Genomic DNA, 121,896 nt, shown 5'->3' on the forward strand with positions numbered 1-121,896 from the left:
CCATATGCTATCTACTCCTTATATCTTTTTTCTTCTTTTTTAAAAAAGTTTTATTGAGCTATAAAAAGCGTATGATAAACACAGTAAGTGTACAATGTGATGAGCTTCGATATATATATATAAACCCATGAAACCATTACCACATTCAAGATAATGAATATTCATCACTCCCAAAATTTCCTTGTGCCTTTTGTAATCACTCACCTACCCATCCCACACACCAGGCAACACCTGATCAGTTTTCTGTCAATACAGATAAGTTTTCATTTTCAAAGTTTTATAAAAATAGACTCATACAATATATAGTCTGTATGCGTCCGCTTTCATTCAGCATAACCATTTTGAGATATATTCATGTTGTTGTACATATATGTTGTGTTCCATATAGTTCCTTCCATTTTATTACTGAGTGCATTCCATCGTATGGATATACTACAATTTGTTTGTCCATTCACCTATTGAAGGACATTTAGTTATTTTCCAGTTTGGAGCTATTACAAATAAAGCTGCTATGAGCATTCATATGAAAGTATTTGTAGACATATGATTTCTTTTCTCTTACAATAATACCCTCCAGTGGAATGACTGGCTCATATGTAAGCGTATGCTTAACTTTTTAAAAACTGTCCAACTTTTTCAAAAGTGGCTGCATAATTTTATATTCCCAACAGCACCATCTGAGAACTCCAGTTCCTCCGTATCCTGGTCAACACTTGGTAGGTCAATCTTTTTCATTTTAACCATTCCAATAGGTATGTATCTCATTGTGTGGTATCTCATTGTGGTTTTAATTTTCATTTCCTTAATGAATAATTATATTGAGCATCTGTTCATGTGTTTATTTGCCATCCATAGAGCTTCTTTAGTGAAGACTGTTTAAATCTGTTGCCCATTTTTAATTGGGCTGTTTTCTTATTATTGAGTTTTAAGAGTTCTTTATATATTGTTCATACAGTCCCTTCACAGATATATGCTTTGTGCATACTTTCTCCCAGTCTGTGGTTGTCTTTTGAGTCTCTTAACAGCACCCTTTGGAGAGGAGAGGTTTCTAATTTTTATGAGCTTTAGTTTACCAATATTTTATTTTATAGACTTTGGGTGTCATATCTAAAAAATCTTTGTCTAACCTAGGGTCACAAAGATTTATACTTTCTTTTTCTAGACACTTTATAGTTCTAGGTTTCATATTTAGGTCTATGATCCATTTTGAGATTTTGACTTAATTTTTGCATATGGTAGAAGGTTTGGATTGAAGTTTGTTTTTTTGTACATATAGATATACAATTATTCTAGCACCATTTGTTGAAAACACTATCCTTTTTCCATTGAATTATCTCGGCATGTTTGTCAAAAATCAGTTACCCATGTGTGCCTGTTTCTATAGTCTATTCTGTTTAAGTTTCATTGATCTGTCTATCCTTACATCATTACCATAGCTTGATTACTGTAACCTTATGATAAGTCTTTAAATCAGGTGATATTAGCCTTCCAGTTTTATTCTTAATTTTCAAAGTCATTTTAGCTACTCCAGGTCCTTTACATTTCCATGTGAATTTTAGGATCAGCTTGTCAACATCACAAACACACACACACAGCCTGCTAGGATTTTAATCAGGTCTGTATTGAATCTATAAACCATTCTGGAGAGAATTGACAATTGTATTTTTATATATGTGCAACACTCAAAAATTAAAAATAATGCCACTTACAATAGCATCAAAAATATGAAATATTTAAAAATAGGTCTGATAAAAGATGTGAAAGACCTGTTCACTGAACAGGTGAACTAATTACAGAAGATCTACAAAACTGGAGTGATATGCTCTGTTCATAGGTCAAATACTCAGTAGTGGAAGGATTTCTTCTTCCTTTTAATAAAAGAAAAGTCGTCACCTTGTAGCTTCTCTTGGAATTAGGTGTTCCCATTTCACTAAAAGTATCTAAGCAGAAGAGATATGTATAATCTCTGGGTCATATCTTTTTCACTTTCTGTTTTTCCCTTCCCGTGGGCTGGTGAGCATGAGGTCAGCTCCAGGCCAAGCCTCTTCAGTGTGGTTTCCTGACCAGCAGCAACAGCATCACCTGGGAACTTGTTAAAAATGCAAATCCGTGGTCCCCACCCCAGAGCTATTGAATCAGAAACTCTGGAGTTGGAGCCCAGTACTCTGTTTTTAAAAGTGTTTCAAAGGATTCTGACGTGTGCTAATGTTTGAGAAGATCCACCCTCAGAACTGCAAAACATCAGTTAGAACCTGGTTGGCTGAATATCCCCACAGAGCAGAGTTGTCCACTCTTCCAGGATTACCAGCCCATCTCCATCCTCACACATGACAGAGAAATAAACTTCTCTTGCTTGAGACTTTTGTCATAACTGTCTCTCTGTTATACCAATTTACCCCCTCCCTAACTATAACTCCATCTTACCTCTATGTGATAGTATCTTGCCCTTGTGTCAGGGAAGATGCTCTTTTCAGATACACTGTTTATCTCAATGCTGGTATCAAAGGAATCACTTCATGGCAAGGACTGTGTTTGCAAGGATTGCACACTGATGGGTAGACCACAGTAGCAAGTAGTACCTTTCCTATATAAATTTTTACGTTCTGAAAAGTTGGATAGGAGTGCCTGGCTGACTCAGTCAGTTAGGCATCAGACTCTTGCTTCCAGCTCAGGACATGATCTCATGGTTCAGGAGTTCAAGCCCCACATCAGGCTCTGACCTAACAGCACAGAGCCTGCTTAGGATTCTCTCTCTTGCTCTCTCTCTGCCCCTCTCCTGCTCATGCGTACTCTCTCTATCTCTCAAAATAAATAAATAAACCTAAAAATTTTTCTAATAAAAAAGGATAATAAAGTTACATTAGTATGCTACATTCAAATAGATATAATTTGGTGTCTGGGTGGCTCAGTCGGTTAAGCGGCCGAATTCGGCTCAGGTCATGATCTCGCAGTCCGTGAGTTCGAGCCCCGTGTCGGGCTCTGTGCTGACAACTCAGAGCCTGGAGCCTGTTTCAGATTCTGTGTCTCCCTCTCTCTGACCCTCCCCTATTCATGCTCTGTCTCTCCCTTTCTCAAAAATAAATCAAAAACATTAAAAAAATTCAAATAGATAGAATTTATAAATTGTCATATATGTTAGTCATAAAAATTAAAATAAGAAACATATTTTCTGCCACTTTCCCTTTTTGCATAATTCCCTTTCTTTTTCTCTAACTTTGAAAAGGAACCACAAGATTTTTTCTTCCCCTCAAAAGTGTTTACTCTTTCCAACTCCTTCACCTCATGTAGGTACTTTAGTTGTCAATAGCAGAAAGAATGGCCCAGAAGACTCTTTCAAAGGAATTAAAAAAGGTATGAATAGCCCTAGTTCCTAAAAGTAATGGAAGTAATGCTTTAAATAATATTCACACTTGATTGTTCTAATCAAATCTTCAATCAGAAAAAAAAAAAAAGAGAAAGAATTATGACCTGGAAAAAAATGTATTGTTTTAATTAGTTAGATATTTATCTTTTTATATATCATGATAGATGTATATAAATATATATATATACTTTCACTATATTTGAAGCATCTTTATATTTGTAGAAATGCTTCAAATATAGTGGAAGTACAATCCAGTAACTCTTGGTGGAAACTTTTCAGTGGTTCGTCATGAAGCACTTCTTATGATGCTTGAATGAGCCTGTCAAACAACTTAAATATTTCCTGGTGGCACAAGATTCAAGTCTTCACAGCCCATTCAATACTCTACTTATTTGTTAAGTACCTACTCTGTATCAGGCAGCCTCTTCAATTTTTGAACAACTTTAATTGTTTAAAAGTTCTAACTCATACGGAGATTAACAACCTCCTTGTAAATAGCTTCAACACAGCTCCATTGCAGAAACACACTGTGCTTGGAACTGGGGTTATAGATACAACTGCCTTCAGGGAGCTTATAGTGTCATGGGGGTAGGGACAAGTCATTCCAAGATGACTTCCTCATTCATGAACTTGGTACCTCTGTGCTCTTTGGACTCTCCCCTCTGCCACCTTTTCCTCCTCCTCCCAACAATGGAATTAATCTGACAATGAAATTAATAAATGCCAATGCACAGATGCACAAAGTGTTTTGAGAAAATGGAGGAAGAACCCACTAACTCTGCTAAAGGAGTGTTCAGAGAAGGCTCCAGAGAGAACAAAGTATTAGAGAGAGTTCTAAAAAATGAGTAGGGGGACGCCTGGGCGGCTCAGTTGGTTAAGCGGCCGACTTTGGCTCAGGTCATGATCTCACAGTCCGTGAGTTCGAGCCCCGCGTCGGGCTCTGTGCTGACAGCTCAGAGCCTGGAGCTTGTTTCAGATTCTGTGTCTCCCTCTCTCTGACCCTCCCCCCGTTCATGCTCTGTCTCTCTCTGTCTCAGAAATAAATAAACGTTAAAAAAAAATTTTTATTAAAAAAAATAAATAAATAATGAGGAGGAATCAAAAGAGAAAGAACATTGTGGGTATAAGGAAGAGTATGGGGCAGCATGGAGGCATAAGAGAGTATGACATTTTTAGGAAACTTCAAATAGCTCAGTATGTCCAGAATAATAGGTCATGGGATAAAAGATAAGACTGGCACAAATCTGCAAGAGACAAATTAGGAAGAGACTTGTACATCATGATAAGGGGCTTGGTTCTTTATTCTCCAGGCACTGGGGAATCAGAAAAGAATGTTCAGCTCTGATTAGAACAATTAGTCTGAGTGGGGCACTTGGGTGGCTCAGTCAGTTTGGTGTCTGACTCTTGACTTCTGCTCAGGTCATGATCTCACAGTTCATGAGATAGAGCCTTGCACTGGGCTCTACACTGACAGCATGGAGCCTGTTTGGGATTCTCTCCCTCTGCCTCTCCCAGCCTCTGTCTGTCTCTCAATAAATAAACAAATAAACTTTAAGATTTTTTTAAAAAAGAACAATTACTCTGACTGAAGTGTAGATAATGACTCAGAAAAAGGGGAAAATATAAGAAAGCATAGAGAAGAGAACTATAAAATGTTTATAAGTTTCTTCCTGTTTCTTTCTCCTACCCTCTCCCTGTTCCTTCCTTCAGAAATAGGAAATATGTCTAAACCAAGGTTGCAGAAGTAAGGGTACAGATGAACCAACATATTTGAGAGAGAAGGAAATAAGATCATCATCAGGACTTAGCAACTAATTCAGTACTGGGATTGAGGGAGAGGGCTCTTATTCCCCTTGGAGCATCACAAAATTCTTCCCTAGGATCTCTCTTCAGTCATTTGAGAAAAATTATCCCATTCTTTTCCTCACTCACTACTCAAATAAACTAATCCTCATCTCTTCAACCTAAGAACAATAAAATGCCATTCCCCAGTCTTACCACCCTCCAGTGTCTAATTAGGTAAAGAGGGTGCCTTGTATAAAATTTCTTCAACTCAATAATACACTCAAAACTTAGTAAGTTGATAAATTCACTCCTCTTCAGCCTATAGGTATTTACACCAGCCAAAACATCTCCCTCGCTGTTCAGTTGTCAAGAAAATATATTAATGCCTCTAAATCAAGAACAAAAATAAAATCACTCAGAAATAAAGTTTAACATTTCATATTTTTGGCACTTAAAATATTCTTCTATTTGTGCTATCCTAACATGAGCAAATGACTTGCAAAGTAAGGTAGCCATAAATCAGGCTACTATAACACCCCTCCTCACAGATATTTGTCAGGAAAAAGAATTAGTATACTGGCTAAAGGAACACTAATAAAGTAGTGCATTTCATTTCATTTGGTCCTTATTTAACAACGGCACAAAAGACAAAGAAAATTAGAATTATCATTATCCTGTAACCAGCCCTACTGATGAAACACATTTCTTGATGCTGGCAAAACTCCTGGACCCAATCTTTATTTTTTAACCTATTGATCCTTTTCCATCAGTGACAGACTTGTTCTGCCATAAGAGTTGGGTTTCCAAATTGGCCTTAAGGAGGCATGTGGGTTAGAAACAATATTGTCATTTGCCTAGTTTTGGCAGGATTGGTGGAAAATCAGACAACTGTTATGTTTTGGAGTTGTGGGCTAATAGTGCCCTCTGTTTTCCATTTTTGCTCCCGTCAACAGAATTACCAGATGGCCAAGAAGCCACTAGAATAGAAGTAATGTTCCAATATAGTGGAAAAAGACCAACCCCATAAACACTCTAACATCTATCCAGTGGTTTGAAATAGCAATTTAAATGTTGAAAGGTGAAGAGAAAAAAAAAAAAAAAGAAAGAAAGAAAAGAAAAGAAAAAAGCAAAAATTCTGTAACAGGCAGCCCTTTCACCATCATATCTTGCCTTTTAGAGCAATAAATTCATTACATATTCCAGCACTCTCAGAATATCACACCCATCCTCCCAAATGCCAGACCTTATAGCTCAGAGAACCACAATGACCTGAAAGATTTGTAAGATGCCTCCTAAGTCCCCACAGTGGGTCCACAGTGAAGCACAGGAAAGTTTTAAAAATCTTTCCAGGTGATTCTGATGGTCACAGTGGCGAATCATTTAGACGAGTCTCAGGTCTACCTAAAGGAAAAATTTTCAAGTGAGGGTGCTGAACAGGGAAGTCATCAGTTGGGTAGCATGTCAGTTTACATACATCCTCTGCCCCTACCTCCCAATTTCTTCTGTGTCCCCCAGTGAAGAGAAGTATAGTACCCAGGGTGACTGTGGTCCCCAAGTTGAAAACCAATGCTCTTTGGAATGACAAGTCAGGGAACTGCCTGAAGAAACAACAACAACAACAACAACAACAACAACAACAACAAACATTCCTTTCTGAAAGTGTGGACATGTAGAACTAGTAGAATTCAATCATAAAACCACTGTCTTCTTCACTACTGCCCTTGGTTTTGGTTCATTCCATGGAGCTGAGTCTTCCCTTCTGCCTGTAAGAAATTCTGGGAAGATGGAACTGGGTTTTCCAGGCATTCTCAGATAACAAAGTCATTTTGTCTGGAGAAGTCTCATTTTATAATTAAGAATCAATTCAAAACTACAGGGCTTAATGTGAAAATTTTCTTCCTTCCTCATTTCAACCTGCACTCCCAGTTTGGGCCTGCACATTCAACTTTTTCTCAATTTCCTTTCTTGCTTCCCCCTACCCTTCCCCCATTCTGTGGGCTTCCCTTTCTCCATGAAAGACTGAAGGTGGGACTGGGGTCAGGAGAGGGAAGGGAAAAAAAACTAAGGATACAGAGAGAAATGCCTTGCTTGACCAAAACTGATTCAATCTGACACGGTTGCTGATTCATAAAACCGACTCTCACCCCTGAGATGTAAGGGAAGTTTCTTTGGAGGCCCCTGCTCTCACTGAGACTGCTTACCTGAAGAACTAGAAGGATTCATTTGTTCAGGTTCATGACTCACAATTCCTCCCTCCAGCTCCTGACTTCCACCACATGCCTGTAGCCTTTCTTGGACGAGCTTCCCCTGCCTTCTCAACCCCAAAGTACCTGGGCAGTACCTAAGGCATTTTGAGGCCAGCTTTCTTTCTCACATGTGGCCCACCTTTAATGCATGGAAAAGACTCATGTGTCAGTCCCCGTCCCGCCATCAAGACAGGAAACTCTAGCCAGAGCATCTTATTTTTAGGTTCTTCAAGCTTGTCTCAGACACCAGTCAACTGTGTCTCCCAAACAGTAGAGAACAGTATCAGGATATCCACTTTACCCCTTTGAAGCCCATTTTGCTTGACTTGAGGCTTAGAAGAAGCCTTTCATTCAGTCCATCTGAATGATGTAAGAGAATGAGCAGCATACTAAAAACTCTCTCTAAAAAATCCTCTCCTATCTCCAACCACCTCCTCTTGATCCCTCCAACTTCCTTGGGAGATTGGAGGTGGATGCTCTGTAAAATCAGTTCATAGCTACCATCTTCTCAAAATGCGTTTAAGTGATCTTGCACTCACCCTTGGCATGCAGTGTTTCTATTGTCTTCAGGCCTTAGATGAAAAAGGGTTTAAAGAGTCCCATTTTGCAACTGGGTAGCTAAAATCCTAGTCCTTTAGACTGCCAAACTGAGAAGGGCAATGGATTTCCATTAGAGGATCTGAACATGCCCTGCATTCAGTTGGCTCTTTGACATTTAAAGTCTGGGCAGACTGGCAGGTCCCATTTGCCAAGGAGCAATTACTTCTGTAGTAATTAGGTCTGAAATGATGTTTCCTCTTTGAATCAAAAGCAGTTATCTGCACAAGATAACATTCAACCAGCGCAGACACAGAAAGTAAATAAACAACCAATGTTTCTTCAACCAGGCACAGCACTGAATTTCATAGCAGATAAAGATTCTGAGAGTATTAAACATCATAAGACTATAATCATAAGGACACCAAAGACATTTATTAATTAAAGCCAAAATCTGGAAACATACACTGAAGCTATTATTTATATTATAATAGAAAAGGAACAGAGGGAAAAAGGAGGAGAAAAGAAAAAATCCTAAATGAAAAGTGAAATTATAAAAATTTAGATAAACCAAGTATTCTAAAGATCAACTAGTTTAATTCTTATTTTACATAAAACAGTAACAATAGTAATAGGCAGCCCTAATGAGCATTTATTGTGTTTCAAGTACTTTATATATGTTATTTCACTTAATCATATGAAAGGCTGTGGTAGATTTGATTATTGTTCTTTTTTTAAAGTTAATTTATTTATTCTTTATTGGGGGAAGGGGGAGAGGAGCAGAAAGAGAGTAAGAGAGAGAATCCCAAGGGGTTCCACACTGTCAGCGCATGAGCCTGATGCAGTGCTCAACCCCACGAACCACAGGATCATGACTTGAGCTGAAACCAAGAGTTGGAGGCTTAACCAACTGAGTCACCCATGTGTCCCTTGATGATCTTGGGTCTTCACTCTCTCCCTCTCCCTGCTATGGAACCTTATAATGCACTGTAAGGGGAAAGTATAATTTTCCCCCTCATCCCCACATTGATACCAGGCTTGGCCACGTGACTTGTTTTGACTAATTTGTTATTAGCACAGGTAACACAAGTAGAGGAGTTATGTGTGTTTGTATGATTTGACTTGTCATCTTGTATTGTTGATATCATTGCTGGTACAGGGAGAATTAAAAAACATAAAAATGGAAGGAAAACTTCCAAACTCTTTCTATGAAGCCAGCATTACCTTGATTCCAAAACCAGACAAAGACCCCACTAAAAGGGAGAACTATAGACCAATTTCACTGATGAACATGGATGCAAAAATCCTCAACAAGATATTAGCCAACAGGATCCAACAATACATTAAAAGAATTATTCATCACGAGCAAGTGGGATTTATACCTGGAATGCAGGCTGGTTCAGTATCTGCAAAACAATCAATGTGATTCATCACATTCATAAAAGAAAGGACAAAACCACATGATCCTCTCAATAGTTGCAGAGAAAGCATTTGACAAAATACAGCATCCTTTCTTGATAAAAACCCTCAAGAAAGAAGGGATAGAAGGATTATACCTCAAGATCATAAACTCCATATATGAAACACCCACTGCTAATATTATCCTCAGTGGGGAAAAACTGAGAGCCTTCCCCCTAAGGTCAGAAACACAATAGGGATTTCCACTCTCACCACTGTTATTGAACATAGTACTGGAAGTCTTAGCCTCAGCAATCACACAACACAAAGGAATAAAGGCATCCAAATTGGCTAGGAGGAAGGCAAACTTTCACTCTTCTCAGATGACATGATACTCTGGAAAACCCAAAAGATTCCACCAAAAAACTGCTGCTAGAACTGATCCATGAATTCAGCAAAGTTGCAGGATATAAAATCAATGCAAAGAAATTGGTTGCATTCCTATATACCAATAATGAAGCAATAGGAAGAGAAACCAAGGAATCGATCCCATTTACAATTGCACCAAAAACCATAAAGTACCTAGGAATAAACATAAGCAAAGAGGTGAAAAATCTAAACACTGAAAACTATAGAAAGCTTATGAAAGACATTGAAGAAGACACAAAAAAATGGAAAAGATATTCCATACTCTTGGATAGGAAGAACAAACATTGTTAAAATGTTGATACTACCCAAAGCAATATACATATTCAATGCAATACCTATCAAAATGACACCAGCATTCTTCACAGAGCTAGAACAAACCATCCTAAAATTTGTATGGAACCAGAAAAGACCCAAATAGCCAAAGCAATCTTGAAAAAGAAAACCGAAGCTGGAGGCATCACACTCCCGGACTTCAAGCTGTAGTACAAAGCTGTAATCATCAAGACAGTTTGGTATTGGCACAAGAACAGACACATAGATTAATGGAACAGAATAGAGAACCTAGAAATGGACCCACAAATGTGTGGCCAACTAATCTTTGACAAAGCAGGAAAGAATATCCAATGGAAAAAAAGACAGTCTCTCCAGCAAATGGTGTTGGGAAAACTGGACAGCGACATGCAGAAAAATGAACCACTTTCTTATGCCATACACAAAAATAAACTCAAAATGGATGGGAGACCTCAATACAAGACAGGAAGCCATCAAAATCCTCGAGGAGAAAGCAGGCAAAAACCTCTTTAACCTTGGCCACAGCAACTTCTTACTCAACATGTCTCCGGAGGCAAGGGAAATAAAAGCAAAAATGAACTATTGGGATCTCATGAAAATAAAAAGCTTCTGCACAGCGAAGGAAACAATCAGCAAAACTAAAAGGCAGCCAACAGAATGGCAGAAGATATTTGTAAATGACATATCAAATAAAGGGTTAGTATCCAAAACCTATAAAGAACTTATCAAACCCAATACCCAAAAAAACAAATAATCCAGTGAAGAAATGGGAAAAAGACATGAATAGACGCTTCTCCAAAGAAGACATTCAGATGGCCAACTGACACATGAAAAAATGCTCCACATCACTCATCATCAGCGAAATACAAATCAAAACCACAATGAGATACCACCTCACACCTGTCAGAATGGCTAACATTACCAACTTAGGCAACAATAGATGTTGGCAAGGATGTGGAAAAAGAGGATCTCTTTTGCACTGCTGTTGGGAATGAAAACTGGTGCAGCCACTCTGGAAAATGGTATGGAGGTTCCTCAAAAAATTAAAAACAGAACTACCTTACAACCTAGGAATTGCACTACTAGGTATTTATCCAAGGGATACAGGTGTGCTGTTTCAAAGGGGTACATGCACCCCAATGTTTATAGCAGCACTATTAACAATAGCCAAAGTATTGGGGCGCCTGGGTGGCTCAGTCGGTTAAGCATCCGACTTCGGCTCAGGTCATGATCTCGTAGTTCATGAGTTCGAGCCCCACATCGGGCTCTGTGCTGACAGCTAGGAGCCTGGAGCCTGCTTCAGATTCTATGTCTCCCTCTCTCTCTGCCCCTCCCCTGCTCACACTCTGTCTCTTTCTCTCTCTCAAAAATAAATAAACATTTAAAAAAATTTAAAAAATAACAAACAATAGCCAAAGTATGGGAAGACCCCAAATGGCCACCAATGGATGAATGGATAAAGAAGATGTGGTATATATATATAATATATTATATTAGTCAGAGAAAGACAAGTATCATATGACTTCACTCATATGAAGAATTTAAGATACAAAACAGATGAACATAAGAGAAGGGAAGCAAAAATAACATAAAAACAGGGATGGGGACAAAACATAAAGGACTCTTCAATATTGAGAACAAACAGAGGGTTACTGGATGGGTTGTGGAAGGGGGGATGGGCTAAATGGGTACGGGGCATTACGGAATCTACTCCTGAAATCATTGTTGCACCATATGCTACCTAAGTTGGATGTAAGTTAAACAATAAATTAGATATACATCTTTACTGAAAGTCATAATATTTTACTGAAAGGCATAAACTATAAATAAATGAGAGAGGTACCACTTTCATGGGTTATATAAACGTATGTATATATTGCAACCATGTTGACTATCACTAATATGTTCTATATATTCAATTTAGTTCCATTCACCATCCAATAAGGTTTTATGAGACATTAAAAGCTATTTTAAAAATCATATGTAGATTAGTGAACGGATAGTTATGTGACAGAACAATATAGTAAAATGTTCGTTGTAGCATCTAAATAGTGGGTTCACCAACATTAGCTTACTATACAGTTCTTTCAACTTCTTTTCATTTTTGAAGCTTTTCATAATGAAATATTGAGGAGAATTCATATGGAAAGATCAAGGGCTAGAATAGGTCAGACATTCCTGAAAAGGAAGAACCAGGTGCTTTACCATATAAGAAAAGTTTGAATAGAAGTTATAATAATTGGGAAGCCTGCGTGGCTCAGTCGGTTAAGTGTCCTACTGTTGGTTTCTGCTCAGGTCATGATCTCATGGTTTGTGGGTTCAATCCCTGCATCGAGTTCTGCACTGTCAGATCTGCTTCAGATCCTCTGTCTCCCTCTCTCTGTCCTTACATTCTCGTGCGTGCTCTCTCTCAAAAATAAATAAACATTAAAAAAAAGAAGTTAAAATAATTAAGAAAGGGTGGCAGTTTGAGAATAGAAAAGTGCAAAATGGAATATAGTAGAATGAAGACATTTATGCCAGATCTGACATTATTGATCTTGGGGAAAGGATGGGCCATTCAATAAACGGTGCTAGGAAAATTGGCTATGCATATTAAAAATTATAAGAATATTAGGGACAAAACTTTAAAACTTATTTCAAAAAAAGTAAATACATCTTCTAAATATCTTTGTAAACGGGAAAGTTTTTAATGACAAAAAAGCATAACCCATAAAGGAAAAGAGAAATGTAATGTATCATAAGATAAATTTTATTACATTAAAATTAAAAAGTACCTGGGGCGCCTGGGTGGCTCAGTCGGTTGAGCATCCGACTTTGGCTCAGGTCATGATCTCACGGTTTGTGGGTTCAAGCCCCACGTCGGGCTCTGTGCTGTCGGCTTGGAGCCTGGAGCCTGTTTCAGTTCTGTGTCTCCCTCTCTCTCTGCCCCTTCCCCGCTCATGATCTGTCTCTCTCTGTCTCTCAAAAATGAATAAATGTTAAAAAAAAATTTTCTTTAAATAAAAAATAAAAAGAAAGAAAGAAAGAAAGAAAGAAAGAAAGAAAGAAAGAAAAAGAAAGAAAGAAAGAAAGAAAGAAAGAAAGAAAGAAAGAAAGAAAGAAAGAAAGAAAGAAAGAAAGAAAGAAAATTAAAAAGTACTGTTCAACAAAACATGGCATTAAGGGAGTAAAATATTGAGGTACCTGGCTGGCTTAATTAGAAGAGTATGCAACTCTTGATTTCAGGGCCATGAGTTTGAGCCTGTGTGGGTGTAGAGATTACTTAAATAAATAAACTTTAAAAAAAGAGAGAATAAAAGATAATTCCACAATCTGAAAACAGTTACTTTTCAACTCCTATACCTCAGTAATATCCATATTTTATAAGGAAATTGTGTAAGTCTTTGAGGAAAACGACAAACAACCTTATGGAAAAAATGGACAAAGGACACAAACAGGCATCTCACAAGAAACAAAGTACAAATAGACCATACGTATATTAAAACACATTCAAACCATTAGTTATAGAGGGAATACAAATTAAAACCAGAATGAAATGTTTTAATTGGGCAATATGTATGTGAATGTTTATTTTGTTAATGTTTTTAAACTGTACACATATATACAATTTGCTATATGATTTTATGATACCTGTCTCTTAAACAAATATATTAAACATATATGTCTTAAACAAAAATTTAAAGTGGAAAAGAATGTTGAAAGCCTAATACGGAAGTAAAAATCTAAAAATCTCATCAAGACAGAAAGAGATAAGCAAACTCCGTTGGAAATCTTAAACATTTCAGTACCCTTCGACTTCAACAGAAATAAGGCAAAACAAAGGTGCCACTTGTTTATAATATACTTTAGCAACTTTCCTAAACATTCCATAAAATATAATCTAGAAGCTTAAAAACCACATAGGAATTGATGAAGTCTTATTTATTACTGTCATCAAAATTTATGAATTGTGGTTAAGTATATCTCTGTCCTAGGAAAGAGAGCAAAGGATGGAAACTATGAGCAAATATCTCTTTTTTTCCTTCCTTTCCTTCTCCCTCTTTTTGTCCCTCCCTCCTTCCTTCTCTTCTTTCCTTCTCCTTCTCTCCCTCTTTCCTTCCATCCTTTCTGTCTCCTTCTGTATTCGTTTTCCATTATTTCAGAACAAATTACAAAAAAACAAAAAACAAAAAAAAATTAGCAGTTTAAAATAAAACAAAACAAATTAATTAGTTCAAGGTTTCTGTGGGTCAGGAGTTTGGTGGCAGATTAACTGTATGCTCAGGGTCTAACCAAGCTGAAAACAAGGTGTGGCCAGGGCTAGGATTCTCTTCCAAGCTCATTCAGGTTGTTGGCCAAATTCAGTTCCTTGTGGTTGTAGGACTGAGGTCCCAGCATTCTTGCCGAGTATGGGTTGAGGGGTCACTGTCAGCTCGTAAAGGCTGCCCTCAGGTTCTAACTACATGGTGCTCCTTCAACAAGCAGCTTACTTCTTCAAAGTCAGTGGGAGAATCTCTCTCATGCTTCAAATCTCTCTTGACTTCTTTGAAGGGTTTGCCTGATTATGTCAGGCCCTCCTAGGATAATCTCTGTTTTGATTAACAGAAATTCAGCTGACTAGAGACTTTAATTACAGCTGGAAACCACAAATTATTTAAGATCTCTGAAACAGAGTGACAGGTGGCAAGTGGGAGAAAGCTAAAGATATAGAGGCTAAGTCACACAGGACTTTGTAAGCCATATATGGAATGTGGCCGTTGTCCTAGCAACAGTTAGAAATCACTGAAGGAATGAAGGTTTTTAAGAACAAAAATGTTAGAATGGAAGGGTCAGATCTGCATTTTAAAAGGATGGCTCTAGGGAGGAGTAAGAAGGAGAAAAAGGGCAATTGACTTGAGCAAGTATTTGTGGGATGAAGAGAGAACATGTGGCAAAAAATAAGTCTAGAAGCTATTCCAAAACACTATGGCATGCTCTCAGAAATTCTTTAGTTTGAAAAAATTATGTAGCATTTATTCCATGCCCACGAACAAAGCATGTAACCAAAAGAAAAGAAAAGAAAAGAAAAGAAAAAAATTATGCCCCTTCTCCTCTAGCTTACTACAGATATGCACACATGACTTTTGATAAAATAGTTGAGAGAGAGCAAAAGGCAAAGTGCAAAAAAGAATAAAATTTAGGGGCGAAGATTAATACATTCCAATTCACACCACGTCTTCATCTATTGTTGCCAGGTAGAGTAAAATTTCATTCTTAAATGTCCTTGAAGTCAAGGTATGCAGGAAACGTGGTCAGTTACAAATGTCATTGTATCCACAGGATAAACTGCTCAGGAGAAGAATAAACATGCCTGATGGCAAGCTTGAGCAAAACTTTTCCCAAGGATCCTCTGTTATTTTAAGTAATACACGAAGCATTGAAAGAGGTAAAAATAGAAGAGTGACCAGTGCACAGCTGGGTTTGCCAAAAAAGGTCTCCTGATGAAGGAAAGAGACTATGTCCCTACAGAGAGAAGAGGTAAATCCTACTAATAAATTTATATCCATAAGCAGCATTCACCTGCTTCTTATTCGATTTGTCAAAGTGCTTATTTTGTGATTGGAGCATCCCATGTGTATAATAAATTGCTAACTTCATCTCTGACTGATTTGTAAATCTTGGTCCTTTTCAGGGATTAACTACTTGCTAAATTCATTTATCAAAATTAAAACTAGGTTTTCAGTATGCTGCCCTCCAAATCCCAAGAAACTGTGAAAGATTAACCTTTTGCAGATCCTTCCAGACTGAACACCAGTGGGTGACATCAATGCAAGTGATTAATAGGCACTATCTAAGGTCTGGGGGAGATGCTGACAGACATTCCCCATGGTGACAGCATAAGTCATCTCATAATCAACCTAAGAAAACACATACTCCGATACTCTCCATACTAATGTAACATCTCCAATTCATATCAGAATATCCATAGGCATTCTATTTTGTACTAATACCAGAGGTTTTTAGAAGTATACCAGACCTCCTTGATGCTGTAAAACAATTCATTAGCTCACTCTTTTTTTAATTATTCTAGAAGAATCAGTAGCAGCAGCAGAATGAAACATCAAATCCAGAATGAATTAGTCATAGCTTCTCTGTGATGCCATTCTGAAAAAAGGACACTGGCTAACATTTTTGTATCCCACTGACCCTGAACCATTTGAGTTGTGTAGTCTATGTATTCATCGTAGAGAAGCACACTCCTCTTCTGGCTTCTTTCTCCCTTGTCTATTTACAGCCTGCGGTGCTATCTTGGGGCCTTAGAGGCATTTCATCTGAATATCCACATTCACACAAAATGTTCCAACACCTTCCCAGTACAATCCTTGACATTTTCTCTTCCCTCCCTGAGAGGCTCATGCTGTGAGCCTGCTTCTTCTTGCATGTGAAATGGCAGCTGGGCTCGTTAATGGTTCCCTCAGATCCTCTACCTCCTTTATTCCTCTAAACAAACTCTGCCTCAGTTCACAACAGGTCTGATGATATCCTAAATAAAGTGCCACCAATACTTTGCTTCCCACTAAAAGGTACAGGTTAGACCCAGTTGGAGATATAAAACGGCATGTGCCCTATCAAAGTATTCCCAGATTCCCTTAATTACACTTCATGGAATTATTCCCTTTGAATTCTCCAAACCAGTTGTGAGTGATCTTTTTTTTTCCCCTTGGGGGTACAGTATATTTTACAGTATAATCACTTGGGTGCAGATCATACAGGTTATGCTAACTCCATTCATTTTACAAGCATCTGTGAAAGCTAGCATTACTGAGCAAGTAAGGTTACCATGCACTGTGTGAAGTGATCTGTATGCATTATTTCCACCAAACTTTACAATTCTGTGAGATATATTCAATTACCAATATCCATTTAAACATGAGGGGACTGAGGCACTGGAAGTGTATGTAACTTGCCCAAAGTCACATAGCTAGTGAGTGGCCAGACCAGTAGTCAGACCCTGGCCTGCCTGGCCCAGAGCTCTGGCCTTCTGATTCACCACCTGGGTGAAGCTCCACAGTAGGTCCTAGAATCACATGGATGGGTGAGACACACGGAAGCAGAAAACAATATTTCTGCCACACCTCCACCTGGGGTTTTAATTCCAAGGAAAACATGCTAGAAGCTATTACAGAACTAAGAACAGTGTGGTGGTCCAGCATGGTGGATGGAATAGATATTCAACCTGAAAGATTGAAGAATGCTTCCTGAGATGGATGAGATTCAAGCTGTAAACGTGATGAACAATATTCAAGGCAGAGGAATAGGCAATGATCTAAAGTACAGTGTTAGAAGAGGGCACATACTAGCAAAGTCAAGAAGCTGGACATGACATCAGTAGAGTGGGCAGTGACAGGAGACTAAAAAGGTTAAGTTGGGCCTTAGTTGCCATGCTAAAAAGTTTGGATATTATTTTTCAGGTAGGGGAGCCCATTGTTTTTAAGAAAAAAAAAGCATTATTAATGCTGACTTTTATTTTAAGGAATATTAGCCAAGTGGAAATATGGATAATGGAGGAGGCAGTGGAAAGACTAGAAACAAAGGCAGGATAACAGTAAAAAGGAGAATGTAGAGAAGGTCTGAGCCAGACCAGTGGCAGCACCAGTGGAAAGGCCAGAACAAGATACATTTAAAAATTTCTCCACATTATTTGCCATCATCTTTTACACCATGTATTTACTTAATGATTTGTGTATTTTCTGTCTCCTACTGAGTTGTAAATTCCATAAGAGCAGGGATTTTTGCTGATCCCTGTTGCCTAAGACACTTTACCACAGAACCTCCATGGGCATATTTAGAATAAATGAAGTAAATTTAAAAGACTTTAAGAATTGATTGGATTTAGTAGATGAGAATGTTAGATGACTAAAATTTCAAGCTTAGAAAACTGAATGGATGGTGACAGAGATCAAGAATTCACAAGACAGAATAGTTCTGAAGTGGCTGCAGAATTCGAGATTGATAGATGTGCAGGCCATTTAAAGTTGGAGACTGGAGCACAAGAGAAAAATTGAAACTACTTTTAGAGAGTCTGGAGGCATCAGTATAGAATTAGAAATGGTGTTGAAGCTATGGAAATGGATAAAACCAGGCAGAGACTATGAGGGGTGGGAAGAGGGGAGTAGGGAAACCATGAGCAACCACAAAATTTAAGAGATAGGAGAAGCCAGCCAAAGAAACAAAGAAGCAACAGTGAAAAAAACAAAAGGAGAACCGGAAGAAGAGTTGTTCCTGGAAACACCAGAAGACAGAGTCCAGAAAAGCAGACACCAGCACTTTTGGGGATGATCAGTTGTGCCATTAGTTAAAAAAAGAACATGGAAGATGGGTCATTTGTTTTTGACTGTTAGAATCTCTAGAGAAAATAGTTTGTGGAACAGAGGTGAGAACTGAATGCAAATTGTTGACATTTATAGAAGAGGTAGGAGCAGGGATACCACTAGCTCACAGACCCCTTTGTGCACATTAGAGGAAAGCACCATTCCTTGCACAGGACACATAGACTAGCACGCAGAGCACCCCCTCCCATGTGCCCAACACCATCAATTGTTTTAGGATACTGAAACCAGAACGCAAGGACCAGTGGAAGAGTCAATCTAGATGAAGGAGAAAAGATCACCCACCACAGGGTACAGGCAGGATGCAGAAAGAATATGCCTTAGAATTTAAGGAGCACAGTAAAGGTTTGATATAGGAAAATAAAATGTATTAGGGGCAAGAAAAATGACGATTTGGTCTGTATTGATACTCATGCCACAAATTGTGCAGTTGTGTAATTTTTTTCCATTAGTGTTCAGAAGTTCAGCAACAGAAACAAAGAAAACAAGTGGTTAGCTTCATCTTAAAATGTTTGAGAAAATTACAAAATGCTTCACTACTCATTTTAAAAATTGACATCAATCATAAAAATCTAGACTGTAGGAAACTACAGGAAAAAGAATTTAGTTCCCTCAACAAATAAACTGAAAGTTGGAAAAGAAAGCAAAAGAAAGCAAGGAACGTATATAGTAAAACACACATATATATATATACATATACACACACATATATGTATATATACATACATATATACATATATGCACATATGTGTACATATATACACATATATGTGTATATATGTATATATATATGAAAAGATATAGATATATATATATATGTAAAGAAATCAACCAATTACAATGTATGTACTTTATTTGAATACTGATTCCAACAGACAAATTTTTAAATAATATTTAAAAATCTGCAGTGGGGGAGGCATTGGAAATTTGAACATTAATTGGATTTTGTAATATTAAGGAATTGTTAACATTTTTGAAGTAACAGTGCCAACAGTATTGGCATTGATGTTTTGTTTAAAGAGTCCCCATGTATGAAAGATATATACATATATGTTTACAGATGAACTCATTACCGAACTGGAGCTTGCTTCAAAATAATTTGCAAAGCAGTGAAGTGGGTGGAGATACAGGTAAAATAAGATTAGCCATGAGTTAACTTTGCATAAGGAAAATAGGTACATAGGGATTCATTATACCATTCTGTGCCCTTCATACAGGTTTCCATTGTTCTACAATATCCTTTGTTTAATTTCATGACAAAGTTCTATTCAGTGAATAATGGAAAAATTTCATCACTGCTAATGATGGCCAGTTAAGGAGGATACAGATAAGGGAGGATATATAAAGCAGAAAGAGGCAGAAAAATTAAAAGGACTGAAACTCAGAGAAAAAAAGGCATAAATATAAACAGAAAAAGAGGAAGCAAGGGGAGTGAAGGACAGACTTGTGAAATGACATTACCACCTTGTGGTCTTTTAGGATATTGCCCCCAAAAATGTACACCGTGATGTTTTTTCACACCTATAGGCATCTGTGGGGTTACTGTGCCTATAACTACACCAGGTGTAACTGAGTTAAAGGCCATCCCTAAGCTTTAGTCTGGAGGTTTCTTACTTGTGACTTAAACTTTCTTGACTCGCCTAATATTTTCTGATTGTACCTCCACTCATTGTCAGAAGGTCCCTACATTTACTAAGCTTTATTGTCCAAAATGTCCCTTTTTATATATTCATGATTAGTTCCTAATTTGGTTTTTCAGGACTTTATGAACAAATCCTTGTTCACTTTATTCTAATTCCTAATGGTTTAATTTTAAAACAAAGGGGAAAAAAAAGCTTTACTGAGTTATAACTGATACACAAAAAACTGGACATACTTAATGTATACCATTTGATGAGCTTGAAGATACACACACACATGTAAAACCATCACCACAATCAAGGTAATAAACATATTCATCACCTCCATTTATGTCATCTTTTCATCATTTTGTCTCCAGCCTGACTAATCTTAATTTATAACTCTTCTTTGAGCTTTCTACTCACCTTTCTCTAATGTTTTCCAACTCCACAGAAGTTATTTTTCTTGCAGTATATGACAAAGCAGCATAATGTATTCATGTATATGGGGTGGCACCATAAGACAAAGGAAACCAAATGTGGAATCAAAGGGATTCTTTTTTCTTAATGTTTATTTATTTATTTTGAGAGATGTGTGTGTGAGCAGGGGAGGGGCAGAGAGAGACAGAAAGAGAGAGAATCCTAAGCAGGATCTGAGCGATTAACACAGAGCCTGAAGTGGGCTTGAATTCCCGAACCTCGAGATCATGACCCGAGCCGAAATCAAGAGTCGGACACTCAACCAACTGAGCCACCCCGGTGTCCCAAAACAAAGAGATTCTCAAGCTAAAATGGCACCACAACTCAACCAGATGACCCATGCCATAACACTCCACCTCTCTCACAAATAACAGCCCAAATAGCCCAAATGCTATATCACCTGTGTTACCTTCTAAACTCACCGTCTTCTCTGTCCACTTTCTTTCTGTGTGAGCACTTGCTCTCCTGAGTGCGTGGACTAATGCACTAGAGTCCTAGCTGGTCTCCCTGCTTCCAGTTGGCAGCCTCTTCAATTGGCCTCCTCACTGCCTCCAGTTACTTCTCCAAAATGCAGGTCTAACCATGTGACTCTGTTTAATACCTTCCAGCACTCCTCAACACCCACAAGAAAAGAATCCTAAATGTTGACAGCCAGTGTTTTCATAACCCAGTTTGTGCTGCTTTCTACTCTCATTCTTTCTGCCCTTCCCCCAACTTATACACTCTGCTCCAGCCATGCCAGGCTGCTTGCTGTTCCCAACAAGCCGCCCAGTGCTTCCCACTTCCTTGCCTTGGCACACATTGTTATCCCTTTACAAAAATCCATTTTTGGTTTGTCTTAACTCTGATGCTGAGTGAACACTCAGACCCAATATTCATGGCAAGCCTCACTTCCCAACTGAATGTTCCCATAGCTCATTCACACTATTACTCTTAACTCATAGTATTGTAAGAATATGTATACTGGTCTCTCTAAATCCCTTCCTTTAGTCTCCTTAAACTCAAATGTAAGGCAACCTGAAAAGTGCTATGTAGTAGTCCTTCCTTACCCACACAGGTCATGTTCCAAGACCCCAGGCAGGAGATGCCTAAAACTACAGATGGTAGTAAACCCTATATACACTATTTTTTCCCCCATGCCTATATACCTGTGCTGAAGTTTAACTTATAAATTAGGTGCAGTAAGAAGTTAACAATAGCTAATAATAAAACAGCAATTATAACAATATACTGTAATAAAAGTTATGTGAATGTGGTCTCTGTCTCTCAAAATATCTTATCGGACTCACTCACCCGTCTTCTTGTGGTGATGTGAGACGATAAAATGCCTAGGTGATAAGATGAAGTGAATGACGCAGGCATTATGACATAGCGTTAGGAACTATTGACTTTGTGCCGATTTGTCAGGAGGATCATCTGTTTCTGGAGCGTTGTTGACCAGGGTAACTGACACACAGAAAGCAAAACTGCGGATAAGAGGGGATTACTATATTTACTTAAGTATTCCCAGAACTTAGCACAGTGCCCGGAAAGGCAGGGGTATGCAGTAAAGATTGGCTGCCTTCTACTACAGCTATCTGCTGGAATCTAATCTCCAAAATATAGGAGGATAAAAATAGAGTGAGTGAAATGATGGGGCGCCTGGGTGGCTCAGTCGGTTAAGCATCCGACTTCGGTTCAGGTCACAATCTCAGTCTGTGAGTTTGAGTCCTGCGCGGGGCTCTGTGCTGACAACTCAGAGCCTGCAGCCTGCTTTGGATTCTGTGTCTCCTTCTCTCTCTGCCCCTTCCTCGCTCGTGCTCTGTCTTGCTCTGTCTCTCAAAAACAAATAAATGTTAAAAAAAAGATTAAAAAATAAAAAAATAGAGCAGGTGACCAAAGCTTTAATGAAGAAAAGAAGATACCATTTGGGACTTATTGGATTGAGTTGTGTTTGGTTTTTTTTTTTTTTAAATATGAACACTTTTTTTTAAATGTTAATCTTCGAGAGAGAGACAGAGACAGACAGAGTGCGAGTGGTGGTGGGTGGTGGGGGTAGTGGCACAGAGAGAGAGGGAGACACAGAATCTGAAGCAGGCTCTAGGCTCGAGGCTGTCAGCACAGAGCCCAATGCAGGGCTCAAACTCAAGGATCATGACCAGAGTGAAGTTGGACATGTAACTGACTGAGCCACCCAAGGGCCCCGGATTGCATATTTTTTTAAATTACAATTAGCCAGTGTGGCAAGCATTCTCAAACTCCAAATAGGAGTATTTGTTTAAGTCATCTGGAAGTAAATACAACAAAATATATCAAAAATATGTGCATCATTAGACCCAGAACTCTACTCACAGGGATTGAAATTGGCAGTGTACACAGATTTAGTATTAATACAGTTGTTTTTTTTTTTAAATCAAGAAACCCAAAATGTCCAGAATCAGAGCTTAGCAAAGTAAATTGTGTTATAACCATAGAATGGAATTCTAGGCAGTCATTAAAAATGATACAGTATGAAACTGAAAATTATTCTCCTAGAAAGCAAAAAACAAACACTAGTTATAAAACAACTGTGGTCAATTTTGTGTGTGTGCGTGTGTGTGTGTGTGTGTGTGTGTGTCTGTGTGTGTGTGTGTTTCTATCACGGACTAATGCAATAGATTTATGTACATACATACACCTAATAACAAACACAAGATAACCATGCACAATGGAAGTTTTAAAAATATATATACCAAAATGCAAATCAGTTTATAAATAATTTGTTGACTTCTCTAATTCTGATTTTTCTCCAGTGAACAGGTATTGTCTTTATAATGATAAGGGGGAAAAAAAATTAAGTGGTGAGTTTTTTCAAAAGACGAGGAAGAAGAAAGGAGTCTAAGTCCCCAAGGCCATCAAGAAAGAAGAATATAGAAAGCTGGCCTGAATTTAAAAGAGCATCTGAATCTTAATAACAGAAAGACCTATGGAATTTTACAGAAGGTTAAGCCAATTGGTCATATGTGCTGTAGTGTCAAATACTCAGATCAATATGTTCTTGAGGTCAGTGTCAGTGAATGGAAATGATCTGGAGAGGAGGGAGCTAGGAGGAAAAGGTGATATGTGTCAATATATTGGGTCAGACTATTCACATAACCCTTCTTTCCTTGGTTGCCCCAGCCCTACCCCCCTATCCCCCACTATGGCTTCCTCCTTACTATAGGGATTTGGAGAATACTAGAAACTTACCTTTATTCATGGAGAACAGGAAGGTTACCCGTGGAATTAGTGAAAGAATATCTAGGCCATACACCTGTCCAGTATATCTGGATCTACTTCACTAGACTTGGGCTTCCCTCTCCTAACCAGAGGTTAGTGGACAGACTGATTCTTTCCAAATGCTTGGAAACTTATTTAAGTTCAGGTTTCACCCAAAATTTTGCACTGGTTTATTTACAAACAAAACCAATAAAGAAACTCTCTGCTCTCACTAGAATGGATATCATATATTCATTTTTAAAACCCTTTTGTTCTGACAGAACAATGAATAAATAAACTAAAACCATAATAGATGAAAGAGGAAGTTGAAGGTTATAAGGTTATCATTTCAGGTGTTAACTTGACTAGGCCAAGGGATGCCCAGATAGCTGGTTAAGCATTATTTCTGGGTGTGTCTGTGAGAGTGTTTCCAGAAGAGATTAGCATTTGAATTGGTAGACTGAGTAAAGCAAATGGCCCTCCCCAGTGTGGGTGGGCATCATTCAATCTGTTGAGGGCCTGAATAGAACAAAAAGGCAGAAGGGAAGAAATGCTCTCTATCTCACTGTTTGAGCTGGGCCATCCATCTTTTCCTGCCCTGGATGCTCTTGATTCCCCGGAGTTCAGATCCAGAGTGGAATCAACCCTATTGGTTCTTGGGCTCTGAGGCCTTTGAACTACACCACCAGCCCTCTTGGGTCTCCAGCTTGCAGACGGCAGATCATGGAACTTCTCAGCTCCCATAATCATGTGAGCCAATACATTATTTTATATTTGTTTCTTACTGGTTCTGTTTCTCCAGAGAATCCTAATAAAAAAGGTGAAGAAGTGGACATAGCAAGAGTAAATTAATATTCCAAGAACTTTGGTTATGAAGTTAAATATAGAAGTCTGTAGGTAAAGGGAGGTATTTACTTATTGTTATTTTGTTTCTCTGTTTTAAGGTATGAAACTTCAGTATTTTCATGTCCTATGAGGAAAGCTATTAAAGGGGAAATATTGAACATAAAGGAGAGGACACAGAGGGAGGCACTGGTATTGAACAAGATAAAGGGCATTAAAGCATCTCTACTTCTAAAGCTGCAGAAAAGCAGATGATGAGGATACATAATACTTGTGGTTTTGAAGATGTGATGCAGTGGGACTTTTTGATTCTTTGTTAAACTGGAGGCAAGATCAACTGCTAGAGAGAGAGGGAGGTACAGGGGTGAAATAGTGGTTTTTAGGAGCATGATATATTTTTGGAAGAACCACCACAAATAATGCCTTCTTGGAAAAGACATGTCACAGGAGGTATTCTCTGGAAAGCAGACACAGAGACAGCTGGGAGTACAAAGGATCACTGGAAAGTAACACCTATAAAAGAGGACTTATGCCATTCCAGAAGCTCAGTGTTGTTCTCTTTTGTTGGTTGGATATTCAAAGGCAGCAGATACAACTTCATAGGTAGGAATTCATGCCATTAAACCTACACATAGCCTCCATCACTGCTAATGTGGCCACTTCGTGTACCTATCATGCTAACTCCAGGGTGGCCACTAATAAAAACTGGCTAATGTCAATGGACAAGCCATTTTGTCTACCTGGTTGGTTAGTGCCTCTTCGATGATGGATTGCTATCTGGGGCATGTTAATGTATGATAGAAAGATCTTAACATTTTTGCCCACTCCCATATATCCATCTATATGTCTCTATCTCAGATCTTGTCACTGATTTCTCAGTCTTCTTTCCTTTCATCTCTGACCAGCTTGTCCCTGCTTACTAGTCCTTATATAGTGTAAACTTCCACACAAAGTGAATAGCCTATGATACCATACAGTACTCCCTCCACTGGGAATGTTTTCTTTTACCACTATTTTTCAAGAACACCCTGAGTGGAGTGGTAATTCAGCTGCTGTCCACATCCAGTTTACATCTACATACCAAGCCAACTTGTCTATAAACCAAGCTGAGGCTCTTTCTCCTTCCTTCAGCTGGTCATACAGGACCTCCCATATGACCATAGGTATAAGTTGGAGAAGGGACAATGTGCAAATATGATGACATAGGGAACAGGTTATCTGCTCAGTCTACTTAAATCTTTTGGTACTATTCGTATTTTGTCCCAGACATTCTATTGTCATCAAAAACCAACCTCCATCTTTCAGAGCCAAAATATAATGTGAAGACAGAGTTGGGGTTAAAGAGGGACAATAGTGTTATTGCTTTGCCAGGCAAAGGAGGCTGCAGCAGGCTACAGCCTTCAAAAACTGAAAGCCTTATGTAAAGTCATCTACCTTGTCCAAGGGCCAAACTGGCAAATTAGATATGACAGAATCTACCATTTCCGCATCTTTTAGATCTTTAAGAGTGGGACTAATCTCCATCATATTCCTCAGGATGCAATATTTTTTATTATTTTATTGGCTTGGGTGAGGGCAGTGTCAAAGGCTTCCATATGGCCTTTCCCACTATGACTGATATCACCTCATAGGCCAAGGATCCAATATGGAAGTTACTCCAACGCCCAAATATATAAACTCCAGTTTTTCAATGGTACTGGGAAAATGACCACCAAGAAGTTTTATGAACCTAATAGATCCAATACAGCCAGACTTTGATAAGGACTCCACTTAGAAACTGATCTCCACATGCCCCAACTCTAATGGGGGGGCGGGCGGGGGGGAACCATCATGATACTTCTGTCTCCAGTTATTACTACTCTATGTTCAACAGACCTCAGATTTTCCAGGTAAGTCCCTTCAGATAAGGACTGGAGAATCATTACAATTTTATTTAACTATGGTGTTACAGTTACCATCCCCCTGAGAATCTAGCCAACTCCTTTGTAAATGGATTTCAGATGTGAAAATTGTTCCTGTCTTTTTTTTTTAATTTTTTAAAATCTTTATTTATTTCTGAGAGAGACAGAGCATAAGCAGGGGAGGAACAGAGAGAGAAGGAGACACAGAATCCGAAGCAGGCTCCAGGCTCTGAGCTGTCAGCACAGAGCCCGACATGGGGCTCGAACCCACGAACTGCGAGATCATGACCTGAGCCGAAGTCAGACGCTTAACCGACTGAGCCACCCAGGAGCCCTGAAAATTGTTCCTGTCTAATGATTGGGCAGGAGGCTTGTATTAGCAAAACTGCCCTCAGGCTTTTGCTCATCCAGTTTTGCTCTTATTTACATATAGTATGCTCATCTCTTTTGCCCCAGGGAATGCTATTTTCTATTAACCATCTCCACCAGAACCAATCCTTAGGTGCATAGGGCTCTAAGCAAATGTTTTATTGTGGGGTTCGGTCCATATTTTAATTAGATTTAAAGTGTAATACAAGGGGCACCTGGTGCTTCAGTTGGTTGAGCATCCAACCCTTGATTTCGGATCAGGTCATGATCCCAGGGTGGTGGGACCGAGCCCCACACCAAGCTCTGCACTGAGCATGGAGCCTGCTTAAAACTCTCTCTGCCCTTCTGCCCCTCTGCCCCTCTCTCCTCCTTGCTCTCTCTCTAAAAAATAAAAATAAAAAAATAAAGTGTAATACCAAACTTATAGGCCCATGTGAAGTATGGTAACTTATCAATGAAGATCTAGAATAATAGAGAAGAGGTAATTTTACATATTGTTTTTCTGCCCAGTCAGTGCATATAAGGATTCTTTGTAGTGTCCAGAAACCACCTCTTTGTATTTAGGTCTAGGAACCATCTCTTAATGTTCTTTATTCTCAAATGCACCATGACTGGCTAATTTCTGATCCTCTACTGTAAAAAAAAAAAAAAAAAAAAAAAAAAAAAAAAGTAGCAACACTATTATTAATCACAATGTTATGGCTCTTCAGAATGTTTGCTTTGAAACAATAAAGATCTTTTTGCATCTGCCTACAGTTCCTTTATACCATTTATTTAATGCTTGTTACTTCATTACTTATGATCCTGAATCATCCTTTGTAGTTTCCATGAATATTGGCTTCCACTGACTCTCTCAAAGTTATTCCTGTGCTTTATTGATGATAACTGCAAATGTGAGTCTTAACCAGAATGCAAGAAAATGTGAACAATAATGTGTTAAATTTACCATTTTGGGTTGTATAGCAAAAATATGGAATAATGTATCTTCCAACCACGTCTTCTCTTGAACTCTTTAGGCCGTATCACTGCATTCCAAGAATATAGTCCCTTTTTACTTGACATCACTGTCTTCCATATACTACCACCAGCAGGGAGAATAGATGAGGGATGCTTTAGTGGAGTAAGAACAAGGGTCTTATTTGCAGAAAGAATGTCTATCTTTCATCTGGCATGGCTCAACTGTGATCCACGTTAATCAGAGGCAAAAGACCCTTTGTTATCACAGAGCCATAGTCTTGAAAACCCTCAAAAGAGTTAGCTGCGATCACCCCGGGAAAATTGCCTATGCTTAAGGAAAGAGTGGAGCAACCACTCTCAGTACGAGTGGGAGGAGAGCTAGCAGAGTAAAGGATGTCTAAAGGCATACCAGTTGCCCTTGTGCAATAGAACAAAGCTAGTACCATGGTCAAAACATACATATTTGAGTCAATGCATGGGCCTACATACATGTGGTTTAGTCCCAAGAGTCAGCAGTAGACCATTGATAGGCCAGAACCCTAAACTCATTCTGGTCCTACATGAGTCAGTCATTCCAAAACCAGCATGTCAGAACTATTTAGGTAGTGGTCTTAAATGATCTGTGATGTGCTAGAGGTGGCTGGTACTAGCTCATGAAAGCCAACTGTTAACATCTCTTCCAAACTCTGCATTCAGTGACATCATGTTAGTAGCTTGAAACTGGCCATCATGAGAGTTATCTACACCTTGGGAATCAGCAAACTCTTCAGGGCCTTTTTGTGAGAGAGCTGGTTGTTAAACATTTATCAGCACACAGCTGACACGATCCCATGAAAAAAATACCATGATGAGTAGTTGTGATCCACTCACCGGTTGGCCTCCTATAACTCAGGCCTGGCCACAGGGCTGCAGGACAACCTCATAAGCATGAGTTCCTGAGCTCGTTGGGACATCTGGTTAACCCCAGATGAGGGAAGGGGGCCAAAAAGCTCTTAAATGGAAACATAAGAACTGGAGCCCAGGGGCACCTGGTCTAGTATTGCAGTATTCTGCCTGGATGACAGTCCCAGCCCCACCTGGGACTAGGCACCAGAGGAAGACTTAAGGTTCTCCAAAACACAGAGCCCATAGTAGGGGCTCTGCTTGCTCACATTTAATAATCTCTGCTAACTCTCAACTCATCAGGCTCCCTTGGCCGCTACCTCATGCTTGTTGTTTGCCTTGGTAATCATGACCACCTCGTTAACCATCACCGTCTGGCCTATACATTAAGGAGCACCATTATCCTTGCTATCACTGAGAAAAGTTCTGTGATAGCTTCTCCTACTATCAACCCTGGCTTCCAGAGAAAGGCCATTACTGATCTTTTCGGTGATGCTGGTAACCCTTTCAGCTGCCCGTTACAGATGTCCTTTGTGAAGGGTGTATCCTCCAAACCTCCCTGTGAAACATAATCCTCCGTTGAGTCCTGTGGCCTCATACATCCAGTTTCAGCATGTATACACTTTCCTGCCCCTTTAGTACCTTTTTCTAACGTCTACCCTGGCAGTTGAGGCATTTCAATCTCACCCACCGCTTTTTGCCTACTTCTAGGAACCACCCTAGCAGCAAGTCTGCATCACCCTCTGGAGCTCTGACTCGAATGTTAAACTGTACACCCCAAGAGAATGCCCGCAAATCAGTCAACTCATTGTAAGCTACCAAAGAGACAAGCTCTATTACTTGACTTGTAATTCCTCTGTTAAGTGATCTAGCTTTTCATTATCCAACTGCAGGGTGTCAATGTAATTTACTAACAATAATCCAATTCTATTATCTTCAGATTTATCATTCTTCCTATTATTTCAACCTCCTGAATGATCACACTGGCCAATGCATTTCCATCTACCAGCACAGTATCCTATTTCATCATCAGTGAAAGTTTTATCAGTTAGTTTGCCACTTAGTGCCAGGGCCTGTCTGTGTACCACCTACTAGGATAGTGAGTGAACCAGCTCCAAACTCCTATCTTACTACTGCTTTCTTGGACCACTCATCACCAATTGCTACAGACTCGGTTTTCTTGGAAACAAATGCCAAGACAAGAGTTTGACATGTAAAAGACTAATTATTAGGGAATAGCACCTGTGAAAGAGGAAGAAGCAGGATTTGTCAGGGGAAAATTCCAGATGATGAGGCATGCCTGACAGTCTCTGCCAGATCAATGGGGAGCTCCAGGGCAAAGACTCCCCACTGGAAGAGTTCCACACTGGGAAGAAATCATTAGGTCTTTGTACCACTGGCTGGGGGCTGCCCTGAAAGGAATGTGATGTCAGTTTGAATAAGGCAGAGCCTGAAGGAGCTAACAGCTGGAGGCTATCAGCTAATCACACTCCATACAAAGTTTTTTCTTAGAGATCTGAGCACCACATTTCCAAATCTTCCATAAATATACAAATATTGATAAGTTCAAATACTTACCTTGTTAGAGTAAATATATATGAATGTGTTTATAAATTAAGGTTAACCATCTTAAGAATAAAAATAGAACGCATAGGGGCGCCTGGGTGGCTATTTATGTTAAGTGTCCAGCTCCAGATTTCGGCTCAGGTTGTGACCTCACGGTTTGTGGGTTCGAGCCCTGTATCTGGCTCTGTGCTGGCAGTGAGGAGCCTGTTTGGGATTCTCTTTCCTTCTCTCTACCCCTTCTCTCTCTCTCTCTCTCTCTCTCTCTCTCTCTCTCTCAAAGTAAATAAATAAGCTTTTAAAAAAATAAAAAAATAAATAGAATGTATCACCTTTAACCCAGTCATCGTAAATTTTATATATACAATAGAAAGTAGGGAGTAAAACAAAACAGAAAGTACAATAAAACATAATATGAGATACTGAGAACTAAGTTTTAATAATTGCACTAAAAGTAAATGTTTTAACTCACCAATTAAAAAAGACCCTCAGAATGAATTTGGTGATACACAAATCGTTGCTTTTAAGAGCCATTCAGAGCAAAAAGACACAGAAAGGTTGAACATAAATAAGGGAAAAAGGTATACCAGGCAAATATGAACAAAATAAAGCTAGGTAATCTATAGTAGCAGGTTTAATATCTGACAAGAATATATATTCTTTTGAGATAGATGATGATAGAACGATATAGATACAATAGAAATGTTATTCACTGATAAAAGGAACATTAGAACAGTCCAAAGAGCTACCTGGCACTTCTTGATCAGAATAAATATGTGCATACTCTACAACCCAGTAATTCTTCTCCTTGGATATAACCCCAGGAAATTGTTACTCGTGTCCACTAGTAGATACGTAATGAGGAAGTTCATTATTGTATCGCTGCTGGTGGTGGCAGAGTTGGAAGCAACCTGGGTGTCCATCACTGAGAGAAAGGATGAGCATAGTGTGTTGGAGGAGCACCATGAAGTATTATGCAGGTGATTGACACAGTACCTTAGAGATGCATATTCACACAGCTACACAAATTCATCTTTACAATGTAGTACTTGATGAAAAAGTGAGAACAAGAATGAAATCAAGAACATCAGTTGTGTGAATTTAAAACTATACACATACTGTCAAAGTACATTCAAATAAAAAGGTATATAATAAAATGGTTATTTATGAGAAGTAGGGAAATAGGCATAGAGGACATACCTGAAAAAAAGGAATCAAAAAATTAAACAGCAAACTAACTAGAAGGGCTTTGTTAGGACCAATAATGATAACACAGATTTAGCAGATGAGTACAATAAACTCAGCCCTCTTAAAGGTCCATGCTACATTAGAGATTTTGGAATTAACTGTAGAGGCATCAACTAGCAGAACTGCGTTACCCAGAGGAGGAGTGGATGAGGCACATGGTTGGACACAGCCAAGCCTAAAAATTGGCTGGACATTGGTGGGAGAAAAACAGAGGTGGTCAATAGTTGAGGATGCTTGGCAGGAGGTTCTGAGGTGACATACTAGTATCTAGTCTAGGGTAACTGATAGACCAGAAGAAGGATGTTTGCACAGAAAAGGAAGAGGTCCAAGTTCTGGAAGTTTTAATGGGCTAAATGAAAAGATAAGGTGAAAGGAAAGGTGAAAGGAAAGGAAAGGAAAGGAAAGGAAAGGAAAGGAAAGGAAAGGAAAGGAAAGGAAAGGAAAGGAAAGGTGAAAGGAAAGGAAAGGTGAAAGGAAAGAAAAAATGAAATCTGGATAAACAGGAAAATGTAGACAAAAATAGTATAATAAAGGTTTTACATTTCTGCGGCACATTTCAGATGATGAATTAGGCACGGACTATATCCATGCAGTTAGGCTGTTCATATGAAACGGAAATGAAGAATACAGAAGTTTGAAGACACCAAAGAACTTTCAGCTTGAGTTACTGGAAGGGATATTAACAGGTACAGTTAAGTTTTCTGTGGTGATGCCAGCAGTAAGAAAAAGAGAGGACTGTGACTCAGATACTGAAGCTCTTCATGAGTAAGGAGGTGTAACCAGAAGAGTAAGAAAGAATAGTAAGGACAAGTTGAGTATGATCTAGTCATGTTTCATGAATTTCACATAGGGCTAGTGTTTGTTGGAGAGAAATAGCAGTGAGGGCCTAAGAAAATATCCTCCATGCTGAGCCCTGGACACAGGGATTAATGAAAGAATGCACAGCCTTTGCTTTGGGGACTGTGACTAAATGGTACCCTCAGGAGAAAGGTTATTCTCACTTAAAGCAAGAAACTACGTACCCTGTAAAACAGCTAATATTTATATATTCTCATCCCTTAAACCCCACCTCCAACATACACACATACACACACACTCACTCACTTACACCCCTTCCCTTACGTACTTACAACAGAAAAGTTCTAAGACAAGCCATGTTCCTATGATCTGTATTAATTGGTTCAGGCTGCCATAACAAAATATCGTAGATGTTGTGACTTAATCAGCAGACATTTACTTTCTGTCTATAGGCTGAAGTCCCTAATCAAGGTGCCATTTGATTTGGTTTCTAAGAACTCTCTTCCTGGATTGTAAAGGCTGTGTGCTCACGTGGCCTTTCCTCAGTGAGCGTGTACTTGGAGAGGGAGGGAGCAAGCTCTCTAGTCTCCTAAGGACACTAATCCTATTCCACCCTTATGAGTTAGTTCATTTACTCTAAATTACTTCCTTAGATAAACTCCATCTCTAAATATAGCCACACTGGGGGTTAGCAGACTACAGCACATGAATTTGAGGGCAACACAAACATTCAGTTCAGAATAATCCAAAAAGTAGGTGGAAATGGCCCCTATTCAAAAAGAACCTACATAATATTTCATAGATCAAAGACTTGAAAAAAGTAAAGCTCAAAGACAGCTCTCCAAAGACAAGATGCCTTCCTGTGGTAGCCAGTGTTCTGATACAGTGGGATCATCAGCTCATGTACCTTCTGAAAGAACAGGGATTTTAGGGGCGCCTGGGTGGCGCAGTCAGTTAAGCGTCCGACTTCAGCCAGGTCACGATCTCGCGGTCCATGAGTTCGAGCCCCGCGTCAGGCTCTGGGCTGATGGCTCGGAGCCTGGAGCCTGGAGCCTGTTTCCGATTCTGTGTCTCCCTCTCTCTCTGCCCCTCCCCCGTTCATGCTCTGTCTCTCTCTGTCCCAAAAATAAATTAAAAAAAAAAACAAAAAAAAAAAAGTTGAAAAAAAAAGAACAGGGATTTTAAGCAGGGAATGCAACAAAGGAAGAAAAATGATATGCCAAAGTGACAAAGTTATATGAAAGAGTCCCAATTCTTATGTGACATCTTTTCAAAGGTATTTTGGTTATTGTAATGAGAAAATGAAGCCCATAAAACCCATCATCCTTGTTGGGAGTTCCTGCCACCTGACCAGGGTCTTTCCATTACCCAACACTTAACTCTAGTTTCTGGATGTCCCCAAAGAGATACTGAGTTGACAAGGAAAAAGAAAAGCAGAAACTAAATTCCATTCAACTATTACAGTGTCTATTAGCAAACCCCCTTAGCTTTCATTTTTTTATTGCAAAAGATAATTTAAGCTGATGTTGTCAACACAGTATCAGCTAACATAAGAGGAAAGGAAAAAACAAAAACAACAACAACAACAACAAAAAACTGCTCCTTAAACTGAGGAAGGAAACTCACTAGCAATGGGAAATGTGGTCAAGTGGTTACATTTTCTGTCTTGTTTATTTTTCTTTTTAGAATATTTCAAAGCTGGAACTCAAAATCTTTTTTAGCAGGATTGCTTTGGGTTCTTGTTAGGGATGTCACTAAGACAGCCTTTTACAAGGCACCTACACAGCCTTCTGCTTCCATGTGAAAAAAAAAAAAAAAAACTGCAAGAAGCACAATAAAATTTAAATTCTTTCCAAGTGTTACAAAACTGGGAAAAAAGAGAACAGTTTGAGTTAGACTCTTAAAATGTGGTGAGAAGACTAAAATGGCAATCCTTTATCAACCAATTACTAATACATGTCTTTGTAAGAGACGAAATAAATTTTCAACTATTCAGATTCACAATATAAATAGTTGAGAAAACCAACTAGAGAAATTGCAGTACAAAGTAGGACATTTGGTTCATGATCTTGCATTGCAATTAATTAATTAAAATAATACAGTAAAAAAAAATATGTCAAAAAGTAGCTTTACACAGATTCCTCTTTTGTGATATCCTGGCTAAGGAACAGAGGACATAATCCAATGCAGCTGCCAAATCTTTAGAAAAAAGTAAACTGTTCCTTGCATAATGAATTATTAATGATGGCCACTTTAAATAATAAAGTTCAAGTACAAGTTGGTGATGCTTACCTTGGGTTTTATTGACATTTACACAATATTGACAATAACAACTACAGATTTTGACTGAAACTCATGTAAAGAAAAAAATCTTGTTTCAGTGTTATAGACATATATATTTTTTATTTGTTTTTGAGAGAGAGAGCCCAAGTAGGAGAGGAGCAGAGAGAGAGAGAATCCCAAGCAGGCTTTACACTGTCAATGCAGAGCCCAATGTGGGGCTTGAACCCACGAACCATGAAATCATGACCTGAGACAAAACCAAGAGTCGGACGCTCAACTGACTGAACCACTCCATTTAAAAAAATATACTTTGGGTGGGGCTTGAAAAGCTGCTGGAATGCTAGACTCTATAAGAACATTGTATTCCGGTCTCCCCTAGGCAATCAGTGAGAGTTAACAAAATATCTACATACTTCGGTAAGTTTTGGCTCAAGTAAATAAATTAAAACCAAATCATGCAGAAGTACATGGTAAAAAAAATGGATCTCTAACTTCCAAAGTAGTTAAGGACAGCTTCCCCAATGAAGTAGCTTTTCGTGTATCCTATAAACTCAGGAAAAGTTATTCTAAATCGTCATTTCCAGGGTTTCTCTCCAAGATCAAATACTGTCTTTACTGATTTTTTGCTTGATTGGAAATACTTCCTATTACTTTGATTCATTCATTTAATGAACTAAGTGAGGTCCTATTATGTATCTAGCACCATGTTATAAAGAAAGCTCATGTTGTTAAGGAACATAAAATCTACTCAGGGAGGCAAACTCATAAACAGTAATATGATGAGGTAAGTTCACTGATAAGCGGTGTTCTTGGGCACTCAGTGAGGTGGAGGAAGAGGACCAGAGGACCAGAATGGACAATTCGCCAAACAGAGAGATGGCTTTCTGGAAGGAACACTTCCAAAGGAGTTTGAATTGTTTTTAAAAGTTTTGGCAAGGTAAACATTAACCTGGTCAAGAGGATGAGAAGCATGAAAAATACACAGATATGTGAACAAGACTGGCAATGTGTGCCAGAACCATAAGCAAATAGATAGGTGTTGCTCTACTCAAAGTATAATGCAGCGGGAGGTGGAGAGGGACGGGGAGGTGAGACGATCTGAAGCTGAAGGGAAGCGACAGTAAGCCAAGCAAGTCTTCAGCACTATGTGTGAGGGCCATTTTAAACACTGAAGATGCCAACAAAAAGCACAAAAAGTAAGATATGTGGCATTAAATATATGGTGAAAGGGACACTTGTTTATGTCAACGGTTTATGACAGTCAAATAAGAAGGCAGTGTCAGCTTGTTCCACCTCAGCTGGGAATGTATATATCAGGCACTCAAATTTTTCACCACTCTGCATATGTGCGTATCTGCAAATGACCACAAAAGAGCCCCAAGAAATGACTTGGGGCTACAAATAAATTTCATAAAATAAGCAAATATGTAAATATGGAATCCATGAATATTGAGGATAGACTGTGTGTCTGTATGTGTAACACCACACCCTGACAATAGAGAATATTCCTTCTTCCCAAGAATGCATGGAACATTCCCAAAAGTGGATCATATATTAAGTCAAAACATCAATAATTTCCATAAAGTAGAAATATTACAAACACCTGGAATAAATCAAGAGATTAAGAACAAAACCAGATATTAAAAATGTCCTTCCACCTAGAAATGAAATAACTTTTTATTAAACTCTTGGGTGCAAAGGAACAAATTACAAAATTCCTGAAAAATAGTAACTAAAACACTGCAAGTTAGAATATACAGTATTCGGTTGAAGATAGTATATAGAGAAAATTTTAGAACATTTCACACCCATACCAATTTAAAGGATCAATTATATTCCCAACCAAAAAAACTAAGATAAGAAGTTCTCCATTGAGGGGTGCCCAGGTGGCTCAGTCAGTTTAGCATCCAACTTTGGCTCAGGTCATGATCTCCCCGTTTGTCAGCTTGAGCCCCATGTTGGCCTCTCTACTGTCAGTGCAGAGCCTGCTTTGGATCCTCTGTCTCCATCTCTCTCTGCCCCTCCCTTGCATATGCTCTCTCTCTCAAGAATAATTTTTTTTTTTTTTTAAGTTGTACACTGAATGATGGAGGAATGACTCCTACTGGACCAGAATTCCCAAGAATAACCATAAACTTGGGATATACTATATAAAACTACCTAAAAGCGCTAGCAAATAGCCACTTGTAGCAAAAAAACCAAAAAAAACAAAAAACAAAAAACAAAAAAACCTAGAACAGAATTTACACTTAGAAAAAGGGAATGACACCAAAAAAATTTTTACTAACACTATGCCTGAGGACAAGCCATGAGTCAGAGGTTTGTGGTGTTGCTAAAACTGAGAAAACCTGCACTTTTACTTGAAGAATGAAAAGACAGAATTCAATGCAACCTCAGCAGCTGGAAAGTATGAAAAGGAATTCCAAGAAGACCCAGAAAGAGATGGCCTTAAAATCTGTGTATATCCACTTTGCCCAAATGTCTGACAGACCTCTGATCTATGCATGTGTGTGTATGTGGGGGGGGGGGGGGGGATACTCCAAGCAGCCAAGCTAAAGCGAAAAGAATTGAAAATTTTAGCTGCCGCTTACCAAAGAGGTACCAGAGTTTGAGGTTTGAGTACAGCCAAGTTATACTGCCTACTAAAACAAACAAAATCAATACTTTTCAGATGATCATAACAGAATCAAGAGTCACTATAACATATCAATCACAATGTCTGGTATACAAATCAAAACTACTAGACACACAAAGAAAATAGGAACCATACTCAAAAGAAACCTTATCAACAAATAATCAAATGGAGATTCCAGAACTGAAAATAATATCCAAAATGAAAAAAGAGTCACTGGAAATGAGATGGGGGAAAATGTCCATGAAATATGAAGACTGACCAGTACAAATATTCCAATCCAAAAAAAAAAAAAAAAAAAAAATAGATATTGGGAAAAAAATGAATAGAAAATCAGTGATGTGTCAAACAGTATCATACAGTCTTTGGAGACTCACAGCAAAAAGAGAATGAGGCAGAATATGTATTTAAAGAAATGGCAGACACTTACCTCAAATTTGGTAAAAGATAAATTTACAGATTCAAAAAAGTCAAAACTGAAGCAGGATAATACAAAGGATGCACATTTATATACATCATAATCAAATTGCTAAAAACCAACTAAAATGAAAAACTCTTGAAACCAGAAAAAAAAAAACACTACATACACACACACACACAAAAATGGAAGTGAGAAGGCAATGTTCTTAGGACATACAAGTATTGAGGGGTAAATGATATTTATGAGCACGAACTGCTCTCAAATAATTCACAAAAAAATAATATAAAAGAGAAAATGATAAAGAAAAGGAAGTGAAATATTGAGGGACTTTGAAAAAGATATATGGCAGTGTACTGAACTATTATTGTAACTTTTCCTAAGTCTTAAAGGATTTTAAAATAAAGTCATGGGGGAGGAGCCAAGATGGCAGAACAGCATGGAAGTTTTTTTGTGTCTTGCATCCATGAAATACAGCCAGATCAACACTAAAACATCCTGCACACCTGGAAAACTGATTTGAGGATTAACAACAATACACACAACCTGAACCACAGAATTCAGCAGGTACACAGTGTGGAGTGGTGAACTTGGGGAGAGAGAAGCCACAGAGGGCAGGGAGCTGTATTTGCTTGCAGAGAGAGGATGGAGACAGGGCTGGGCGGGGAGTGGGGGGAGATACAGGAAAAGCCCCCCATCCCCCACCAAAAGCAGCTGGAGAGAAAGTGAGCTAAAAAGAGGAGAAAGGAGAAAGGAGAGGGTGTGAATTCCATTAAGACTCTATAAACAAGGAGTGCAGAGTCTGAAACTCTGCAGCTCAATACCTGGCGGTGCTCTGGTGAGAAGGGCGAATCCCCAGGTACAGAGTGAAGTCAGGGGTCCTCGGGCCACTCAGGGACAGGTGGTTCCCCTGCTGGAAGGACATCTGGTAGTGGCTGTGTGGCTCCCCCACAGGCAAAGGTGCCAGCAGACCCCGGAGAACAACCACATTCGCTGGTGCTGGAACAAGATCATTAAGCGTGAAGCCTGGTGCCAGATGTGTTTGTGATTTTCCATAATCCCTGAAACGCTGCTGCTACGCGACCGCATGAACATTTTCTGGGGTGGGCTGGCACCCAGCCGCAGTCTCTGGGCATCGGCAGCAGCTGGGTCAAGCAAATGTTCCTGGGTGCGGCCAGCACAATGCTCGGTGAGAGACCCTCCCCCAGGTCTGAGCGGGTCAAAGCCACAGTCCCTCAAAAGTGAGGGGTTGGGAAATACAGCCGCATCTGAGTTAAAATTCAGGAGGGAGGTGCCGCCTGGCAACCTGACGGCTTGGTCACCAACAGTATACAAGCAGGCAATGGAAGGAGGCCAGAGACAAAGGCCGGGTGCACGATTGCTGACCCAGGAGAAGAGAGTTCCGACAGTACACACTAGAGCTCGGAGACGCCATCTTCACAGCCCCCGCGCATGTTCGTGAACACACCTACAAGCGCCACAACAATCCACCCTAGTAAGCTAGGCAGCGCCATCTAGTGGAGAACGGGGCCGTTACACTAAGCCCCGCCCAACTGGATGACCTTTGCTCTTCAGGAACACAAGTCTCTCCGCCTGCTTAGTTTATGGACTATAAATGCTTCATAGTTTGACTCCTAGGGAAAAACAATGTAATTTCAATCATATTTCAGTCTGTTCACTGGTCCATCTGTTCAATTTTATTTTTTCTTTTTCATTTTTCTTGAGTACAGAAAGAGGAAAAAATATTATTTTCAATTTTTATTAAAAATTTTAATTTTTTCTATATTTTTTACTTATTTGTAAATTTTTCAAATTTTATTTTACTTCCATTATTTCACTTTATTCTATTTCATTGTACCCATTTTTTCAAATTTTCAAACATCTTTCTTTTTTGTTCCTCTTTTTTTCTCTAATCTATCAAGCTCCTTTCAAAAACCATACCAAAACACACCTAGGATCTAGCATCATTTATTTGATTCTTTTGTGTGTGTGTGTGCTGTTTTTAATTTTTTAATTTTAATTTTTTTCCCTTAATTCCTTTTCTTCCTTCAAAATGACAAAATGAAGGAATTCACCCCAAAAGAAAGAGCAGGAAGAAACAACAGTCAGGGACTGAATACAGATACAAGCAAGATGTCTAAACCAGAATTCAGAATCATGATAGTAAGAATACTAGCAGGGGTCGAAAATAGATTAGAATCTCTCTTTGCAGAGATAAAAGAAGTAAAAGCTAGTCAGGATGAAATAAAAAATGCTATAACTGAGCTGCAATCGTGAATGGATGCCACAGCACCAAGGATGGATGAGGCACAGAATAAAGACAAACTTATGGAGAATGATGAAGCAGAAAAAGAAAGGGGGACAAAGGCAAAAGCATGATTTAGGAATTAGAGAAATCAGTGAGTGACTCATTAAAAAGGAACATCAGAATCACATGAGTCCCAGAAGATGAAAAGAGAGAAAAAGGGGTAGAAGGGTTATGTGAGCAAATCATAGCGGAAAACTCTCCTAACCTGGGGAAAGACACAGACATCAAAATCCAGGAAGCACAGAGAACTCCATTAGTTTCAACAAAAACCAACCATCAAGGAAGCATATCATAGTCAAACTCACAAAATACTTAGGCAAGGAGAGAATCATGAAAGCAGCAAGGGAAAAAAAGTCCCTAACCTACAAGGGAAGACAGAACAGGTTTTGCAGCAGACCTATCCACAGAAACTTGGCAGGCCAGAAAGGAGTGGCAGGATATATTCAATGTGCTGAATCAGAAAAACATGCACCCAAGAATTCTTTATCCAGCAAGGCTGTCATTCAAAAAAGAAGAAGAGATTAAAAATTTCCCAAACAAAAATTAAAGGAGTTTGTGACCACTAAACCATCCCTGAAAGAAATTTTAAGGGGAAATCTCTGAGGGGAGAAAAAACGGAAAAAAAAAAAAAAAAAAAAAAGAAGACCAATAGCAATAGACTAGAAAGACCAGAGAATGCTACCAGAAACTCCAACTCTACAAGAAACATAGTGGCAATAAATATGTATTTTTCAGTACTCACTCTAAACGTCAATGGACTAACTGCTCCAATCAAAAGACATAGGGTAACAGAATGTATAAGAAAACAAGATTCATCTATATTCTGTTTACAAGAGACCCACTTTAGACCTAAAGACACCTTCAGATTGAAAGTAAGTGGATAGAGAACCACCTCTCATGCTAATGGTCAACAAAAGAAAGCTGGAGTAGCCATACTTACATCAGACAATCTATAGACATTAAAATACTAACGGTATAAAGAAGGGCATTATATCATAATTAAGGGGTCTATATCCAGAACATTTCATCCTAAAGCAGTGGAATACACATTCTTCAATGCACATGGAACATTTTCCAAAATAGATCACATACTGGGACACAAATCAGCCCTCAGCAAGTACAAAAAGATCGAGATCATACCGTGCGTATTTTCAGACAATAATGTGAAATTAGAAATCAACTACAAGAAAAAATTTGGAAAGATAAGAAATACTTGGAGACTAAAGAACATCCTACTAAAGAATGAATGGGCTAACCAAGAAGTTTAAGAGTAAATTAAAAAGTACCTGGAAGCCAATGAAAATGGTAACACCACAGCCCAAACCCTCTGGGATGCAGCAAAGGCAGGCATAAGTGGGAAGTATATAGCAATCCAGGCCTTCCTAAAGAAGGAAGAAAGGTCTCAGATACATAACCTAACTTTACACCTTAAAGAGCTGGAAAAAGAACAGCAAATAAAAACCAAAACCAGCAGAAGACAGGAAATAATAAAGATTAGAACAGAAATCAATGCTATCGAAACAAACAAAAAAGGTAGAACAGATCAATGAACCAGAAGCTGGTTCTTTAAAAGAATTAAGGAAATCGATAAACCCCTAGCCAGTTTTTATCAAAAAAATAAAATCAAGAATGAAACAGGAGAGATCACAACCATCACAGCAGAAATAAAAACAACACGAGAGTATTACCAACAATTATATGCCAATAAAATGGGCAGTCTGGAAGAAATGCACAACTTCCTAGAAACATATAAACTATCAAAACTGAAACAGGAAGAGAAAATTTGAACAGAACCATAACCAGTAAAGACATTGAATTAGTAATCAAAAATCTCCCCAAAAAACAAGAGTCCAGGGCCAGATGGCTTTCCAGGGGAACTCTACCAAACATTTAAGGAAGAGTTAACACCTCTTCTCTTGAAGCTATTCCAAAAAAATACGAATGGAAGGGAAACTTCCAAACTCTATGAAGTCAGCATTACCTTGATTCCAAAACCAGACAAAGACCCCACTAAAAAGGAGAACCAATTTCCCTGATGAACATGGGTGCAAAATTCCTCAACAAGATATTAGACAACCGGATCCAACAATACATTAAAAAAATTATTCACCACGACCAAGCAGGATTTATACCTGGGATGCAGGGTTGGTTCAATATCTGCAAAATAATTGATGTGATTCATCACATCAATAAAAGAAAGGACAAGAACTACATGATCTTCCTAACAGACACAGAGAAAGCGTTTGACAAAATACAGCATTGATAAAAACCCTCAAGAAAGTGAGGATAGAAGGATCATACCTCAAGATCATAAAAGCCATATATGAAAGACCGAACGCTAATATCATCCTGAATGGGGATAAACTGAGAGCTTTCCCCCTAAGGTCAGGAACAAGACAGGGATGTCCACTCTCGCCACTGTTATTCAACACAGTATTGGAAATCTTAGCCTCTGCAATCAGACAACACAAAGACATAAGAGGCATCAAAATCAGCCAGGAGGTAAAATGTTCGTTCACTCTTTGCAGATGACATTATACTCTATATGGAAAACCCAAAAGATTCCATGAAAAAAACTGCTGCTAGAACTGATCCATGAATTCAGCAAAGTTGTAGGATATAAAATCAATGCACAGAAATCGGCTGCATTCCTATACACTAATAATGAAGCAACAGAAAGAGAAATCAAGGAATCGATACCATTTCAATTGCACCAAAACCCATAAAATACCTAGGAGAAACATAACCAGAGAGGTAAAAAATCTATACACTGAAAACTACAGAAAGCTGATGAAAGCCCTTGAAGACACAAAAAAAATTGAAAAACATTCCATGCTCCTGGATAGGAAGAACAAATATTGTTAAAATGTCGATACTACCCAAAGCAATCTACATATTCAATGCAATCACTACCAAATAACACCAGCATTCTTCACAGAACTAGAACAAACAATCCTAAAATTTGTATGGAACCAGAAAATACTCCGAAAAGCCAAAGTAATCTTGAAAAAGAAAACCAAAGCAGGAAGCATCACAATCCCAGACTTTAAGCTCTGCTATAAAGCTATAGTCATCAAGACAGTATGGTACTGGCACAAAAACAGGCACTCAGATCAATGGAACAGAATAAAGAACCCAGAAATGGACCCACAAATGTATGGCCAACTAATCTTTGACAAAGCAGGAAAGAATATCCAATGGAAAAAAGACAGTCTCTTCAGCAAGTGGTGCTGGGAAAACTGGACAGCGACATGCAGAAGAATGAACCTGGACCACTTTCTTACACCATACACAAAAATAAACTCAAAATGGATGAAAGACCTCAATATAAGACAGGAAGCCATCAAAATCCTCAAGGAGAAAGCAGGCAAAAACCTCTTTAACCTTGGCCACAGCAACTTCTTACTCAACATGTCTCTGGAGGCAAGGGAAATAAAAGCAAAAATGAACTATTGGGACCTCATCAAAATAAAAACCTTCTGCACAGTGAAGGAAACAATCAGCAAAACTAAAGGCAACCGACGGAATGGGAGAAGGTACTTGCAAATGGAAAATCAGATTAAGTGTTAGTATCCAAAATCTATAAAGAACTTATCAAACTCAACACCCAAAAAACCAAATAATCCAGTGAAGAAATGACAGAAAACATGAATAGACACTCCTCCAAAAAAGACATCCAGATGGCTAACAGACACATGAAAAAATGCTTAACATCATTCATCATCAGGGAAATAAAAATTAATACCACCTCACACCTGTCAGAATGGCTAACATTAACAACTCAGGCAACAACAGATATTGGTGAGGATGCAGAGAAAGAGGATCTCTTTTGCACTGCTGTTGGGAATGCAAACTAGTGCAGCCACTCTGTTAAACAGTATAGAGGTTCCTCAAAAAATTAAAAATGGTATTTATCCAAGGGATACAGGTATGCTATTTCGAAGGGACACATGCATCCCAGTTTACAGCAGCCCTACGTACAATAGCCAAAGTATGGTAAGAGCCCAAATGTCCATTGATGGATAAATGGATAAAGAAGATGTGGTGTGTATATATATATATATATATATATATATATATATATATATATATACACACACACACACACACACACACACACACACACAAATGGAGTATAACCCAGCAATCAAAAAGAATGAAATCTTGCCATTTGCAACTACGTGGATGGAACTAGAGGGCATTATGCTAAGTAAAATTAGTCAGAGAAAGACAAATATCATATGACCTCACTCATATGAGGACCTAAGATAAAAAACAGATGAACATAAGGGAAGGGAAGCAAAAATAATATAAAAACAGGGAGGGGACAAAACATAAGAGACTCTTAAATATAGAGAACAAACAGAGGATTACTGGAGGGGTTGTGGGAGCGGGGGATGGGCTAAACAGGTAAGGGGCATTAAGGAATCTACTCCTGAAATCATTTTTGCACTATATGCTAATTTGGATGTAAATTAATAAAAATAAATTAAATTTAAAGTCATAAGAACATATGGATAAGGAAATACAGATGTGTTATTTTAGAAATATATACATATATGACCTATATATATATATATACATATCCATATAAAATTTCCTGATTCTGTCAACTGAAAGAATATAGAAGCAGTAACACTCTCCAGTAACAATGAGCACACCTGGCACCCAGAGCTTAGTTTCTAAATCTCATTCTCTATAAAAAAAAAAAAAAAAAAAAGTCAGGGCTCCTTGAGGGAATTACTGAATTGAGGGCTGGGGCAGGGAAAGTCCAAGCCTCACCTGGAAACCCTTATGTTGCCAGAACAGAAGTGCTCAAGGAGTAATAGGAGCATACTGAAAGGATGTAGCAACCAACTTAACGGAGCTCTCAATCACCAAATGAACAAACTGAACAACAAAATGATTGTAATGGATTACAGCTTATAGAATAAAAAGATCCTTCTGTTGAGATATAAATAAATAAGTAAACTTAAGGAAACTATAGCTCTCCCTTAGAGTAAAATTCCAATTTTAGAATTAAAATTGAAAGAGAGAAAGGAAAGAGAAAGAGAAAATCAACATTAGGCAAACATCACAATAACTGCTGCAGGCGAAAACTGCTAATGGATGCTAAAATAGCACAAAAATCACATAGTTTCAAAGTATCTCCTCCCACTACTTAGTAATTATAAGTAGAAAATGGGGAGAAACTTGGCAGCCACAACTTTAATGAAATGACCAAGGTTAAACTCACTAGTAATACATATATCAACATTTTATACCTCGTGTAATACAATGAAAAGGGCACATTAATTCTATGGTATTCCTAACAAAAATACCTATATTATCACAGTAAGGAAAAGGGAGAAACAAATATAAAATAGGAGAGGCAAGGGAAAACTGTGAAGGTAAATTAAAAATTGGAAGTGTCAGGGGCACCTGGATGGCTCAGTTGGTTAAGAGTCCAACTTCGGCTCAGGACATGATCTCGTGGTTTCTGAGTTTGAGCCCCACATTGGGCTCTGGGCTGACAGTGAGGAGTCTGTTTGGGATTCTCTCTGCCCCTCCCCAACTTGCACTCTCTCTCTCTCTCAAAATAAATAAAACCTTTGACAAAAATTGGAAGTGTCAGTATGCACTCACAATTTCTAAAATATATATTTACGTGTGTGTGTGTGTTTCCTTGCTCTGCCAGCTAAAAAAGGCCAAGAATGTCATAACCTAGAATTAATGAGCATACCTAGTTCTCAGATTTAAGTTTCTAAGTACCATTCTCCCTAAAAAACAACAAAAATGGCTGATTCCAAGACTCTCAAAGGTTCCAAAATTAGTCTAGAACATCTTATTTTACTATAAAGGAAGTGCTCAAAAAAATGTTTTGGTACACCAAAATAAGCCAGAACTAATTGGGCTCCCCTAAGCAAAATCTCATTTTAACATCAATGTAAGAAAGTACAGTAACAGATTATAATCCACTAAGAAAAAAAAAAAAAACACAAAACCTAAGGGGGTGCCTGGGTGACTCAGTCGGTTCATGATCTCACAGTTCGTGAGTTCAAGGCCCACATTGGGCTCTGTGCTGACAGCTCAGAATCTGGAGCCTGCTTTGGATTCTGTGTCTCCCTTTCTATTTGCCCCTCTCCTGTTCATGCTCTCTCTCAAAAAATGAATAAACGTTAAAATTTTTTTTTTTTAAATAGCAACCTAAGAGTCTGTACTTAAAATACAGTCACATGAATGCTAGATGATACATACACACACACACACACACACACACACACACACACACACACACACGGATGATTCCTTGCAATAAAATGCTGATACATGTGTACCACATAGCAGAACTGAAAATGACTATTTTGCAGCCATGATAATAAAGATTGGTTTAGACAATTATCAAGTGTTATGGAAATGAGATTTTGACAAGCAAAATACTTACATAATCTTTTTAGTGTTTCTCTCCATAGATTACTTTATTTCCCCACAAGGGGAATAATAAATACTACACAGTGAAGATACAGAACATTCAAAATCAACATCAACATCAACATCAACAATGAGTTCCTCAGATGATCAAAATCAACATCAACAATGAGTTGATGTGATACTCTAATAAGGATACATCACTTTTGTAGTATTTTGGCTGGTGATAACCTCATTCTAATCATTAGAAAAACCCAAAAGATAACCCATTAGATAAACCCAAATTGGAAAACATTTTATAAGACACACACTGACACACAGCTATTTTTGCTATAGAGAACTGATCTTCATGATTATCTGATGGTAGAGATATCTTTGTATCTCCACTATCACATTACCTGATAATTAAAGCTTAATAAACAATGGTTGAATAGATGGATATTCACTGCCTCTACTGTAAGATGCTAAGTTCCAGACAGTTTATCTGTTTCCAGCCCTCATCAGAGTGAAGATACAAATCACAGTGGTTAGAATAAATTTTAAACTAAGTAAATAGAATTTGTTCATTGAGTTACATAATATCCCACACTCTCATCTCAACCAAATTTCCGAAAGCAAACTTTTTTCAAAACTTTTTAGGGGCGCCTGGGTGGCTCCAGGCTCAGTTAAGCATACATCTTCAGCTCAGGTCATGATCTTGTGGTCCATGGGTTCGAGCCCCAGGTCAGGCTCTGTACTGACAGCTCAGAGCCTAGAGCCTGCTTTGGATTCTGTGTCTCCCTCTCTCTGTGCCCCTCCCCTGCTCGTGTTCTGACTCTCTCAAAAATAAACAAACATTAAAAAAACATTAAAAAAAAAACTTTTTAATACTGGGACGCCTAGGTGGCTCAGTCAGTTAAGCATCTGACTTCAGCTCAGGTCATGATCTGGTGGTTTGAGAGTTCGAGCCCTAGGTCAGTCCCTGTGGTGATAGCTCAGAGCATAGAGCCTGCTTCAGATTCTGTGTCTTCCTCTCTCTCTCTCTGCCCCTACCCAGCAGTCTCCCTCTCTCAAAAATAAACATTAAAAAAAATTTTTTTAAAGAACCTTTTTAATACTATAAACCAGAGAATTAGAAATTTAAAGAATCACTTCAAATATATAGTTATACAATAACTTTGAAAAGTCTTGTTTTCTAACCCCCCAAAAAAGAAAATCCACCAAAATAAGTTGAAAGAACAACAAGATTTATGGTACACTGCAGTTAGAACCCAACTTTATTGTTACAACCAATTTTTATTTACAGAATATAAATCTCTTCAAAAAGATACATTCCTTCATTTAATCAATGGTAAAAGGCCTTATTAAGCAGAAATAAAGCCTAAACATCACTTATATTCAAACAGAAATACAAACACCTTCATTAAAAGTTTATGAACATACAGCAAAAATGTATTTTTTACGTAAGCAGTTACATGAATGAGGCTCTTTTTTTATTGTCTTCACTGGCAACCCCATTTTTATCCACAGAATAAATTTTACGCTTAAATTAACAGTAGTAAAAATGTAAAAATTAAATTTTAAACATGAAAATATGCAACCAAAAACAGGAAGTATCTCCATTATCAAACAGATTGACAAGTTCTCAGACACTCAGATACTTTCTGAGGCATATCAAAACACCTACATCAAAATTTGCATTCATCTGAGAGGTATCAATACATTTTCAGTGCTGAGACTATTTGTAGCACTTACAGTATATACAAAGCAGCATTATACTACTATGGTTCACATTTGATAAACACAAATTTAAGGTTTATGCCACAATTGCCCAATTCAACATACAGCTAACGCAGTGACAATTACTCATTTTGTTTTTTCTTCTGAAACTCAATAAGGAAATTATCACTTAAGAACATGGAATAATGCCATGTCTTATTTCTTATGATAGCAGTATATTTTAAAATTCAAACACTTCATATCATGGAAACTTCACCCAGCTGTAAAAAGGTTCCTAAATACAGTACAGTTTAACTTTCCTCTTAGCAGATTCTACCAACTGAGTTACTTTAGTACACATAACTAACAGGAAACTTCTTCAGATTATTGGACAATAAGATCTCAGTGTGTCACTACCTAAAAAGTAGCAGCACACCACAACCATGGCAAGTAAATATTCTTGCCTCCTCCACTGTGTTTCTGGGGTTTTCTCCAGGTCATGAACGCTGGTTTACATGGAGATCGATGGGTCTCAACCTATCTCTGAACATTCCTTTATTAAGAGTTTTGAAATTTAATGAAAACAATTCCAATCAGCGTTTTTTTACCTTTCACTAACTAGTTCAAATACAATATGTAATGTTTTCAATTTTTATAAACATCTTGTGTTTTGTTACAATAATTAATGGTATTTATACCATTAATGGGTAAGATGTAAACAAAAATACGCCTATATTTAGGGATTAGGAGTACTTTACAGAGCAATTTTTCATAACCAGAAAAGCTGAACGATTCATAATGAACAAAGATTTTATTTTAACCTGCTATCTGATATTATCTATAGCACAGTAAGTGCATTAAGTACAGGAGAAAAAAAAAAAAGCAGATCTTAGGACAGAAACCTAAGAAGTTGAATTTGGGATGACTGAAACACAAAAGGGAATTTTTCTATAAACACTCATTTTTATCCATTCAAATAATTGAATCTTCTGTCTATTTCAAATTATCCAAAAATGAAAGTTGTTAATGTAAAAATTGGAAATATCTAATTCATTATGTAAGATACCTTATTAATTTCAGTTTTCAAGTATTCAAGTAATGCAAACCCAAGCATTTTGTTTTACAAGAACACATTTACAGACTAAGCTTCAAAGATAGGGGAAAAATCATTTAAAATAACTGATATGCTTTTCTGTCCAAAGACCTCTAACCCAAGACATAACACTATAATCACACACGTGATATATATAACTGGGAAAAAAAGGTGGTTCAATAACTAATGTCTTAAAAAAAAAAAAAAAAGGAAAAGAAGAAGCAAAACAGATTACCTTAATATGTTAGTTTCCAATCAAAGGACATTCTAAAATCAAATGAACTAAGGAAGCAAAATCAGAGCATATCAATTCTGAAATAAGGAAAAGGCTGTTTTTTACCACATACTTAGAATTCATTTCCTTTGTGCATATTACTCACATTTGCTTTTTGAGGAAATTAGTGCAAATTGCTTCCAATAACAGAACTCTCGTCCTAGCATAAAGCACTGGTAACTCTGTCTATATCAACTGAATGACTGATTAATATTAGAAGTTTAAGTCTGTTATCACTTTGGAATGCATATAAAATGCTTATTAAAAGCAATTTGAAGCAGAATATCAAACTGATAGTATTTTCATATGTACTATGAAGGAATTTAAAAATGGTACAGAAAGCTTTGTGTAATATAAAAAAGAAAAACCTATATATTTAAAGTGGAACTTTTTAACTTTTCACTGAGAGTGCTTGGGGGAACTTTTTTCCTTTAACTTCCTTTATGAAGTTGAAGTAAATATTTTCAGTCCAGCAAAAATGAAAATAGCACTATGTCATTAAAAGATTACTCATTACTTAGGTTTTTTCTGTCTTTTACAATCCCGTAATGAACAACTTTATATTTATAGAAGCCAACTGAGATATGTTTAAGTTGAGCTAAGAGCTATTATTTATCAAGATCTCATACATACAGGATTTAGATTCACAGATACGTAAAATGTCAAGGTTTGTTTGGGGGTTTTTTGGTAGAAAAAAGCTAACAACCTTGAAAACAGGAAAGGGTAATACTTCAGTCTGCAATCATCACATTATATTTTTAATTTGCTTTAGCTTAGAATCATGACTCAAAGAAAGGAGGTCTAGAGTGTATTAATTTACTGCTTATAGCAATCTAACCTCACAAAAACTAATGGCCAGCTAAAGAATGAAGAAAAGTCGTATTAGGCACTGAGAGGCTAAATAAATAAGTAATGACATTGACAAAACCTGATAAACCCTATTTCCAGTTCCTCTTGCTATCCCACTATGCAGCCAGAACTTTTGGCTATTTTGAGTCTAAAACCGAAGAGCTGAATCATTTCCTTACCCCCCCCTAAAAAAAAATAAAACTACAAAAGGGAAGAGAATGCAAAACAATACACAATCTCATATGCAAGATACAATTCACACTAATTTACAAATGTTTATTTACACTGTTTTATATACATTCCAGGCAGACCTAGTTGAGTTTTTGTGCTCATGTTGATCTCAAACGACCATGTGAACAGTATGATTTACTACCACATCTCTTTGATTTCTAGAAAATCAAGTGGTAGCATGGGGTCAGGAGGGAAAAAAAATCAAATATTACTGGTCAGGTAAGATCATACAAGTATGTAAGGAACAAAAGGAAAAAAATGTGGAATTTTGCTTGTTAAAGCATCCAGGCCACTATGGTCTATTGGCTAACAATGAGTACACATGAATGCCACTTCTCTAACAACCATTTTCGTATTTACAAAATGAACTTACTACCAGCTGAGTTATTAGGTAAGGCATTCAAGTTCCTTAGCTTAACATAAAAAGGCAACAGACATCTCAGCAAGCCACAGGACAAATTTTAGAGGAAGTTTTTCCTTTAGGTTCCCTTAAATGGTCAATAAAAAGGGAAGCAATTTTGAACCCTATTATTAGGCTGCAGCATGATACCAAAAACCTGGGAAGGTTTTGGAGCATCACAAAGGAAGTGGGAGCATCACAACTCCCAAAAATTAGCCATAGAGTGGGGAAAATATCTTAAATATCTTATTTTGTTTCCAACTCCCACTGCACACTCCTAGGGCTAAAGTGAGAGCCTTTATTCCCCTTTACATTCACTTCTAATATGAATCTCTCGAAGAGTACCACAGCTAGCAGCTATGCACAGTCTACCAGAAAAGGCTCAGTGAATCCCTATTCAAAATAGTTTGAAGAATATGGAATAAAGTAGAAAACTGATCTTGTCTCCTCTCATACACACAGTTCTCTAAGTTATACACTGTTGCACTTTAAGAAGTCAGAAAGCAAAAAATCAAGGGTATTACATATTATTCATTGTCCTAAGAAAATGTTCCAACCACAAATAAAAATTCCACCAAAAACAATTTTTCAAGTTCACTCTAACATTATGTAAAAAGCTACTGTTTAATTGGTTCCATTCATTTAGTCAATTAGGTAAAATTCTATTGATCCTTTACTAATACGGTTTAAAAAAACAGAAGTGAACATTTATAACACTGGGGAGGTAGAAAACAAATCTTAATCTAACACTGTTACAGACACAAGCAGATTTTAAGATTCTATTTATGTAACTAGAATTTACCATTTAAAATGGCCTTAAGTGTTTCTACTTACTTTATTAGCTTTAAACATCTTGAGATAATCCAAGTATTTTAAAGCACTTATCTGAGAATATAAGTCATTTGGAATAATACATCAAACTCCCCAGAAGATTTCTTAGAGGATATATTTGTAGTTGCATATTCTGAATATGCAGATTCATTAAGCCAACTTTGTACATGGGCACTTATGTGACCAAAGTGCAAAGCTTGTCAGACTAATTTTCTAAGTTAACCATGACTGCTCATCCCCACACAGGGGCAGTCTTCAAAACTTGAAGCCTACTTATCGCAAAGATCTAACTTCCTTCCATATAATAATTACCACCCTCTCATTCCCAAACAAAATTAAAAAAATACACAAACAAAATCAAGAGAAACTAAAACAAGATGCCCTCCTACCACAAGTATATCTGCTTAATTCACATTTTGTTATATCAGATTCTAAGTGTAGTAGATCAAAGTCCTAAATGTTCCTTATTTCTTTCTTTTAACTGCTTCAATTTAGTTCTCTGAACCTGCATATATCATGTAATCATGTCATTCTAAAGACATGGAGCAACACTAAAACATGAAATGAAATTGTAAGGAATGAATATGCAAAGGTAAAAAAGAATATCTAAATGATATTTTCTTGTTCCCAAGTATGATAACTCTATCTTTGTTTCAAAAATTAGCATTTGTTCTACTAGCTAAACAGACAAAAAACACAGAATATTTCATTAAGTAAAACAAAATTTTTGGTAAAAAACAATATGATACAACCAAGTTTTAAAAATAAACTAGCAACTTAAATGACCATATTTAGTATGTGAAAACATTACTTAATGCAGATTTTGGTAATACAAAATCATATCTATTCCAGGATTATATGGTTAATATTTATACTGCCAGACTATGTAAGGAAAGGAGAATTTAAAGATAGATTCCACCCCCCCCCCCAAAAACACTATCCAATATTCAATTCAAAAAGATGTACCACTAAGCATAGACAGTAAATGCAGTTTACCCTCATACACAGAAGTTTTTCTATGAACACCCTAAGTTATCTATACCAGTATCTGGCATTTCAAGACTGAATGATTCATATTTCTTACAATGTATCGAGATAAAAAAGTTACACTGAACACTTAGAATGTTTACTAAAATTAATATTAAAGTAAAACTTAAAAAAAAAAAGTTTCTCTGGAACATTTTCATTGCTTACACTCAACCAACAGATGAAAGCAGTCACAGAATTATGTTAAGTTTATAATAAATAATTCACATAAACAGAGATTAAATTATCAAAGAAAGGATTAAACTGACATCTTTATACCTTTTTGCAGATTTAACAAACTTCTAATCCACCACACACTGATAGCAGTAGGTGTACTTCTTGACATCGTTCAGTCTATTTAAAAAATAGATTGGTTTAGAGGCATAATTTGTAAAGCAAGATAACCAAATTAAACAACAGAATTTTAACAAATATTGGCTTTTCAAAATTTCTTAAGAAAAGATTTCACAAGCATTGTTCAGCTACTTGAGAATAATCAAATCTCTTCTTTACTCAGGCACTTTTAATGCGGTAACTTCAGGCTTCATTTTAAAGTATTGGTTAAAACGAACAATTGCATACCTAGTGAGAAATGAATAACAACAATTAATCAAAGGTGAAAATCTTAATCCTTCCTTCATTTTCCATTCACCTTTCTAAGATGATTTTTTTTTTTTAAGTTTTAAGATTTTCAAAGGACATATTTTTGGTTTACTGCACCACCTACTGGACACTTATCTAATAGAGTATTTAACAAATTGGTATACCAGATTTCCTTGCAAACCAATTATTAAATGTATGAAACCTTTAGAAGATTTGACTGAAAATAATAATAACTACAGTGTACCCCATGAGTTCTACACGTACACCAAAAACAAACAAAAAAAGTAGAGACAAATGTAATGCACAGAGCATAATTAAACTTACCCAAGGAAATCAAAGTCAATAGTGGAGTATTTGGCTTGAATCAAAGCCCACAATCCCCAAAAGAAATGAGAAGCCTAAAAAGGAGGAAAGAAAAATCAAGAATTATGGTAATACATTTCTTAATAAAACAACTGTCAAATAATTAATGTTCTTTTTCTTCAACTCCATGCTGAATACAACCTTGATGCTCTGTCTAAAAAACAGCAAATACTGAGCATACAGTTATCTGGATGACTACCTATGTCCACACCAAAAGACATTATAATATGTTTATAACCTCTTAAGAAAATAAAGCCCAATTCCTGTAACTGCTTTGTGGAGACAGAGTTCAGCATCAGTACTAATAGATGTTAGTTAATTATTTTTAATGATTAAAACTGCCAACAGGCTTTTCCTATAAAATACAGGATTATCAAAGGACTTTGGCTTTTTGACATAAAAATATAAACAAAAGGGAAAATCCAAATCTCAAAAATGAAAAATATATTTAAATATGAAAAATGTTCTAGACATGCCAAACATCTCAAAACAATTTTTATTGGCCCAACAATTTTCTATAACCAACCATGACATACTGTAACATGATTTTACCTACGCCAGGCAAAAATGGGTCTTAAGACTTCAAGAGAAAAACAGATGACTGTACGAACTATAAAATAACTGCTATGTGTGTGCTTTACAATCTATTTCCAGTTAAACAAGAAAATATCTTAAGATTCGAATATTAACTAATAAAACCTCACTTCCCAAGAAATAGTCTATTCTAACTAGAAATATAGCTAGAAAAAAAGTCTTAAAGGGTTTTATTTCAACTAAATTCCTTATAGTAACAACAAAAGGTATCTCAGAAAAAAAAATTCCTCAACAGCTGTGATCTTGGTATTAAAATAATCAAACAACCCAATTGGGTAGGTAAAGCAACACAATGAATGAGGAAGGATTCTTAATTTGAATTGTGAATTGGGGGGTTTCAAGTCCAGGTTCTGTCACTAACTCTTTTTGCAACAACCTTCAGTAAGTCACAAATTTTTAGTGTCAGAATTATCACTTATAAGATAAGAAACTATTAGCCATTCTGTATTCCACACAGGATTGTTTTAAAGATTAATGGAGGGGGCATCTAGTGTGTAGGTGGTTCAGTATGTTGAGTGTCCAATTCTTGATTTAGGCTCAGGTCATGATCCTAGGGTCATGGGATCCACACTGAGTGTGGAACCTGCTTAAGATTCACTCTGGAAGTCGCCTGCATGGCTCAGTTGGTTAAGTGTCTGACTTTGGCTCAGGTCATCATCTCATGGTTCAAGCCCTGCATTGGGCTCTCTGTTGTCAGCACAGAGCCCACTTCAGATCCTCTGTCTCCCTTTCTCTCTGCCCCTCCCCTGCTTGTGCTCACACTCTTTATCTCTCAAAAATGAACATTTAATAAAAAAAGATTCTTTCCCTCTGCTCCTCTACCCCCTACTCGGGGGCCGTGAAGGAAGGAAGGGAATTATATATATTGTGGGAAATAATCTCACTGACCCAATCAAAGGAGGGACACGGAGACTCGGAGCACAGTGAAGCAAGACTTTAATCAACATTCTTGCAAGAGCAGGTGTCTGACAGACAGGCACACTCGGGGCAGTCACAGCAGACAATTTATCTCCTAGTGTGCAACTTCCTCCTCTGGATACTCACTGGCTGAGTACTACAGTGATTATAGCCTTACCCCATCACCTATGCCCATCTAAGGCAAAAAGTAGTCTAATTGGAATAATGTACATTTCCTGAGGTGATGCACAGACTTTCAGTCCCTCTGTTGTTCTTTGGTTCATGCTCACTGCAAAACCTGTAAAAGTAAGCCTGCGAAACGGAGAAGGGGAAGAATGGGGAAGTGAAGTGTCCAAGGATTTGGCACTCATTATGGGGGGAGAGGGGTTTCATATATATGTCCAATAGGTTGTAAACCTACTATTAACTAGACAGCACAGCTTTTATTTGGTATTTCTGAAAAAGAATCAGCTCCCTTACTTCATACACACATACACACACACACACACACACACACACACACACACACACACAGATATCTATGAAACTTTTAACCTCTAAAGATCTCTTTAAAGTATGTTGTTGTAATGATATCCATTTAAAAAATATTATCACACTTTGCTTCTAACTTCCTCAAAAAATCACTAGCAGGATATATAACTTCCCATCAAATACAGATATAGAAAAGAATAAATATTGTAGTAAAGAGTAAACAGCTAAAGTCACATGCATATGAAGTCTAATGGTTAATTAAACAAAATTTAAGAAAAGCTGAGCTCTGGCGTCAAATTGCAAACATTATTACCTATATGACTTTGAGCAATTAACCTCTCTGTACCTTTGTCTCCTCACCTGTAAAATGCAGGTGTGATATGATTTATAATGAGAAATAAATATTTGGTCTTTATCCACTGTCTCTGGCTCACAGTTCCCCAAATCCTTGGAATTTTCTAAGCATAACAGCAATGGGAACATCTTTTTGTTATAATATTTGGTCTTTTATCATAAGTTCCTGAAATAGCTCCAGAACAATAAACATAAAAGGAGTATCTTGTTATTCAAAACAAGTCCCTTTCAACCACACCTGAGTTTTGGAAAGCACCTCTCGATGAGAATTGGTTGCCAGGGAAACCAATCAGATGATTAGAGGTGTGGGCATCTCACAACCTCCAGGGAGGGGAAAGGGGAGAGAGACCGGAGTTCAGTTTTCAATGCCCAATGTTTTAATCAATCTTGCCTATGTAATGAAGGCTCCATATAACCCAAAAGGAGAGGGTTCAGAGAGCTTCCAGGCCTGGTGAACCAGAATATATCCACACGCTGGAGGGTGGTATACACTATCCTCCTCGGGAACAGAAGTTCCTATGCTCAGGACCCTTCTAGACCTTGCCCTATGTACCTCTTCATCTGACTGTTCTTCTGTATCCTTTATAACAAACTGGTAAACATATGTAAATGCTTCTCTGAGTTCTAAGTGCCACTCTCGCAAATTAACCGCACCCAAAGTGGGAATTTTGGAAACCTCCGATTTATAGCCAGTGGGTAAGAATCACAGGTAACAAATGAGACTTGCAACTGGCACCTGAAAGAGGGAACAGTGGAGTGAAGCGTCATGAGACTGAACCCTTAACCTATGGGATCTCACACCTATGGAACTGCAGGACACTGCTGAGAATTGGAGAACTACTTAGTGATGTAGAAAAACACACATCGGAGCCTAGTATATATATCTGGTATATAACAAACATTCAATAAAATGCTAATTACTATAATTATATAAAATTAGAATGATAAAAATATAAAAACTTTCAAAAATGGTTTTCTGAGGTGCCTAGTTGGCTCAGTGGGTTAAGCATCTGACTTCAGCTCAGGTCATGAGCTCACAGTTTGTGGGTTAGAGCCCTCCATCTGGCTCTGTGCTGACTGACAGCTCAGAGCATAGAGCCTGCTTCAGATTCTGTGTCTCCCTGCTCTCTGCCTCTCCCCAACTTGTGCTCTTGCGCGTGTGTGCATGCACACTCTCTATCAAAAATAAACATTAAAAAATAAAATAAAATATTATAAAATAAAATAAAAAAATAAAATAAAAATAACATAACAAAAATGGTCCTCTTTCTACCTGAGGAAGTCCCACATATTGAGAAATGAATTATGAGATGAGATGTGCTTCCTTCTTTTTAAAGTCTAAAACAGTGGTTGTCAACCCAGGGGAGGTATCTGAGACTCAAAACTATTTCCTATATGGCACAAAAACAGACACTCAGATCAATATAGGAGAATAGAGAACCCAGAAATGGACCCACAGACATATGGCCAACTAATCTTTGGCAAAGCAAGAAACAATATCCAATGAAATACAGTCTCTTCAGCAAGTGGTGCTAGGAAAACTGGACAGAAAAGCAGAAGAATGAACCTGAACCACTTTCTTACACCATACACAAAAATAAACCCAAAATGGATGAAAGAGCTAAATGTAAGACAGGAAGCCATCAAAATCCTCAAGGATAAAGCAGGCAAAAACCTCTTTGACCCTGGCTGCAGCAACTTCTTACTCAACACATCTCCAGAAGCAAGGGAAACAAAAGCAAGAATGAACTATTGGGACCTCAACAAAATGTAAAGCTTCTGCACAGCGAAGGAAACAATCAGCAAAACTAAAAGGCAACCAACAGAATGGCAGAAGATATTTGCAAATGACATACCAGAAAAAGGGTTAGCATCCAAAATCTATAAAGAACTTATCAAACTCAACACCCAAAAAACAAATAATCCAGTGAAGAAATGGGCAAAAAACACGAATAGACACTTCTCCAAAGAAGACATCCAGATGGCCAACTGACACATGAAAAAATGCTCCACATCACTCATCATCAGGGAAATACATATCAAAACCACGATGAGATACCATCTTACACCTGTCAGAATGGCTAACATTAACAACTCAGGCAACAACAGATGTTGACAAGGATGCTGAGAAAGAGGATCTCTTCTGTATTGCTGGTAGCAACACAAGCTGGTGCAGCCACTCTGGAAAACAGTGTGGAGGTTCCTCAAAAAATTAAAAATAGAATTACCCTAGGACCCAGCAACTGCACTACTAGGTATTTATCCAAGGGATACAGGTATGCTGTTTCGAAGGGGCACATGCACCCCAATGTTTGTAGCAGCACTATCAACAATAGCCAAAGTATGGAAAAAGCCTAAATGTCCATCATTGGATGAGTGGATAAAGAAATGGTGTGTATACAAACATATACACATATATATATACTATATGTATATATGCACATATATACTATATGTACATATGTACTATATGTATATATGCACATATATACTATATGTGCATATGTACTATATGTATATATGCACATATATACTATATGTGCATATGTACTATATGTATATATGCACATATAGTATATATGTGCATATGTACTATATGTATATACGTGTATATATATGTATACACACACACACAAGGAGTATTACTCAGCAATCAAAAAGAATGAAATCTTGGGGTGCCTGGGTGGCTCAGTCGGTTAAGCAGCCGACTTCGGCTCAGGTCATGATCTCGTGGTCCGTGAGTTCAAGCCCCGCGCCGGGCTCTGTGCTGACAGCTCAGAGCCTGGAGCCTGCTTCAGATTCTGTGTCTCCCTCTCTCTCTGACCCTCCCTCATTCATGCTCTGTCTCTCCCGGTCTCAAAAATAAATAAAACGTTTAAAAAAAAAAAAAAAAAGACTGAAATCTTGCCATTTGCAACTACGTGGATGGAACTAGAGGGTATTATGCCAAGCGAAATTAGTCAGAAAAAGACAAATATGACTTCACTCATATAAGGCCTTTAAGACACAGATGAACAAAAGGGAAGGGAAACAAAAATAATATAAAAACGGGGGGGGGAGGATAAAACATAAAATACTCTTAAATATGGAGGGCGCCTGGGTGGCTCAGTTGGTTGAGCGTCCAACTTCGGCTCAGGTCATGATCTCACAGTCTGTGGGTTCGAGCCCCGCGTTGGGCTCTGTGCTGACAGCTCAGAGCCTGGAGCCTGCTTCCGATCCTGTGTCTCCCCCTCTCTCTGCCCCTCCCCCACTCTCACTTTGTCTCACTCTGTCTCTCAAAAATAAATAATGTAAAAAAAAAAAATTTTTTTTAAATATGGAGAACAAACAGAGGGTTACTGGAGGGGTTGTGGGAGGGGGGTTGGGCTAAATGGGTAAGGGGCATTAAATCACTGTTGCACTATAGGATATCTAATTTGGATGTAAATTAAAAAAAAAATGTAAAAAATTAAATAAAAATAAATACTAAAAAAATTAAAGCAAGCTCCAAACTCTGAGCTGTCAGAACAGAGCCCAACATGGGGCTTGAACTCACGAACCATGAGACCATGACCTGAGCCAAAGTCGGATGCTTAACTGACTAAGCCACCTAGGTACCCCAACGGTGTATTTTTCTTTAACTTTCTTACATGAGTGTTGAATTTTTCAGTAAGGGAAAAAATTATTTGGTTTTGTTTCAGTGCTGTGTCTTCAAATACTGATGATACCAGTATTAAAGCCCTTACTGGGGCGCCTGGGTGGCGCAGTCGGTTAAGCGTCCGACTTCAGCCAGGTCACGATCTCGCGGTCCGTGAGTTCGAGCCCCGCGTCGGGCTCTGGGCTGATGGCTCGGAGCCTGGAGCCTGTTTCCAATTCTGTGTCTCCCTCTCTCTCTCTGCCCCTCCCCCGTTCATGCTCTGTCTCTCTCTGTCCCAAAAATTAAATTAAAAAAAATAAATAAAAAAATAAAGCCCTTACTCTCTTGCTATTTAAAAAAAAAAAAAAAGGGGGGGGGGGGCGCCTGTCGGTTAAGCGTCCGACTTCAGCCAGGTCACGATCTCGCGGTCCGTGGGTTCAAGCCCCGCGTCGGGCTCTGGGCTGATGGCCTGGAGCCTGGAGCCTGTTTCCGATTCTGTGTCTCCCTCTCTCTCTCCCTCCCCCGTTCATGCTCTGTCTCTCTCTGTCCCAAAAATAAATTTAAAAAAAAAAAAAAATTGTTTAAAAAAAAAAAAAAGGATCAAGTATATTTTAACTTTGGTTCTATTTTTGTTTTAATAAAACATTGGATTTAAAAAATATATATTTCTTATAATACTATTAATATGCTACTTGCCTTCTTGAATATGTTAACATCTGCAATGATGGTTTAAAAGCAATGGTGGGTAAAGCTACTAGTAACTTACAGTATGTCAAGGCAGTGTCACCAAACACACACACTCACATCACCACTAAACACAGTAAGACTAGTCTTGTCTGTGTGAAGAATGTCCTTTACGAAGCCATTGAAATTATTAATTTTATTAAATCTCTACACTTGAGTACACGTTCTAATCTTCTGTGAGATGGTGTAGGAAAGTACACATAAAGCAGTCTGCTATACACCCAAAAGAGGAAGGTTGTTTCAAGGAAAAACATTTATGACTGAGTTGTGAGCTGAACTTGCACATTTTTAATGGAACATCATGTTTACTTGAAAGAACTGACATTCGAACCACTTATTAGACTTGGGCATTTGGCAGATATTTCTCAGATACAAAAAAGAGCACTTGTCATTTCAATGAAAATAATTGACAGTATTTGTTGCCAATGATACTCTTCAAGTATTCAACCTAAAATTAGAACTTTGGAAAATTTGTATTTGATTCTGTGGGCCTACCAGCTTCTCAATACAGTATTTAAAACTTTTCTGATGACACTGATTGTGATATCAGCAAGTGTGATATTTTTATATCATATAATGAGATGTATTAACATCTGTAAGATCTATACAACTCAATGAATCAATATTTCCCAAATAATACTGAATGGTGTTAAAATTACAAAATCATGCACTGCTGAAAGAGCCATTCAAAGTGCAAAGTAAATCAATGGATTATAATATAATAGAATACGAAAAATTGATGTTTTCTGACTGCACATTGCAACTAACCTTTAAGAAATAACCACCTGTTGAGTTCTGGTGATGTATCAAAGAGAAAATCCACAATTATCTGAAAGGCAATGTACTCATTTCTTCCAACACGTGTGTGACACAGAACTTTCTTTGTATACTTTAACCAAGCCAATATATTGCAACAGATGAAATGAAGAAGTAGATATAAGAATCTAACTTTTGGGGCACCTGGGTGGCTCAGCTGGTTAAGCATCCGACTTCGGCTCAGGTCATGATCTCGTGGTTTGTGAGTTCGAGCCCCGCCATCGGCCCCGTGTCAGGCTCTGTGCTGACAGCTTGGAGCCTGGAGCCTGCTTCAGATTGTGTCTCCCTCTCTCTCTGCCCCACCCCTGCTCATGCTCTGTCTCTCTCTGTCTCAAAAATAAATAAAACATTAAAAAAATTTTTTTAAAAAAAGAATCTAACTTTATTAAGCCAGACATTACAAGGATTTGCAAAAGTGTGAAATAATGCCATTCTTCTCACTAAATTGTTTTTTTGTTTTGGAAAAATAGTTATTTTCCATTCAAAATGATGTTTATGTTAACAAGTTTATTATTTTTTACTTAATAAATATTTTGAATTTGTTTTAATTTTCAGTATGACAAATACTGATAATTAACTGAAATAAACAAAAGCTCATAGATGTCTTCAAAAAAATCTTGAGGGATGTCTGGGTGGCTCAGTTGGTTGAGTGTCCAACTCTTGATTTGGGTTCAGGTCATGATCTCAGGGTCATGAGATCAAGCCCCATGTCTGGCTGTGGGCTGAGCATGAAGCCTGCTTGGGATTCTCTTTCTCCCTCTCTCTCTCTGCCCCTCCCCTACTTGCACTTTCTCAAAATAAATAAACATTCAAAAAAAAAATATTGGGGCGCCTGGGTGGCTCAATCAGTTAAGTATCTGACTTTTGATTTCAGCTTAGGTCATGACCTCATTGTGAGTTCAATCCCTGCATCAGGCTCTGTGCTTCACAGCACAGAGTCTGCTTGGGATTCTCTGTCTTCCCCCTCTCCCTGCCCCTCTGCCCCTACTCTGCTTGCATGTTCTTAAAAAAAAAAAATCGGGGGGCTGGGGGGCTCCTGGATGGCTCAAGTTGGTTAAGTGTCTGACTTCACGATTTTGTGGTTTGTGAGTTTAAGCCCTGCATCAGGCTCTGTGGTGACAGTTCGGAGCCTGGAGCCTGCTTTGGATTCTCAGTCTCCCTCTCTCCCTGCTCCTCCCCTGCTTGCACTCACGCACGCGTGCTCTCTCAAAAATGAAACAAAAAACATTAAAAAAAAAAAATCTTGGAAGTGTAAAAAGAAAATCCTGAGATGAAAAAGTTTTGAGAACCACTAGTTTAAATCACCTAGCCATATTTAAAGTGATATAAAAATCATCTGTAATCTCTTATCAGGCCAGTTCTGTGAGTAGAAAAGACTGCAATCGGGAAATTCTACACCTAAAAATAACATCAAACCAGCTCTTCCCGCCATTTCAAGCAACGTTCATTCATATACTAGTATAAAATAACTAAACGGTTCTACATTAGAGATGCACTACACACAAACTTCACAAAAATCCCACTTTTTGACAGGCAACACCTTTTATAGGATGAAAAATGAAAAATTTATATACATTAGACTCTTGAATGGATGAATCGGAAATGCAGGAAAACAGCCCATTTCATTCATTTCCCCAAAATATCAAAGAAAATACTTAAGTCCTAATAAAATAATGTAATATTCTATGTGATTTACTTTTACTCTTACTATTTCTTTCAAATTTGGAAGTTATAGATATGTAAGTCTATTAAAGGGCATTTTAACTTCTAGGCTATTGTTCTGTATAGAAGTTGTTTGTATGACCTGTCATGCATTTTTTCTGACAGCCTCACAAACACAATCGGGAGGGGGGGGGGGGGGGGGCTCAGTTGGCTTATTCTGTATCTGGCCTCAGGATCAGAACTGACGCTTCTGTTCCTGACAACAAGAAGGATTAACAAGCCTCACCTTCCTCCTTGAGCCAGACCAGGCTGGCTCAAGGAGGAATGGATCTGGGAGGGATGAGGAATATGCAGAAGCCCAGGGTCCTAAGATTGTGAGATATGATAAGAGAAACAGAGAAAAACAGTATAGCTCGGGACTGCACTGAGGCAAACTTAATGACTAACCATAAGTCACACAAGGGTAATATATATTGCCCTGGCAGGAATAGCTTGTTTGAAGTCCCACCTGAGGGGAGGATGCTCTGCCCACAACCTTCTATCAGGACTCCCAACTGGGCTATTCACCACGGGGCTTCCCTAGCAAGAAGGTTGGATGTTATGAGTACCTGACTTGGTGTACTAACCCTTCTTTGTTCTTGTCTATACTTCTCTCCTTCCATGTGTTTACTATAATTGTTTAATTCCTTATATTCTCTTCTCCTTATAATTAATAAAGTCTGCCTCCACAAAGCCAGAAGTGCATCTAGTGTGAATCATATTACTGAGAACAGGTACCCATCTCTGTGGCAAAGAACAATTCAAGGCTTTATAAGACAAACAAGTAACTAAAATGAATCTTCAAACTGGTTTCTGAAAAAACCTAAAAACTGGTTTCCTAAAACTAACATTTTCTTAGAAATAATCCAAAGTCTGCAAACAATGTGTCTAACAATTAAAAACCCCATATGTATACTCTATTTGATTTTATAATACAAATGCCTACTTTTGTTTACCATCTCAGTATTAGTTAATTACAATAAACAATCAGCAACATATGAAGTCTTTTAATATTTACAAGTCTACTCACGCCCTCAGCAGTAAATATTTAACCAGCCATTCATTAAAAAACATCTATATCCTAATCTTACTCAAACCTCTTTTCTCCACTTATCAAATCAGCTTTGTATATGCTGTCTTCATGACAAGTGATCAAGGAAGGAAGGGTCTCAGAGGAGGAAACAGTATATAAGACACGTCTATAAGGAACAAAAAGAATTTGCCAGAGGATGCAGGGAAAAGGGCACTCTAGGGAGGAAGAAATAACTTATACAAAAGCATATAGGCTTCAAACATGGAATGTACAGAAAACAAGATGACTCTGCTAAAGCAGAAGTGGAGGTGGGAAAGAAGACAGAATTTACAGACTGCTATCATTTGGATTCACTCTGTAGGTCACGGGGAACCATAAAAATGGAAGAGACATACTTATATTCATGAATTAGATCTAGTTATTAAAAAGATTAACTTTTTAAATGTACAGGATGAAATATAGACAGGAGAAACTTGGAGGCAAAGAGACTAGTAGAAGTTGACATAGGTGAGAAATTAATGGCTTAATCAAATGTCACATAATTAAGGAGATATGGCTGGAATTGAGAGAATTTTAGGAACTAAGAGTAACAGAACTTGGAAATAGAAAAAATTGATAATGAAGAAGAGGAACACATGACATAAAAGAAAATTACTTTTTTCCTGATTTCAGAATACAGCAACTACATGGATGATATTTAATTAAATCAAGACAGAACAAAGAATAAATAATGGAACAGAGAACAGGATGCATGAAATAAAATTCAAATTTGGACATACTGTGGTCAATTACTAATGGTATCCTGGATGGTGGCAGATACTGATCTTGAGATCAACAAAGGGAAAAAAAAAAAAAAAACAACTTGGGATCATTAATAGGAAGTACAATAAAGTCACAGGACTAGGGGCGCCTGGGTGGCTCAATCGGTTAAGAGTCTGACTTCGGCTCAGGTCATGATCTCCCGGTCCATGAGTTCGAGCCCCAAGCTGGGCTCTGTGCTGACAGCTCAGAGCCTGGAGCCTGCTTCAGATTCTGTGTCTCCCTCTCTCTTTGCCCCTCCACTGGTCCTGCCTGGTCTCTCTCAAAAATAAACATTAAAAAAAAAAAAAAAAAGTAATGGGATTAAATCATCCAATGGAAGTATTTAAAGTGAAAGGAGCTGGGAGAACCCAAAATCAGGATAATAGGAAACACCAGTATTGTAAGAGGACTGGGAGAAGAGGAAGAAAAGGAGGAGCCAGGGAAAGAGACTGAGTAGGAAAATACAAAATGGAACCAAGGAAGAATGGTTATCACAAAAATTAATAAAGAAAAATTCTAAAAATCAATGGTAAATACTGTCAAATGATTTTGGCAGAACAAGTAAGATAAACACTGAGAGTTCAAACTGTATTTAGTAATTATGTCATTATTGGTAACCCTGCCATCAATTATTTTTTATTTTTAGAATAGTGAGGGGAGAAGACAGATTGCAGTGGCCTGAGGAGTGCATGAAAGATAATAAAGAAAAAAGACAGAGGGTTTGCTTTTGTTTCCCTCTACCTTCCCAATTATTTATCCATTCCAACACTTGAGATTGCGACAGACGTTTACTTAATTACTGTGGGGTGAAATTAAGAGTTGGTAAGAGAATTATGTAAACTGGGCTAGCTTAAAAAAAGAAAAAAAACTGCAAAAAAAAATCTTGAAAAAGAAAGGCATACAGGGACGCCTGGGTGGCTCAATCAGTTAAGTGTCTGACTCTTGATTTCAGATCAGGTCATGAACTAATGGTTCATGGGATCGAGCCCCCATATCAGGCTCTGCACTGACATCAGGGAGCCTGCTTGGGATTCTCTACCCCTTCCCTGCGTGTGCATACATGCTAAGTAAATAAATATTAAAAAATAAAATAATAAAATGATTCTTTAAAAAAATGAAAAGAAAGGCATATACATCAAATCTCAGGAGAATTAATAATCTCAAGTAAGAGGGGCTGTGAAGCCAAATGTGAGCATTCATCTAAATTCTGCTATATTCTTTCTATTCTAAAGATAGCAAGAGAGGCCCTGATGCAAGAAAGTAACCCACCTCTGGAGAGAGTTGTAAAGAACAGCACATAAAAGAGGACTGCAGCACAATTTAAATAAAAAGAGAAATTCAAAACAAAATTGGCTTCATACCTGGTTCTCAATGGTTTCTTAATGAGGAAAAATCGGAAATTGGTAACAGACTCTCAGAGAATAAACTGTAATGTATATGAAAACTACAGATTATGTAAATTAAGGACATGCTAAATAAGGAATACTATTAAAAAGGTATCGAAGTTTTATGTCTCATTAACCATCCTTCTGTTTTTTCTTGAAGTTTTTATTTATTTTGAGAGAGAGCACATGCACATGAGCAGGGTAGGGGCAGAGAGAGGGAAAGAGAAAATCCCAACCTGTGTTAACAGCACAGAGCCCGATGTGTGGCTTAAACCGTGAGATCGATCATGACCTGAGCTGAAATCAAGAGTCAGACGCTTAACCAACTGAACCACGCAGGTGTCCCTCATCAACCATCCTTTATTCTTTTTCTGTAAGACCTTCTACTGATCATGACATTTCATGAATGTTTGCTGTACATTTCATGTATTCTTTTTTCTTCTTATTCAGGTTAAACTGTGGTGCCTGGGTGGCTCAGTTCATTAAGTATCTGAAGTCGGCTCAGGTTATGATCTCACAGTTCTTGAGTTTGAGACTCGCATCGGGTTCCATACTGACTGTGCAAAGCCTGCCTGGGATTCTCTCCCCCCGCCCCCCTGCCTTTTCTCGTTTGTGCTCGTTCTCTCTCAAAATAAATAAATAAACTTAAAAAAATAAAATAAAATCAGGTTGTTTGTTTAATCAGGTTAAGTAAGTTTCCCTCCAATTCTAATTTGCTATGAATTTTAAACAGGGATGCGTGTTAAATGTTATCTAAAAAGTATTTTGTACATATTATTTGCCCTTCCAAATTGTAAGTACTTTGAAGCAATGCACTGTTGTATTCTTCTTTTAATCCTCCAATCTACATGACCTAGAGTAGTAAGTACTAGGTATCTTATTAATGGGTATTATAAACAACTTGATAATCAAACCAGAAGTAGTTATTTTTCAATACCATGATATATATACAACCGCAGTATTCAAAGCTGTTAAATTTTTATCATCAAAAGTTTACAAAAGAACCCAAGTTAGCTAATAGTAAACAGTGTTTTTGTTTGACTAATCAATAAGCTATGTGGACTTTCTGTGGAAATTAATGAACTCAATGCCTTAGGAATAATTTACGTAAATAGGTGCATGAAAAAATATAAATTATAGCGACAATAATATTCCTCATATTAATACAGACAGTGGCTAAACAGAACTATGTAGGTAAATTTTGAAGTTTATTAAGTAACGTCATGAGAAAGAAAACCCTACGTTCTCTACTTTAAGATCATGCTTAAATAAAATAAATGGGAACAGCAGGCATCCTAGGACCAGCTGGAGAGCAGGCCATTAATTTAGCCAACAGTTCACTGAAAATAGATATCAGAACAGAAGATGAGTCAAGTTTCTGCACACCCTCTTATTTCAGATGTATTCTGAATGGCTCTGGGAAAATGCTGCTCTTAAAACAATGCAAAAAGTACACCCATGAGGCATCAACAGGGTGTATTTGTAAAGACAACATAGCAAATATTCCCCATGTGAACTGTACCAAATTGTATTAAAACTAAGAAGAAACAGCTAAAATAACTTCAACCTAGTATTCAATTTAATTGTGTAACACCTTAGCTGAAAGCTCATTCTAATTCATCACACCACTCTCAAAAGATAATTGAACTCTTTTTTAAAAAATAAATGCACTCAAGAGTACAGAAAAGTGGGTCTTAAAAATAATAATAAAGCATTAACACATCAAAGAAGCTGGAAATAACTAACTGCTTATCAAAAGAAGACCAAGACAAAATACTAGGTAAGTTATGAAAACATAATTCTATTCCTTCCAATCTACTTTTATCATCTTAACAGTAAGATGTGATGATTAAATGTACTGTGGAGGGACACCTGGGTGGCTCAGTCGGTTAAGCGTCCGACTTCAGCTCAAGTCATGATCTCACTGTTCATGAGTTCAAGCCCAGTGTCAGGCTCTGTGCTAACAGCTCAGAGCCTGGAGCCTGCTTTGGATTCTGTGTCCTCTCTCTCTTCCCCTTCCTCGTTCGTCTGTCTCTCAAAAATAAACAAATATTTTTAAAAAATTTAAATGTACTGTGGAAAACCTCGTTTCCCATAAATCTTTCCTTGATTATATGTTTTTTGTAACATAAAGAGAATAGATAGAATATAAAAAACTGCTTCACAATTAATCCTAACTCTAGCTAGAATCCATTCATCATGTAATTACTGAGCACTTACCATGTGGGTAAGGCACTGTTATTTTAGAGGTTAAGAATAAAATAATGAATAAAACAAAATCTCTGTCCTCAAAAGCTCCTTAATATGGGAGTTGTAAAAAAAATCATGTTTTGTCCTAATTTTGAACAAAAATACACAAAAGATGATGAATATTAAAAAGCTTTTTAGGGGCATGTGGGTGGTTCAGTCGGTTGAGCATCTGACTTCAGCTCAGGTCATCTGACGGTTCCGTCAGTTCAAGCCCCACATCGGGCTCACTGCTGTCAGTGCAGAGCCCACTTCAGATCCTCTGCTACCTCTCTGTCCCTCTTCCCCTGCTCCCTCTCTCTTGAAAATGAATAAACATTTTTTTTTAAAAGCTGTTTAAATTATATTAAGAATCTTTCATTGTTTATATTTAAACTTACCAATGCAAACTGATTGACCTGAATGAAGAGTATTTCAACCTCCTTTTCAGTGACTTCAGTCCCAAAGCCTTTATACTCTTTGTAAGCTTCAAGGTAAGAACGCAGCCACTGGCCCTGTAGTTGTCTGTCTGGATAGAGACTATAGTCTACATCACTCACACCTGAAATGGAAAAAAGGAACACTAAAACTTTTAAAAACACGGTATCTCATATATACTTGAATAATTCCTAAAGTAATCCTAAAATAACTAGATGTTAATAGCATTTATTAAAATAAACCAAAAAATCTAACGTACTGAAACTTGAATCCTAATGTATGACCTGTTTCATTATCATAATCAATTCTCATTGCTTCAATTTCTCCTCAAAGTGTGAAGCTTGAACCACCCATATCAGAAGCCCCAAATCTTCATTCTAACAAGCACCTCAGGAGATTCTTAAGCACACTAATATTTAGAGCATTTCCTAGAACTCCAGCTCTAAAAACATTTTTACCATTACTCACAGGGTAAGAAATACATTTTACATTGAAACTTTATACATTCTCCTGGTACTAAGTTCCACAAAACAATATTTACCCTAACTACTCCTTCCAACTCAGATACCTTCTATGTCTTTTCTTTTCCGCTGCTTGTTTTAAAATAATCACCCACCAAATCTGGTTTTAAGATGTGCTATTTGAAAAAGAGTAACCTAGGGGCACCTGGATGGCTCAGTCAGTTAAGCATCCAACTTCAGCTCAGGTTATGACCTCGTGGTTTGTGAGTTCAAACCCCACATTGAGCTCTGTGCTGATGGCTCAGAGCCTGGAGCCTGCTTCGGATTCTGTGTCTCCCTCTCTCTCAGCCCCTCCCCTGCTTGTGCTCTCTCTCAAAAATAAACATTAAAAAAAAAATTTTTTTAATAAAAAAAGAAAAAAGAAAAATGAAAAATAGTAACCTAGAAAATAAAGTTTATACTATTTTGTCTACCCCTCAGTGTTCTTCATGAGTTGGCCCAAACTTCACTTCTCTGGTCTTGTAAGTCCTATATGCTCCTCCATGAGTTTTATATCCTACCAACATGTACACTCACCTTGAAGTTTTATTCCTCCTTCCTGCAGTGCTTTACTTTCTCTTCTATCTGCACATCTCAAATTCTACCTAACTTGCAAACTTCAGCTCAATTTCTTCCTATACAAAATCATATTAGGATCACCAGAGCTTCCTCTTTTATATCTACAGCAGTGATGACCCATTATAGTAAGATGGATATGGTGATATCTCATTATATGCACAGCTGCTTTCCCTTTTAATATGTATAGCACACGTGTGGGGATATAGGATGTATATGAAAGGTCTGGTGTAGGGAAATAACTGAAAACACATAAATTAAAACCCTCTCTAACTTCTTCCCAGTTTGCTAAGTATATGTAAATATAAGAATGCATGAATGGTAACAAATACAAATTCAGCAATGAAAAGTTCCTACTAGGTATAAATCATCCAAGAGAATTTTCTAATCTTTAGTTTTAGAGCATTTCATGTTTCTAAATATAGTCATAAAATGTATTTTTAAATTAATTCCTTTTAACATAAAAAAACCTAAACTTTTATACTTGACAGTGATAAAAGATTAATTTTCAGGGGTAAAATGACAAGGCTTTCCATTATTCATAGCCAAAGACAAAATAAAAAACAAATTATTTAGCTTCTTAGTTGTCCAACATTCCAAAGCTCAAGTACAAAATGGAAACAACAAACGCTTTTAAAGGATTAAAAAAAAAAAATGCAAATCTAAGTTCTCTGTATTTTACTGTGACCTTTCGTGAGTTACTTTCTCCATGTGTAAACTGGAATATAACCTAAGTTATATTGTTGTGGAGGGAAAAAATGAGATTTATGAAACACTCTGCATTATGTCAGGTCTTAATGTTAACCACAATGATTATTTATTATTTTCCTTAAAGGATTAGGAAAGAGTCATCTCTTCTCTTTCTTCTAGTAATAAAGAAAAAAGTCAGTAAAGGGTTAAAAAATGTTGTTCCTCCTCCCAGGTGAATTTCCCTAAAAATAACAAACAAAAACAATTCTAAAAGTATCATTTCAGTTACGCCTCTGACTCTTGATTTCAACTCAGGTCATGATCTCAGTCTTGAGATCTAGCCCCACACACTGGACTCCACACTGAGCATGGAGCCTGCTTGGGATTCTCTCTCCCCCTCTTTTCTCTCTGCCCCCTCAAAATAAATAAACATTTAAAAAAAAAAAAAAAAAAAAAAAAAAAACCTTTTTTAAGTATCACTTCAAAGTTACACATGTTGCTCCATTAGTTAAGCCCTGGATTTTACCTGCAAATTCATTGAAATGATTTCCGATATCATATGCCAGGTAGTTGTATCCAGAATATTCATAATCAATGAACTGTACATCACCTATGTGAGACACAAAAAAAAAGACATAAGAAATCATATACAAGATCAGAAAATCCCTATGCTATTTGTAATTAAATAGCTTCCAAAATTTTGTCTCATTGTATGTGCTTGGTTACATGCACTTGTGAGACAATACAGGGTAAGGCTGTGAATTTTATGGCAATGAGCTTTACAAAATTCAAATTACATATCGTCAACAGCTTGTGAACATTAATGTCCACTTTATTAAAGAAAAGTCAAAGTATAATTCTCCAAATTCAAACAAAAGCAAAATATGTCTTTCACCACAAGGGGGCATCGGATACTTAAAAACTCAAATTTAATTAAAAAATAAATACTATCTTTGGAAATTGTTAATAACCTGTGCAATTTTAACAAACCATGATACTCCAAAAGTGAACAGACAAGCTACTTTACATATACAAATCAAATATAAACTTTAATAGACTTGAATTCTGTGAACCCTGCAGTTCTGCTATAATATTTGGTCAATTTAACGATATTCCTAATTTAAGAAATTAGTTGCTATAAACTCATAGTTTCTAGGAATGCTACATAACTAAAATTTACAATAGAATACCTGAGCAGCATTAAGTTGGTTGTTTTATCTTTTAAAAAGAACAAAGGAATAGTTGCGTGTGAACTTTTTTTAATTTGAGAGATTTTTATATAAGCTAAATTCCTATTCTAAATTAATGCTAAATATATATGTGTATTTCATTACATTTCTCCCAAGATAAAAGACAAAGTCTGCCTGTCCTGGGGAAATACTCCTGCTCAGGAACTTTCATTTTTGAGTACTAAGTATAATAGAGGGTTTGTCTCAAAGATACAGGTCTTTTTAAAAGAGAGACGAGAGAAAGTTTTTGAAAGAGAGAAAGAGCTAAAGAAATTAAAAAAAAAAAAAAATCAAAATGGGTCACTGTCGACACCAGGCATCACAAACTCAAAGGCTTAAGGAGCCATACAGTTAAAATGGATACATGCACAGAGATGGTTGTAAGAACAGTTTCTAAGAGGCTTACATTGAGAAAATGCATAGCATATGCCTTAGTTACACTGTCTTTTAAACATCAAACTGAAGTAACAAAACAAACTCCTGGTCCACACACTCTGGAATTTCCCAAATAAAAGAGCTTTGAATGATACTATCTTGATATGGATATGAATGTTTAATTTAGGGGTATATGTTGATCATATTCAAACTCAGAAAAAGAATTACATGACACAAAAATATCATGGCAAATGGCATATTTTACATAAAAGCAAAAAAAATGTCTAATGTAGCAGCATTTAATATATTAATCCTAAACTTGTATAAGTACTAGTCAGGTCTAGAATAAATTAAGTGAGCATCATCAGAATATCAAAGCCCAGTTAATTAAAATCTATATGCATACTGACGAAATAAATATAAGGTTCTAAAATGTTGGTGACTACAATGAATCACTGCTTTGAACCACCACAAGTATTATAATCTTGAATTCAAAAAACTATCCCACAGAAAGTCTTAAAGTTAATCAAATCACTTTACTAAATTGCAGAATGGGGAGGGAGAACATGTTTTAAAGTTTGTTCTGGGTAACACTGGTAATAAGAGGGTGAATTCCACCATCACAATAAAATACTCTTCAGCCATGAAAAAAAATTTTAATTTTCAAAAATTATTTGATGACCAGGAGAATTACATGAAATGCTACATGAAAAAAAGATACAAAATAGTAAACACAGTGATTCAAATTATTAAACTATGCCTAGAGATAGGGAAAGAACATATAATGCACAGGAGAAAAAAAGATGAATGGAAATTAACCAAAACAGTATGTTTCAACTGGTTTCATTACAGGTGATAGACAAGTGACCTTTTTCCCTTGTATTTTAAATTCTTTACATTAAACATTACTTTTAGGAGGAAAAAAAACCGATAGTTTAAAAAGATTAAGATGAATTCTCTAAATAAAACTGTCAATAGATGAAGAGACTAAACCCAATGATTTTGGATATACCTATCCACCCAGCCTTTAAGAAATCAGGATTCAAGAAGATTCGACAAGTCGCACAACTGAGCCAACCAAACAGTTTTATACATATTTTTTTAATTACAGCTGTTGATTGCTTTAACTCTTTAGACACAAATTCTTGTAGAGCTCATATTAACTCTTACATGCCAATAAAAATACACAGCCCAGTCCTGAAGCTTACTTTTGCCACATAAACAAAAGCTTCAATTTCAATTTTCAAAATTATATTTAGAATTTGGCAAATATAGTTAAAATGGCAGGTAAAAATCCCTGCTTACAAATACAATTTAAATAAGACATAGATCATTTTAACAAAAGTTAAAATCTGTTTCAGTATGAAAATTTTAGCAATGACTGTTTGTAGTAGCATTAATTCATTAAAACTAGCCTTTATTTTTAAATGCAATGTTGAGTTTATAAATAATGAAATTTAAAAAATAAGAAAATGAAGCTAACAAGATACAGATGAGGCTGTTACCAGGCTCCGTGCATGTGAACAAGTGATGCGATAAACCTCCAGTCAGTGCGTTTAAGAAGCACGGGGTGCGCCGCCACATGGCAGCAACAATGGCATACCTAATCTGTAGCAGATGAAGAAAATTTGGCAAACTCACATTTTACAACACACAAAGCTTAAAAGGAAAAAAAATTTTTTTTAAAAATCTGCATTAACTATTCTTTTTTCAAACTATTGCAAACAAAGTGGAACTCAACCTTAAATTTAATATTCTGCAACAAAATAAAATTAAAGAGGCCTACTTCACTTATTTTGGGTGCCAGAAAAATCAAATTACTAGGAAATGCTTTCCTAACAACAGAAAATATACTGAACTTTTTTCTTATATAAATTTAATTTCTGATTTCTAAAATTACCAATTATTTAGAGAAACATCCACATCACTATTAATAATTAATAGTTCACAGGGCATGACTATCTTGTTAATTCTTTAAGACACGAATTTGTAATTGGAGTTTCAAGGGTAGGGAAAAAAAATGAGACTACTCCCTCAAAGTTTTTATAAAATCTTATGTGTATGTTCATTTTCTGAAGGCAATCTCAATCTTCCAGATTCTAAAAGGGATCCCTGACCTCTAAAAAAACAAAGCAGCACTGCTTTAAGGCCTAAGACCATGTATCATTGATCTTTATATAATAAGGCACACTGCACATAATGGGTAAAACATAAGATTAATGAATAAAATTATAACCTGGATTTTCAAAAACTATGTTTCTTTTTATGACTTTATTTTTTGTATGGCTTGAGAGTAATAAAATCCATACATTACTCGGTTTGTTCAAATCTCAGTATGGCTGAAAACAGCCAAATTTTAAAGTCCTTTGAAATAAAAAAATTTAGTTCATTAACTAAGGCTATATATAATTCACATGCTACATTTGTTTGGATACCTTTATTTTGCTAAGGGGAAAGGGATAAAAATAAAAAGCAAAACAACCAATATGAGAACCTGAAAATCTTTTCAACTCACTCTACTTGCTCTGCAGTGTTAGGTAAGGCAGAAAGAGAAGAGAAAAATAACCATGATTTCCTACTGTTAGCAAAATGCTTCTTCTCTTTTACAGAAAAAGGGAATATTCTGCTCTGAGAAACTTTCCCTTCATCCCTCACTCTGGCGTCCAGTAGTACCTGTGTACACCTTCACCATGGCGCTCATCATTCTGAATGTAAATATCTGTTTCATGATCTGACTCCTCCACTACATGGCATATGGCTTCCGGGAAGGACAATAGGTCCCTTCATCTTTCATCACGCAATCCACAGAGCAATCTCTAGCACACGGTAAGTATTCAAATGCTTATAAACAAAGGTTTGGCAGAGAATGCTGAGACACAATGATTAACATACGTTTAAATGGGAGATGGGGGAGAAGCAATAAGCATGAAACACTAAGAACGAACGAAGCATGGCATTTCTGACATTCTTATCCAAGTATATGATTGAACATACAGTGGGAATGAATGTATGAGTAAAGAAAAACACACTTATCTAGTAATTATTTTAGGCAGCTCTTCCTTAATAGTTCAGGCTTTTACAGTGCATTTAAGCTTTTTACTGATTTAAGGATATTTTATGCTAAATAGCAATCCAGAATACAAGTTAAAACAAGGTTAACACTATCTTTCATTAAAAACTCCACCCTGGAAAATACAGGTTACCAAATACAAAAATAAATTTGTATTTACTTAAATTTTAAAATAAAACCAACAACAACAAAACTCTATGTCATTAAAATACCAAAGAAACAACCAAACCACAGTATCTTTCACAAATAATAATACACTGGGTAAGATTTAGAGTCAATCAAATGACTGAGAATGGTGCCTCATCCTTTTTCTCTTTACATTGTGTAAAACTCTAAAGAAAAACCTGGTTTACACCATAATTCCCAGGAAAAGATTCCTTTTTCTTCCATTCATTTGTATTTCTTTAAACAGCTGTAAATCAGCTTCCTGTATTTCACAGAGAAATAATCAATGATTGCCATCACTGAAATTTAAAGTTCTATATTAGATCTTTATATGAGCTTTTATGAAGAAATGGGGGAGAATAAATGAAACAGCCACCAATAAACAGAGCATCAGACATGAGAAAACATACTGAAAAGCTTTAGCAATTACTTCTAAAATAGCAGTTAAAGAGTTAGCTGAAATTAAAATATTAGAATTAAAGTGGGTTAGTCAATAAGCAATATTACAACTTGTTCTACTTCATATAAATTTTTTTTAATTAATGATTAATATAAAATACAACTGGTAAGTCTTAGTTCTGGAACAAGAACCACTGCTATCGGGTTTTCTTATCATGTAATAAATTTTATCATCATTAAGTATTCTTTCCTTACCTTTTTAAGATGTCATTTCACTGAAGGCAAGGAATGGGCCGCTGTTTACCAACCACCTAATTCCTGGCACTGCCTAACATTTCAAAAATCTTGATAGTTACCATCAACTTCAGAAAGGAAGCTCACTCTTCTCCCATGTTCCTGAGTCCTGTCAACTGACATGGTGAGAACAGGTAGAGGCAGTGTTTCTTCCTGTGATGCCTACTATCTCCTGTTAACATTCACAGGTACAAAAAGCCTATGAACTGCAGGGTGCTCATCATCCTGTGTGTGTATAAATATGTACTTATGTATACATACACACATACATATATACATTTTTAAACTTTACTCAAGTTACAGTTAAGACAAAATCTGTAAGCTGCACCTAAAGACAAAGTGAATTGTCATCTCACATCTATGAGCCATAATTACCCTATTTACAAGACACAACCACTAGCTTACAGCAACCACTCTTTTTCAGAATCAAATACATTTTGTAAAATGCATCCTATAAATATAATAAAGGGGTTGGCAAACTACATATGCTCTGGCCAAATGCAACCCACTGTCTGGTTTTGTAAATAGTTTTACTGGAACACAGTCACACACATTTATTGATGTATTATCTATGGCTCTGTTAGAGCTACACTGCAAAGGAGACTATCTGGTACACAAAGCCTGAAATGTACTATCTACACCTTACAGAAAAAGTTTGCCAACCCCTATTATAACAGCAATAGCTGGGAGCTGCTAGGTACCTACTCCAATGCTATACACTTGTATGCATGATCTAAAATCTTTCCAGGAAACATATTAAGTAGATGTTAGAAATAAGTTAGGAATAAGGCTAATTAAATTTCTAGGCTATCAGAAGTATAACACTGCCTAGAAACCCATTTAACATGCAGATTCTTAAGCCCAACTACAGAAATTCTTGTTCAATTAGTCTTAAATGAGACTCAGAAACATCCATTTTTCCCAAATACCCTGGGTGATTCTGGTGCAGATAGTTAAGTTCAAATATAAACATTTCATAAAGAGATAAAATGGGGACACCTGGCTAGCTAAGTCAGTACAGCATGCAATTCTAGATCTCGGGATTGTAAATTAGAGCCCCATTTTGGACACAAAAATTACTTAACAATAAAATTTTAAAAGATAGAGAGAGAGAGATAAAACAATGTGTCTAATACCACCTACTTCTGTATGTGACTGAGCAGGGGTGTGAACCTAAGTGTGCTCGGTTCCAACATCTATACCCTTTCCAACTTCTCTTAGTTGTAACTAAGCTTTAACACATCTACTTTTAAGAGTTACTTAGGGGCGCCTGGGTGGCTCATCGGGTTAAGTGTCCGACTCTTGATTTGCGCTGAGGTCATTATCTCACAGTTCATGAGTTCCAAGCCCTCATCGGGCTCTGTACTGACAGCGCAGAGCTTGCTTGAGATTCTCTCTCTCTGCTCCTTCTTCCCTCTCTCTCTCAAAATAAATTAACTTTAAAAAAAATGACTTAGAAATGTTTAATCCAGTGACAATATACAAAATCTAAAGTATTATGGTGAAAAAATACATGTGGAAACTTCAAGATGATCCAGTATCAATTCATGAAGTTTAATAACTAAAATCTGCACTTCTGAGAAATTAAAGGTCTGAAACATACTAGAGATACTAAGCTTGATGATGTCAAAGCCAGTCCCTTGGCTTTCATCTTATTATGTTTACATATTTATATCTCATAAGTGGGTACAAAACACTTAAGTCCTGAGCTCAAATCACAAGAATGACTTAAAAAATGGTAACAAATTAAACACACCTATGATAGGATATGCAGCTTAATCACTTATTCTATGTAGAAATTATTTTAATCTCAAAAGACTTCACACTTGGGCTTTTAGATACCATAACAAGGTAACTAGTTAAGATAAAGAACTTTTGCCGTCCCTATTTCTAATTTTAATTATCCTCCTTAAGACTGTGGCTGTAAAAATTAATGCTATTTTAATTGTTTGCTAATTACATTAACTAAATGTATAGAATTTTACAATTTTTTAAGCACGAGGCATGGTAGGTATCTCCTCCTTATAACTAAAGGTAAATATGTCATACAGTCATATTACTTCAAAACCATTAGCTCCTAATTTGAAACAGATAATAATACACAGAACAAACCTCATGCCACACTTTCATGACCTTTAGATTCTACTGAACAACATTCCAACCCTATTTGCTTAATACTATGTATCACTTAATCACATAGCAATTGACTTTTTTTTTTAATGGATGCCATAAAGTCCAAACTTGCCTTCCTAACAGACACTGTTAAAACCACTGGTAAGGAAAAATAACAGAACATATCCATAACTAACACACAAAATATAACCACAAAGACAAGAAGAAACAAATGGTACACAATAGACTTTCTGAAGAGAGGAAAAATAGATCAAAATAATTACATTTGTTGAACTGTGAAATTCATTCTTTCTGTGTAGGGAAGAAAAATTAGGTAACTCTTGGTAAAATAAACAAATGACAACATAGGAGTCAAATTGAAGCATAAAGATTTTGTTTGAAAAATGAGAACTTTTCATATCACTGATCCAATAGTTTAGATAGGCAACTGATTAAATAAAAAAGTAAAAATGCATTTTTTTAATGCCTAAGACAAAGTAATCTGATTTTTTTGGTCCCTTGTATTTTAGTTTCATAAACAAGATTGTTCTGTGAAATGAATATGCAAAAGAAACTTATAAAATAAAAATATGAAAAGTTAAAACTATATTCCACAGGAAATAACAGATTCTCTTTGATTAACTTGCAGTTAAAAATAAAGCTGAGTGTCCACTTCAAAAGTAAGATGAAGTCCCTCACTTGAAATTCCATTATAAAATGTGTTATTTGGTCTTGCACTGAACTAAAAAGCTAACACATCGTTTAATGTAAAACTAGTACTCATGTCTCACAAATGGCATTGAGATTTGGTTACTAGTAATAATGCAGTATATACATGACAAATGACAATTATATGTAATAAATGGACAATATATAATGAAGGACACTGTCAAGTACTTCATGTTTTAGGGTATACCTTAAGTTTTTTTAAAAAATATTTCTACACCAAAACTTCAAGACATTCAAACTAAAGATGTTAGCTCACTGCATTTAAAAATAGAATCTCTAATCCAGATAAAAATATAAAATATAACAGATACTCAGACACGTTTTTGAAAATATGTGCTTCAGTCTACCATCCTTGACAGTGCTCTTTGGTTGACTTTCTTCAAGCTAAAGGCAGTTACAAATATTAATAACCTTTTCATTAGAACAGTCTCGACTTACAATCTAATAAGAATGGTCATAAATAGCAATTTAATAGAATTATGACCATTTAATCAGAATTCTTTGACTTTAGCATCTTCACAAAAACACTTTTGACTTAAAATAATCTTCCAACTATAATGACTACTCTCAAAACTGATTTCCTTTAAAATGCAAGGGTCAGAGTTTCAGACTTTCTGGATTAATACTAAACCTTCAGCCAAAATTATATTTTTTAATTTCAACTTATTACTAAAGGGAAATCTATGCTTTAGCAACCAAACCTCAAACCACTTTATCCAATAATATAATACAACCAAGAGTATCTTAAATATGGAAACAGAGAATTTGAATACAACAAGATATAAACAATCACAGAAAAACATTTCACCAAAAAGTATCACTGTCTATACCTCAAAAATGTTAAAACTATTTACCAAAGCTTCTTGATTATTACTTGAGTAGGTACAAATTTCAGCAAGTACAAATAACATTTCCTCCATATGTAGCTCTCTCCTTAGCATCAAAATATCTAACAAATCAGAATAAAGAGGTAATAGAGAACCTGGAGACAAATTTGTTTCTAATACTGCTGTCCTCCCCAACACTGAGAAATTATGTATTTATTAAAAGCAGTGCAATGTCAGTTGGCTTTTCAATAACTCCCATTACAAGCAGGTACATTTTCAAACCATAAATTACCAAATAGGTTTTACAGTTAAATTTATAAACAAAATCATTTTATCATTTTTCATTTAATTCTTAACAAGAACCACAAGCTTTCTAAGAAATGTATTTTATACAACTATATAAAGAATATATTCCTAATTTAGCAGAGTTACCATGACTTTTTAACCTAAAAGAAAGTAAAGACTTCATGAATGTTTTTAATCCTAACATCTGAATTAAATTTATTTACTGATACAAAGATCAAAGGACCATTAAGAACATCAAAGAAATCAACTTTACTTACTGCTAAAGTCAGATACCTACCTTGTTTCTCATTGTAGATTATATTCTTACACAATAGGTCATTATGGCAAAGCACAACAGGTGACCCCAGGTTGGAAAGAATCTCCTTCATCCAAGTCATTTCTTCCTGAAGAATCTGAGAGCTTGGGATATCACTTAAAAACCTTTAAGTTTAAAAACAAAAAAGAAATTACATCCTGTTTATATTAATGACTTTTTCAAGTTTAATTAAAGATTAAAATCTATTTTTAATAAATTCTTTCCATTCAATACCACAGATTCCTGAGTTAAAATAAGCCAATTATTCTAAAAGTTGGAATAAAGGAAAATCTTTACAATGAACTTAATATGAATTAAAAAAAAAAAAAAACCCTAAGCAAGTAAAAAGGAAAGTAGAAAAGTAAAAAAATCAATTACTATAAAATTGGGGGAGGAAAGGAATACATAACATATATACATATACTTAATAGCTAACATTTACTAAGCTCTAATTCTAAATGTTTTACATTTATCTCTAAGACACAAAGAGTTCAATAAAAAGAGGTTTAAGTACATTATTTAAAGCTATAAAGACAGGGGAGCCTGGGTGGCTCAGTCGGTTAAGCGTCCGACTTCAGCTCAGGTCACGATCTCGCGGTCCATGAGTTCGAGCCCCGCGTCGGGCTCTGGGTTGATGGCTCAGAGCCTGGAGCCTGCTTCCGATTCTGTGTCTCCCTCTCTCTCTGACCCTCCCCCGTTCATGCTCTGTCTCTCTCTGTCTCAAAAATAAATAAACGTTAAAAAAAAAAAATTTTTTTTTAAAAATTAAAAAAAAAATAATAAAGTTATAAAGACAGTTTATTAAAGAACTAAAAAACATCTATTTCAAGTTTAGAAGGGTGAATGCTAACTTTACCTATCAAAGTCAATAGGCATGATCTACTATTGATAAACCAAATAAATTATATGATAATCATCAGGTATTATCTGTGATAATCATATTGTAGAATACTCCCATTATCTATTACAGAAATGGTCTGAGTAGTGAAACTAGGAAGTAGGGTAGCTAGGGTGGCAAGCAGGACTACAGATTATGGCTTTTGAATCCTACACTCACTCTTCTGTACCATTATGCTATATTTATATTCACTTGATAAAAATAAAACGAAACAAAAATAGAATGCTACCACTAACTCTTCCAGGGTACCATCTGGCTTACAAAATTGCTGTTTACACTTTCTCTTTCCTTAACACTTTAAGCCAAGTTTTCTTCATTCTTCCTTTACAGTCTCTCAAACTACTCTCTCACTTTTCCATTTTATAATAGACTATCAATTAATTTAATTTTAATGAATCTATCTATTCAAGTGATTCCTGCATTTTCCCACTACTGCCATTCTTCTCTACACAGATTCCAAAAGTAACCCTTACATGCATGCTCTTTTGAAGACGGTGTAATTGTTCAAGAAACTATGTAAAATCTATAGTGTTGAATAGAAATAACTAAAACTCAAAGGATTGAACGTGATAATTACAATCATATACAAACAAAAAGGAACCAAAAAAATATGAAACATACTTCTCATACTTTGTTTTTAATGTTTTAGTTGCGTATTATCTATGTATACAGTATCTATGTATTTTGCATATACTATCTCAATCCCCATAAAAACCTTAAAAGGTAAACATACTACTCTTATTATTTCCATTTTACAGACGAGGAACAGGTAACAGTTCCAGGTAACAGAACTGCAACAGTTCTGCCCAAAGTTACACAGCAGAACTGTTATATGGCAGAATTAAGGCTTCACCCTAGGCAATCTGGACTCCAGGAGCTTGTACTCTTAATCCACACAATACTATGCTGCCTCCGAACTCTGCATTATCTTATAAAGTCAAGAAAATCTTACATTCACCATTGCCATCTACTTCGTTATTTTTAAGTGACATTCCCCCAAATTTTTCAATAAAATAGTTATTTCAAAAGAGGATTTTGTGGGGGTTTCTGCTGTCACTTCCTGAATATCTAGCATACTGGACACATTTACAGATGTTTGCCTAACCCGAGTAAAAGGGTATACTGTCCCTGTCAAAGTCTGACAAACTACCTGCAAATAAAAACACATACACTGAGTGAATCAAACTAATCTGTGAAATAATCCAACTCACCAGAACAATAGTCATTTTTCTCTAATGAATTATAAAAAGTAAACAGAAAGAAGGAAAGCTCTATAGGTCCTGCCTGCCTCTACTGTCCTTAAAATGAAAAATTCCTGAATAGATATAAAGGGGAAAATAAAATTCCTAATTTTTATACTAGTATTAATCACACTGTATAAAAATGTGTTCATATAACTTAGATTCCAAATACTAATTTACAAGTGTTTTTATATAAAATATAATGAAGTGCCTTACTTTTTGAACCTAGGGAGTCAGTTTCACAAAAGCCAAGTAAGACTCCAGTAATTGAGGGGCACCTGGGTGGCCCAGTCAGTTAAGCGTCCAACTCTTGATATCAGCTCAGATCATGATCTCATAGTTTTGAGATCAAACCCCACATCAGGCTCTGCACTGAGGCATGGAGCCTGCTTGGGATTCTCTCTGCCTCTCCCTAACCGCCACCCCCCCCCCCCTCACCTCCTACCCCTCTCAAAAGACTCAAGTAATTGAATTTTCAACCTTATTACCTGGGGCTTAAATTCTCAGTAAACTAAGACAATGCAAACTTTTTCACACTCCAGTATTACTACACTGTAGTAATAAATGTAAATTTCTCCGCCTATTTAAAACAGCTTTTAACAAAAAGAATTCTTTAAAAAAGGGCTCCATGGCCAACTCATTCTATGCAAAAAGTACCTCTTTAGAGCTATCATTACTCTATCCTTCTTCCAAATAAATGTTTCTATATTTGTTTCTTGACTGGTCATCTCTACCATCTACCTACTACCCACTTCCCAGGATTGTGTAGATTGTCTTTTTTGTTCTTGAGTTGGCTGGGCAAGAAAGGCAGTTACACTCCTGTAGTGCCATCTTGAGAGTCAGATGAAGCAATGCTAATTTAATCAAATACTACGAGAGCAACCAAGCCAGATTTTATACACAGAAACCTTGTAAGCTACCTCTAAAACCCTATTATGTATAGCAAAACAAGGTAAAACAATTTCAAATGTAAAAGTAATTTTACCTTTTATTAAGGTCTTCATCTGCAAATCCTGTAGGAATGAGAGAGAAATATTTTCCCATCTTTAGCCATAGATTGGATTTGGGAATCCAGCCATTGTGTGCATGGATAGCATGGATTTTAGCAAGCTGACGTGCTATGAGTCTGTTTTAAGACAAAACAGCATAAAAAGAAAATGTTAAGTATCATAGGTTTTATGTCTACTCGTGGGTAAACTAAAATAACTAGTATGCATTTATTTTAGAACAGGATTTCATTTTTATCTTATGTAAGAGTCAAAATTAATTTGTCAAGGCAACTCTCAGAAGGAGAGGCAAACAAATGATTAAAGCATCAGTAGGAAAAAAACACCTACAATTGATACAGTGAATAAATGTTATATCCAAAAGGGGTTGAGTGTCTAGAAGTAAGTGGTCTATTCTGATTCCACAAACAATGGTTAGGACCAGCAGAACAACAAAAAATTATAAATGATTTCAAGGCTCATATTAGACATTAATCAGCAATACATTTAAATTGCGCTGTTTAAATAAACTTTAAAAAAAAAAAGGTCTTTTGATGTCAGAATCAATCTTCTCCATTCAACAAAATAATTTGAAGCTATGTATATGTGTATCCATGCTATCTTTTTATCTGTAGAACCTAGAAGAGCAAACGCTAATATAAGAATAAGCATGCAAAACAAGTTAAGTTACCAAACAGCCTATAAAGACTAGCAGGTGGGAAAAATGACTTAATAGTAAGTAATGACTTAATAGTAAGAACTTAAAACTGGCTAATTTTGAAGATGCTCACAATCTAATGTAATGCTCTTCAAAGTACAAGTTTTAGGAGCTATGACACAGCGCCATCTAGAATGTCTGATGCCCCACCTCAGATCTACTGAATCACAATCTCTGAGGGTGGGACCCTGCACTCTCATTTTAAACAAGATCTCCAGGGGCGCCTGGGTGGCTCAGTCGGTTAAGTGTCCGACTTCGGCTCAGGTCATGATCTCGCGGTCCGTGAGTTCGAGCCCCGCGTCGGGCTCTGTGCTGACAGCTCAGAGCCTGGAGCCTGTTTCAGATTCTGTGTCTCCCTCTCTCTGACCCTCCCCTGTTCATGCTCTGTCTCTCCCTGTAAACGTTAAAAAAAAAAAAAAAAAAAAAAAAAAAAAAAAAAAAAATTTAAAAATAAATAAATAAATAAATAAACAAGATCTCCAGGTGATCACAATACACTGTAAAGTTTGAGAAACACTGATATAATGCTCCAAATCTGCATCCTGGCCCTATACTGGAATCAAACGTCAGAAACATACACACATACACATCTACATACATAAATAAATAAATGCCAAGGTATTACCCTTAAAAATTCTGATTTAATTGTAGTACAGCCAGGGCATCAAGATATTTAAGTTTCTCAGAGGACTCTGATATGCAAAAGTGTTTGAAAACTGCTGCATTAAAGCACACAATACTCTAGCACTGTAGTACTGTGATTAAATACACAGTTTTATTATATTTTTATGTAAGGTGAATATTCTTATGTACCTAGTTTCTAGTAATAAAAGAGTTCTGATTTTCTTTTGAAGAAATCTCCATTCCCTTCACTTTTAGTTCATGTGGTTCATATAGAGCTGACCTCAATCCTAACCCTGTATCACATCTGTAGCACTAATTTTAGGAGTTAGAATATGACACAGAATTGCCCAGAGCATTCCATCCTTCCATATTTGTTCCATGATGATTGGTTCTGAGCATATTATTCAAACTAAGCCAAAGGGAATTTTCGCTGATGCTTCTGACTGGTTGAAACTATTAGAAAAAGAAGAACTCCCCCGCTCCCTGCCCTCCTCCCACCACTGCTAAACTGATTAGATAGGCCTGTAATTGTTAATAATAATAATTGCCATCTTTTTTTTTTTTTAAGGTTTTATTTTTAAATAATCTCTATACCCAACATGGAGCCCAACCATACAACCCAAAGATCAAGAGTCACATGCTCTAATGACCAAGCCAGCCAGGTACCCCTATTACTGCCACTCTTAAGAAAACTTGTAAGACTATAAAGCTAACACAGAATAAAAGAAAAACGTGATACTACCCTAATGACAACGTTAATAGTCCCTGGATCCACCCATGCTTGAACTCAGTATCCTCAGCTATATGCACCAATAAATCCCTCCTTCTTTAAGTCAGTTTGAATTTTCCAATTATCAAGAGTCCTAATATATTACCAAATTATTACACAAAGTAGATTACCTAATACATTACACAAAATATGTGCGCCTTGGTTCATCTCTCTCAAATCAGCAAACATTGCTTTACATAAATTAAGTAAGTATTGCTTGACTGACCTTCCCCCAGACCATATATATATATATATGTATTCATGTCTATATGAATATACACACACAAAAAATCTAGTTTTAGCCAATCTCTCACACACACACACACACACACACATATATACATATACACACACACATACACGTACATACATATAAAGGTAGGCCCAAATGCATATACGGTACTTTAAGCACCAAGAAACTTGATGGAAAAGTCAGATAACAAAACCAAAACAAGGAAAGTTTTGTATATATACACATACACATACATACCTATATACTTACACATGCACGTGTGTATGTGACACATACATCTTAAGCCCATTAAGAACTGATTTTAAAACTTTAAAGAGGAAAGCCTTTAACTTTAAAGAGGAACAAAAGGCTTGAAGAAAGGTACAATCCATGTTACATAAACTCAAAGGGCAATCTATGTCAACCAAACCTTACGTTCTAGAAATGTTTACTGAACAAATGAGACCAGTGATTCAGGAGAAGGATCACATAGTAGAACACGTATTTAACACGGACAAATTTTATTTGCTGTGGTTTTTTAAAATAAGTGAACAGTAGTGTCATTTTTCATAGTTTTACCCCAAAGTTTGTACAAAACCCTGATTTACAAAATACAAAATGTAGTCTCAGAAGTTATCCAATTATCAATTATTCAGCTGAGAGTGACTGAAATGACAATTCTACAGTAAATACTTCAAAACTGAATAAAATGTTACCCAAGGGGCTCTTAGAATTTAAGGGAATTTGTTAAACATGAAGAGCTACTAGAAGAGAAAGCACCTATTAATTTTGAGTGCCTTCAAATTTTCTGACAGAAAGGTGGGTAACGGGCTGAGCCAGGATTTGGAAGATTGCATGATGCAAAAGCCAAGCCTTTCTCACTACAGATACCCCCCCCACCAGAACACTACATTGAATTAGCTGGATTTTCATTCTGACTCTGCCATTGTTACTTTCGGTCTGAACTTAAATAAGCAAATCATTTCATTTCTAAGTGTCAGATTCCTAATAAGAAAAACAAAATTATTGGGGGGGAGAAAGAAAAAAAAAGGTAGAAGCAACCCAAATGTCCATCCATGGATGAGAGGATAAACAAAATGCAATACATACATAAAATGGAGTATTTGACTTAAAAAGGAAGGAAATTCTGACACATACTACAAGACAGGTGAACCTTGAAGACACCCTACTAAGTGCAATAAGCCAATCAACAGACAAAAGTGTGATTCGACTTACATGAGGTATCTAAGGCAGTCAAATTCATACAGATAGAAAGTAGAATGATGGCTGCCAAGGCTGGGGGTAGGGGAGAATTGGAAAGTTGCTGTTTAATGCATATAAAATTTTAGTATTATAAGATGAAAATAACTGTGGAGGCTGGATGCAAAACAATGGGAATGTACTTAATACTACTTAACAGTATACTTTAAAAATAATAAAGAGGGCAAATGTTATATGCCTTTTTACTGGCCAGCACCTCCACCAAAAAAAAAATTTTAATTAAATAAATTAAATGGTTATACAGTTCTTAACAAGACTTGATTAGAGCAATTCAGTTATTTTCTCTTAGTAAATTTTACATACAACAGACAAAAAACTACAAAAAAATCTCTTCAATAATGTAATTCTGTACTACTTACTTAATAAACCATGATGTTTTGGGTTTTTTTTGAGAGAGCATATGCGCATACAGGCAGGGGAGGGGTAGAAAGAGAGGGAGAGAGAATCCCAAGCAGGCTCCACATTGTCAGCCTAGAGCACCAATGTGCCTGAATCCACGAACCTGAGACAAAATCTAGTCGGGTGCTTAACTGGGCCACCCAGGCACCCCTAAACCATGAATTTTTATTTGTATATATAACAAAGTAATCAAAAATTATCTCAAGATTTCTGATTTTCACTGTCATAGATTGGTCCTTCTTCTACCTGGTCTCAGTTAAGTAAGGCTTCCCTGCACTAATATCAAGGCAAATGCTACTTTAAAACCCCACACTCAGTAAAACAAAACATTTGAAAATTTCAAGGCTTCGGAGAACTTCTTAAATATTCAATAATACTAATTGCTCCCACTCTTGTAAGCTTTCAAAAAATTAAGAGTATTATAACAATAACAGGAATCTTTTTAATTGAAAAGTAATCTCTAATCTCACCACTCCAATAGAGCTTGTTTCATTTTTACATACTCCCTTTGGGTTTTCACATAAGCAAATTATTGTGTGATTGTAGCAAAGTTCATCTATTAAGTGAATTTTTTCCTCTTAGGCCTGCATCAGCCATTCTGCATTATTTTAGACAATATCCAAAATTATGATTTCAATAATAGTACATTAATTTGTGTTTATATGCCTTGGTTATACCTGACTGTAAGAGTTGTCATGATAGAAACATACTATATAACTTTATTTTATGATTATATATTGCCCTACTGATTTCCAAGAGAACACTACCAATATCACGTATAACCCACAATGTACAATGTACCAGTTCTGCTACGATACATACAACATTGGAAGTGTTTTTTGGTTATGCATTTTGATAAATGTGCAATAATTGATTTTAAACTGCATTTTTCCCATGATGTCTGTTGCTGGGTGGGTTTTTTTATATTTTTTTTCAAGTTTTTATTTTCAGAGAGAGAGAATGAGCAGGGGAGGGGCAGAGAGAGGGAGAGAATCCCAAGCAGGCTCCACATTGTCAGTGCAGAGCCCAATGAGGGGCTTGAACTCATGAACCTTGACATGACCTGAGACGAAATCAGGAGTTGGAGCTTAACAAACTATCACCCAGTCTCCCCCAAGTGGTTTTAAATTAAACTATAGCCAGGATTCCTAGCAAGAGGCAAGTAAAGTATTAGAGAAACACCTGATGAGAAAATTCCCAAACATCTGTGAATTTTAAAAAATTTTCTGAAGGTCTCTCCAATACTTGTTTGCTAGAAAAGTTCAAATAAAACATGTCATGGTAAACTTCCATAAGCTGAATTACTAGTTAAGCATTAACTTGGTACAACTTGTCTTTATCATACCATTCTCTCACAGCCTCTTCCCTGCTCTGCCTTTTCCTGTAAGGTTCAGTTTAAATGATATCTCAGTGAAACACTGCCGAATTTACCCAAGTATACACAGTAAATTATCTGTACTTTTTTTTTGAAAACCTTTTCTGTTTTCTGTGTATACTATTTAGCTTACTTTTTTCCAAGATTATTGTCCGTCACACTGCAAATTACTAGGAGAAAAGGGATTGTCTGAATTCTTTTTCCTTCTCTAGACTAAACATAAATATGTATCAAATTTTTATATTCAAAGTAAATACTCTATTACAATCATAATATACACAAGTGGCAAGTAGCTATGCCTGAAGGAGCCAAAGCCAAGACAGCACCTTGGACTTTGATCTAAGGCTCAATCAGAACTTACTGAAGCTCTGATTAATCAATCAGTCCAGACTGTTAGCTGCATATCAAGCTTACCTAATAACAGCTCAAAATGTGACACCTAACCTGAAATTAGTAATAAGTTCTTATTTAATAAATCAAATCCTTTTACCATAAATATATGAAATTCATTTTCTAAAGGAGAAAAGCTAAATACAAGCACAGCAATCATCCCAAATTTACACCCCTAACCTCTTCTTGGGGCTTCAGAATTATCATTTATTCAATTGCTTACTCGATTTTTTTTAAAAAGTATTCCACTGTACATATTTGAAACCAGTAAAAACCATATTCCCTTTTAAAATCATTTATAATTCAGCTATGACCTTCTTTCAATTAGCTCTTCTTTTTATATTTTCTGTGTTTTACAGTAATTAACAAAACCTTCTGGGGGTACCTGGGTAGCTCAGTTGGTTAAGAGTCCGACTCTTGATTTCAGCTCAGCTCATGGTAAGATCAAGACCAATGCTGGGCTCTGCACTGACAGCACAGAGCTTACTTGGGATTCTTTCCCCACTGCCTTTCCCCTGCTTGCACTCACTCACATGCACGCTCCCTCTCAAAATAAATAAACATTTTAAAGGAGAAAGAAATAAAAAAAACCTTCTGAACACTTATACATACCATAAGAGAATTACACTGTAACTTGAAATAAATTTAATAGGAAAAAAGGTAAATAGCTAGTGTTACTACTTACAGTGTCAACTAGCCATATCCTTACCTGTCATCTTCTTTTGCTTTCTTTTTCAACCTCCATTCTTTTTTTCAAAAATATGAGTCAATTGGGGGTGCCTGGGTGGCTCAGGCTGAGTGTCCCACTCTTGATTTTGGCTCATGTCATGATCTCATGGTTGTGAAATCGAGCCCCGTGTCAGGCTCTGCGCTGAGCATGGAGCCTGCTTGGGATTCTCTCTTTCCATCTGCCCATCCCCTGCACACATGGGTGTGCACATGGGCTCTCTTCTCAATAAATAAATGAACATTTAAGAAAAAACTATAGGTCAATTCAATATATCATTCACTGCAAGCTAAGTGTCATAGAACTTAATTAAATATATTGAGCACCTGGGTGGCTCAGTTGGTTAAACATCTGACTTCAGCTCAGGTCATGATCTCACAGTCCGTGAGTTGAAGTCCCAGGTCAGGCTCTGTGCTGACAGCTCAGAGCCTGGAGCCTGCTTGGGATTGTGTGTCTCCCACTCTGCACCTCCCCCACAAGTGCGCGCTCTCTCTCTTTCCCTCTCTTAAAAATAGACATTAAAAAAAATACATATATATATAGAGAGCAAGAGCGCGCGGGCGCGTGCACTATTTGGTCTCTAACAGCATGGGGTTTTTTTTTAATGAAATGTATATATACCTGCATTAGTATCATACATATTCTAAGTAGATCTAACTGAAAGTACAGGAAAAGGCTTCTATATAGACTTTTTTTTTAGAGCAGTTTTAGGTTCACAGCAAATCTGAGAGGAAGGTTCAGACATTTCCCAAATGCCCCCTACACTGACAGAAACATCACCTCCTTCAGTATCAACATCCTCTACCAAAGTGGTACATTTGTTACAACTGAAGAACCCATACTGGCATATTGTTATCACCCAAAGTCCATAGTTTACATATGGGTACACACTTGGTGTTGTACTTTCTATGGCTTTGAGCAAATTTACGACAGGTATCCACCATTAAAGTATCATGCAGACATTTTCACTGCCCTAAAAATTCTGTTTCACCTATTCATTCCTCCTTCCCTACTAACCCTTAGCAACCACTGATTTTTTTAGGGTCTCCATCGTTTGGTCTTTTTCAGAATGTCATGTCGTTGATTTAATGCAAACATTTTTATGACATGGCATCAAATACCAAAATGAGCCTTAACAGAAATTCAGTATTCTTGATCAAAAACTGTAATTTTCCATCTTTCTACTTAAGATTACAATTATGAAAAGCTTTCCCTTTAAAACAGAAATTCTATAATAAGCTTAACAGCAATGATTTAATTATAGAGAATAATCACAAATCAATAAATGGGGGAAGCTGCATTTATTTTCTTCTTGAATCTTTTTCACTTTACTTGTAATAGTTGGAGTAATAAAGGCCTTACTATTTTCCTTTACATTTTATGTTCTTTTCTCAGTAAATAAAAAGATTAAGTTACTCATTATCTTCTGGGATGTACTTGTACTAGTCACATGACTAATTACTTAAAATCTTACTTTTCTCATCTATTAAAATGGATTTTAATATTATCTATTCCCTAGGATTATTGTGAGTTGACTTTATTAATACACTTAAGGTGTTTTGGGGTGCCTGGCAGGTTCAGTCAGTGGAGTGTGCAACTCCTGACCTTGGGGTCATGAGTTCAAGCCCCCCATCATGCATACAGTTTACTTAATTAAAAAATATATTTAAAAAAATGCATATACATAAGGTGTTCAGAACAGTGTCCAGTTCATATTAAGTGTTGTATCAATATTAGCCACCATCATCACTTTAATATATCATTTCTCCAATTAACAAAAATTATAACATACCTGTTACTCTATTACCCATTACTCTATCTTTTTTAAAAATATTAGTTAAAAATAAAATCTTCAGGGACGGCTGGGTGGCTCAGTTGGTTAAGAATCCAACTCTTGGTTTCAGCTCATGTCATAATCTCACAATTCATGAGTTCGAGACCCACTTGGAGCTCTGCACTGAGTGCAGAACCTGTTTAGGATTCTCTCTCCAGCAATCTCTGCCCCTCCTCTGCTCATTCTCCCTCCCTCTCTCTCTCTCTCCCCTCCAAAATAAATAAACTTTAAAAATATAAAGTAAAATAAAATCTTTTTAATGTAAAATGGTCTCTTCAAGAAAGCTAAAAGAAAAACTAAAACAAGGGACTACTCATGAGTATTAAGTACCTAAAATCACTTAGTTGAGAAAGATTCTGAAATCTCCCATGTTCGTGAGGAAAGAGTTCCAAGACTGGTTAGTATTGTCTATCACAAACAAGTGGGGGGGGGGGGGGGGGTTAGCGACAATGATTACTTGCTATGCTACATCTACATGCTGTTTGCATACACCTCACACCTTAAGGAACAATATATAATGTTATAATAGTACACAAGAGCAAAAAAAAAAAAAAAGTCTATGAAATTTAAAATTCAAAAAATGTTTCTAAAAGCATAATAAAGCTAATTGATTAGTATTTAATACTTCAATTAATGTCTAAGTTCTTAAAAGCTCTCCAGAAGTTAAAATGTGAAAAGTCTTGAGGAAAAAAATTGTAATTATAAAAGCTAACATATTACATAGTGTTTAATACATGCCAGGCATTGTTCTAGACTTTTTACATACACTACAACTTTAATCCTTACAACAACCCCTTAGAAATAGGTACTATCATTATTCGCATTTTTTAGGTAGGAAAACTGAGGCACAAAATGTTTAAGTACTATGCCCAATTTCACATAGCTCATAAAGCTGAAGCAGTCTTATTCCACTGTATATTCATAGTGGCAGAGGTATAATGCCATATATAGAATTTCATATGGCTTTTGGGGCACCTGGGTGGCTCAGTCAGTAAGCATCCGACTTCAGCTCAGGACATAATCTCCCAGTTCATGGTTTCGAGCCCCGCATCAAGTTCTGTGTTGACAGCTTGGAGCCTGGACCTGCTTCAGATTCTGTGTCTCCCTCTCTCTCAAATATAAATATTTAAAAAAAAAAAAAAATTTCACATGACTTTTGATTCTGTAACTCTCCACGATCACTCAGGAAAAAAACTGTCCTGAGCATCTACTTTCCACCATGAGATTATAGAAGAGAAGTGAGAAATCTTCTGAATATGTACTTCTGACCAACAGACAGTACCCACTGCCAATAGTTCAACAAAAAGTTTAAATTCAGTGTGTTAAAGATAGTTTAGGAATATCAACATTAAGGCCATTAAGACGGCAACACCAGGGGCGCCTGGGTGGCTCAATTGGTTAAGTGTCCAACTTTGGCTCTGGTCATGATCTCACAGTTCTTGAGTGTGACCCCAATGTCAGGCTCTATGCATCTCAGAGACTGAAGCCTGCTTCAGATTCTGTCTCCCTCGCTCTCTGCCCCTCCCCCACTTGCACTCTGCCTGTCTGTCTCTCTCTCTCAGAAATAAATAAAAACATAAAAAAAAAAAAAAAAAAAAAGAATGCTACACCAGTGGGGTGCCTGGGTGGCTCAGTTGGTTCAGCATCCAATTTGGTTCAGGTCATGATCTCATGGTTTGTGAGTCCATGGGTTCAAGCCCTGCATCGTGCTCACCGCTGTCAGCACAGAGTCTGCTTCAGACCCTCTGTCCCCCTCTCTCTTTACCCCTTCCCTGCTCATGCTCTCTCTCTCTCTCAAAAATAAAAAAACATTAAAAAAAAAAAAGAAGACTGCTATACCAGTTAAAGTTGTATTAGCTTTAAGCAACTTTCTTCTTAAATCTCTTGGACAAGGACTCATTATTTTCCTCCTTGCTTTAGTTACTAGTAAGATGGCCCTTCTCTATGGAGAAGAGAACATTATGGAATATACTTTTTGTATCTGAATCTAACTCCAGCTTTTCCTTTGGCCTAATTTATGCATCTAATCACCTTTAATCCTGTTATATTGATATACTTCAGACACTGTGAACAAGCTTAAGGGTTTATAAATAAATTTCATACACACACACGCACAAACCTAAACACAACAAAAAATGTAACACAAATGAAAAAAGACATTATCTATTAATTGGGGTCCTTCAATAAATTCTAAACAGGGGAGCCTGGATGGCTTAGTCAGAGGAGTGTATGACTCTTGATTTCAAGGCTGTAGGTTGGAGCACCATGTTGAATGCAGAGATTACTTAAAACCTAAAAAAATACATACTAAACATTATACTCATGTAAGGGGGGAGACTCTATCTTGTAAAAACTGGAGTTTGAATAGATTTCTATACCAAAATATTTTTAAATATTATTTGAAACAGTTATAAAATACATAAATTCTGGTCCATTCCATTTTCATCACTGTGTTAACATAGCAACTCTTAAAATATGACCCAGGATCCCTGGAACCTCAAAACCCTTTCAAGTTTATACAGTTAAAACTACTTTGATAAGATATTATTTACCTTTTTCACTCTCTCATGAGTATACGGTATAGTTTTCAAGAAGCTACATGGAGTGGTGTGATAATGTTATCACACTGATAGCTAACAATGTGCAAGTGAGATTCCTGAATTAAAAAAAAGTTGTTTTAATTTCTAACATGGTAAATATTGATAGATGTAACTCACAAAACCTCTTTGGGTCCTCAATAACCTTTAAGAGCTGTTAAGGGATCTTTAGACCAAAATGTCTGAGAACTTCTGGTTTAAACTATGAATGAATTTGCAGTTTTCAAATCAAGCTCATTTGCTAGTTTTTAAAAGAAAGAGAACTCTAAAAGACAGCAATTTTAGAAAAATGATCAAGCATATGCAAGACGTTATCGTTATAGAAAACATAATACAATGAATTAAAAAGTAATATAACGTTAACAGAATTAAAAGCATCTTAGTAAGCAAAATCTCTGAAAATATGACCAACTGAGTTACAAAAGTTAGTAATAAGAAATGTGTGATGCTTTACTCCACGCACTACTTTAAAAAATTAAGGGGAAGCCTTGACACTCTGTAGCAGGTTAATCCAAAACCACACGTTAGAGTCCTTTCTTTTGCAGAGTCAATAACGAGATGGCAGACAGAAAGGATTTTTTTTCTTCTTCAGCAAAGACAAAGCAGAGTCCAAACTAAAGAAGTTTCTAAATTAACCAAATAATTGCTCAAAGAAAAGGCAATTGCCTTTTAAATATTTAAAAAATATTTCCTGGGGCACCTGGGTGGCTCAGTTGGTTAAGCATCTGACTCTTGATTTCAGCTCAGGTCATGATCTCATGGTTCATGGAACTGAGCCCCACATTGGGCTCCACGTTGAGCACGGACCCTGCTTGGGGTTCTCTCACTCCCTCTGTCTCTCTCTCTCTCTCTCTCTCTCTCTCAAAATAAATAAATAAACATTTAAAATATACATGTAACTCCTTAGTGCACTTAACACTCTTAATCATCAGAAAGAAAAATTTAGAGAAAGTAAATATACCTGAAAATGGCAGGGTTGCAGACATGCTTTGGATCCAATGCTTCTCCCTGTATAAATTCATAGCACAGTCCATTATTGAAGGTACAGTAGAGTTGTGGTGCACAGCCATGAGCCTGCAACACTCGGAAACTCTTCACTTCCTCATCTCGATCAACTAACAGCTCAGTCTTATTGCCATAAATTCGCACCAGGACTACATCCTCCATTGTATTACTCACGTAACAGCCAATAAGTTTATTTGTGATTCCATCTGTGAAAAGCTGCCAAAGGAAAAAAAAAAGAAGAAAGAAAAAAATGAGTGAAAAACCAATTATACACTTCATTAACAAATGAAATAGCAGATAACTTGAAAATAACTGAAACATCTACTTTTTAACATAAAAAAAACACTTTTAAATACAATTTTGCCAAACAGGTCTATAATTTTAATTCTAGATTTAAATAAAAAGGAATGCTACCGCTTAATATGTTGCCCTTAATTCCCATAACATTAGTCTTTTCTCTTGATCCAAAAGCATTAATTATTCAATCTCTAGTACTTCTATACAATGTTTTGATGCTATTGTATCTCAAAGTATACCTTGTACTGCAATCACTATAAATGTGTGTATACACATACAATCTCCTATGCCTAAAAGTCCGGAAACTCTCTGAAAACAGAGACACTGCCCTCTTTCAGCATGGCATTTAACATATAAAGGTCTTTAATAATATTCACAAGTTTAGGGGGTGCCTGGATGGCTCAGTCGGTTAAGCATCCAACTCTTGGTTTCAGCTCAGGTCATGATCTCAGTCGTGAGATCAAACCTCATGTCCACGCTCAGTACAGAGCCTACTTAAGATTTGCTCTCTCTCTGTCCCTCTCCCCTGCTCACTCGAGCTCTCTCCCTAAGATACAAAAAATGTTTAAATAATAATAATGTTCACAAGTTTAAATATACAAATATAAATCTACCATACGTTACACATTATGGTAAATCTCCAACTTATAAAAAATGAATTTTAAATGCCAATTTTAAAAGGTTACTTAACACAACATGCATTAGAAGTTGTTGTAAGCATTTAGGTTATAACTTTTTAAACTTAAATACTGTGGCTAAAAAGAGAAGTACAACCTTAATGAGAGGAAATGAGAGGTTAAGTAGAAACTTCCACAATATTTTCCAAAAGGGACTTTTGGGACTTTTCAAGAGCTTATGTCAAGTATGTCAAGTTCTTTTTTGTATCTGAGCACAAACGGTACATTTAAAAGGCAAACAGATGATTAGCAGTGTTAGTTCAAGTCTATTCAAAAACTGCAATTTTTATTTTCCTCTTATTTGATACGAAAACTAATTTTTCTATTTGCTCAAAGCTTTTGGATGCTCTCAGGTGGAATAAAGGGACAAGAGATAAAAGTCAAAGTGTAAGCAAGAGTTAAGGACATTTTTTTCCAAGAAAACTGTCAAAAATAACAGGAAAAAGAGCCAAAGGATAAGTTTTAAATGTACACATATTTAGTTAATGCCTGAGAAAAAATTGTAAACGTTTCTATTTCAATAAGATTATTGTAATGATAAACGACATCTGAAAAGGCTTATATCTTCAGGTGAAAATCTGGAACTGTTTACTGAAGTTAATATAATACACAGCTAACTAGGTTTTTTGTTTTAGTTTTTTTTTATGTTTACTTATTTTTGAGAGAGAGAGCGAGCATGAGCAGGGTAGGGGCAGAGAAAAAAGGAGACACAGAATCCAAAGCAGGCTCCAGGCTATCAGCACAGAACCCCACCTGGGGCTTGAACTCACAGACCACAAGATCATGACCTGAGCTGAAGTTGGATGCTCAAGTGACTGAACCACCCAGTCACCCCAACTAGTTTATATATATATATTTTTTATTATATACAAGACTTGACTGTTATCCTTATTCACATAATGCAGTAAATTACATGAGTTAAGTAAAGAGGCTTATTTTAAACATTTTTTCAGGTATGCAGAGACATACAAGTATTGCTTTCCACCTAGATTTCACAAAATTGTATGTAGAATTGACAAGAAGCATATGCACTTACACTAAATGCAAATCATTTTATTAAAATCTGTGTTGAAAAGCATACTGTCTACTACAAGGTCATATCAATTCATATACATTATTCTGTAACTTCAGATGTACGATAAAATATTTCAACTTACTGTAACAAAGACTGAGAAACTAACCCCAGCATCCTCTACTGTGCAATAACTACATACTTCCAACGAAATAATAAACCATAAATTCTTGTAAAAAAATAAATACATGAATAATATCACTTCACATGTATAAAAATATTGTATGTATAAATAAGGATAGAAATGTCTGCAAAGATATTCAAGAAAATATTAGGCAGACAGGTTAAATCGTGTTTTTTGTTTTGTTTCTCTAAACTTTTTCCTTTTGGTTTATGTATGTTTTCTCACTTTCATTTTCCTGCAATGAGCCTAGTTTACATTTGAAAAATTAGATTACTAACAGAAAAGAAGCCCAACAACTAGGAACTGACCTGGCACACACAGTAAAGCCTTGAGGGTCTATTGAACATAAATAATTTCACAGAACACCAACATCAGATGAGGCCACTCTGACCACGATGGTTCAAGACAAAAACAAAGCCACTCTGTAATCATGTCTGAATGTAGACAAAATCATAAATTTTTTTCAAACCACAAAAATGACTAAATATCCCCCTATTTTGGCTAGTATGAATGACTGCTCTTCGTTTTCAGTCACAGCTTTGGCCCTGCTTCATTCCTCCAGTCCTTTAGATAAGATTAATATATCCCCAGTCATAGACTTGCCCCCACTTCCTGACAACACCAAATCCAGAGGAAAGCCTAGCCTACTCGAACACCTTCCCAAATCAGCAAACCCAAATCCTATTAAGTCCTTTGTAACATCCACTTACTGAGATCCCTACTATTCCTACCTAGTGGTATAAGTTCTCTCTTAAACCCAACTTGTTTAGCTAAAAGTGTGTTCTTAATGGAGAACACTGGCTTTAAAGATGTATGGATAGGGGCACCTAGGTAGCTCAGTCCGTTAAGTGTCTGACTTCAGCTCAGGTCACGATCACAAGGTTCGTGGGTTCCAACCCCACGTGGGGCTCTGTGCTGAATGCTTGGTCAGAGCCTGGAGCCTCCTTCAGATTCTGCGTCTCCTTCTCTCTCTGCCCCTCCCCCGCTTGTGCTGTCTCATTGTTTCTCAAAAATGAAGTAATAAAAATATTTTTTTTAAATAAAGATGTATGGATAATGGTTTTTGCCCTTGGATGGTTCCCACCTCATATATAAACCTACAGGAAACTCAGATGGTGCTGAACCTTCTGAAACATACAGTAAAATATACTAGGTATATACTAGGTACATATACTAGATATATACTAGAAATGTAAATTTTCACCTCAATGGAGGAAAGACAAAACTAATACAAATCTCATGGAGCTCCTTTTCTCAGGAACCATATCTTGCACTGTTTGTCAAATATTTAGGATAGTACTAGCTCAGCGAAAAACATTCTGAACTGAATGATAACAAAAACATTTCAAAACTTGTGGATGCTTGCAGGGTCATGTAAATAAAAATATTAAAAATTAAAAAGGCATAAAATTAATGATCTAAGCTTCCAGCTCAAGAAGCTAGATAAGTAATTCCTCAAATATATATATATATATTAGAAAAAGAATAAAAGGGCAAAATTATCAATAAAACACAAAAATCCAACCATCAAAAACTGTTATTTTTAAAGATAAGGTTGATCACTTCCAAGCAAAACTATCAAGGAAAAAAAAAAGAAAACAAACTATCAATAAGATATCAAAACATGCCAAGGACATTACAAGAATATTATAAAGACCACTCTCATGAACATAGTTGCAAAATTCCAATCAAAATATTAGCAACTAGGGACACTGGACTGGCTCAGTTGGTACAGTATACAACCCTTGATCTTGGGGGTCATGAGTCTGAGCCCCACATGGGGTGTAGAGATTACTTAAATAAATACTTAAAAAAACATATCAATAACTAATACAATATCTAAAAAGGAGAACACATCACAACCAAACGGGGCTTACTCTAAAAAGCAAAGGTTTTCAACATTAAAATTTTTTTTTAAAAATCAATGTAATTCAGCTCAACAGAAAAATGGAGGAAAATCATGCAATCATCATGAGAAGCAAAAAAAAAGTATACCATAAAATCAACACTCATGTATGGTAAACACATGTGCAACTAAGAATAAAATGAAACTTCCTAGGATGCTTGGCTGGCTTAGTCCATAGAACATGCAACTTTTCATCTTAGGGTCATCAGTACAAGCCCCACATTAGGGGCAGAGTTAACTTTAAAAAAAGAAAGTTTGGGGTGCCTGAGTGGCTCAGTTGGTTGAACATCTGACTCTTGACTTTGGCTCAGGTCATGATTTCACAGTCTGTGGGTTCAAGCACCACATCAGGCTCTGCACCATCAGTGCAGAGCCTGCTCGGGATTCTCTCCCTATCTCACTGCCCTTGCCCCACTCGTGCTCTCTCTCTCTCAAAAGAGTAAACATTTTTTTTTTAAGTTTAAAAACAAAAAGCAAAAATGTGGAGAAAAATTAAAGGACTAAATAAATGGGATATACCTTGTTTATGGATTTTGAGACTCAATATTGTTAATGATTTTACTTCTCAAAAATCTATAGAGTCCACAAAGTATCAAACTCTCATCCAGTTTCTTTTGTGAAAATTGAAAAGTTGAGTCTGCAATTTATATGGCAATTTAAAAAGTCAAGAATAGTCAAGAAAATTTTAAAGAACAAAGTTAAAACCCTGTATCATGGACTACAGTAATTATATCAGCTTCCAACAACCATAGTAAAGCCTGAGAGTAATCAAGATAGTACAGTACCAGCGCAACAGATAAAACAGACCAAAGGGACAGAACAACATAACCTGGCCCACATACAATGCAACCTGATTTATGACAATGATGACACTATAATGGGGAAAAGATGGCCTTTTCAATAAACAATAATGAGTCAACTGATAGCCACATGGAAAAAAAATTAATCATGATCCCTTCTACCTAACATCATACACAATTCTAGATCAAGATATAAAATATCAAAACAGTAAAGCTTGTACAAAATGAGGTTGACACAGGAAGAGATCTCAAGACATAAAACAAGCAACCTATAAGGAAAAAAAATTGAAATACTGGTTTTAAGATTATCAAATATACTACTAAGAGTGAAAGTGCAAGCTACATTTTGGCAGACAATGATTGTAATATTTATTTATTTGAAAAGGACTCAACTCGAGGCGCCTGGGTGGCTCAGTCGGTTAAGCAGCCGACTTCAGCTCAGCTCATGATCTCAGTCTGTGAGTTCGAGCCCCGCATCGGGCTCTGTGCTGACAGCTCAGAGCCTGGAGCCTGCTTCAGATTCTGTGTCTCCCTCTCTCTCTGACCCTCCCTCGTTCATGCTCTCTCTCTGTCTCAAAAATAAATAAACATTAAAAAAAAAGAAAAGAAGAGAGAAGGACTCAACTCTACAACATATAAAGAACATCTTCACCAAGGAAAAACTGAAAAATCAGCAAAAGATTTGAACAGGTACCTCAAAATAGAAAACATCCAAATATCCAGCACACACACAAAAAAGATGCCCTTAGCCACCAGCAGAATGCAAATTACACCCATAAGGTATCCCTAATGCCCACAAGAATGATAAAAATAAAGACAGGGGCGCCTGGGTGGCTCGGTCGGTTGAGCGTCCGACTTCGACTCGGGTCATGATCTCACCGTCAGTGAGTTCGAGCCCTGTGTCAGGCTCTGTGCTGACCGCTCAGAGCCTGGAGCCTGTTTCGGATTCTGTGTCTCCCTCTCTCTCTGCCCCTCCCCTGTTCATGCTCTGTCTCTCTCTGTCTCAAAAATAAATAAACGTTTAAAAAAAATAAATAAATAAAGACAAATAATACCAGCTGTTGGTAAAAATGAAACACACTGAAACTATCATATACTGCCATTATGGGTATAACTGGGCACAACCACTTTGGAAAACTGAAAATATGTAGTGAAGCTGAAAATACTTAAGCCAGATGACCTAGCAAGTCTAACTATTCACCTAACAGAAAGGGTCATTTATGTTCACCAAAAATATATATAATTATGTTTGTAACAGCATAATTTTTAATAGTCAAACACTGAAAACATCCCAAATGTCCATCAACAGTAGGAAATAAAGAAACTGAAGTGCATTCTCACAATGGAATACGTTATTGTAAGAACTATATATACATGAATAAATCTGTCAAAATTTGAACAAAATCCAGCCCCAAAAACAAAAAAACAAAAATAGTCCACATGATTCCATTTAAAAAATTCATAAACAAAATTATGATGTAAGAAATCAGGATAGGAGTAATCTTTGGCTGGGGAGAGAGATGATGAATAATGACTGCAGGGGAACATAAGAAGATTCAGGGAACATAAGAAGATTCAGGGGTACTGTTTCCCCAAATCTGTTTCCTGACCTGGATACTTATTACACAGGTATGGTCATTTTGTAGGAAAATTCATCAGGTTCTACACTCGATGAATTGTGTGCTTTTTATTATGTGTATCACTTATCAACAATAAATAGACTTTTATTAAAAAGAGTTAACACAATATTCAGAGCGGGAGGAATGTATTTTCACGTTAATCTTCTCATTACCTTCAACGATTTTCCAATTTTACAAAGGTGTAAAAGCAATACACATTTGGAAGAAACCATACTTTGAATATGAATTTTGGGCTGGCGATATGCAGTTTGATCCTCTCATGATGATAGTTAACAGCAGCTGCAGCTCTCAGTCAACCACATGATCATGACAATAAACAACCAATGCACTTCCAACCATTCTGCACCCAACCATTCTGTTTTTCACTTTCAGTACAGTATTCAATAAATTACATACAATATTCAACACTTTATTACAAAATAGTCTTTCTGTTAGATGATTTTACCCAACTGTAGGCAAATGTCAGTGTTCCGGGCACATTTAAGATAGGCTAAGCTAAGCTATGATGTGCAGTAGGTTACATGTGTTAAATGCATTTTCGATTTGGGGGATTTTTGACTTACAATGGGTTTATCAGGACATAACCACATCAGAAGTCAAAGGATACATATATATGAAATGAAATAAAATTTCTTAGTCTATTACATGCATTCTCAACACAGATATCACCAAAGAAGCAAGAAAAAGCTATTACAATGGTTTGTGGCTCACCAAAGCTCAATACTACCTGACAAAATCCTATTCTTTGGTATATAATTTCTGTTAGATAGAAATCAACAAAGCTTTTAATTAATTTCATTTTAATTTTTGTTTCGAGAATAATTATTAAAAGGATTGAGAAACAATGGCCTACAACACAGACATATTCAATAAATGTTTGTTTATGTATAGACTGATTGTAAAATACCTCAGAAATGCTCAGTTTGTAGAATGAGAAAATTATGGCCGACATAAATTCCCTTACTTATCCAAAATCACACAATGGAAGAACAGGTTAAAAGCTGGTATTATGACTATTAATCTGTTCCAAGGATATCAAATTTGCTAGCATGATCCTAGACTCAGTGTAATATTGCTAAAGCATTTTGGGGGGAGAAAATAAAAGGCGTTAGAGGCTAAATCCTTGATGCCAGGTGTTTGCCAAATCACCCACAGTATCAAACAGCAGGCGTGCTGCCATCTGTTACAGGAGGTAAAAGTAAATGAAACCTAGCAGATAGATCCAACCTGAGAGGAGTTTCATCACTGAATCTACAATAAAATGCAAAATAATAAGAAACTGGCTAAAGGCACAATTCCCTGGCTATTGTTAGCATACTACCTAGAACAGAAAGCTAAAGACAGTTTTAGGGTGGGCTGTGGTGTTAAATAGAGCCAGATTCCAACTGATCCAATCCAACATCAAACTGCTCACTTCAAAACCATCACAAAACAGAAAAATCATACTGAGCAGATTTACAGCTGTTTACCAAAATGATTCAGGTAACAAAGAGACAAAGTCAGGAAACTACTGAAACCAGGGGAGATAGCGTAAAAGTTGTCTTATTTAGTGGGGTCAATATAGCTGGTTCCCTGAAGAACCTTTATTAACATGGCTCATAAGAATGGTTAAGTTAGGAGCAGTCTATGAAGACCATGCCATGTTTGAGCTAATGCAGGATCCACAGCTCACTGACAGTCCTGAATGGCAGTGACTAACCCAAACAAGAGTGCCAGCCTGGTACAATGAATGAAAGTGGCTAGAAAGTTTGTTTATCCTGAGAAGGGGAAGTGTTCTGTCCCTCCTTTGCATGCAAAGTGGAATAGTCCAGATGAAGTGGCTGATATGCTATATATACAGACCATACTAGATTTGCTTTCCAGTGACCAAGATATTCAGTATGTCTCACCCCCAGGTCACTATGAATACTGTATGATAAAGATGGCTTCTTTTATGGGGCACCTGGGTAGGTCAACTGGTTAAGCGTCCAACTCTTTGTTTTGGTTCAGGTCATGATCTCATGGTTCATGGGTTCAAGCCCCGTGTTGCGCTCGCGATGTTGGTGTGGAGCCTGCTTGGGATTCTCTCCCCTTCTCTCCCTGCCCCTCCCCTGTTTATTTATTATTAAAATAAATAAATTTAATAAAAAAAAAAAAAAAAGATGGCTCCTTCTATATGGGTCCCCCATGTAACTTTACTGTTACCAACACAAGAAACCATTCAGGATGCTATATCAGACTTGCTGTCTAAAGCTTCCCTTTATGGGTCTTAGGAATAATACCAAGAAAATTAAAATGGTTCACTAGGAAGTGGAAAGATAAGACAGATGGCAAATCTATTTGCCCCAACACAATGGAAGTTGTGAGGCTTTTTTTTTGGTTTTTTTTGGTTTTTTTTTGAAAGACAGAAAGAGTGAGAGCACAAGTGTGCAAGCAGGGAAGAAGCAGAGGGGAAAGGAGAGACAATCGTAAGCAAGCTCCACACCTAGTGAGATCATGACCTGAGTCGAAATCAAGAGTTGAACACTTACCCAGCTGCCCCAAGATTATGACTTTATTGACACCTTAAAAGCTACAGTGGTATTAATAAACTTGAAGGTCTTCTTTAGACCCTCAAATCATAATTCAATACTTCTTTCAATATTTGACACTGTCCTGCAACTACAAACCCTGAGATGGTAAAAATATTAAATTCTACATATCAACTATGAAACTCCTTTAGTCCTAATGATTTAATATCCCAAACAGGAAACCTGTTTTGACACGTATTTACGGTCTAGAATGACCAGTTAACTACTGAATTTAAATGAATAAACTCTCATGCCAATAAAATAGTAAAGGCAAGTTTCAATTATTAAGCTAATGGTTGCTAAACCAACTAAAAAGCCTAGAAAGGTGGAAATTAATACGTATCAGTTAATTGTTTTGTGGAAGAAACCCTTGGATTCCATCGTCTTCTAAAGTAATAAAATTAGAAGTAAAATAATAATACCATTTTCATGTATCCCACTGGCAAAAATTTTTAAATTCAGTATCAGGGATTGGACAAGGTATAAGGAAAATCGTGTTCTCCAACACTGTATTGAGAAGTATAAATTAATGCAACTTTTGTGACAATTTGGTAATACAAAAGTGAGAAACAGCATGACAGTTTAATGAGTCAACTAGGATTGGCTGTAATACCCACTTATTCAAACACTAATCTAGATGCAGCTGTGAAGGTACAGTAGCTACACTTAACCTGTACAATCAGTTATGAGGGTGGGCCTCATCCAATCAGTTTAAGGTATATAAAAATAAAACAAGTTTTAAGTTTTCCTGAAGAAATTCTACCTTAAGATGACAGCATCAACTCCTACCTAAGTTTCTAGCCTACTATCCTGCCCTGTATTTCAGACTTACCAGCCTCTACAAGTACATGAGCCAATTCTTTGAAATAAAGCCCACGTACTATACCCGTAACTGGCACACAGTTTTTAACTTTTTAATTCCACTAGTAAGAACTTATTCTATGGATATACTTAGAAAAGTTATCCAAAACATATGTATAGGAGCAGTTCATGCAATACTACTTTAACGTGAAAAAAATAGAAATGATTCAATGTTGTTTAAAAAAATATGAGGCAGGGGGTGCCTGGCTGGCTCAGTGGATGGACCATGCAACTCTTGATCTCAGGGTCATGAGCTCAAGTCCCATGTTGGGTGTAGAGATTATTTTTAAAAAATTAAAAAAAGAAAAAGGTTAAAAAATATGAGGTAGATTACATATACTGACACAGGAGGATGCCTAAGATATATTATTTTAAAATCCAAGATACAGAATAACTCTGTTGCATTACAAAAGGGATATAGTTATACTTACTAATATTTATTAAAATAGGTAATATGTGCCCGGATAAACCCATAATCTGATTTTTTAGAAGTTCAAAAAAACTGCTCACAAAATTACTTTGGGGAGAATGGATGGAAGTTGGAAGTTGAGAGAGTTACACTTTTTACTTTTCATTTTACACAGTCTTGTATATTTTTTAAATATTTTATTAAGAACATATTATTTGTTTTTTTTAAACAAAACCAACACGTTTAGACAGTATATGAACCTTTCTAATTTTCTAGTTTATACTCCTCACAATTTATGTTGGTTTGTTTGGTTTCTATTGAGAGAGAGAGAAAGAGAGAGAGAGCACGCACAGGGGAGGGGCAGAGAGAGAGGGAGAGAGAGAATCTGAGGCAGGTTCTGCACTGACAAGCAGCAATCCCGACTGGGGCTCGAACTGAGGAACCGTGAGATCATGACCTGAGCTGAAGTCAGTCACTTAACTGACTGAGCCACCCAGGCACAGCTCTTCAAAAATTTTTAAACTTCATTTTAATAATTCAGGAACATGATGTTCAACATGACCAAATATTATATTTATGGCTATCAAGAATTATAGTCAATATCATACAAACACGGGAAAGTGAAAGGCCGCATAAAAAAAAGGACTACAAAATTATATACTTGGTATGATCCTAACTATGCAAAAGAAGGTAATGAAAAAACAACTGATTTTTTTTCATAAAATATGAATCATTTCTGATTCTCCCTATTCAAACTTTCAATACTGTGATATATCTTTGTAGTAAAACTAAATTATTTCACATTCATGTCCCTTATAAAAGGAAATTCATACACTCCGTATATTATTTTCTCATAGTACTGACTTGCAAAAAAATTTTTTTTTCAATATATGAAATTTATTGTCAAATTGGTTTCCATACAACACCCAGTGCTCATCCCAAAAGGTGCCCTCTTCAATACCCATCACCCACCCTACCCTCCCTCCCACCCTCCATCCACCCTCAGTTTGTTCTCAGTTTTTAAGAGTCTTATGCTTTGGTTCTCTCCCACTCTAACTTCTTTTTTTTTTCCTTCCCCTCCCCCATGGGTTTCTGTTAAGTTTCTCAGGATCCACATAAGAGTGAAAACATATGGTATATGTCTTTCTCTGTATGGCTTATTTCACTTAGCATCACACTCTCCAGTTCCATCCACGTTGCTACAAAGGGCCATATTTCATTCTTTCTCATTGCCACGTAGTACTCCATTGTGTATATAAACCACAATTTCTTTATTCATTCATCAGTTGATGGACATTTAGGCTCTTACCATAATTTGGCTATTGTTGAGAGTGCTGCTATAAACATTGGGGTACAAGTGCCCCTATGCATCAGCACTCCTGTATCCCTTGGGTAAATTCCTAGCAGTGCTATTGCTGGGTCATAGAGTACATCTATTTTTAATTTTTTGAGGAATCTCCACACTGTTTTCCAGAGTTGATTTGCAAAAAATTACTAAAGAAAAACAGAAAAGAAAAGAAAAGAAAAGAAAAGAAAAGAAAAGAAAAGAAAAGAAAAGAAAAGAAAAGAAACTGCTATTGTGGAGCGCCTGGGTGGCTCAGTTGGTTAAGCATCTGACTTCAGCTTAGGTCATGATCTTGTGGTTTATGAGTTCAAGCCCTGCCTCTAGCGCTGTGCTGACAGCTCAGAGCCTGGAGCCTACTTCAGATTCTGTGTCTCCCTCTCTCTCTACCTGTCCTCCACTCATGCTCTGTCTCTCTCTCTCAAAAATAAATAAACATTTAAAAAAAAACAAAAACCTGTTATTGTGACTACCACTAGAGGGAGGGAGAGATTAGGACCAGGAAGTAAAATGGAGATATTCTGGGTTGCTGATATTTTCTTTACCATGGTTTGGGTTACACAGTATTTGTTCTACAAAAAAATTTACGTTTCATAGATTTTTCTGTATGTTTATTGTATATCACGATTTTTAAAAGGATGATAAAAATTTATTTACAGCCCATCTATTATATCAAAGAGCAAAATAACTCCTCAGAAGACAAAATATTTCTCAAGTGAGATATCTAGCCTCTGATTCCTTAAGTATAGGTCTTCTATTACCTCCCTATCTTTGTCACCCAAAAAAAAAAAAAATCCTTAAGATTCTCTGTTCCCTCACCTGCAAACAAGCAATTAACTCCTTCGTATTTATTTTCCGGAATGCCCAATCTGCCCTTTATTTTCATCTCCAAGGCCACTGTCCTTATTTGAGTAGCAGCAACTCTTGTCTGAACTAACAGTCCTCCTAGGTTAAGTTTTTCTCCAACATTTTTTAATGTGATACTCAGACAAAAATATATTTATCATCTAATTTAGTACCATACTTTCATATGAAAAAAGCTTCACCTTATTATTTGCAAGACTCTCTGATCTATCTTATTGCATCCTATTTTAACTCATCTTTTTAAACTGTAGTAGTTTCAATCCACTCTGCTGACTTAGCGTTCTATTCATATGGGGTAACCACTAGTTTCAAAACCAATGTCCTAAGTGGATCACTTATTCCCCAATTCAAAACATCTCATTCAACTACAGTTGCCTTCAATATAGCCTGCTACTGCTTTTAAAAAATACATGCTATAACTCACCTCCTTAAAAACATTCAATGGCTTCCATTATGTCCTAGATAATAAAATATCACCTCCTTAATGAAGCACAAAACCTTCATATCTAACAACTCCCTTTCTCAAAAATCAGTCCTACTTTTCTTGTTCACACTCCACTTGGCCCAAAATATTCAGTCTAGCTTTGTTCTTTCCCCCTTATAGTCTAGCTTTGTGAAAGTAGTTTTTTTCATTGCCCAGAAATGCTTCCCCATTCCATCTGACCACATATTTCCTTCAAAGCTCAGTTCAGGTATCCCCTCCTCTAGGAAGCGTTCCCTTCTACATTTTCCCATGCCTACCTTTTGTTAGTTGTACAAAAGGATGCTGCTTAAAGTTAATATCATGCTAGGGCTGGGGTGGGGGGCGGGGGGCTGAATCAGTTAAACGTCTGACCCTTGATTTCAGCTCCAGTCATGATCACGCAATACATGAGTTCGAACCTCACATTGGGCTCTGTGCTGACAGTGTGGAGCCTGCTTGGGATTCTCTCTCTCCCCCTCCCCCGCTCTCTCTCACAATAAACAAACTTGAAAAATATTTTTAAAAAAAGGTTATAAAATAGCATCGTGCCTGTTACAAAAAATGTATGTCAGAATTACTGAATTCTAGGGGCGCCTGGGTGGCTCAGTCGGTTAGGTGTCCGACTTTAGCTCAGGTCATGATCTCGTGGTCCATGGGTTCGTGCCCCGCGTCAGGCTCTGTGCTGACCGCTCAAAGCCTGGATGGAGCCTGTTTCAGATTCTGTGTCTCCCTCTCTCTCTGACCCTCCCCCGTTCATGCTCTCTCTCTGTCTCAAAAATAAATAAAAACATTTTTAAAAAATTAAAAAAAAAAAAAAGAATTACTGAATTTTAGGAGCTTACAATTCAGATGAATTATTCCACTTACAAATGGGGGAGGGTGCTGGGGGAGATGGGAGGGGAAAAGTTGGAAGCACGTAGTACTAAAATATACCATGCAGAACTTTATGCATTTCATTTCTTAGGATATTCTATTAGTAGTAAAGTAGTAAAAACTGGTGCTAGTAGTAAAATTACTATTAGTAATAAAGTAGTATTAAGTAATAAATTCTACTATTTTCTATCAGTCTGCTGCTTTCCAAGGTAGATAAAAATCCTGTTTCAGAGATTTAAAAACTTGCCAAAGGTTACAAATAGCTGGTATCAGGATTCAAAAACCATCCTCTTTCTACCACATTATGCTGAAGCCCCCCAAAACAGGTCAAGTTACTTGTTTAGTCCAAATCAGACAGCTGTTAATACCTGAAAATGAACTAGCGTATTAGGCTTCTGACTTTTTAGTCCCATCTTAATAAAAGACATGGGAGCCTATCAAACATTCATCTTTGGGAAGCCTAGCTGGCTCAGGGTCTCTTGCTCTCAGAGTCATGAGTTCAAGCCCCACATTGGGTGGAGATTACTTTAAAAAAAAAAAAAAAAAATTAAGGGCTCCTGGGCGGCTCAGTCAGTTAGGCATCCAACTTTGGCTCAGGTCATAATCTCACGGGTCATGGGATGGAGCTCTGCGTCGGGCTCTGTGCTGAAACCTCAGAGCCTGGAACCTCCTTCACATTCTGTGTCTCCCTCTCTCTGCCCCTCCCCCGTTCACACTCTGTATCTCTCTCAAAAATAAACATTAAAACAAAATTTTTTTTAAATTACACATCTTTGATAGGAGCCTATCAAACATCATACATCTCTCTTAGCCACAGTCAACAGAGTCAACAGAGTCTTAGGGCCTACCACCCATCAAATACTTTACTTTCTCTACCCCATCCTGGCTCACACTTGCTCTCAATACAAACTATCTCTCCTTCTCTCAAAATAAATGCATACAATAAAAAATAAAAAATAAAAAAATAAAAAAATAAAAAAATAAAAAGCCCAGGTGGCTCAGTCGGTTGAGCGTTGAACTCTTAATTTCGCTGAACTCTTAATTTCGGCTTGGGTCATGATCTCACACTTCCGTTTGGGAGTTCCAGCCTACTATGGGACTCTTGTGCTGATAGTGTGCAGCCTGCTTGGGATTCTCTCTCTGCCCCTCCCCTGCTTGCACATGCAAGCTCTTGGGGGTACGTTCTCAAAATAAATAAACTTGAAAAAAAAAAAAAAAAAGAAATACCTGAAACTAACATAACATTGTGTGTCAACTATACCTTAAAAAAAAGGGGTGGGGGAGAATTAAGTTAGAACAGTAAAGACATAGCTTAATAGAACTCTCTCTCTCTCTTTATATATATATATATATATATATATATATATATATATATATATATATATATGTTTTGATTCTTCATTTAAAAGAATATTAAATATCAAATATTGATATTAAAATAAGAAGGCTTATAGATTTTTAATAGACTATTTTAGTAACCATTTCCAACATGGCTAGATAAAGAGAAGAAAGGGGATATGGAAACTGCTATGTAGCTACAAACCAAACACAGCACTGGTTTCCAAGACAGTCTATGTATGCTTAAAAAAAGGGGGGGATTTCAAAACTATGCATCCAAAAACATGGAAAAACTTGTAGTACAAAAGGGAAAAACCGTATGCTTTTTAAATGTTCTTCTGTAATCTTTGCATATTAATATGAATGTTCATTCTAAAAACACTACATTATGACTTTATTTATCTTCCCCATCTGACTAGGAATTTCAGTAAAATATTATGAAATAAAAAGCACTGACTGGTATTATTGTTTCAAATGTACTCTATCTACTCTAGGGCAGTACAGTACACTCCAAAAAGCTCACCACCCCTTTTATACTTTGTTCTTTCAATTTTGTATGAATAGGAAAACCAAAAACTTAACTTGTTAAAATCCCATCTAAAATGAGATACAGCATTCCATGTGTCTCTTAAGTTCTGAGCAAAGACTGGGCCCTATATCATTTTGACTGCATCAAAGTCTTTTTTGCTGGCTTCTGGATTTTCCAATATATTCGGAACAGTTCAGCTGACATGAGTAATCGTCAAGTAAAGTGTTAGTAGACTTAGCCTGTAAGGTACGTTTAAAGCATATTTTCATTACATAAAAATTTTAGAAAAAAATGGGCTACATACCAGTATTGATCTGTTGACCATATGATACATACTTCCCTTCTGAAATGTGAATGATTATCTTTATACTTCAAAGGAAATAAAAGCAAATCTCAAAAGAAATATTCCCATTGAGATTTACTAAAGAAATCCTAAAGCATCATAAAGAAGAGTTTAGAGGGGCATCTAGCTAGCTCAGTTGGTAGAGCATGACACTCTTGATCTCAGAGTTCTGAGTTCGCCCCACAATGGGTGTAGAAATTACTTTAAAATAAAATCTTAAAAAAAATTTTTTAAAAGTAAAGAAGAGTTTAGAATGACGGAATATGGGAGTCAGATTTTCCCAGGTTCAGAAACCACCAATAAATAACCACCAAGTCAGACTTTCTAATCAAAAGAGTTGTTTGCTCATGGAATGATTATATTTCTAATAATCATCCTTACAGCAAAGTAAGTGGTAGTATTTACCTTTTTTTTTAAATTTTTTTAACATTTATTCAGTTTTGAGAGACAGAAACAGAGTATGAACAGGGGAGGAGAAGAGAGAGAGGGAGACACAGAATCTGAAGCAGGCTCCAGGCTACGAGCTGTCAGCACAGAGCCCGATGCGGGGCTCAAACTCACAAACCAAGAGATCATGACCTGAGCCGAAGTGGGTCACTTAACCGACTGAGCCACCCAGGCACCCCTGGTAGTATTTATCTTCACTGACAAGTATATTAGAAATTTGGATTATGAGTGCAAAGGTCTTAAAGTCAAAAGTTGCTATGTAGATAAAAGGCAAGAGTCAATCCCAAGTACTTTCCAATAACCAAAAAGTTCCCATTTTGTCCCTTTTTTACCTATACCCTGGCTTTATCTCACTAATTCCACCTAAAAAAAAAAGAAAAAAAAAGTACCTAATAGTGTTGTTTGTAGGATTAAGTGATAAAATATATAGATCACCTAATTCACAATCTGGAACACTGGTACCACAGGATAGCTATTTTTACTGTTCTACAGACAAATACACCAACAGAAACACGAGTCTCAGGCTTAAAACTTTAAACTCTCTACTTAAAAAGTAGCATAGTTTGCCAGCACCAAAGTTTCCCAGGAAGCAGCATTGTCTTTAATTAGTATGCCTAGTTTATAATTGACTTTCAGAGTATAAATCATTTTAATAAATATAAAAATTTTCTGTAATAAACTACAAATAAGTTAATAAAATAAGGAGTTCTGAGTTTCAATTGGAAGGTTCAATTTTGGAAGTTTGAACTAATTTAACTTTTTTAATTAAAGGAAATATAGCATATTAATTTTTTTAATAACACATGAAAATCATTTGAGTCACTATGTCCTGTTTAGTTGGCTAACGCTCCCTTAAAATTTCAAAATTCCGAATAATTGTTTTCCTAAAACACATGAGTCCTTTTAATCTGCTCAAAACTCTTCTAGTCAACAAGAACTGAAACTAACACTCCTGAAAGCCCAAGTGTCAGGAACTGTTCCGGGGCCCTAGAGCACTGTTCATGTTTTATTCATCTTTGTATAGGTGACTACTTTAGCAAAGAATCTGAAATACTGTTAAGTCAATAACACTAATGAATAAATTAGTCAACAAAACAAACCAGATGATTTGGCTACCTCTTAAACAGATCTGAACAAATTCCAAATACCTCAGCCTTCAAAATCATTGACTTTCATGTGTGTATGCAAGGAAAATGGAGGTTCGTTGTCACAGATCCCAAAACTCTAAAAGTTAAATTAATATTCAAAATGTCATGTATACTAAATCATACCTTATTAGAAATAAGTTATTAGAAAACGCCTAGATCTCTAAAGATTTTTCTCCCAATTTTTGTCTACCAATATGACACACTGATCGACCTAACATCAGACATTGCTAGTTTTGCTAAGACGAATAAAAAAATTCAGAAACACCGATTCAAATAAAATATGTGTAGAGCTACCTAAGAACTCAATCGAGTAATGCCTGACCATGGTTATTACTCTGAAATCGAATACTCTCGCCATTCCGAAGGTTCGAGACGATAATGCAGGGTGAGACCTCCAGGGGAGTTATCCGCCAGGAGGGGTGGCAGACAAAGTGGGGGGAGGGAGAGGAAGGGGGTGGGGGAAGGGGAAGGGGGTGGGGGAGGGGGTGGGGGTACGGGCGGGGGAAAGGGGGTGGGGGGAAGGGGGTGGGGGTACGGGCGGAAGGAAGGGGGTGGGGGAAGGGGGGAAGGGGGGAAGGGGGTGGGGGGAGGGGTGGGAAGAGGAAGGAAAAGACCAGATGAATTAATTAAAGCATTATCCAAGTAAGGAGAGAAGGTAACTAGAGACGACAGAAGAGGACCCCCTAGCAAGGGGAATGGAAAAGGTTCCTTTTGCAGTTAGAAAGGCCAGGGGAGTGGGAGGAGGGGCAACTATCAACAGGGATTTTCCCGGTGTGAATGGGTGCGTCACTTACGTAGCTGCTTCCAGAAAGAAAATCTGCCCTAAGGACAACCTCGCTAAGCAATTGTGAAGGAAGGGGGAGTGACCTTCCCAGGTTTGATGGAGGAAACACAGGGTCACTTCCCAGAGGACTGAGGAAAAAGGCGTTCTCGGGTCGACAGAGAACTAAAGGGATTGTGAGAACCCCCCGGGGCCGAGTCTGGGCAGTGAGAGACCCCGTACTGAGATGTGGGCGTTACCTGCAGGGTCACCTCTTGAGGGTCCCAATGCGGCCGCAGGTGTCGCAGGAGGCTGAGGGCCCCCTCCCGGCAACGCTGCTCCTCCTGATCCTGAACCGTGACGTCCAACTTGGGCACCTCCGGGGAGCCGGGCGGAACGTGGATGTAATTGGCCATGGCCCAGGCGACGGCAGAGACTACCACCACGACGACGGCGACGGCGACCACGAGAACGGCGGGCGCCGACAGGCTGGTGGATCCTTCCGTCCCGGGGCGCCCTCGCGGGAGGGCTAGGGGCGCTCAGACTGACGGGCGAGCGGTAGGAAAACGGCTGGACACGACACTCTCACCGACCCAGGTCTGAACAGCAGCTGAACTGAGCCGGAGATGTTCACGGGAAAAATTCCGCTCGTCTGCACTCCACCGCCGGCGGCCGCGGAGCATGCCGGGACTGGCCTGACGCTAGCGTCACGCGCAGGGCGGGGCCTCCGCCTGCGTCAGTTGGCTGAAGACGACTCTCTAGCCCCAAGCACAATGGGCGACTGCAGCTAGCTCGGTACCTAGGTCGTCTAAAGCTCGTCCCGCTTGCTTTTAATCTGAAAACGCAGGCTCCTCTTCCGGAATGCGCCTGAGCTCTGCGAAGACTCGAAAGGCTGTGAAGCTTTAGATCACATGATCGGGGGCGTTTGGGGTCTGAATTTGAGTTATGACTGAGTTTTTCACGGAAGCGAGGAACGTGCCCTGAAGTAACCCCCAGATCAGCCTTTGAATTTGGCCGGAATATGGGCATGGGAGATTAACTGGCTCGCCTTGATCGCGAAGCCTCTCTGTCCTGGCGACCACACAGTTGGGTGGGCAAACAGTATACAGAAGTCATGGTATTTGGGACAAACTTAGGATATTTGTGTAAAGACGACAACACTTAAAGATTTGTTTTTGATGCCAGATGTTTAACCATACTGAGAATTATTCAGAGCCAGGAAAAACAGGTTATAGTCTAGGATGAAGATGAAAGGTTAGGGAAGAAAAATGGTTTTGAGACTCAGCACTTAGAGTGGCTCCACGCCTGTTTCAGGGTATTCCTGCATGGACCTTACAATAACTACCTTAAAACTTTTAGCTTCAAGTTTTATAGCAGCTATTTCCTCTGTTAAGATAATATTGGAAACTGGATAATCCACAATTTATTGGGACCTCCAAGTCTTCATTATGATTGAGAAAAATGATCTGAGATATGATCTGTTAATCTATGTCTTCCCTGAAACATTTAGTACATGGTGAATATGTTTATTAGTGGTAAATCAGTAACTGGATTCAGCTTAATTAACATTCAAATGTTTACCTCCTTAACATGAGTTTACAATGATTGTTCAGAATGAACCTATTTAGCTTTGTAAATCACAAAATAAATAGCTCACTGTCAATAAGGGTAAATTCATTAAAAGAAGAAAAAGAAAATAGCACTGGGTGTTATATAGAAGTGATGAATCACTGGGTTCTGCTCCTGAAACCAACACTATGCTATATGTTAACTAACTTAAATTTAATAAAAACAAGGGGGGCGCCTGGGTGGCTCAGTTGGTTAGGCATCTGACTCTTGATTTCGCCTCAACATGATTTCATGGTTTTATGAGTTGATGAGTTGGAGCCCTGCATCAGGTTCTGTGCTGGCAGTGTGGAACCTGCTTGGGATTCTCTCTCCTTCCCTCTCTCTCTGCCCCTTCCTCACTCACGTCTCTGTCTCTCTCAAAAATAAAATTTTTAAAATTTAAAAAATAAAAATAAACTGAAAAAAGAAAATACAGTATTATAATACAGCAAGGGAGTTGAATCCACATTTTCCAGATATTTTTTTAAATCATGTACTACAATAAACAATAGATTATACGTTCCAAATTGGGGAGAAATAATATACTAATACTAAAACACATATGTATAAAAGATCAGTAAAACCTGAGCCAGATGCTCAGCCTTTGGAGGTGACTCCACTGGGCCAGCACCGTTGCAAAATAAACAGTTTTCTGATTCCCCTAGTGCTTGTTGCTTGTGTCTTCCTGGACGCCAAGTATTTGCTGTAACAATACTTTCACATTTTAGATGGTATCTCTTTTATTTTTGTATAAGTTGTATTATTTTATACTGATATAGCATATATAGTACATATAATATATACTATACAGATGAAATTTTAAAATGTTTTAAACTATACTTTGAATTGTAAAATAATTTACTAGCAAATTATAAAAAAATCATTTTGAGGGGCACCTGGCTGGCTCAGTTGGTGGAGCATGCAACTCTTGATCTCAGGGTTGTGAGTTTGAAGGTTGTGAAGAAATGTAATTTCTTCACTACCTTGAGTGTAGAAATTACTTAAAATCCAAAGAAAAAAAATTATTTTGAGAACTGCACAAGTTTGTAATTTTTTTTAATGTTTACTTATTTTTGAGAGAGAGAGAAAGAGACAACGTGAGCAGAGGAGGGACAAAGAGAAAGAGGGAGACACAGAATCTGAAACAGGCTCCAGGCTCTGAGCTGTCAGCAGGGAGACGCATGCAGGGCTCAAACCCACAAGCCCTGAGATCATGACCTGAGCCAAAGTCCAATGCTTAACTGACTGAGCCACCCAGGGGCCCCATAAGTTTGTAATTTTAAAGAAGCATCCTTTCACAAGAAAAAAAAATATTATGTACCTAAGAATAAAATTAACAAAAGATGTGCAAGTCCTTTATGGATGAAATTATATCAATGGAGAAATCTTTTCATAAAAAAGAAAAGATACTTATAAAGATCTTTGTTTTGACTCAACTAATCAATAACTATAATGCAATTATAATTAAAATCTCAACAGGGTTTTTCACAGAACTTGTTTAAATGACATTAAAATGTATGCCAAACTTTGTCCAAGAAAAGCAGCTATAATTTTTTTGTGGGGAAGGGAGGGCTGCAGAATAAGTTGAGAGAACCCCTCCTAGTAGGATTTATTATATAACAGTTTAGGAATGGGCAAATAGACCAGTAGAACCTAATACTGATTCCAGAAAAAGACCTAAACATATATGATAACTTTGAATATGACAAAGGTGGCTTTAAAAATTAGTGAAAAAAGGGGTGCCTGGTGGCTCAGTCGATTGAGCATCTGACTTCAGCTCAGGTCATGATCTCACAGCTTGTGAGTTCGAGCCCCACATCAGGCTCTGTGCTAATCACTCAAAGCCTGGATCCTGCTTCGGATTCTGTGTCTCTCTCTCTACCCCTCCCCTGCTCATGCTCTGTCTCTCTCTTCTCAAAAGTAAATAAAAACATTAATTTTTTTTTTTTTAATTAGTGAAAAAAGGATGGGCTAGTTAATAAATGGTACTGGAACAATTGCCATTCATATGGGGAAAATTTTTGATCCCTCCTCATTATGTATAAAAATTAATTCTGGGAGATTAAAAACCTTAATATTAAAACCAAAACCCTAAAAATATATAAGAAATGTCAGTTCTTATCAACTTGATCTATACAGTGCAGTTCCAATGCAAATCCCAACAAGTTATTTTTGTGGCTTTTGACAAACTGATTCTAAAGTTTATATGGAGAGGAAAAGGACTCAGAATAACCAATTAAATATTGAAGAAGAACAACAACAAAGACAGGCACTACCCAACTTCAACACTTACTATAAAGCTACAGTGATCAAGACAGTGAAGTATTAGTAAAGAATTGACAAATCAGGGGCGCCTGGGTGGCTTAGTCGGTTGGGTGGCTGACTCCGGCTCAGGTCATGATCTCGTGGTCCGTGAGTTCAAGCCCCGCATCGGGCTCTGTGCTGACAGCTCAGAGCCTGGAGCCTGTTTCAGATTCTGTGTCTCCCTCTCTCTCTGACCCTCCCCCGTTCATGCTCTGTCTCTCTCTGTCCCAAAAATAAATAAAAACGTAAAAAAAAAAAATTAAAAAAAAAAAGAATTGACAAATCAATGGAACACAATAGATAGTGCAGAAATAGATTCACATGAATATAGTTAACTGTTGAAAAAGGAACATAAGGCAATTCAATGGAGAAACGCTATTTTTTTCAATAAATGGTGCTGGAACGACTGGACATCCACATATAAGAAAACACGAATCTAGACACAGACTTTATATCTTTCACAAAATTAACTCAAAATGGGTTATTGACCTAAATGTAAAACAAAACTATGAAATTCTTAAGTGAAAACACAGGAGAAAATCTAGGTAACCTTGGGTTTGGCAATGACTTTTTAGATACAACACCAAAAGCACAATCCATGAAAGAAAAATTGGTGAGTCAGACTTCAGTAAAATTAAAAACTTCTGCTCTGGGAAAAACACAGTTAAGAGAATGCAAAGCCAAACCACATGACTAGGAGAAAATATTTGCAAGACACACACATATCTGATAAAAGACTTGTATCCAAAATATACAAAAGAACTCTTAAAACAATAAAGGAAAAAAAATTTTAATGGGCAGTGGATCAGAATCTCACCAAGAACACATACAGATAGCAAATAATCACAAAAACATGTTCACACCATGTGTCATTAGGGAACTGAAACTTAACAATGATACCACTACGCACCTATTAGAATGGCTAAAATCCAAACTGTTGACAACACCAAACTTTGGTGAAGATGTTGGGAAACAGGAACTCTCATTCATCACTGGTGGGATACAAAATGGTATAGTCACTTTGGAAGACAGTCTAGCAGATTCTCATAAAGCTAAACATAGTCTTACCATGCTATCCAGAAATCATGCTCTTTGATTATCCAAATGAATTCAAAACTTACAGCCACACAAAAACCTGTACTCAAATGTTTATAGCACCTTTACTCATAACTGCCAAAACTTGGAAGCTACCAAGATATCCTTCAACAGTTTAGATTTAAAAAACAAAAACAACGAAAAAGTGTTACATCTACATAATGGAATTTTACACAGCAATAAAATGAAATGTGCGATCAATCCATGAAAAAATGAAAAACAAATGAAAAAATCTTAAATGCATAGTATTAAGTGAAGGCAACCAATCTGAAAAGGCTATATACTGTATGATTTCAACTATTTGACATTCTAGAAAAGGCAAAACAGTAGAGACAGTAAACAGAATAGTGGTTACCAGGTGTTTAGATAGAGGGAAGTAGGGATAAATAGATGGGGCACAGGAGATTTTTAAAGCAGTGAAACTATTCTGTATGATACTGTAATGCTAGATACATGACATTATGGGTTGTCAAACCCATAGAACTGTACAGCACAAAAAAATGAACATAAATGTAAACTATGGACTTTAATTATATTTATATCTTTAGTAATCAGCATCCTGCCTTACTATAGTAGTTATGCAAAAAATGTAAATGAATGAATAAAAAATGTATAAGAAAATATGGGATCAGATTCCTACAATTATAAGTGAAGGAAGGATGTCCTAAGCAAGACTCATACAGCACTCAAAATTTTAAGAGGACTTCAAATACCTCCATTTTGACCTCAAACATTCTCACTGATTAAGTTCTTCTTTCCAACTTGTCTCTTAACTTAGGCAAAAGACCATGGGGGCAAAGCATCCCCTGATGGGAACCAAAACAACCCCATCAAGCAATAAGGACTGCTCTGAGCCAGCAATACCTCACTCGTGACAATGATGACCTGATCTTTATTGCCCACCTGCATGTACCCATGGGTCTTTGTCCCCCATTTGCCTTATATAAATCTGGAAGTAGTTTGGCACTTTGGAGACAATCTTTGAGACACCAGTCCTCAGTCTTCCTAGTGTTGGCCTCACTGAACTAAATTCCTTTCTTATTTCACCACCACTCATTTCTCTGCCTTCGGATTTTGTCAGGACAAGTGGCCAGATCTGGACTGGTCCCAAATTGGGACCCCTGGAGCCAGGTACTCTTGCACCCCTGTGCCCCTGCACCCTGTGCCCCAGGTACACAATGAAAGAAAAGGACTGATAAGTTTTTTATAATATAACTGCATATGTAATATGATCAAAAGGGAATTACTGTTCAGTGTTATTACCACTAATAAGAAAGCCAAACCACTCAGAAAAATAGGCAAAGAATATCAATTCTCAGAGATGAAATCTGAATAGCCATTAGACTTATGAAAATAATCAAGGCAATGCAAATTAAAGCAACAATGAGATACCATTTTATATCCATTAAATTGAAAAACAATTGAATTCCTGTAACATCAATTGGATATTATTGATGGGAAGGTAAATTTATTTGGAAAAAAAAAAACTTTGGAGTGCAATATTACACTATTTAATAAAGCTGAAGATAGGGGCGCCTGGGTGGCGCAGTCGGTTAAGCGTCCGACTTCAGCCAGGTCACGATCTCGCGGTCCGTGAGTTCGAGCCCCGGTCCGTGAGTTCGAGCCCCGCGTCAGGCTCTGGGCTGCCGGCTCGGAGCCTGGAGCCTGTTTCCGATTCTGTGTCTCCCTCTCTCTCTGCCCCTCCCCCGTTCATGCTTTGTCTCTCTCTGTCCCAAAAATAAATAAAAAACGTTGAAAAAAAAAATTAAAAAAAAAAAAAAAAGAGAAAAAAAAAAAGCTGAAGATAAGTATTCATTACCACCCACAAATTTCAATTCCAGGTATACACAAAAATCCCCCACATATACATGAGAAAGTGTGCAAGAATATATACTGCAGTCTTGTTCATGATAGCTAAGTGTCAACAGCCTGTCTCTCATTAGGAAAATGACTGGATGAAGATAGATGAGTAGATAGGGAGGTAAGTAGGTAGATAGATGATAGATAGATAGATAGATAGATAGATAGATAGATAGATAGGAATATCCTACAACAGAATAAGGATGACAGGTGGAAAATATGCATGTATTTATGCATATATTCAGGAGACAATAATGGCACTAGAAGTCAGAAATCAAGCTATAGCAGTTGCTCTGGGAATCCAACAGCACCTCTGGTTAATTGAAAACAATTGGCTTCTCTGTCTTTTCTCTCTCCACCTGTTTTTATCTCTATTGTGCTCCTAATTATCTGTTTTTGCTTCCTTGTGATTTCTGCCTACTGGTTTCTCTCCATGTATGTCTCTATCGTTCAGGTCTTACCCAAAAATTGCTCCTAGGGTGGCCTTTCCACTGCTTCCTACACAAGCTGTTTTATTTTTTTAGGTATCAGTTATTACCTATGTAAGTTACTTTAAAATCAACATATTTACTCTTTTAGAATCTATGTTTTGTACTACAGTGTTAACTCCAGGAGAGCAAAGCCATAGTCTATCTTGTCTATTGCCACACCGCCTGGAATAGTGCCTAGAACTTAAAAGGTACCCAATAAATAAATGCTTAAACCCACCTAGTTAGCTCCTGATAGTCTGCCAGTCTCACATAAGAATAGCCTTCAGTCAAAGGTTGTATTTGCTCATCTCCCTAGAGTACTCTGATTATGTTGAGCTGCCCTACTGATTACTTCCTAGGCCACAGGCCAACCCATAAATTATCTCTGGCTTTGGAACAAAGTCTTAGCTGTAGGGTATCATTAAATCTGCTCAGCACTTTGCAACATGTCTAGAAGATAGAAGATAGTTATGAAGATATAACATCAATATAAAATGTCCATCATATTTTAGTCCCTTTTCTGTATTTGGGACATTGGGGTCACCAGTACCTGCCTCCTATCTTTGCTTCTTGAAACCCCACTCATCCTTCAGAGTTTAACTGTACAGCAATCATGTTCGTGGAGCTGAAGGGGAGCAGAATTTACCATTTCAAAATATGTCACTTTGGCATGAAGATTATTT

At 36.9% G+C, this 121,896-nt stretch overlaps 1 protein-coding gene across 1 annotated transcript; it reads right to left on the reverse strand.

The window, feature by feature from the left end:
• Positions 1–47,564: 47,564 nt before the first annotated feature.
• Positions 47,565–114,559, reverse strand: ETNK1 (ethanolamine kinase 1). Its single transcript, XM_058743405.1, has 8 exons — positions 114,137–114,559; positions 95,391–95,650; positions 83,483–83,623; positions 80,341–80,483; positions 71,084–71,167; positions 68,755–68,915; positions 53,656–53,729; positions 47,565–53,310 (listed from the first exon to the last, which is right to left on the reverse strand). Exons 1-8 carry the CDS (start codon positions 114,290–114,292, stop codon positions 53,238–53,240), a joined length of 1,092 nt encoding a protein of 363 aa, XP_058599388.1. The 5' UTR covers positions 114,293–114,559; the 3' UTR covers positions 47,565–53,237.
• Between the last annotated feature and the right edge of the window lie 7,337 nt (positions 114,560–121,896).

The sequence above is a fragment of the Neofelis nebulosa genome, chromosome 8, assembly GCF_028018385.1.
Source record: "Neofelis nebulosa isolate mNeoNeb1 chromosome 8, mNeoNeb1.pri, whole genome shotgun sequence".
NCBI classification, from domain to species: domain Eukaryota; kingdom Metazoa; phylum Chordata; class Mammalia; order Carnivora; family Felidae; genus Neofelis; species Neofelis nebulosa.

Coding starts and splice junctions, on each gene's coding strand:
- ETNK1 (XM_058743405.1), bottom strand. CDS start 114,292: ATGGCCAATTACATCCACGTTCCGCCCGGCTCCCCGGAGGTGCCCAAG. Junction 95,651..114,136: donor CTCAAGAGGTGACCCTGCAG/GTAACGCCCACA, acceptor TTCCTTTGGCAG/CTTTTCACAGATGGAATCAC. Junction 53,311..53,655: donor ATTGACTTTGATTTCCTTGG/GTAAGTTTAATT, acceptor ATTTCTCACTAG/GTATGCAATTGTTCGTTTTA.